Genomic DNA, 124,539 nt, shown 5'->3' on the forward strand with positions numbered 1-124,539 from the left:
GCTCTCCTGCAGCCCTCTACAGGATAAGTGGTAAAGAAAATGGATAGATGGATGTTTGTTGCATCAGTGCCAAGACTTTTTGGCAGCGTATTCCTATTGAAAGTCCCTTGAGCGAACACTGTAACCTTTCTGCTTTATCAAATGATTGTTTTCCCATTAACATAAGTCAGTTACAACAATGCTGAAAACGGTATAATAGGAAGCTTTTTAATCAGGTATGTTGGTGGGATAGTTTGTGTTTACTCGATCTTGTAGAAGCAGAATTGATTGGAAAGCTGTAAGATGGCATTTAGCCTCATTGGGAATCATTTAAATTACTAGGAAAAAAGGTCACTCAACAAAAATAGCTTTTATTGATAGGTAAAATCAATTATATTAAGGCAACAGCAATGCTGAGACTGAAAAGTAGAGTGAGTAAGTGCATAACTTTAGTTTAGGCTGAATATTTGTTTGGAACTGTTTGTAAAACAAATGCATATAAATCAGTAAAGGAAATGAGAGATTTCAAAAATGACTGTCACTTTCTTTGGCTGGATCACTGGGCTTCACATCCTCTGATTTGGAGCTCTGTTGAAAAAAACAAAAATGTATACTGTAAAATACAAGGTGCATCTTTGTTAGGGGTAAAAAATAACCTAAGATATGTTCATGATGTTAATCTGGACAATTGTGTTGGTATAAATATATACAATACAATACATATAAGTAGATTTTGATCATTTAGACATTGCTTTGAATAATCTAGACTAATGTTGATGATAAATCTGCAATGCTGCCTTTTACCTTACAGGAACAGTTTGACATTTTGGGAAATATTCTTATTTGCTTGCTTGCTGAAAGTTAGATGAGAAGATCTATACTATCATATATGTACATTAAATACAAAGCTACAACCTGGAGACAGTTAGCTTAGCTTAGCTTAAAGATTGTAAAGAGGGGTAACAGCTATCCTGGCTCTGTCCGCAGGTAAAAAATCCACCTACAGTACCAGTACAGATAAAACAGGATATAATGTGTTAATAAGTGATCTTAAAAGGTGCTGATAGGAGTATTTTTTTTAATCTTTGGATGGAGCCGGGCTAGCTGTTCCTCCCTATTCCCAGTTTTTATGCTAAACTAAGTGTCACCTGGCTGTTGCTTCGCGCACAGATGTGAGAGTGGTATCGGTCATCTAACCAATAACCAAAATGTCAAACTATTCCTTTAACTATAGTACTCATTCTTGAATGTCAAATGTGTGTTTCTCTATCATACTGCATTAAAAGTGTCGGTCTTTGTTTCTACCTTGGACTTGAAGAGGAGGTTGATGACGCCCTTTGAGCGTCTGTCTGCTGTTCGGTCAGAGGTCCCACAGACAGACATGCTCTTACTGTCCCTCCTGGCTCTGGTGGTGTCGACCTCCTCTGGTCCCCCCGCCACCACCAAGGAGAGACCTACAGCCAGTGACAACAGAGGATTTATTGTTTGCAACTCACTGATTACCCGGTTACAACAAAACATCTACCTCTTCCTGCAGCCAGACATTTTTTTTGTGAGTAATTGTGTTCTCACAGCTGTTCTTCTGATGAACTGTGTACTCTGGCAACACTGGTGGCACTCTGTGTATGTTCAGTGAGGCAGTACAGCCTGTAGTCAGTAGTGCTAATCAGAGGTAGTGTATTAACACTACAGTCAAGATTGGCTCAGCTGGCCATGTCCAACATGGCAGGATGCCAGTGAAACGTCAGTGAATTGTGGTCTGATGCACTATTTTAAAGTGATGCGTTTTGTAACTGCAACAATGAAATATAAACCGAACGAAACTGCTGCCCATTTTGGAAAAACTACAACTGACATGACTGATTCACTAATTTGCCACCTTACATCAGAGTTTGTGTTAGGTCAGGCTACTACTGCAACACTCCCCAGCATACAGATTTGTTTTCTTCACACACTAGACTTCAGAGGCATATTCCTGTAATGACCTTGTGTGTGTATCTTTGCAGTCAGCTAAAAAACACACAGTACTTCCTCTCAGGACATGACTTTGTAATTTTCACTCTGTAGGCCTTGGGCTATAGGTGTACCTAAATAACTCTATGACTCAGTGATTTAATAGCAGCACTGTGTGGATTGATGTGTATGTTTGTCACCTGTAATGGCAGGCAGGGATCTGGAGTTTGCATTGGTCAACGAGACAGTTCCTTCATTAGGCTCAGACAAGTTGGTGTCACTGCGGAATTCCTGTTTCTTGGACAGCTAGAGGGAGACAGAGATCACACAAAAACTCAGCATCAACAACTCAAGAGAACTCAGCATCCCTCATCATGCTGTCTTTCCAGTTCTTCTCTTCCTCTCTGTCTCATATTCCTTTCTCTCTCATCTTCCATCCACTAACACTCCCTCTCACCCGTTTGCAGTCCAGCGTACTCGTCCTCTCTCTCTCCTCTGTAATGAAGATCATGCTGCTCCTCTTCTTCTTCTTCTTACTTTTCCTCAGCTTGACCTCTGCATCGCCCACGGTCACCACGCCTTCCTCCACTGTACTTATGCTCACGCTGCCGCTGGAGCGCTGCAGGGTGGTGGGCCAAGAAGACACTGGCGACTCAGGGGGGACGTCCCTGAGAGGAGGAAGGGGGTGAGGAGTAAATTAAATGGGTTGAATAATGATTGTTGTCCTAAAAAAAATGTTTCATGACAAATACGTCTTGACGTCTATGCTTGACCTTGTGCCACAAATTAAGACAAATTGGTGATCATTTTATATACATTTTATATACTATAGTGCTGTGATGTGTCATTCTTGCAATGAATCTGGTTTTTAAAGCTACATCTGTATGCTACCTGTCTGCATGAGGCTTGGTTGGAGTCCCACATTCAGATCCCTGCAAAGAGGAAATTGAGATGACAGACTGACGAAAGGAGCGCAGCATGGAGCGAGGACGGGTGGACTTCCTCTCATCCATGTCTGGCTGGAGAGAGAAAGATTGAGATAGAATTGAACAATACGTAGAAAAAAACAAAAAGAAAATATCACAGTGGTAGTGCTGTTCATAAACCGTGAATCTAGGCAGCAATACATGCTAGAAAAGCAATAGCAAGTGAAGTCCCTCTTAAAAACAGTGCATCATAACTCCTACTCATCATTACTTTAATCTCTCCTGAAGGGATCACCCAATTTACAAGTTAATGACCATATTTAGCCCCAGTCACCACCATCCCAGCCCTGTTCTGGTTGTACAGATATTTAAAGGTACAAATCCCATATCAACACTCTTCTCAGAGGCTTTTGTGAGTACTTTGATCTTTAAAATTCGCCTGGGTCAGCTCATTTGTAGATTAATTAAGCCAACTCCACCACAGTAACTCTGAATACAGCTTTGCAGAAAAGAACATGTTTTGGATTACAGAGAAACACCATGTTTCGGTATAAAGTCTTTTATTCCCCAACTTTTTCTCCTTTCCCTCTTTCATCCTTTCCCCCCCCCCAGTTCTTACCAGCTCTCTCACTCCATACTCCTTCTCCACTTTCTTCCTGAGCTGTTTGAAACACTCCTCCATGCGGTCGTGGAACGGACGCAGATCATCCATCACTCTCTTCCCGTGGAGAGAGATTCCTCCACCTAGTAATGGAATCTAAAAAAGAGTGTTTTGTGTTAATTAAAGTATCAGAACTTCCGCATAAAAGTATATGAGGTGTTATGAATGTGCAGGGATTTAAGAAATGTGTGTTTGGTACCTGCCATGCGATGAGGTCTTTAAGGCGCAGCAGTTTGTCTCGGTCCTCTGGGTGCTGCTGGGTGTACTCGTCAGTAAAGAACGCCTAAGACCGAGGAAATATTGAAAACTCATTTAAGGAATGACGGCTATACGTTTCACTTGCTCAGGCAGTTTGTAAATTAACAACTGACTTCTTCACCCCCCGTGCGCTTTCTAAGCACACTGATCTCATCCTATGTGGGATATTAGAACACTGAATGGCGTTTGAGTGTGAATACTAATAATATTTCAAGTTATGAAGACACCAGGCTTTAATAGGTTCATTGCATTTGATGTCATTTAGACAGTAAAATTAGCTTCAGATAATATGCAGAGCTTCAGGAGGTGAAAGTGATTTTTGATACTAAATGAAAGTCAATTTACCACGAGAGATGAGTCTCACAGCGACACAGTCTCTTAAACTCAGATAACTTTTTATGGGCTTACTCTTCACTGGAAAATTTGTAAAATAGTACTGATGTGGTGAATCTTTGTCATTGAGGGAAAAACAAATCAAAGTGCAATGAACATGATTCTATAGGAGCACTACTTAGTCATGATGACACATGTTTATTATAAAGAACCATTATCAACTGTTCAACATATGATTAATAACTTAATTGAATAATTCATTACAGTACAAAGGTCATTCATTGACCCAGACAAGGCTATTTGCTGGCAGCTATAGATTAGATGGATTGGAGAGGGTTTGATTCAAAGGCTGATCCTGGACAGTTTACCTTTTCATACTTGGCAAAGCCACCCATGACAGCAGGGTCCACGATGCCGTTGAGCAGCATGGAGAGGGGGTTGATGGGAAGGGCAGTGTCGGCCTGATATTGGTTAATCATGGTCAGAATCTTCTCATTGGTGGACTCCATGGTCTCAATAGCATTCTCCAATGGAGACAAGGTAGTCTAGGGACGGAGGCCCAGAAGAAGCACAAACAGAGGGAAGGGGGACAGAAATAAAAGAGCGAGGAAAGAAGGAATGGACCATGAAGTAAGGGTGGAGGGATGTGAGGGACAGATGTGAGAGAAAAAGAATAAATAATGTAAAAATAAAGAAGGACAATTTCAATCGGTGGTGGTGAAATGTGGAACATGTTACACTGGGGGCAATCGTTCACAGCAAACATACAAGTCAAACATGGAGAAAAATACACCCCTACAGACTTACATGTTTCATGTCAGTAGCCTCAAACCAGCGCAGGATCCCTGGCAGTTTATACACAGTGGTGAAGGTGGTGCGTTCGATCCACATAGACTGAAACGGAGGGACGTAGAGGAGAAAACAAGGAAAGCAGTTAGATCAATCTATGACACTTGTGAATAATGTGATATTATATTGCGTATTAAAGTCTGAACTCTTACCAGGCACAATGTGATATTTAATATCACTCTAAAGTAATATCTGAACCTGATTTCACAGAACAAGTGCTCATCAACCTTAAAGCATAACCTGATGTCTTATCATATTCTACACTCTGCTGTTGGATGAAATCCTATTATTATAGACAATAGGACCTCATCTTTTCAGGTGCCAATAACAATACAATACATTGTGTACAATAGCTTCTAAAGACTTTCATAGTCCCTATGGTCATAAATCTTTTCATTTTAAAAAATAGTAACTCACAGCAAACTCGTTGTTTGGGTCCACAGGTCCTTTCCTCACAGGTCTGGAATAGTGAAACCGCTGCACGTAGTTGGACTTGTAGAAGCTACATTGTCAAAGAGGGAGAAAGAGGTAAATGTTAAACAAAGAGAAGAGGGATAAATTAAATCATTTACAAAAGAGGGAAATGTGTCACTATAAAAATCATTTCACAGACACTTTATGAAAATGTGATGAATTAAGCGACACTGACTTGATAATCTGGTCAGGGACCGGTTTGTTCTTCAGGCGAGGAGGGATCTCGAGGACAGGCTGCACTGTGAAACACTGGATATCTGTTTCGGATCACTCAGGAATAAAACATCACAACATAATGAGAATATCACTCTATCCCTATGGCCGAGTGAATTACATTACAAAAAATTACATTTCAATCTATCCATCCAGACAGTTTTTGTGTGAATGGATAGATCTAGAACGCACAGATCTGATGTAAAGAGGAAATTTCTGTGTTTAAGGCATTTTTGTTTTTAGGAAAACACTAGATTGAATTTTAATAGTTTACTTGTGTGCTTTGTGTACACCATGTGTGGCGTTAACATTAATGTGTCTTTCCAACTATTCATTTGTTTATTTTTGTGTGGGTTTTATGCTGCCTGAAGGATACACTGAAGTGGAGAGTTCATGATATCCTCCCCTGGCATGGTGGTGGTGTTGAGGCGCACGGAGCTGGGGAACTGGCTCATCAGCTGGTTCTGGAAGTCCTCTCTACGCTCGTACTCCTTACCGCGGTGGATAAACACCTTGTTCTGAAGCCATGGGAAATTAACTGGTGTTAATGATGATGAAAATGCACCAGTTTATCCTGTGATCTTCATTGGGAAAATCTCCTTTTATTTTGACCTCATCCAGAAGAGCTTGTAATGTAGTTACTGCATATTTTTCTTAAGCACAAAAAGGTCGGCCTGTGACTGTCTCATCATCTACACTCTGCCCTGCTCCCCAAAGAACTGAGTCACTGACTTCACTAATGAATACAAGAGCTATAGCTGAATATTTTACTTCTGCAGCTTGCTGAAATCTCCAGATCCACAACGTTCCCAAAAGGTTCTTTTATGTCCCATTCTGTGCTAACAATCTGGCTGGTGTGTTTAGAAACTTGCCCACCTCTGCAATGTTAAATACCTTAGCTTCAGTGCTGATAATGGAAAAAAGTATTTTTGAACCTATTATACAAGGAAAGAGAGCCAGTGTTACTTTTGTGTCTGGTGAGTGTGTGTGTGCCTTCAAGTCTATGACAAGTAAGAACATTATTTGTAATAGTATTCATAGACTCTACTCTCACCAAACCTAGATGTAAATACAAACCCTGAGGAATGGAGGGTAGCCCTGTCCATAGTAGCCCACTGCAAAGTAGTCCGGCTTTGGCCTCAAGATCTTCATAATGTTCTCATAGAACTTTGCTTGTTTCTCCTGCAGAGAGAGAGACAAAGAGAGCGACAGAGGATGTGTTCAGGGGAGAGTTTCAGATGTGCACTGTGTACAGCCGTAGCAGCTTTATCAGCTTGGGTCGATGACAAAGCTACGCTCAGCAGAATGCTGGGCCTTCGACGGTGATAGATGTATAAAAAATTAGAGTGCATGCCATCCAAGGGCAATGTCTGTCATTTATATAACCACATAAATTCAGAATTAGCTGAGAAAGCCACTGCTGAAGTCATATAAAGAGATTTTTTTACATGGTTGGGAAAAGTGTGGTTCTCTTTGAGGAGGGGAAAAGAAGAGCAGAGTGAAGGGGAGATATAGGGGAAGGTGGTGCTAAAGCACAAGTAAGGATTTCGGTGCAGAGGGAATCGCTCCTGCTGTGGTGTCTGAGCAAGAGATGAGAGAAACAATCACACTTTGCGCATGGGGTCATATACTGATTATGGAAGCCCAAAGCAGAGTTCCTCAGAAGAAAACCTGATTTGTAGGGAGGATTCATTCTTAAACAAGGACGTTGAATGCTGAATTATTGGTAATGTTTGAGAGTGCAGATGACTAAATTGGTGGTGAAACTGCTTCTTGGGAACACTATGTTCAGATGTTAAGAAAACTTATTACTCCTTGCAATTTAGAACTTGTAGACCGGCTGCCTGACAATTTGCTGAAATTTAGTTCTGTATAAAGGCCGAAGACAAAACCAAATTATATGGCCAGTGCACATATTTTATTTATATCAAACATGTATTAATTATATGCTGCTCCAGGCTTGATCTCATGCAATCTGCATGCCGCCAAAACAGAGCCACAGAGGACGCCATCGCCCACGTCCTATACAGCACCCTCTCCCACCTGGAAAAGAAGGACACCTATGAGAGGATGCTGTTCGTGGACTACAGCTCAGCGTTCAACACCATAGTGCCCTCCAGGCTTGTCAGTAAGCTCAAGGATCTGGGCCTGAACACAGTACTGTGTGACTGGATCCTGGACTCGTTAAAAAAGGCCCAACAGCGCCTGTATGGCCTCAGGTGCCTAAAGAAATTTGGCCAGAGGTCCCAAATCCTCAGGGACTTCTACCAGGGCACCATAGAGACCTTGCTGACAGGCTGCTTCACAACCTGGTACGGCAGCTGCATCAGCATGGACCACAGTTCGCTGGGGAGGGTGGTGCACACAGTCCAGTACTTCACCAAGTGTGAACTACCCAGCCTGCAGGAGCTGTCAGACACACACAGAGACATTATCCCCCCACACACAGACACACATTCTACTTTATGTTTATAATTGAGGTCGTAGTGGGTGGCGGTGGTGTACTGGAGTGCATTATATTGGTTGGTGTTCCTAATATTTTGCCCCCCTCTGGTATGCTAATGCTTCGTAACAGCAGAATTTATGGCAGAGTTGTTGTATTGGATTGCATTAGATTGCACAGCTGTTCCTAATGCAGTGGCCGGTGAGTGTATATTTATATATTTTTTATTGCTTTTTATATTTTGTTATTATATGTCTTTTTATATATATATCTACTTACTGTTTTTCTGTAATGGAGACTCCCAGCCAAAGTATTTCCCACGATTGTACTTGTATAACCAGAGTGGCAATAAGCATCTTGAATCTTAAATCTTGAATCTATAATAGGGGTTCAGCACTGAAAGTGAGCTTAGTTGCTGCTGCTATAAAAACTTGAATAAATTGAATGAATTCTCTTCTTTTTCTTTAAACACCCTCTAACATTAAGGAACAGCTACAGTAAGGAAAGAATTCAGGGCAGAAGGCTGAGAGAAGAAAGTACAGAAACATTGTGAGATAATGATTATTGTGGAAAGGATATGGAGGTTTGAGTTTGTGTCATGTATTACCAGTCTCTTGCTGAGTAGCTCGTAGTCAAAGATCTCATTTTCGTATTGTTCAGCCAGCTCCTTACACAGAGTGATAGCCTCTTCCCACATCTAAAAACACACACCAAGGAAAGAAACAGAAGTGTCACTCATTACACCATCTGCTGATAAATCAGCAGCAGCTGTTGTGGTGGGAATTCATCTCTTGAAAATCTCTGTTTCCAGGTCTCTGGAGAGTGGAGGGAAATGTCTGTATCACAGCTTCAGAGAACATAAAGCAGTCATGGAGAATACAAAGTGAATGTGACACCAACATACCGCACAGAGGATATGACTGCATAATTACAACACTGTATGATCGTCAAATCTTCTGAATGTATCATAATGAATTGGAGAATTTAACCAAACAAATTGTGCATTGCATGCTGATTTTAATCATCTGTTTAGCCCCAAGTAAAGGAATTCCTTAGCCTCAGGTACTTTAACGTGTTTGCCTTTTTGCAAAAGGAATTCATAAATTTAATTGAAAACAGCAAAACTTTACTGTCTCGTAAAAACAAATTTCTAAAGACAATATTTTCTCCAGAGTGAAAAAATCTTACTACAATTGATTTTAGAGCATTGATTAACTCTCTTTGAACATTAGCCACCGTAGGCATTATTATGAAAACAGAGGCATGATCTAAAAAGATGCTGACCTTGCCCTTGTCGAAGTAGTCGATGATGGTGTCGTAGAGCTGTTCTTTGAGCTGCCGCTGGGTTTGGGAGCCGTGGAACTCAAACTGGGGGCTGCACATATCATCTGACCACTGGGATGGAGACAGGAGGTAAGACAAAGATATGGGGGGGGGGGACAAAGACAAAAGATGTGAGAGATACTGTATGTAAAAGTATAGATATTTCTTATTGCTGAAACAAAAGAAAAAGAGTTGCAGTCAAACCAACTCGCTGTCCCATTCATCATTATGCTGAGGAGAGGAAAGGAAAAACTTAGAGCTAAGAGTTTCTTTGCTCTAATAAATCAATATTAGTCCTGAGCAACGTGTGCACACAAACAGTTGCATAGTGCTCATTTATTATATAAATGAGACAATAGCTCATTTTCAATTATATTAATTACACAGAAATGTAGTTAGAAACCAAACAAAAAAAGTACCTAATGATCTCCGAAACTGACTTATATTATTCTAACTTCTTTATCTGGCATAGAGCATGCAGTGTGTTACAGGCCCACTCTTTCTATTTGTGTGAAACAAGCATGACATGATTGACATTGGTGATGAATGGAGATTATAAAAAACGTTATAGAGTTCAACTGCTTTGATGTAATGATACTAGACAGAGAGAAGAGGAGACATAGAGCGAGAGGTGCCCCTATTCCTCTGTCCCTCTCTATGAGCCTCCGGGTGTCCCATAAAAAAGATGAAGAGACAAAAGAGGTCAAACGCACTCAGACACATGCATACACACAAACACACACACACACATACGCGTGCACACTGCATCAATCACTATAGTGATGCAGCCACAGTGGCCAATGCCATGCCATAAACTAACCTCGGAGTTTTATCATTTGGAGGCAAGCGATGTAGCAACCATTTATCAGCTCATAAAAAATGGTCTCACTCGTGGCAGACAGACAAGTGATTAGGCAGAACAAGACACTGGATCCAGCATTAAATGACGCCATTTCACTTTATGTGTGTGTGTGTGTGTGTGTGTGTGTGTGTGGTACCTTGAGCAGGCGAGAGTGGAGGAGAAGTGTGTATGCTGCCTCAGTGTAGTTTTCACCCTCCAGGTGAAGGTCCCTCAGCTTGTAAAGGTACCTGATTACACACGTTTACAAACACACACACACACAGATAGCCACAGAGGTCAAATTAATTTAATATGCCACTTATACATTGTTCCACCAGATGCCACTGTTGGGCAACTTCACGTCCTGCAAATGAAGCATTAATCACAAGTGTGTCACCGTCTCGCTCACTCTGTCTCTTTCATACACACATGCTCACCTGCCCCTTATACATACCCTGAAATATTCACACACATACACACTCAACAGCATAATCCAACATGTCTCTTTATGAATAAAGCATTGCAGTGGGTCTGATGGTCTTACAGCTGTTTTGTAGCCCAATAACGTTTTATTGTCATGAAGGAGAGGAAAAGGGAACATTGGACTCTGAGCAAACCAACTTACACTTTTACTGAACAGTTTTTAGTTTTGATCTCACTGTGTATCTATCTCCCTCAGTCAGGAGAAAACATTTTGCCACATAGTCAGAGGCTGGACTTTATTGCTAAGGTACTGAGGACAAAATAGAAAAGTGGCTGCACAATCTCTTGACTCTACGATCAACCGGTCAGTCTGTCTACCTATAATATTCTTCTCACCTCGTCCGACCTCATCCTAACTCCTTCCTCTCACTTTTAACCAACTCAATCGCAAAATTCTGGCTGGAGATCTTATTTGCCTGTTCTGGTGGTTATGGAAGTCCAAGTGCTGTTGACAAAATAAACAAACATTCAGTTCTTATCTTGCTTTCCCAAGTCAATCTGCAGCTTCATCTACTTGTTTGACTGACCTTTTTCCACTGTTGTCTATTTGTCTCTTTTGCTATTCATTCCTCTGGGATTTTATTTTTCTCACCTTCTCTGACTCCATCCTTCCCCCACTTTCACCCTCCATCTCTTTGCCCGAGCCAATCTTTTCACCACTAATTCTCAAGAGCCAAACTCAGCCAAACGCAACTAGGAGAAAGAGATTTCATTCATTTATACCTTTCCATACAAAACTTATTGTATGGAAAAAAGAAAATCTTAGTTTTGTAGAAATTGGTTGTTCAAGCCAATAAAATGAAGTCAAATGAAGATTTTCGTTATTATTATATTTCATTAATGGAGATATGGGCTTCAAACGGTTCACCAGACACTTTTCTGGTGTATAGTCTATGATTGTAGAAAACTGCAGTCTTTACTTCCTGCTTTTCAGCGACAACCCTTGGTGGGTGTGATGTGATCTTTCTTCATTGTTTAAAATTTCTGTATTCAAAGAAAGTTTGAAGAAAACCTTGCTGAGGAACACAAGCAAATCAGTTCAGTGCAGTAATTCTGAGACAATAAACAGCCATTTTCCTTTTGTTGGATTCTGTAACACTGACGTAGAACTTTGAATGGGTGAGTCAGAAAATTGCCAAAATGATTTGGATTCTGTTATGGACAGCAGCACAAAGGGGATTTTGAATGAGAGTGTTGTTAAGAAAGTTTTTCTTAGTCAATACTGAGTTTCTGAAAGTGTTTCAGCTTGAAATAAACATTCAAGCATTCAAGATGAGATAAGATTCATAAGTTATGTTTATATTAACTGTTAATATGATTATCAGTGTAAATGAGAGTAATTCAGCTGCAGATTTTAATCTTCCATAATTCACAAAAAGGACTTAGTTTTGGCTTCTATTGGCATTTATAGTAATATAGCTAGATCTTGCTGTAAGATAAAATTTTGGCATTTCCATAACATATAAATAGCACTTAAATGTATGTTTGCACTAGACTGTGTTTGTTTGCTAACATCAACTAGTGAGCCAGCCAAATGTTACTATATTCATCTCAACAGAATAGGCGGAGGCAGCTGATCAACCACAGAGCTGAGCTCATATTCACATATACAGATGACTAATTATGTCTATAAACTATTGCCAGAAATGCACCATGGGACCTGACGGGATCTGTATTCTCTTTCTCTCTCTCTCTCTCTGTCCTGCTATTATCCTGTCTTCCTCTGTCTCTCTACCTCTTCCTCCCTCATGTCTATCATGTCTCTCTTTCTCGCTGCTCTCCCCCCAGTCAGACCAAGAGCTGATCCTGTGGATTTTGACATTAATTCAGTGGGACTCATATAATCCGCTGTCAGATTATGGAGCCACACACACACACACATATATACACACATTCAGACACACACATGCACAAACAAAACAGACAAGTACCATTTCAATGTATGTCAGTTTCAGCATGTAAATACCTGATGTACATCCCCTCACGATTGATGTCCTTGTAGAAGTTCTGCAAAATCGAAAGGAGAACTCAGGTTAGTATTTGTCCGCACTGCAGTGACTGTAAGTATGTAAGCAATGTAACTGTGTGACTGTTCCCGTGTATTTGTCTATGTGGCTGTATGTGCATGTGTGTGTGTTACAGTATGTTATTTTGCTTGTGTGTGTTAATGTGTGGGAGTGTGTGCATGCGCATTTGTTAGTTAAGCTGCACAAACTCCCAGTTTAATGAGGTTTAATGACATCTACAGAGAACAGAGGAGTGGAACGAACTGATGTAACCCCACCTCCCATCACTAGCATGAGCCAGCAGACACAGTAATACACACAAAATACACAAGAGACACACACATAAACATGAAAAAAACTGCTCAATTACTGTGAGCTTCTCTGTGAAACCAAAGCATATCGTATGCATATTTATATCTCCTTGCTTTATTTTCGCAAAGGTCAGATGCATCAATGTTTGCATCAATGCATTTTAGCTTCAGTAAGCTGATTTCCTGCTAGAGGCTGCCCATCTACATGAAGGTCAGATGTTTTAGCTCAGTGGCCCTTCACAGCGGTCGCCTTTGACAAATCTTTTGAACACAGACGACACAACCTACAACTAACCTACTTCTCACCTTTTATACATCTTTCCTAACTGACAACACAGCAAAGTGGCGGCTGTTTAAAAAACCCCATACCATCTTATATGGGGGAAGTGATAGCTACAATACGAACATGATTCTGTGAGCAGCATAAAGACAAAGTTATAGTGGAAAGTCTTAAGTTTGTGGTTAGCAGAGGTTACTTTAGCCTGAGATGTGTGAGTTTTTTTTGAATGTGTGAATGTCTGGTAATGTGTCAAAGTGCATTTGTATTTCTGTGGAAGTGCATCTGCTTGAGGAAGCATAACAAATACTTCATAGGTGTCTTCAAAAATGAAAACTCTAAGAAAGGATTTAAATTAAAACTGTAAACATAAAAGAAGTGTTTGGGGAGGAATTATATGATTTAATCTGCGGTGGAGACGATCGTATGGCTGTAGATGAGATCCATTACTAAACCTGAGAATACCGTGGGGGAGAATCTGATTAGGAGATCACATAAGAGAAAGGATGTGGAACAGACAGGAGCTGATGCAATGCTCTGCAAGCAGTCAGAGACCATACACAGAGATGAATATTTTCCTTTAGATCAATCAGCACACAAATTAAAAGTGGAAAAGGAATACAAAGACCTTGGCATGAAAGACATGACATAAAATCAGTGTTCCATAATGAACCCGTCTTCAATCAGTTTGGTAAGGATGAGTTTATTGATTGAGTTCTGTATGGAACAAACTTGTTTACTAGTCTCTTCTAACATTAGTCTTTCAATTAATAATGAGTTTATTGATGTGTGTATTTGTGTGTTGGTGTGTATATGTGTGTGTGTGTGTGTGTGTATCTGAGATCAGCACCCTTTTGCTGTGGGCTTCAATACTACAGCTACAAAGTACATTACATGAATCACAAGGTTAGTGTCAATAAATGCAAATCCATGGTGACGCATGCCGGATTCACAACTTATGGGAGATTTTCAAAAGCTTCACCGAGCATCAACAAAACAGAATGAAAACAAAACTGATGAAAATTCTTGAGAGGGAAACGCTCAAAGCAGTCTGGTGAAATTCTAGGACCCAACATCTTACTTTCTCCTGTACCAGCATTGGTTTCTGCCCTTTAAGAAAGCCCACTTGGACATTTTTTTCAAGGAGAAGGGACCTGTAAAGCTGACACGGACCACAGTACTTACCAGAAGATTGACGGTGCAGCTCATGCGGTTGTTGCGGCTGTCATCGCTCATCACTGTACGGTAGTCAAGGAGACGAATGAGGAGTCCCTTCACCAAGGCGACAAAGTGCTGCACCTGTGGCCTGAGCGTGGGTTTCTCTGCAGCACAGTCCAGCAAGCTGGCAGACAAGCATCCACAAGTTAATTACCAGAGGTGTCTGAGAGGATTTTGCTTTGATATTCAGTGCTTGAATGTTGCAAGTTTTGTCAATATATTGCTGTGAAACCAGTTACATGTGTCGAAAATGAACTTCTTAAAGGTTAACAGAAACTCTGCAAGTTTTTAGGACAATAGCAAAGCTAAGACAGTCAAAATATTTTAAATTTAGCCCTTTATATCCGTGGTATACCATATTCGTGCAATACTATCATTTTAATTCTTACATGTTTATCTAGTATACAGGAGTATTATTAGCTCCTGTAACCATAGTACATTCAGACCTACATGGTTTCCAGTAGTTGCATGTATCGCTCATCTCCTCCTCCACCCTCCACCTCATGGTCCAACTTCAGAATGATCTCATTCTCAAACTGCAGAAGAAAAGATAGAGGGAGAGAAAGCAACAGGGGAGACAAAAGGGAGATGAGAAAGCAAATCAAAGGAGGAATAGAAGGAGAAATCAATTATGCAAGCATAAGTAAATTGATGGAGGAGCACAATGTGTGTGTGCCAGCATTTCTGTGCAAAGGTGAAGTTATGTACGTGTCCACAAATGTGAATGTCTTTACATGGTTGTGTGTTTAATTGTATACTATATTCACATGATTCTGTATGTGTGGGTGTAACTACCTTGAGGAAGTTTCCAGAGTGTGAATTTTCACAGGTGATCATGTCGAAGAAGATGGGAATGGTGGCCCTCCTCAGCTCCTCCTCTGGGATCAACGTCATCTCCAGGATGGGACCCACCATGCCAGGGATGAAACAGATCTTATGACTGCCTAAAAGAAACACACAACAAATAGTGCAAATGTTTTCCCTTCAGAGATAAAAAGGCTCCACAGGACTCTGCCACACTTAAAAGCCAATTATTTCCTTCTGCAATAAGGACTTTGAACTGTGCTTCCTAATTTGAGCATTTAACTCTGCTTTTTTTTCTACATGCAGCATTCTCTGGCTGCCAAGAAATACAACGAATTCTATTTATGAGGTGATATGTAACGGTATATTGATGTCTGTCTAGGTGAAATGGTGCTGACACTGTCAACCTGTGAATGCTGTACTGCAAACAAATTCTACTCTGGTCGCATCCACATGAAAGTAAAGTGAAGCGAAAGTGAAATGCACTCATCCAACTGCACACATGCACACATACACACACACACGCACATCTTTCTTACCAAGTTTGTACCAGATGTCACGTATAGCAAAGCCAATGAGACTTCTCATATCTCCATATCTGAAATAGAAGAGAGAGAGAGAGAGAGAGAGAGAGAGAGAGAGAGAGAGAGAGAGAGAGAGAGAGAGAGAGAGAGAGAGAGAGAGAGAGAGAGAGAGAGAGAGAGAGAGAGAGAGAGAAAATACACAGAAACAGAGGCACAAAGTGAAATCAGACCCTCAGTTTAGAACAATGTCCTGATCAATACTGTTATTTTCACCCTCAGAAACTGAACAGTCCACTGGGACAGATAATGCTGCCCCAACACGAACTAAATTGAATGTCTATCTACCCACAACATACAGTTTTAATAGGCAGTGGGAGTGTAAACAGTAATGCAGATACCAAAATAGATCACAAATCACTGAGTGTTTCATTAGAGCAGGGAGAGTAGGTGTGGTAAATAAGGAAATTATATGGCCCTTCTCTCACTTGGCCAGAATCTTGTTCCTCTTGGTTGGCGAGAAGTGCTGAAGCTGCAGAGACTCCTGGGTAATAAACGCCACGGCCAAATGGAAGTAGTTATTCCACAACTAGACAAGAAGGAGGAGTGAGAGGAGAGGATCAATGTAGAGACAGATGATAGAGATCCATTTTAAAAGCAGCAAAATACACAGACTGTTAATATGAAAAAAAAAAATGTTTGTAATTATGCACTCACCTGTACTTCAAAGTCATCATTATTGAGGAACTTTTGGTTCATAGTGTCGGCATAGGTATTTATGGCTCTCAGGAACACCCTAATTGACAGAAACACACGCGCACACACACACACAGACACACACACACACACGCACACACAGACACACACACACACACATCGAGTACACACAAACTAAATATGTCAACAAAGTAGCATTGAATCAAGTGAAATGGAAATGAATACTGAGAATCAAATGATGCAAAAAATAACTTCCAAACCTAATGTACTGGTTTGATTGCCGACAAATAGTTATTGAATAAAAAACAACCTTAAGGAAAAAAAGTAACATCTCAGAATAAAAAGATGACATTCTGTCAGTGATCACAAATGGAGCTTATTTGTTTTTGCTTGCTATTTTTTCTGCTGCTTTCAGACAAGACTGTAATATTGTTTCAGATTCTAAACTTGTTATCATGATCTAACACGGTGTGCAGGTATATCAGTGAGTTGTGACTGTGCATTTCTAAAGTTAAGTAGCAAATCTGCTCCCAGTCTTTTTCTGATCCAATACGATCTATCAATGTTATCCAACAGTCAACTGCCATTACCTTTCCCTCCCTAACCTTCTTTGTTTTCTTTTCTGTGGGACTTTGTCTCTCTATCTATTTGCAAATCTCTTTCCCAACCACAGTCTGCAGACTCCTTATCAACCTGTCTTTTCCTCTTCCTCACTCTCACTTTTACCTATTTTTTTTTTTAAATCGCTGTCTGACACAGCTTCAGCCTCCCCTCTAGCTTACATCATAAAAAAAAATACGCCGACAACTTTCACTCCATCTGCACACACACACAGACACATTTGTCACATCAGCCCTTTTTCATCATCATCGCCTTGATCCCAGCTTTACTATTTCTAACTTATCCCTGTGTGGGTGTGTGTGGATGCAGAAGTCACTGCAGATAGCAGCAATCCTTTTAAATTCACAACCACCAAGCCTCATGGGCCTAGTAGCAGGTTGCACCTCAGCAGTTACAGTTACACGGGTTAGAGAAGCAGACCTGGGACCAGTAGGCTGATGGTTAAATTCCACTGACTGTGTGAGTGTGTGTGTGTGTGTGTGTGTGTGTGTGTGTGTGTGTGTGTGTGTGTGTGTGTGTGTGTGTGAGTGCGTGCAGTACAGTACCTGTTCTGTACCATGATCATGGCCATCCAGTCAGAGGGATACACATGTTTCCCAATCAGGTCTTTGAAAAGTAGGAAGGACTCCATCAGAAAGTCCTGCAGTGAAATGTACAAGAGAAGAAGAATGAGTGTGTATATAAGTAGACAGACTGGGTTTGTAAGAAATAATGTCACCATATACAGTGATACACGGTAGCTTGTTAATAATGTATTTTAACTCTACTTTCATCAATTCACCTGCAGAAGTGTGTGTGTGTGTGTGTGTGTGCACTTACCACGAGATCAGTGGTACCAGTGAAGGTTTCTATGTATGTGGAATAGTGACGATCATCCATCTGCTTCAGGATAGCTGTCATGCAGGCCACAACCCTGGACTACAAAGGTAAAGGATGTGTGAGAGAGAGAGAGAGAGGGGGAGAGAGAGATGCACCATTACTTTTTGGGCACTCAGCATCTGCTTTTAAACTGAGTGCTATACATCTAAAGCCAAATATATTTAAATCTCTTAAGGTAATTGTGTCTAAAGCTGCCTCAAGAGTACTGTAAAGAAAACGTCAGAATGCATGCATTTTCCCATTATAAATCACAATCAACTTGAAAAAGGTGCACATGTGGATGAACCTCATATCCCACCCCCTACACTCCCACAATTAACCATAAACGGTCAATGCAAAAGCCTTCATGACTATTGATGTACATGTTGTTCCTGTGGAAAACAGCAGCAGTAACAGAAGAAAGTTTGAGAGGCTGACAGCTGCAGCAGCTGTCAATGCAGTCGGTGTGACAAACGAGACAATTTCTGAAATTAAATAAAGTGATCAGACACGGAGGTAGATGCCAAGAAGCATATTTCTGCACACTTTCAGGGTGTGGACTAGTGGAGGCACGGGGACACCTAAGCTCACTGCCTGGTATTTGTTAAGCATCTACTCTATATAGACACATGCGTGACTGATGAGACCACACACTCAATATCTAAAATACAATTAACACTGTATTCATTTATATTTACTCCAAAATCCACCATACAGGTGTTTCTCTAATTTACTTAATCCATATATAAGTACAAGTGGTGAAGATATACTGGGTGAGGTGACTGGAGAAGGCAGAGTGTGTGTGGCAGCCATTCTGCAGCGATTTTACACACAAAAACTATATGAAAACTAAAATCGTACTACTACAATCTGGCTTCAGTTCAGCACCTCACCATCTACGTCGCCCATTCTCCTATCAGGTTTGTTTTTATACATTCCAACTGTTTCGTGGAAAGTGACGTATATATCTTCCAAGCCCCATTTTGTGCGTACACAATGGTTATAAATGAGGCCCCAGTACTGTGACTTGCTCGTTTGGGCAACAAACGAGTCCAAACAGCACCAACATAATCACATACTTCCTACATGACCTGAAACAAAAGGGCAGGGCTCTGAACAAGGGAAATTGTTGTGATGTTATTTTTAAAGATGCTGTATTCATCAACATGTTATTACCACACAGTTAAATTAGCATAATTACTATAAACAAACAAAACTATTGGCAAGAAGACTGGCAGCCTCTGCAGTCTGAACCTCATATTCTGTATTTCACATTGTGGCTCACTGCTATTAGGTCATGAAAAATATATATATATATTCTGAATTACACTATGACACAAATCAAAAGACAAAATTGAAGCTTTTAGAGTTTATGGTTACAACAAATAATGAAAGTTGCAAAAGCTTAAGGAAAAATCGTTTAACATGTATATTTTAATGTTAACTTTTATTAAAGCAAAAGAGAAGACGCTCAAAATGTGTTTTGCTTATTGTTACTTCACTTGACCTTTACTGTGCAGAATGATGTATGTGCAGAGTTTGACACTTGAAAGCTGTTTTCACATTCCTCTCCTGAAGGTCAGATGCTTCATTGTGCTCACTTTAAATTTGAGTTTCAGGTTTGTACCTACCAGCAAGATTTGTGAAATCACAACCATAGATTCTGGATTTTTCAATGAGGGCCAGAGAGTGGATGTCATTTTGAGGATGTTTACTTTACTTTAATGAAGTAATTGAACCTTTTCTGTGGAAAAAACATCTTAGACACAAATTGTTATTCAATCCAGAGTATTTTTGCATGTTGTAAAACATCTCTGGATGGGGATCTTCATAGAGATGCAAGATTTGGTCAATTTCAATGTAAACACCAAGATATTAAGCATCTAGTTTCCCAAATATATGAATGTAACAGCTATGAACAACTATTCCACTTTCATTTGATCCTAAATTTACATACTGCAGGTTTTCAGTGTTGGAGTTTTTAATGAGGTATTTGTTGGCGTTTTTAATGAAGTGTTAACTCCTCATTATGTCCACTTAACTCTGAATATGGCCCAAGGTGAGTACACAAAAACACACGAAGAGATTAGTAGGCGGAAGAATTATAGTTAGAAGATGAAAGAGAGGAAGAGTTAGAGACTAAAGATGAGGAAGAAGGAGCAAGCATTATTATGACAGAAAATAAGACAGATTTGAAGGATGAGGATAGGCAAAAAAATAATAATTTTAGACAAGTTTGAGGAGAAGTTACTGTTAAGTGTGTGAAAACTACTTATGCTGAAAAAAAACCCTCCCTGAGCTTGATTAAAACACATTTATGGAAAATTTGACACAAACCTTTCCACAATCACTGGCTGATTGAGGAAAGACACTGAGAAGGGCAGCGGACAACAGAGTAAAAACTGAAAAGAAAAGAGAAAAACTGAACTGCACCGAGCAGCAGAGAACAAAGGCAGGAATGTAAAAACAGTTTGCATATATTACAGACAGACACACAGTCTCATCAACGAGAGTGTGTTAGCGTTGATTGCTTTAGTTGAGCCAAATAGTGGTCATCTATCTGAAGTTGTTTCCACTTTCCTCTTCTGCATATGCTCCAACTGTTTCTTTGATATTACTTTCTCAATCCTTTCTGTCTGTGATTGTTCCTGAATCTTTTTATTTTCTGTGTAGACAACATTTCCTGTTGAGAACCTAAAATCGAACACGGTGCATCTTTTATTAAATGTTTCAGTGGAAAGCTCAGAAAATTAGAAAAAAGAAAATTGAAAAGGGAAATGGACCTGCAAAAAATATGTCTTTTGTTATTTTCCTCTTTCATTTTTTTTATTTCCTCCAATCATTATTTTGTTATCTTGAGCTGTATGTTAAAAAGGAGACCTTCTCAGTACGGGCCTGAAAGGGGCCGAGGCACCTAATAGACAGTGGGAGGAGTCTGGCTAGTAAAGAGCACAATGTGAATGTCCAGTTTGGAGCAATGTGCCTTTGCTTATGTCCTGCTTAATGTGTCTTTGTTTTACTTCTCCTGTATAGAACTGTTTTATGTCCTGCATAAGGTTGGTCTACCCACAAAAAAAAAAAAAAAAAAAAGGATTTGCAGGTGGTTTCCAAATCTGCTTTGTGTGTCAGCTCTGTCTTCTGTGCCACCTGCAGCGTTGGGCTCATTTGAACTCTTTGCCCGTTGTCTTATGATTGATGTAAATTTTGACCTGTCACAGGCTGTGATGCTCACAGTGTCACATCACTTGACTCGAGTTTTGAATTAAGTTGGCAGGTTGAATTAGCTAACAGCTTCAACAACAGAACTGTCTCTCCTGCTGCTAACTGGATCGGACCACAGCTTCCCCCGCAGCGATCAGTAGCCCCAGATGACCTCGGTGGTAATAAAAGGTAAAACTGGACACGTTTCCAGCTCGAATGATTTCAGGGAAGAAATGGATTTTTGCAAGTGCATGTCCTGTGCCCCACGCTATTTTCCCCAGTGAACCACTAAAAGTGGCTGCTAATTCAGCCCCTAACTGACCTGCTTGCACCAACTTTCACCGGAGTATGCAGGACATCTGGCAGTTTAAGACAAGTTACAGGAGAGGGATTTTCCTTGTTGAAGTAACTTACTGGACATCGTTAGAGGTGTCCCATGGGATAAAACTTACATCAAGACACCAAGGTGACACACAAAATGAACTCTCAATTATTTGACTGATGTTACTACGTGACTCAGGGAGATGCTTCGCTGTTTCATTGTTTTATACAATGACGATAAAGATAATTGGACTTGGTTATTGGGATATATTTTCATTGAGGATGTCAAAGGTAAGCTACATTATTGTGCATATTTTGGATGAAAACTTAATGGGGTCTGTTACTGTTTCTGCATCACTGGTTTGATAGCTACTGCTTGTCTTTTGGTGCCTGCTCATCTCTATGTATGGTTTAATGCTGCTGTTTGGTCTGCCTGCTCTGTGTGTGGTTATCAGGTGATGCTGGAATATTTGTTGCTTTGAGTGTAGATAGATTTTCAGTTTATGCCTATTGATTGCACCCTGGTGATTGGCAAGTATAGCTATCATTGAAAGCTTACTGCTGGATGAGGCCACCAATTTAAACAATACATATAAAAAGATTATATAGCCTAATTCAGTCTGCAACTATTATTTTACATACATTTAATCTGCCGATCTTGATTAATTGATTAATCATTAAGTCAAAGAAACGTCAGAAAAATAAATGGCCTGCCCATAAAAAACGGGTACGGTATTGCAGACCTGCGCTGGACTCTGTTTTGTATTACTAAAATTACAGCTTCATTGTTGGAGTGAAGTTCACAGACCTTTTTTCAGAGGCATTGCAGATTTACAGGTACTAGTGCTTCATCTTAGCAGCCGAGGTTTGGGTGAAATTCTCCTCCAGAGTTGGTGGCAGAAAAGGGAACCGTGAGAAAGAGATGAAGAATGATGGATGGCTAATTGAAGATGAAAGGTAAATGGCATCTGATGTGGAGAAAGCTTTCATCTTATCAAAACGGGCAGTGTGTTTGTGCCTGCATTCTAATAAAAATGCACACTTTTTCATTCATGTACGCTAACTAAAAAATACTTTCACTGTGTACAGTTTTCAAATAATTACCGAGTCAGACAGGCGTGTACAAAATTGATACATTACTCTTTAAAGGAAGGTCAAAGTGTTTTAGTGAACTTCACTTCATCACATGAACGTCTAACCGGGCATGAATACTGTGCATGCTTTGATGCGTGTGTTTCAGCACAGTGCATAACCACCCCCACCCTCCACCTAACTTTCCTCTTACAGTTGAGCATGACATCAGAGACCCTGTCAGCGCACTTTCTTTAATCTCTTTTCCCTACTTTCCCCTTTTCTCTTTTTCTTGCTCGTGTTCCCATCACACATTTCATCCTTTAAAGTGCCAGGAGATCAATTAAGTGCAACACTGCTGTATGTGAATACATGTGAGGACGTCCAAAGCACTGACTCAAGTCCTGAGAACATTTTTTGTGAGATATTATTGTTAATTTGATCAAAACAATACAAAAATAGTCAGTGTGTTATAATGTTATAATCTAATTTGCACTTACTAAAACATGGGAACAAGGTTTACCTTGAAATTAAAACTCAACATGAAAAAATACTGTTATTGGCATCCTTACATGATAGCTAGATTTAAATTAATGTAATTATACTACAGTGTATGGGACAGTAACATACACACAAGCGTAGCAGACATTAAAAGACAGGAGCTAATGTAATAGCAAAATTCACTAATTCTGAGTCTCTCCTCGTAATTCCTTCCTACCTCTTACCATCTCTCTTTTTCTTCTTTGCCACCCTAGTATGTAATGGTTCAGTAACAGGATTAAGAACACACACACACCAAAACTATCTACATTTTACTACTTTCTGGTGCCATGTTCACTGTGTTTGTGTGTGCCTGTGTGTGTGTGTGTGTGTGTTTGTGTGTTGAAGTGTAGGTCACATGACACATTGCCCTACTTCAGTGTAATTGGTCTTCTCTAAGGACTTATGCTCTCAATGTTCTCTAACACCATCTAAAACACAAACACACACACACAAATGCTCAAAGGGCCAAATATCCAACCATCAGCTGTCTGTGCACTTGTACGTGAATGTGTTTCATCAACACGTTTTATATAAATGTTATGACATGCGGAGACATATGGGAGGTGTGCTGTGTATTTTAATAAAAATACTAACAAGTACAGTGTGTGTGACAGATAGGAAGGGAGAGAGAGAGAGAGGGAGCTCAGGGCTTGCTCAGGCGAAGGCCTTACGCAACAGTGAAGAGATTACTGACAAAACAGGACACAGATGCTGGCGAGGTCTGGGATTTCTCTCTCCCCCCCCCTCCTCCTCTTCTTCTCTCCTTGACTTTCCTTCCATTTATCTCCCCATTCTCTTGCCACTCTTGTAAATGATGTATTAACAGCTGTAATTTCCTAGTTGCATCAAAAGACAGTTGCTTGGAAATGCACCTGCATGACATGAAATAAATCTAAACTAAGCCATGCTATGAACCCCTATAGGCTGCAATTTTCATCACACTCCACAGTACGAAAGTGTCGAGTTTAACAACAACAAATTGACGATTTTGCTGTTTGTGCACCCTGGGGTTAAAAGTATACAGTTTGTTAAAAAAATACAGTTTGTCCTGAGGGTAGTTCTAGAGAAAAGGTGATGTGGTAATTACAATCAAAAGGGTTCAACACTTTGAGCAGCAGTTTGAATTTCACTGCATATCATCTGCTAGCTGATTTGTGTGTTGTGTGATCTAGTGATGCTGCCATTACTGCGGTGACAGAATCAAACTGAACACTTTCACCGACAATAACAGCAGTGATGTTTGGGTTGATCACGGTTGGCAGTCACCCCCTCTAACAGATGTAAATGTGGAGGTTTTTCAGTCTCACATCATTAGTTTGAAAATTCTTATGATAGCTTTTGAAACATGAATGTTTTTGTCAGAGCTCCACAGTCTGCATGTGAAAATTCTGTGTAGTAATTAAACACAGCTGGCAGTACCTGCTAACTTATGATTATAAATCAACAAAGCCGGCAATCCATGATGTTTTACATTGTAATCAGATGAAATACACTATTTAAAAAAACCTGAAACATATGATATTGTAAAATTGGAATTTCAGGCAGGAAACACATGCAGCGAATACCCAGCCAAGCTAGCATACAGCAGACAGACATCAGTCTCTTGGGGGTCCTTTGGTTGATCCATTGTCAATATGCCACTCAAGATGCAAATGTGAAGATTTACAGAGGCTTGTGGATATTAACAGCACAGAACAGTCTGTATGATTTTGTTGATTTTCATGTGAAAAGAGGTCAAGCTATCTATTAAAACTGGACCCGACTTTGTTGAAAACTAGCACAGGTTTACATTGGTTTAAAAGTGATGTGCCACAGCCTTGATGGCGGCTTGTTTACTTCAGCCCTCAACCTGGATTCCTCTGTAGGTATGTAGGGAGCATTCTCAGTGATTGTAGCACACTGGTTCCAGCAAGAAAACCGTCACACAACTGTCACAGCACAGCAATGAACACATTGATAAAAGCTTTGAAATCTTTATCTGTGACAACATACTGTACAGTATCACAAATAGAGAAGAGTCATAAAGTCAGCAAACTGACACAGAAATATCTTTCTGAACTGAAGTTTACTAACATTTGCCACCATAACTGCTCATGATAGCACAGCAAGTGAGGCTGTAGCAGCAGCAAATACACTGAGTGTACTGAGTAGAGCAAGAGTTTATTTCATTGCATATAAATTTAACTTTGTAAGAGAAAGATGTGCTGATTCTTCTTTTAAAAGTTACATAAACTCACTTCACTTTATGTCACCAAGTAAAGCTCTGAGTGAAGTTCATTATCCCCATGAGATGCCCAGTGGGATAAACAGGGAAAGACGACTGATGCAATTAAATATAATTAACATATCATTAATTTTAAATTAAGACAGAGCATTAAAGCATTAACTTTGATGGCTCTTATTAGATTACTTAAAGTGGTAGGGTTTGATCATTTAAGGGAACAGAAAGAAATGTTTCCGACATGTTGCATGTCGCAAATGTCACTGAATAGTGTGAAACACTGGTGTAAATCCACCAGGTGCACACGGATGATTTTAGTGTCTACTTGTATGTTCTCTCCTATTGCCAATATCTACAAAATGCAACCTTTTTTGAGGTCCAGTGGATAAACAGAAAGGCATTCAAGCAGCAAAACAGACCCAACACAGGAATAAATGAGTTTCAATTAAAATCATAGGAGAGCATTATAACACCCATCCATTCAAATAATTCCACATCAGGTCTATTGATGCCTTTCACAGCAATTAATTTAGGTCCGCCTCCTGCCTATATACTCCAGATTTTGCATTCCTCACCAGCATTTCCTATTTTCATCTCCCCTCCCCTCCCCTGTAGTTCCTTTTGTGGCATCCCCCCAGGTGGGAAGTCATTACACTGCTCTAAACTGCGATTTTTCATAATTTTTTTTTAAAATACAGCATCTAAAAAACACAATCTCACTGGAAGCCGGAGGCGTTCCTCAATGTAACATCACAGATACACACTCATCCCTGACCCCCCTCCATTACACACACACATTTTTCCAATACATGGGAGTTGAGGTGGAGAGTGGGGGTGTGTGTGTTTGTGTGTGTGTGCGTGTGTGTGTGTGTGTGTGTGTGTGTGTGTGTGAAAGAGAGAGAGATGGATTGTGTGGAGGTGTAATTAGAGTTGTTGTGTGTGTCAGGGTGATGTCGCTGTGTGTTTGTCAGAGACAGAGAAAGGAAGAAAGAATGACAGAGAGCCAGTATGGGTGTGTGCATACCAGTATATGTTTGCATTTCACTGTGCATGTGAACTTGTGCGCCATTTAGAAAACAGATCAATGTGTCCTCAGACACCCATTTCTCAGTCAAGTACAAAGACACACAATCATTTGATGTTAATGAAGACGAGAAAGCAAAGGGAAAAAGGGGAGTCGAGGGGAAAGAAATAATAAGATGTAAAGCAGTAAAGACAGATGCAAAGGCATACAATCATTTAAATATAAACAAAATTTACAGGGGGCAGGACTTAGTCTCTTACTCAAACACTATACTTTTCCTCCACCCTCCTTTGAAAATGCCGTGCTTCTCCTCTGATCCTCCACCCTATCTAGTCTCTGAGACCTTACAGCTTTTACACGTCTAGCTTATTGTTTGTGAGCCTTATATGTTCTTTTTGCACACGTGTATTATTTTTGAAGGACCCATGTGTTGCACTGCACCCTGGCTGCTTATGTAATGTGAACAAACACATTCACATGGTCACACGCAGACACATCCTTTTGCTCTGCTCATCAGAGGTCAATTGAAACACAAGGTGAGTCAACCACTTTGCAGTGGCGCATACATCACCAGTTATTTTCAGATGGAGGAGGGGTCAGGAGGGACATTCACGTGGATGCTGCATCAAGGGGCCGCTCGGGTAACACACACACACACACACACACACACAAGCAATAATTAATTGTCCATACACACATACACAAGCACTTCACTGACAATCATAACTAAAAACACAGTTACATAAGCACTTGCACACAAAAGAAACACAACTGTATTATGTGAGAACCTCCACTCCACATTTATTCATTTATTTTCATTTACATATCAACTGTTAAACGTATCTAAATCCTTATCTAAACAAAACCTAATTAAACCTACTTGTACTTAAACTCTAAATCTTAAACTTTTCCATAAAAGAGAAGAGAATACCAGCAAAATATCCTCACCCCCCTGATGAATGATAAATGAGGAAATTCATTTGCAAAAACACAATTCCTGCCGTGCACAAGAGACAAAGCACTCATAATTAAGCATAATTAGAACCTGATGTCGTACAGCATTCAAGCTCACTTTCTTTTCAATCTATCGAATTTTTTGTCTCGTTTGTCTCAAAAAAAGAAAGCAGCGTCATCTAAGGGGTATGAATGAGAGCAGACAAGGAATAAGAGACAGAGAGAGAAAGGAGGAGGGACAGTAAATAGCCAAACACAGAGGGAAAGGTAACTGTGAGAGATGGAGGCATGAAGATACAAGAAGAGGAGGAAAATGGCATGTAGAGGCTAAAGTGGGGCAGAGAGAGGAGAGAGAACAGTGACAAAACAGCTCAAAGTGGGGGAGTGAGGTGAAGCTAGCAGGGACAGGACAAGGCAGAGAGAGAAAGCCAGGCGATAGTAGACCGTGTTCACGCAGAGAGACAAAGATATAAATAAAGTCACTGTTAGAAGCAAGAGTGTGTTTCTGTGTGTAAGAGTGTGTTTGTGTTTGTTTGTGTCCTGGCTCCACTCCCGGGAGCAGACACTTCTGTGCTGCCAAAGTTTCACTGGGTCTACCACCATGCCAGGGTCAATGCAGACACACACACACACACACACACACAAAACCAGGGCATGGCATGGGATTAGCCAGTGAGAAAGACAGGGAAATGGAGAGGGTGAAAGAGAGAGATGGTGGAGGGACCAAAATCAGAGCGGTAATATTTGAGAAATTGGTGAGAGCTAAAGAGAAGGAGAGAGAGACAGTGAGGATTGCAGTGGGTATAGAAAAAAGACAGAGATAGATCAAGGAAAGGCAAAAAGAGAGGGAGAGAGGGACACAAAGAGAGAGAGAGAGAGAGCGAGAGAGAGAGAGAGAGAGGAGGGAGGATCACTGGGCTCCGTGAGCATGCGAGGATCAACAGCAACAGAATGAGACGGAGAGAGAGATAGAGAGCGGTAAAGAGTCAGAGGAAAGCGCTACTGAGGACTAAAGGATTATCAGAGACGAGAGAGAGCGACACCGAGAACAAGGGAGAGGAGAGGCATGCGGACCAAAGAGGAGGATAAGAAAAGGTAAGTGACTGAGAAAGCAATGAAAGACAGTTGTTTGAAAAGATTAGTGTGTGTACAGTAGGCGTGGAAGATGCTCTATTATGACCCTCTGAGGAATTTTGCAGTCTCGTAGCCCACAGCTAGTACTTTATTTCAAAAGCAGCTCATTTAAGATTTAAGACATTGGCCAAAATATGAATAGAGGTGATGCTGATTGTATGGAAGCAGGCACCAGAAAGCCAACTGAACTAATAGACAAAATCCATGGATTTAACCTCTGGACCACAAAAATCAAACAAAACCCCCTGAATCTGGCTTTGGCTGGATGTCTGGATTTCTTCAGACTCAGTAGGTTTGATAAAAGTGTGCACGTCTTTACTTCTGGTTATATCAACTGTACATGTGTGTGTTTTGTTTCAGGATACAATGTGTGCATTCGTGTTAAATGAAGTAGTCTGATCACAGCATCAAAACTATGTGTAGATGTACGTGTGTGCGTGCGTGTGTGTTTGTGTTTGTGTGGCAGGTGAGTAATCCTTTCCATCTGTCACAGTCGGCTTTGATGCATATGAATACGTCTCTGTGCGTTTGTGCACGTGTGTGTGTTGCTTAAATTGAGTGTGTGTGTTGCTTAAATTGAGTGTGTGTGTTGCTTAAATTGAGTGTGTGTGCGTTTTATCATGAAAAATTAATTACAACTTTTGCTTTTGCATTTTATCATGAAACATTAATTACAACTTTTGCTTTTGACAAGGATTCTGAATGTTTTTGACTATTTATGTGTGCGTGTGTGTGTGAGAAAGAGAGAGAGAGAAAGAGAAAGGGTGAGTGCAAGAGAGAATGTGCAGATCTGTTGCCCGATTGCTATTAAAAGCCTCTGAACCAATCGTCAGAACAGCTAGTGTAGCTTTAATATGGGATTATATTGCAATAACCCTTCTCTTATAAACTAATGCTGCCCCTGTGGATCTCTGTGTGTGTGTGTGTTCATGTGTTTGTGTGTGTTTGTGTCTGTGTGTGTATGAAAACAAGTGTGTGCAAGGATCTACAATTGAGGAAGTGTAGATATATGTGACCTGTGCACTTAACATTTATATAACCTCATGAGTCAGTTAAGAACATAATCTAAAATTACAGCCTGTACGTGTGTGTGTGTGTGTGTGTGTGTGTGTGTGTCTGTTACAACACCCACTGTCTTTCACCGGCACAGACAAGCACATCAACAAGTCAAACACTTAGTAGGCAAATCATCTTGGTCTCTCTGTCCTTCTTTTGTCACATTTCAATTTATATTCAGATGTGTTTTAAGTGTCAATAAGCAACTTGTCCGTTCTAAGATTCATTCAAAGATGATAAATAAATTATTGTTTGAATCAGATTAGAGATGTTGAAGTGCAAGGTCAGTTTTTTGCTTGAAGAAGATAAAAAAACCAAAAAACAAATAAATATTAGATCTATAGTGATGGAATTTGATGAATAAATGATAAAAAATATAAAAAATGCTGCATATACAAAGAGCTTGTTGTGGTTATGAGGCCATTAGTGATGCATCCAAATATTGCTGAGTGCATTTCTCTGTTTTCATCCTTGGATGCGAGAATGATGCACAGCCAACATATGCCAGCAGGAAAAAGCCTGAACATTTGATTCAGTACTAATCGAATCTCTAAAGATTCCTTCAATTTTCTCATGAAGGTGCTTTATTAATTTAGATCTTTTAATACTTTAGTGTTCTCTTTTCAGTATTCAAGAACATTGTTTAATGTTTCAGCTGAGAAAAAAAGTTTTGGTAACATTTCAAAACTTTGGGTAAAATTTGCTTGAAAGTTGCAGTAATAATTGATGCCAGTAATAAATATTGTACATGCAGGCACGGATACCAAACACATATACTGGAGGACATAAAGAGGTAATTTGAAGGAGTATAATGCAAATTACAGGCTAGAGAAACCTAATCAATAGGTTATGACATTAAACTTTAATTACATCCCTTTTCTCTAGAGAATGACAGACGATGGAGAGAAAGAGAAATAAAGGTTAAAGGAGATTGACAGGAAGAAAGACAGAGTCAAAAGAAATGTGTGTACACACACGCGCATTCCTCTTTGTGTGTTGTGTGTGTGTGTCACTGACGCTCTGCTAACCAGACAGATTGTTGAACAAATGATGAGATGCGGTGAAAGAGAAAAGGACTAGAAAGTCAGAAGGGCAGGAAGATGGATGAGGGAGTCCGAGAGAGGGCAGCGGGGGCAACAGGATGGAGAGATGAAAGGAGGAGAGATAGATTGGGGGTTAATGATAGAGAGATTGGATGGGACGTGCGGACAGGATGAGTGATATGGCGAAGAAGAGAAAGATGAGATGATAGAGGAGGAGAGTAAGGGGAGAGAGTAATCAGAGGACGAGGGCAGGTGGGAAAAAAAGGGATAAAAAAATGAGGTAACAGGAAGAAAAGGCTAAAAGAGAGAATGGGAGAGCGCACAGTTTGAGCAAAAATGCAAAACCCAGACTATATCACACTCTATTAGCCATGCTGATAGGATGTATGTGTGGTCATGCATCTGCAGCTCCTCCTTTAATTTGAGGCAATTTGTTTTCCCCTGTTAGCTTATAGAATCTAAATTTCAACTTTATCACGTAGCTCTTTGATCATTACATATTTGGTGGCAAATATCTCAAATATTCTGTGCAACTAACACACATCCTCTAGCCAAATACAAAACAAATGAATTAAGCTGGCGGATGGATTTGTCAATAATACACTCTTTGTCTATATTTCACCCCTTTCCCTGTTATAGGTACCTAACTGGTTGTAAATATGCTTACACCATAAAACAAAATAGCATTTACTTTTCTTTTTTTTTTCCTCTGAGGGCCCTCTGACTGGAACAGAGCATAACTTGAATTATGGCCCATTTACCCCTAATAAACAAGTATAAAAGGATTCAAATTTCTTTTTTTATAAGCTGGAGTCTGAAGTCTGGAGTTGTATTTTCTGCCTCTTTTATACCTTGTGATTGGGGCTGCGGAAAAGGAGCCTCGGACAGGTTTAAACACGTCTGCAAATAAGTAATTCACACGTGTAGAGGTGCAAATGAACATGAACGTTCATTTATATTCTGACATTTCCTCTGGAATCCCATAATGGTCCAACGTGCAGAAATGGCCGACAGTGCTGTATCTACGACCATATTCATGCATTCAACATGTAACTGAACAGACTATCTCTTTAAATAAATATAATTATTATCATTATCTGAGGGTTCCTCAGTCCAGGCTAGTCTTCCTCATGTCTAGTGAAGAATTAGATATTAATGTTCTGCGTTTGTCTGATTTGTGCATCACTGATTCCAAACACACACTTGCATAAAGTACTTATATAGAGGAGTTTGTCCAGGGGTAAGGTGCTGGGCTAACAAACTGTAGCTTTTCGGGTCTCCAGCTTAAACCAGCACCTTCAAATATGACCTCAGTCAGCGATTAGTGACACTGATCACATCACTGTGCGCTACAGGGAAGAAACAGAAGCCATAACTCTGAATCCTAAAACTCATGTTAGGTGCAAAATTAATTCTCATTGGTATAACAAAGACGGTGAGCCAGATTGGAATGTAAATTTATCATGAACACACAGTACACGATGTGCCGTAGAGCACAATCCACATGTACTATTCTGTTGCTCATAAAAATGTTCTCATGGTGCAGGTTTCTCAGACAGCAACAGTTTCTAATATTTTGCCCTCGCTGCCTTTGAAAACACACTTAAGTTCTTTACTATCAGTGAAGCACACACAACCTGCCCCAAACAATGCTTCAATTAGAAGCTAACTTGAATTATGCTGGGCTGGCTAAGATGTTTGGCTTTTGTGATATCAACATTAGCCTTTGTGACTTCTGGCTCTTCAGTGGAAACGCTGATTAAAGTGCACTGTTCCTGAAAAATGCAGTTGCACCCAATTAAAATGAACAACAAAACTGAAGAAACAGCTGAGCAGGTTTCCTGGTTGTTTCGAAGATCATTAGTGAATTCTTCCCTCTGTTGGAGGTGCAGGGATACATTTTATACCATGACACTTAATGAAAGATGAAACCTGTAACCAATTATGGAAACAAAAGCAAAACAGATAAACAGTGCATACATATTGTATGCAGTGTTTCCCACAGGTTGAGAATTCACTCATAATGGTGGGTGGCGCGGGCGGCGTGTGACCGATGTGCATGCAGATACTCACGCAGTTTAGAGGGGGAGAGTTTAACCCTGGTTATTTTGTGTAGCTACAATTTACAGATGTCCCCTAAACACCCTGCATGCATCAGTAGACACTACAACTTACCAATGTTCCCTAAATACCTCACATGTGGGCTGGGTGGGTCGCCCAAGTAGAGTCTATGTATGGGAAACACTGATATGTGTGCAATGCAGCATGCAAATATTAGACATCTGCAGACATCTAATATTAATTTCCAAGAAGAAATGAACCAAACAATATGGTACAAACTTAGAAGAACAGATTCAAGAAGTGGAACTAATACTGCCACAAAACAAGCCTGCTTCTCAGACAGTATCTTCACTGAACTGAACTCAACACACAGAAACACACACTATTTATAAATTAGGGGTAAAACACAAATTACCTTTTATTTTCTGAGGATCCTCAGTAATTCTGCTGAGTTTCTTTTCTGTCACAGCGCATGTTCATTGAGGAGAAGCAGTAAACTCATACCTGTAACGAGCTGATCAGTCCGACTGACCTGTCTGACAGCTTGTCAGCTGATCGTGTCAGCAGACTCTTTCATCATCAGTCACATTAAAAGAAATCAGAGAAGACGTCTTAATAATCTAACAGCTCACACTTGTACTTAGCAGATCATTCTGGCTACCTCTGCTGAAATCATTCCAACTTACTCTTGAAATTATTTGCTGACATACCAAAGTGCAAGATGCCTCTGAATAATATCTGAATTTGTGCCATGATTTCACATTTATAGGAGTATAAACCCTTTTATTGTGCAACAATGCAAGATCTCTTGCATACCTGTTTGGATTGACTGCCTTCAAGAGCAGAGCCTTCTTTCTGCCAAGTACTATTGTTGTGATAAATGGTCCTTAATTCTTAGACGCAAGTGTCCCTTACTGTATTAAGCGTTTTAGGTTGTACAATCAGAGAAATTGTGGTAATGAAAAATAAAAATCATACACTAAAATGGATACGATTTCTTCAGTTGCTTTAAACGCAAAAAAAGTGAACATGAACTCTGGGACAACAGAGAAAAAAAAAACTGACTACATCACCCAAAATGCAATGTGTGCCCTGTCTCAAAGGGCCAATAAAGTGCTGCATTTGTTCTGTTCTGGAGGTGAGTGGGCGAGAGATAGTGAGCGAGAGAAGCAGTGTGATTACAGAGCAGTAAAGCGAGTCTCAGCCTCCCTAAAACAGACACACACACAGGGCCCGTCAATCGGCGGCTGAAAAATGAGCCTCACCTTGAAACGACAGGGGACTCGATTCGCTGGAGCATTCAGTGCTCTGTTGCCACTGCAAAGGCGTGGGTGCGCACCCATTCGCGCACATACACATGTGTACACACACACACACACACGCGCACACAAGGCCTTGCTGAGGCTGCCTACGTTGAAGACAATTCTTGAATAGCCCAAACCCACCAACTGGTAAATTAAATTCATTGCATGTATAAACAGATTTCAGAAAAAGCTGCACCCTGTCAAGAAACTCCCTGTTGTGTTTAAAGGCTGTGTGTGTGTTTGTATGTGGGGTGACAGATGCTCAAGCACACTTGCGGTGCGTATTGATTACTGGCAAGCAGTGTGTGCGGCTTCTCAGATCCCCTTCTTCTTCTTCTCTTTTTATGTCTCTATACACATCTCTCTCTTCTAGTCTTCTCTCTTTATTCTTTAACAGACTATCAGACACTTTTGGAGATTTCAACTTAGGGAAAATGGGCCTTTACATCTCTTCCTCTGACACACACACTCACGCATCACTTTCATCTTGTCCGTGATCCCTCTCCTTCATCTGTTCTCTTCCTGTTATCCCTCCACCTTTATACATCTCCCTGTGCTGCTGTCTCCCCTGTTCTCCTCTTTTGTTGCCTCCCCTTCATCCCCCCAGCCAACAGTGTTACCTCCCCAGCTCCTCCCTCTTCATTTTGCACAGCCAGAGGTGTGATGTGGGCGAGAGACTATGATTAAATATAGAGACAGGGGGAGGGGAGAGAACGTGAGGGGAAGAAACACACAGTAAATCAAATACAGCGTGACAGAGATGGAGAAGGGGTTGGTGATTGGAAAAGTGTGACAACAAACACAAGTACGACGAAAAATGAGAGCGACAAGAGGAAAATGGTATCCAATAAGAGTTAGAGAGAGAGCGAGAGAGTGAGAAAGTGAGAGTAAGACAGAGAGAGAAACAAGTGTGAATGAGAGAAACTGCTTTCAAGCGGATACGGTGTCACTTTCTGCCTGACAGCCTGCAGGTCAGTGGTGAAGAGTAAGACTTAATATGATAGGCACCGACACACATACTTACAGACACATAAATAGATGGTGTCAGCAGAAGGAGAAAAAAAAAGAGAGAAAGTTTGTTGCAGCAGGTGCTTGGGCATCTGGTGTGGCTGCTGGTGGAAAGACAAATGCTTGGAATTGAGCTGCAGTGAAATTACCTTCAATTGACTTAGTCTGAATCCCAAGGCAAACTGCTTGACAACACACACACACACACACATACACTTATTAATGCATGCACATCTGCAGTCCTCACTCAAGCACAAGCAAACACTGTTTCACTCGCTCCCTCGTTCTCGCTTTCCCCCTCTCTCTGTTTCTCTCAAGAAAAATATCATCATCATCTGCAATTTCTTCTTGCAAATAACACATCTGAGTCCGTTTCTCATCCACCTGATCGCTGCTGTTTGCTTTGAAAATAGATTTCTCTCTCTCACACACACACACACACACAAGACATCGTACACAAACACCAAACACCGAAAAGACACAAACCTGGAAGGATATGTGAACTCTGGGTCAAGACCTGTGTTGTCCACTCCAGGACAATGGTTGCCACAGTTACCATGGTAACCAATCATAAACAGTCTAAGCTGTCAATTATGTGTGACCCCCTGCTAGCTCCGAGGCAATGTAGCAGTCCTTGAGCCAAGCACACTGTCAAGATATTTATATAAATAGCAGCAATATGTCACTGAAGCAGGTATCCTTTGATCTAGAGTGCCTTACGTAAAGACCTTACATTTCAAAACTCTGCTGTCTGTCAGCAAAACTCTTGAGCCATATTATTTACCAAGACCTTTGTCATGAGCACTAACCACACAGTACAGTTGTGACACTTGCTGTTATCTCAGCTAACGTTCGAAAGTTTCATAAAATAGGAATGCAGACTGAAAATGGTCTAAATTTAAAGTGTTTCCATTCCTATACTGCAGCCCACTGGCAGACCCACACCAGCATAATTAACTTTATTCACTTACTTTTAATATTTAATGATTTTGAAACTGAAATTCCAAAGAGTCTGACAATATTAATTACACTTGCTGTCAGGGAAAAATAAAATACATGGCCAAATTGTCCCTTTTTAAAAAACAGCATGTGACATGAGGCTTCAAAATGATTCAATATAGGTCACACAGAGTGATTGGTATGAGTGAATGTGTGGACAACTCTCATCCTGAATACATATGAACTATTGGTGCAGCAGTAAGGCTCAGCACAGTCAGTTTGAGTTAGTACTTGTCCGGTGGTGAGGATATATTTTTAACTACTACAGGGCCACTGCAGACAGGCAGATCTCTAAAACTTCTGAAAACCATGGGAATGAATCTGATGTTTGCCTTTGCTGTTGAGTCACACTTGCTAATGACAACTTTTTTGTCAGTAATCTCATGGGTTCTTAAACTAATAGGTGAACAAGGTCATATTTAAGTTATTTTGAAAAATATCACAGTGTTCCACCTTTGACCCTGTACAGCAGACATCTGTGCTGTGATATGTGTATAATAAGCTCTTTCTCTTTGTGTGTGAGTGTGTGCGCGTGTGTGTTCAACATTACACACTGACTGCAAAATGTAAGTAGATTGGAAGAAATTTGCTGAGATATTCTGACCCAGACCTACAACATGTCTAAATTGTATTTATTTTATTTGGTGTGCAGACACTTTGAAGACAAACAATAATTAGGACTATAAACCACAGCACTGCCAATTACCCTCAAGAGGTATATATGTGTGATGACTTCCATTTGTTTAAATTAAAAGTAATTTTTAACCTGAAATATGGCTCTAGCCACTTTTCCATGCTCTGAAATACAGTGCAAAATGCATATGTATGTTTGAATAACCTCCATTTAGTCGCTTATTCATTTTTTTTCTTTGATGTACCCTGCCAATATATGCTGCTGCGATGACCCAATTTCCTAAAAAAGGGGACTAATACTGATGTAATATTAACTTGCCCCATTTGTATCAGATAATCAAAGTATCAACACAGTGCAACACTGAAGTACTCTAAAGCCCTTTCACACTGGAGAAAAACCCACTAACACCCACTAACATCTGGCTTTTGTCTTCAGTGGGAAAGGGTACAATCTGTATTCATTCCTGGGTCAAATGACTCTGCAGTAGTCACGGGTATTTATTGGCTTAAGCTCCTATTGGCAGTGATGGAAACATGACACCCAGGTGAACCCGCTAATGTTGGCCCCCCTCTGGCGCGAGGTTATGACGCATGTTGAAGTTGGGACATTGGTGTGTAAATAGCCAGGAACATTATTGTTTTTTACAGTCTATGGGAACAACGTGCAACAAATTCCATCCATCTACATTCAAGCAATGCTCAACCATCATCCAGTCAGTGTTGAGTTTGAAAGAGAGACTGAAGTAAAAGATATTAAAAAGTAACCACCGTGACATTGTCATTGGCTTCCATGCTGCTTTTTTACTGTTTACTGACCCTGTTTTCCGGCACGTTTGTGACATCAAATATGACACACCAGAAAAAAAAATTAATTTGGGGGTAAAGGTCAATTCTCAAGTGATCTCGAGTGATTAAGATCAAATAGTTAATTTTGCTCCGCTCCCATTCAATCAAAACATTTTGACCAATGAAGTTATTACACAACCATGTAAGGCTTTAATAAAACCCAGTCATACATCAAAATGTATTTATCTGACCCAGAAAAAATGAAACATAAAATTAAAGTTATATAAGCATAGACTTTAGGCAACATGTCTGTCGAACCCACAGAAAAATGTAGAAGGGAACAATGTTGCAGAGCATTACATTATGCTGAACTCATTAGACAAATGTCCAAACTGCTTCCATGAGAGATATCAAGTCATGATGCATCATCAGTTCACATACTGCTGTGGAAGGCAAAAATAACATTATTTGAAATGTGTCATCACGTAATAAAAGACTGCAACAACAGCTGTAGTCCCAAACGTATGAGATTTATTGACGTAGGTTCTTGAGTGTGTGTGCAAACTTGCAACTTAATAGAGATGTACACTATTAGCCTCAAGATATCTCTAGTCTTTTCTGTTCCTTCAAGAGAAACAGGTTGAGGAGATCTAGAGTTTTGCCTCGTAACTCCCACCCACCTGCTAGTCTAATAAGAGGTTGATAGAGTTTTATCGATCTGCTCAGCGTGTGCATTCAGTCGAGGTCGAAGCTTTTATATGGTGCTTTACGTACCTAATGTCTGTGTCTCCTTGCCAATCTGACCATTTATTCTCTGTCTCTCTCATCTTCATCTGTCGTTTCACTCATTCATTGCCTCTCTCTTTTTCTCTTTCTCTCCAGAGCAAACCAGCAATGTACGGAGACTCCATTCAACTCATCATCTGCGGGCCATTGGTCAGAAACCGAGAGAAGCCTTGACAGTGATGTTCAATCGGAGGTAGCTAAAGTAGTAAGGAGGTCGTTAATGGAAGGACATTGAGAGTTTATATCCTTATTGGATATCGATTTCCTGTCTCCAGCTTCCACATACCAACAGTTGCACTGCCGCACAAGCGCTTATATTCATCTGGGTAAACAAAAGCTGGAAGTATTCCCGCTTTCTAGTGGATATAATCCTGCTGACTTTGGCTCATGTCACCACATGCCCCCTTCCCCTTCAGCTCCTCAGGGGGCTGAGCCAACCTGCTGAGGAGCATGGGCAGGAGGGTGGCTGACCCAACCAATCCGGTGCCTGCACTGGGGGTTCCCCTGGCAGGGGGGCGATGGGGCCCGCTGTGCAGTGTCGGGGTGCAGACATCTCCTGGACTGCGGACTCTCCCCTCCATCAAACGACACAGAAGCCAACCGACAAACACACAACAGCCCCTCACCATGGCAACAGACAGAACAACGGCAGCGGAGACAGGGGGAGTTAACAAAAGTGACAGCAACAGTCTGCCAGTGTCCAAGGAGACATCTCAGAACGAAATCAACAGCCTGACACAGGACGACATGGGGTCACAAGGGTCAGGCAGTGGAGTTTACTGCCAGATTAAAACTATACAGACAAATCCAAAGGACACTAGAGGTAAAAGGACAGCTAGATATACAAATGGCAGTGTGGTAGCCTCTGATGTGGTAGGAGGGGTTTGCAGTGAGGCCACAGAAGGCAAGGAGTCGACTCGAGAGAGGAGGAGGGTGCAGTCTCTACGTGGGGAGGGCCATCGCTCCGTATTAAAGACAGCGAGTGTTTGTACAACCGTGCACGCCACTCCACCTCGACCCTGTCGAATGATGCCGACTTCCCCGCCCCCGCTCTGTGGGACATGTGGGAGGAGACGTTCGCAGCTTACACAGTGCACAGGCGCATGCCGCAAGAGGGCTGTGACTCAAATAACAGCCAGCCAGACTTTACCTAATCCTGCACGTAAACACTTTGTGGCCCCCAACCAGTCAAGAAAAGAGTCTGCTCTGGACTCTCAGTCTCACAACAAAAACACAGAAACAGCAAGCAAATCCACACACGCGTCAGCAAAGACTACTCAAATACCACATCTATCACACACTATACCAAAAACACACAGTTCACATTCTAATCACGTATCACAAACTCAAAACAAAACAAAAGATTCAAAACAGCAGACAAGGCCACATTCGGCAGACTTTACTCATTACAAGGACTCAGCCACACAAACAACAGACACTCTGACTAACAACACAGACCGGACTACAGGTACCATGCATACGCGACAAACGCACGCGCCAACTGCAGAGGCGACAGAACCACATTCAACAGACAAACCTAAGCATGACCCGGCTAAAATACAGCACACTGATGAACACACACATCAACACGCATCAGTCCGCATCAACTCTAAACCTCCAGGCCCTTCTCTTCTAAATGACACAAAATCTAGCAACACCCCACCTCTCCCACCAAAAAACTCTCCGAAAGAGAGTCGTTCCAAACCGGCCACACCTGTAGCGCAGAACAAAAACACCCAGGAGACTGCAGACATTCCCAAAAAAACGTCCTCAGAACGGATGAAACTCAAGGACTACACAAAACAGAAGAGCAAATCATTTGACGACCACACGCTGCCTTGTAAGACTCATATGAAAGCACAATGTAACGGGGCGCCGGCAGGATTGTTGAGCGGACGTACAGGGAATGCGCCATGCGGGCTGGAGAGGCAGCTGCAGAGAGTGGAGGAGAACCTACAGTCCAATCAGGAGAAGATCAAGGTGCTTCTCAATGTCATTCAAGACCTGGAGAAGAGCAAGGCCCTCAGCGAAGGGTGAGAGAATGTAGTTGGGGAAGAAGGGAGGGAGGAAAATGACAGAGGAGAGATAGGGGGTTTAAAAATATAGAGAGGAAAAGGAAAAGGAGAATGAAGTGTGAAATGAGACAGAAAAGAGGGTTAGACATCGATGACAGAGAGCCAAACGAGGGAGAAATAAATATAAGGATGAAAACAGAGATAAGGGATAGAGAAAAAAAGATAAGGGAGAGGTAGAGGTAGTCACTCAAACAGCGAGTGCTTAAGTGTGAGTGAGAGAGTGAGCTAGAGTGATAAAGAGGGAGAGAGGGGGGGAAGAGAGTGTGTCGAGGGAGTGCATAAGAATGAGAAGAGAGCATAGTTGAGTTTTTATAGCAATATATACCGACAAGCTTTCAAGTCTGTGTAATAGATTTTAAATGTCAAGCCTGTGGAGAATTGGTGGTGTGTGTGGGCATGGATGTATGTGTGTGATCCAATCCTGTAGGGATATGTGATACCTGCCAGCATGTAGTCAATGCTAGCATCTCCTCTGTCCTTTTATCTCTTATGCCTTATAGTGTTTGTCATCCCCATGGTACCAGTGTCCCTTAGAAACATTGTATTGCCCCCAAAAGCAAACATAGCCTTTCCTTTTCCTCCTTTTCCTCTCTCTCGCTAATTCTTTTATACTTAAATCCTCCTCTCCTGCCCGTACATCCTTTGTTCTTCTTTGTTGTACATCTGAGTTGGCCCGTGTGCTCCCTTAATTTCAATCAATGCCCTCCTCTTTTTCCAGGCTTCTTGAAACCTGTTTCAAGCTATTCATTCCTGTCTTCACCTCCTCCGCCCTTGTACTCTTTCCCCCATCCTTAATTAATACCTTTTTTCTCTCCTTATCTTTCTTTCTTTCTTTCTAGACCTCCATATATGAATCAGGTTTCCGACTAACAATCTTTCATCCTCTGCCCACAAGCCATTTTTTGATCTTCCCCTTCTCTCTGCCCCCACCAACCTGTCCATCACTCTCTCATGCTGTCATGTGTTTGCTGTCAATGTTTTGTTTCCCCTTCCTATTGCTCTCCATACCTCCCCTCCTTGTCCTCAGAATTTCACCTTTACTGTCAGTAATTCTTCCTCCCACCCCCTACATTTCAAGCCCTTATTCTCACTCCTGCCTAATCTTTCATGCCCATCACTTCTTTTTCTATTCCCAAATATCCTAAACCCCATTCCTTACCATGTTGCCTCATCTTCTCAGAAATTCTACATGTCTACCTAAACCTTTTCTACCACTTTCATCCCTCCTTCTTTCTGTTCAGGGTTAACAGATGTCTCTAGCTCTAGACTAATCCCTATCAGATTACCTTTGAGAAATGCAATTAATGTTTAAGCTGCACAATAAGGCTCCTAAACTCAGTGTACAAGCGGTCCAGCCCTATGTGTGTAACTGTGTAATGTTATGTATTGATATTATTCAGTGTGTGTGTGTGTGTATGCTTGTTGTGAAGATACACATGTCTCATGCTAACTGTCTGAGAAATAAAAGGGTAAAAAGGCAGAATGAGAGGCAGACACAAGTAAAAGGGAGAGAGAGGAAGAAATTGAGAGATAGAGAGGAACAGACATAAAAAAAAAAAAGACAGAAAAGTACGGGAAAACCAGCAAGAGGGACTGAATGTATCTGATGCTGTGCCAGAAATGAAAGTACCCTAAGTGGGCTGCTGTGATAAAAGTGTCGGCTGAGCTAAAAGGTTGCCGCTGTGCCCAGCTCCTTGTTTTATTTTTTTTTCCTGAAGCAAATACTTGTCTCCTCTTGCTGTTGTTGTCTTTGATAAAGACTGTTAAGAGGAAAAACTGATTCCAGTCATACGGTCTTTCTCCATGTAATTAAAATGTCTATTTTATCAACATAAATCAGCTACTCCCTCCTCTACATGGTTCAGAGAAGGGGCAGCCAAAATATCTTGGCAAAATTAAGTGTTTTAATTACATGGCAGTCAGCATGTGCTTGTCAGATTTTTTTAATCCGATTTTATCTTCCAACATTTCTGTGCTCTCTTTAGCTCTGTAGTCTTGCTTAACCTTGATACCATGGTCTGCATGTGCAATTATATCTTTATAATGCACACCAATTTTCAACACAACCTCCTTCTAAAATGAAAAATTCATATACAGATGAGATAATGTTCGCCCAACCCTTTGCTTATAATACATGTCAGGTAATGTCTGGCTCCTAACTAAACATCTGTCAGACTGTTGCTGAAAATAGTGCTTTGTGATTGTTTTCACCTGCCTTGAAAGCCAAACAGACAGGTTCCAACCCACCAGGAGTATTCAGGCGTTTTTGTGCCTTATCACACCCCCCGGAGAACACACCTGATGTTGCTGCATTGTGTATGTGTGGGTGGAGAGAGCAATAACAGTTGTGACACCAGCAGTGGAGAGAGCGAGAGTCTTTCCAGTCAAGGAAAGCAAGGCCTGTTTTGCTATTTCCACTATTTTTTCCTGTATTGTTCAATATAGGTGCATAATGATAAGTCTAGAAAGACTTTGGAGTGGAGTCCTGTAAAATATAAATATTTACTGTGACATCACCTAGTCTACACTTACTGAAAAACAAATGGAAATAATACAATAGTTGTTTAAACAATGTTGAAAAATGGTTGTTTCTCCTTGAGCAGACAAAAAAAAAAATGCAAATACTACTTTACTAATATAACAACAACACAATATCCACAGTAGAAAATAGTATTAGCTACATTAGATGTGTAGTTACCATCTGCATGCACAGGTCTGTACAATTAAACTCATTTTAAGAGTGTGTAAATGTTTTACATTTGTCATTTCTGCAGTCGCAGCTCATACAGAACTGGTCAGGACATAAACAACTGCCCCACCTGCCAAAAGACAGCCTGCATCATCTACAGGTAACCTGATCGAGATAATGAGCTTACTGCATTACATAACCCACCACTGACAACTCATCCTTTCCTAGAGCGTCATAAACAGCCCTGAAACGTCTCTTAGATGATGTGCCTAGAAAACTGTATGCCTTTTGTAGCCTTGAAAATGTTCCATTTCTCATTGTTTTCTTTGCTTTTCCAGGCTTTTAAATCACTTATTGCATCGTTCTTTTTTGTTTTCCTGGTATCCTGCTGTCTCTGCCCTTTTGCCTCACTTTGATAATTGTACTACTCAGAGAATATATCCCTATTATGCTGTATGAAAAATGAGAGAGTAAGTGATCCCCCTCATCAATATTGAAATGAATACGTATTCTGCGGATTAGAAAGCGGATTTTCTCTCCACGAAAGTTATTTACACATAAAAGAATGCTCTGCGCAAACAAGCAAATTAATTCAGCACCTAAATGATCCGTCTTTCCTGTACATTCCTGCCTTGCGTGTGTGACCTAAATAAGTAATTGCATTCTTAGATCCTCTGCAACTTACAGAGCAGCGCCCTCACAATCTGATACCACATAGTGTAGTTTAATCCTCCCATCACCTTCATCCCATCCTTCTCTTATTCACATTTTTTCATTATGTAAATTATTGCATCTTTTCATCCCATGCCTGCTCAATCTCTTTCTGCCATTTTTTCTCTTCAGTTTCTCTCTGCCCTGCTGAAAAGCTGGAAATGTTGGTTTTCATGTATAGTTTCATGGAGAACAAAAAAAAAGAAAAGGAAATAAAAGTAATATTTACTTCCTGCAACTGGAATAATCTGTTCTCAAAACCTTTTAGTCCAAAACTTTTTGTGTATGTACTAAACCAAAGCAAGCCTTGAGGCTAATTCCTGCTTGTTTACAATCATATATAAATCTCCTTCGCAGGCCAAAAGGGATAAAGACATATTTTTCAGGGCCTTTATCTTTCCAATTCTCCCTGCACTATAAAGACACTCGCCTGCAAAGCAGCACAACATCTGCAATCCTCCTGTATTTTTACTGTTGTTTCATCTCTGCATCTCTTCACACCCTTCTCCAACTCCCTCCTCATCCTGATCCCATTCTCTCCTCCCCTCGATGTTAATTAACACAGCAGGATCCTCAATAAGTTGTAATGAATACCAAGGGGAAAGGACAGAAACACTCATCCATCCATATTCAAATGCATACAGATACACATTCGAGCACACACACACACAAGGATGAAGACAGGGAAGCACATACCAAGAACATTTGTTTACACACAATAAAGCCAGTAGAATATAGAATTCTAGCTGAAGCTAATCAATTGGTTAATCGACAGACAATTAATTCGAAGCAACAATCAAGTCAATTTTTTAGGAGCAAAAATGAAAAAATTCTCTGGTTCTAGCTTTGCAGAAGTAAGAATTTGCTGTTTTTTTTTTTGTTAGTCAGACAAAACGAGGAATTAAAACATTGTATGACAACTTGGACTGTGGAAAACAGTGATGATTACTTTTCACAATTTTCTGACATCGTATAGACGAGAGGATTTATTGATTCATTGAAAAAATAACTGGAAGATTACTGGATAATGAAAATAACCGTTATTGCAGCCCTACAACTACCATTCACCCGAGCAGGAAAACACAACTGTACATAAATGCACCATTCGGACAATTATTAAATCCATATTCACACAGACAGCAAAAAACTTGAATGATCTTGAACTTGATGAAAAATTGATGAATGTGAAGGAACTGAATTTAAAAGACAAAGTAAGAAGACACAGGCAAACCGCTCACGAAACTAAATTAACTACATAAACCTCTACATTACAGATCAGCAGTGGTAGAAATCGGACGAGAAGGAATTATTTACAGATCATTAAGAACTATTATTTGCTTGTTTTACAAATTAACCTCCCTATAATCTAAGAGTGAACACGCAGTGCAAATAATCCTGTCAATACATACTGTAGTAACACAAAAGAATGTCTAATAACAGTAATTAAAACGTTATAATACTTCAAGGCCTTGAAGTTAGATCATTTCAGATACTTTCCGGAGAGCCTGGGGCTACCCTGATAACAAGTATCGTGTACGAGTATGTTGCTACTTCTCACATCATTATCATCCCTCTTTTCTCTCTTCACAGTTTTCTCAGAGATTCTCTTTTCAGCTCCACTTTTCCTTTGTTTTTTTCTGTACACATGCAAATATAGTCATGGATACACACATGCTAATTAAGCGAACAAAACAAGGGGAATTGGCTTTTATTAGACACGTCTGTGCACTCATTTCTTATGCATACATGCATGCACACGCTCATACAGACTCACAAACAAAGAAATGAATATATTTCACGCTATTTGATAGATGTTAATGACTTGGACAGATATGCAGAATCTACTTCCTAGTCATTTTTTCCCCTAATATATCAGAATAAGCTTCATTACATTACATATGCAGAAAAACAAATTAGCAGTGGTCCAGTGTGACAAACACACACACACAAAAGTCAGAAATACAAGAGCAATTTTTTTTTTTTTTTTTTTTGATGGACAGTAACAGCCTGATCAAACTCTCAAAGAGGATTCTGGGTAGAGGAGATGGGAAAAGAGAGACACAAGAGCGGAGGATGATACACATGCGACTGAAACATCCATCCTAATGATTTGTGGTGGAAAAAGTAGGTTTTTATGTGGGCTGGTTGCCTGAAGATGTTTTGCAATTGTCAAGTCCTAATTAATCTGTATGATGAGAGACAAGGGGGAGAAGAACTTTTGACAGCCCCTGTTTTACTCCTAAAGATTAAACAACTCAAAGACACACAAAGAGATATATGCATTCACATGTACACACACCTCACACCGAAATACATACAACTAAGCAGTAATATATACCAACTATCAAATTTACTTCTATCACGCATCCACACGGATCTGAACTTTACACTACCCACCGAATCCCCTCTAGCCTGAAAGTGAATGTTTAAAAAATTTAACAGGTTCTCACAACCATCGATGCAACAAACACGCACAGTGACGCACACTCTTGCAAAGATGCTAAAGATGACAGCTTGCAGAGTGAATTAAGAGCAGCAGCTTTTCCCACTGTGCCATAATCCCATGAACAATAGTGAGAGAGAGGTAGATATGAGTAGCAAGAGGTAGGGAGAGAGAGACAAAGAGGTAGTTACACAGAATTGAGAGAGGGGGAGGTTGAAACCTAGTGAAGTATGTGGGTGAAGAGAGACCAGACAAAGAAAAGTCCTCCATTCTAAAACAAGAAGGACTGCAAATTAACTGAATGTAGGACAGGTGCACCACTTTATCATTATATATATATATATATAAATTGTGTGTGTGTGAATAAAATCTGTGTTATCATTTATTCATGGCAGCCATCTCCCTTTCTCTGTGCCCAGCAGAGCTTTTACTTCCTCCTCTGTTCATTTGTTCGTTCACTCCCTCCATCGCTGTGCTCCTTCTAAGATAGCCAAGACCTTTCTGCCGTCCTCTTTCCCTGTCTCTGGTGGCACTCATACTCTCCTCCTTTACCCCCGTCTGTGTTCTTTCTTTTTTTGTCTCCCTCCTTTATTCTGCAGTGACCTCTCTGCCCTGTTTTATTAAAGCCGGCCTTTCTTTCATTTATCCATCCCCCCATCTCCCAGCAGAGAGGCAGTTTCTCTCTTTCTCCTCTCCCCTTTCCATCCATAACTCCCTGTACAATCCTTTTTCCCCCCTCACTCAGCTGTGAGCTTGCTATGGAAGATGCACACTTTGGAAGTCAGGGGAGCATGTGTGTTTGTACAGTACGTGTGTGTATGTGTGTGGGTGTGGTGGGACGTTTGGATACTGGGGGAGAAGAGGGTGGGTAGTTTTCTCTGCTCTCCATGCTTCATCATGAGGCTCATTAACTCCAGATGCCAGGTCCTATGCAACTCCACCTCTATAATCCACTCAACACACACAAATACAGTATTTTCTCGCGCACGCAAACGCGCAGTTACCAAAGGAGAGAGAAACTCAAAGTCTACTACACTATGACCTGCAGCAGTGGACACTTCAGAGAGATGGTGAGAAAAGGAGTGTGAGAGAGACGAGAGAGGGAGGGGGGCAATGAGAGGAGCATAGAAAAGAAAGCCAAGAGGGCCTGCTTTGAACACATCACAGGAGCAAAAAAAAAAGTTCCTCCCTTGCTCCTTCCTTTAGCTCCTCCATTGTGCAAATACTCTTCTCCTCTATTTTCCTATTCTCTCCGTTCCTGCTTTCTATTTCCATTCTCCTCCTACTCCTTTCATCTCACCAGCCTGTGATCTGTTGGTGTATGAAGCACAGAAAAATACTATGGACGTGAAATGAGTGCTGAGTCGAGGCCTGTGTGGAAGTATATGTGCGTGCTGAAGGTGCATATTTACGAGTTAAGAACACAAAATGATTTAACGTCTCCATATAAAACTGCATTATGGGCAATTACAACCTCTCTTTAAGGTGTCAGCATTTTGCAACTACATTTTAACGTCACTTAAACTCCTTTGCCTACCTTTTCTCAATCCCTCTCTTTCTAATGTTGCTTCCTGCTCAGTAGATCTACACTTGTCCTCACATCCCTCTGCTCACCTTGTCGCCCCCCCCCCCCCCCCCATCTAATCTCTTATTTTGTGAAAAATGAGCTATATAAACAAATTTGACGTGATTTGACAGTACCCCAGCCTCTGAATCATGCTCCCGCTGCCTATCCTTCATCCCTGTCTCCTTCCCCTTTAACTACTATCTTTCTCTCCTCTCCAGTGTGGAGCATGATTTCCGACAGCAGGAGGGACGCTTCCATGGGGTTATGGAGGCCTTGGAAGGGGAGTATGATGTGCCTGCAGCCACTTTGACCAAGTCCACGCCAACCCCTTCTTCCTCCAGCCGCCTCAGCACCAAGGCACGTGTCAAGAAACTCCGCAAGAAATGTTTCTGGTGGCTATAAATCTTTGGAAGAACCACAAAAGCCTTTCTGGCCAGCAGATGCAAACAAGTGTGTATTATGTTTCATGGGACCCCGAAAGTTCTACTGTAAAGCATCTCTCAAGTGGATCATCAAGTGGATGTGCAGTATGTTTATATTTCATGAAAGTCAGGGGGGCGGGCATTTTTCCAAACATGGCGATCCATTCTCAGCTCTGAAAAAATACACCAGGGGACCATGCAGAAAAAGAGGAATAAAAGACCAAAGGAGCTGCAGAACTTTCTTCTCTGATCTGCCTAAGAGGGAGATTGATTATCCCGCTCCTCTCCCTTCTCTCTGTGGGAGCCAGACTTAAAAGCTAATTTGTGATTAACTTTTGACTGAAAGTTGGGATACTGTAAAAAACACAAAAGATAAGGAATGACACTTTGGATGACAGACAGGCATACTGCTTGTCACTTGGCTGAGTGGCTGTCTAGACAGATGGACAGATGTATGAAGGGATTTATGCCAAGTTGGATTCATACCTACAGCTGGAAATGAATCTTCACACAACAGTTTTTGCTACAGCAATAAACAGGGGAATCAGAATGATTCTGAAATCCAAGGAATTCAACAGCTAATGGGAATACTGTGTCTCTGGACTGCTTGACAGCCAAAATTTGAATGTAGCAACAACTGAAGCGCTAAGAGGATATGAGTGGAAAACAAGCTGATGAGCTCTCGGGTAACAAAAAGACAGCCTGGTGGATGGATATCACAGTTTTGGAGAGCACAGTGGAGATTGTATTAAAAATACATTAAGAGACAATGTGATAGGCAGCTGATCAAAGACTGACGGGCTGTGTCACATAATTAAAAATTCTGTCAACACTGACTGAGAGAGTGATTGATTCTCTCCTTTATTACCATCTAAAACAGAAACGTTTTGCTGTGAGCTCAATCTTGCTTCAAGGATTTTCACACACACGCACACAAATATATACATACGCATACATATATGCACAAAAGGACACTTACAGGCTGTAACGCACACATGCAGCGCACTCACTGAAACACAAGCACCTAATCCATACCCCTCCCACCACCACCATCACCAACACACACACACACACACACACACACACACACACACACACACACACATACACACAAATATACTTATGAACCAGAACAAACTAGGGGTAGACCAGTTATCACTTCACTGTTAGTTACTGACTTGTATTCATATTTCATAGATGTATCATTATTGGTAAAATCTGAGCCAATAAGGCAGAGATAAATTCTGTTTGAATTACAGTGAGACTAGCTGTTGATGTGTGGAGTATTTCCTAATTTCTCATTACAAAAATTATGCAGAACAATTCTCTGCTGACCACATGTGGAGAGCCCAAAACCATCTGCTTTCATATTATTTAGCACCCACCAACTGTGACTGTCTGTTTCATTCAGTGCATACAGTAAAGTAACCCAAAAAATCTATCCAATCTTCCCGAGCAGTTATTCCAAAATAGCAGATATCAGCTTGCTCACATTAAATTCATAGTAGCTGATCATTCTGTTATCTATAAACCCGGACTGTAGCATTCAGACTGCTACTGCTGACTGGTTACATAAGCTATGATAGAGCAACAAATTCAATGCTAAAAACATACACAACATGTCTACACATCTTGTCAAAATGTAAAAAAAAAAAAAAAAAAATCTATTTTCAGGCCAAGGTATGTTGTCAGATTTAAAAATGATGTTACCAAACATTGTCTATGTAAAATCATAACACAATTAGTAGAAGAAAACAGTATTTTATAAAAAAAAAACTACAGTATATATAAGCAGACTTGTCAGTTATCAGAAAGTAGAGCTCAAAAATCTGTGAAAATCCTGTATGGGTCTATCCCTGTTGCACACACAGACACACACACACACACACACAAAAAGACACACACCATTTGCACAATGCTTAGTTCAAAGCAGTTTAGAGCGTAAACCATTAATCTCACAAGGGCCTACTTCAGCTGCTTCAGGCTGACGAGTTGCCACCAATTAGAATCCTGGATGATACCACACATACTAATTAACCAATCCATATCCAAAATGCCCTGCCCTTGCATTTTTATAAGCTGTCCCATAACGAGTGTGTGAGCTCCCACGATGCCCCTCTCTTCCTGATCTTCCTCTTGTGTGAACAATAAAAATATGTATTTTGAACAAAATGCGCTGTTGTTGACATACTTTGTGATTCAGAATGAAACTGAATAGCAGACAGGGTAAATAAGGAGTTTGCTTTCTATAACAGAGGACAAAGTGTGAGAGAGACACGAGAGAGAGAGGGGTCTGTAATGTTTATAACATCTGTTTATAAAAAGCCAAGAATATACGCCACATGCCAAAGTTGCATGTACTTACGATAAGAGCATGCTCTCGACCCATTGTGATGACTGTCCGGTTGATGATCCTCAGCAGAGACACCACTATGTCCTGGATATGTTGAAATGTTTCTCCCTGAGAAAACAGAGACAGTGAGCAGGGAAGAGAGTAACAGATAAGGATGGAGAGGGGGGAAAAAAAGACAAAGATGAGTGAAAGTTTGTTAGATTTCCTCAGGTGTAAACACAAAAACACATACAGATGCACAACAGTTTCTGTCACGTTCACGCAGCATCAACTCAGGCGTAGCTTTGGTGCTGCTTTCAAGGACATCTCAGAACTTTTTTCTCTACAAAACTTAAGAGACTCGTCAGGTTTTGTTCGTGTAGCCGTTACCCCACACATGAACTATCCTCACTGCGAACACAACCAAGTTTGCATACACAGTCCAAAGCTTCACTCAGGTGCTGAATGGATGGATGAGAGAGAGAGAATAAAGATTTGTGAATCTGAAATTTAAAGTGTCCTCACTTTTCAGAGATAAGCCTCACCAAAATATTCAATTAATCATTTTCAGTGTGGACATTTGAACTGCAAGGGTTTTTTACACATGGGTTTTCTTTTCTTTTAAAGCCACTTTTCTCCCATTTCTTTTTTCCCCCCATCTGCCTTGAGGGAAACAACGGGGACGAATTGTATTTAAGTCCGTCTTTGTGTTCAGACCCTCCTGAGTCAAATGACTCTTTCCTAATTAGAGAGGGTCTACAGGTTTCAAAGAAACACTTTAAACTGAAATTCATGACTCATTTTAGTTAAAATATCATAATTAGATGTCATCTGCATGGTCAAGTGTTGTTAGACATTAAGACTGGCACATTAACTATGGTTGAGGCTGTCAATGATCTGCTAGTTGTTGATTACTGCCTTTCTGGCTAATGTCCATTCAACCTAGAGCCTTCCCACAGGATATTTCTGCCATTTGGGTCGTTTCACCCATTGAAAGCAAAATACAAAAAACAGTTTCTTAAAACTAGGAATAGGCGATAAGTTTTCTTTGATTACTGTGACATTATATAATATATGACAGTATACTGTAGGGATGACATTTGGTGCTTTAGGAAACACTTTCAAAATAAATTTGAATCTGAATGTGACCAACACATAGAACACGAAGACCTAGATAAGACTAAGAGACTACAGCCACGCTAGCGGCTCTGTGAGGCTATACTTAAGCACAGCGGTGCTTTGAGCCAAATCCTCACGCCAGCATTTAGTTCAAAGCATCACTGAGGTCAAAAATACTTTAGACATTGTGCCAGCTATTAATGCATTATATGTTTGCAAAGACAAAAATAAAATTGTTTGCTGACCTGCAAAAACTAAAAGAGAGAAATTAAGTCTTACTCATTACAGAAAAAAAAATAGGACAGGCCGTCTCTCAACACTTTGCATGCATGTATAAAATATGCATCTTTTTATAGAGGTATGGCTCCAATGTAAATAAATTCTACACAGACACACACACACTAACTATGCTACAGTGAAGCCGGTCAATGGAGGCTGACTCAGAATTGCCTGGGGGTAGTGACACACAAGTGAAGCATCTGCTGCATCCAAACACACCTTGGAATTAATGCTAGTGGGTACATCTGTGTGTGTGTGTGTACAACCTTGTTACCATAATCTGACCCCAATACGTGAGTGTGTAGTACATGAGTGTAAGTCCTTGTATGAGCTGATCAGTAAAGCAGAGAGATGAAGAGTGAAGGTCCAAAAATAACAGAAGGAGGTAAAAAGGACTCCAAACTTCAAAGTTTAAAACACGCCACTCTCTCCCTCGGTGTGTGTGTGTGCACGTCTGTGTGTGTGATGTGATGGCAGATGATTTTAAGGTCCTGATGAGAATCAGGTAGGCATGATTAAACCACATTAGATGCACTGACTCATAGCCACAGGACACAGAAAAAGTAAACAACTGTGTTTGTGTGTGTCATCTCACGTACCATTTCCATCTCAAACACACAAACACTCTCGCATAGTTAGGTTGAGGCGCAGCTGTTGATCCTAAATAAGCCTAAATCTTTTTGGCTCACTGTAGATATTTTGGTCTCCTGGAAAGCATTTCTCAGACAGCCGTCTCCAAGCAGGAATATGACAGATGAGACACAATGCTCTTTCTCTCTCCTGCAGAACACAAACGCGTTGAAGTCGATACTCTGTTCATTAATTCCAAACTGTAGCCAAGCTGGTTTATCATCTCTACTGGCGATACCAGCAACATTATATAAAGAGAAAAACAGAAATTATTGTTTTGGGATATAGTGGAAAGAAAAAAACGAGCAAGCTTTGAGCCAAGCCTCTCTGTCTTTCTCTGTTAGTATCCTTTATCACACACACGCACACACCCAGGCGTGTACAAACACAAAAGTTACAAAGTTACTTATGAATTCAACACAAACTCTCCCACAGACTGGAGCATCTGTCTATCGCGGTCTCTTCTCTTCCATCTCAGTTTCTCCATTTGCATCTCTCTCTTTCACAAGTTTGGAGACATCTGTGGCGTGACAACTTAATCAGGTACCACCAAAAGAGAGGGAAAGTGAGATGGAGAGATGGGAGAAAAACAAAGGAGAGGGGGTGCAGAAAAGAAGGGGTGGAGAGTGAGGAGGCGAGACGTCTCCCATCACCTCTTCCTCCTCTGCTTCTGATACTTTTCTTACTTCTTCCACCTGTTCTTTCTCACACCCCCACCTTCCAATTTCATACTGTCTTCTCGCTAGCTCTCTGTATTGTTTTCTTCTAAAATCCCTCTACCTTATTGTCTAAGAAATAAACGTTATTACCGCCATCTGTTTAGCTTTTAACCCTCCATCTTGCTTTTTCTATTCACTGTTTTTTCCATTCTCTCTGCATGGCCGTGTGCGTTTTTTAATTTCCCTGTCCTTTTCTGCTCTTGTTCATTTTTCCCTTGACAATTCTGAAAAATAATCCTACACAGTTTGCCTTTTTCAGTCAGATAACACATCTGTGTGTGTGTGTGAGAGAGAGAGAGAGGGGCTTTTCATTGACAACAACAGCGTCTGGCTTTTACAAAGAGTTGTGCAGCAAGAGCAACGTACAGGTGTTGAGGTCAAGCTTCCTATTAACTATGCTAAGTTTACTCTAGTAACATGTATACACCAGACAATGTAGTGTGTGTGGCTTTAATGTTACAAACTGGCATGTGGGCCAAATAGCAATATGTTGTTTGGGTGTAGATTTATGAAAAAAAATACTTTGAATACAACAGAAAACCTGTATGAAGCTGTGCGTCACAGTTTTTCTAGTCTGTACATGATTGTATTTGTACCTGTCATGTCCTTTTGACACTCTGCCAGTGCCTGCTTTTGTTCTTTACCTCAACCGACGCAAATTCATCTCATCAAATTCACTCCACTCCATTCATTACTTCTCTCTCTTCTCCCCCCCGTCTCCCTTGTCTTGGCTGATGCTTCATTAGTGCTATCCAAATAAATAGAGCTGAAAAAAGCAATACCTTCACTTCAAAGACTCAGCAGGCTGTCAACAACTTGCAAGAGCAATTAAAAAGCTCTCGGCTGGATTCTGGCACTGCATTTGTTGCATGTGTTTGTGTCCCTGTATAAGTTTATAAGTTTAAAGTGTTTAGTTCAGGAGCTAACTGGATTTTGATTTAACAGGCTAACATGCAGCAACACGCGTGCAACAAAATCAATTAGATTCTAATTGGTCAAGGGCTGCTTCCCTGCACGACTGGATGACTGAGGACAAAACAGCTTAAGGCTATTTTCTTTACTCTTCGGGAGACAAGTTCCAGTGGGGTGGCCTAGAGCTCAGGGGTAGTTCACATTCATTCTACGATGCTAAAAAGATCAAGGGAACGTCTTTTAATTGCGGGCTGGACAACTTTTCCCCTCACATGTTGCTGATAATAATGCCTTGTAAGGGAGAGAGGTATTGTGTAGCTTCAAATTACATGATGTTTGACGGTTCTGTCACTCATCAGTTTCTCTTGATTGGTCTGCCTCAACTGTAAGCATCCACTGTTCTATGATCTTGGTTATTCAGCTATTTTTATTTTTGACAGGCTTGTTCATCTTTTTATATATGCAAATTGTGTCTGGATAAACTGAGAATTGGTGTTGTTGCTGCTCGCGCCAGGAATCAGGATGAGTCACTTGAGTTGTGCCTCAAGTGACCACTGAGGATTTGATTTTGCTTCCCACTGACATTTGATTATATCTGTGGGAAACAGCAAAGCACGGTTATAAAAGAGAAAAAAAAAAAAAGACATTTCAGGTCATACAGCTACCGCTGAAAGCTACAGAAGATTGGGATGGCTATTTTGCATACTGGCTAAAACTACATAGAAAACCTTAAAATCAAAAATGTTGGAAAGAAAAAGAGAAATGATGTAACAATGTAGAGAGAGAAAGATAAGACCCTGCCATCTTGCTTTAGGCAGATGCTGAGATTGGGAGGTTGTTGTGCTACAGGCAACAACATGAACCAGGATGTCCTTAAGTCCAGTCAAATTGTTCTCTATGTTCCCTATTCACACCTGTCCAGAATGAACTGAATGAACGAACTGAATCATTTCAATGCCGACTGTAAAGAGCTGCCGAGTGTCTCACCACATTGTTTCTGCTGAGGACCTCCAGGATGTTGTTGAGAAGCTCCAAACTGTTTCTCCTCTCATCATGAGGACCATCAGCCATACTGGCCAGTGCCCCACCTAACTCCCGCAGCATCATGGGTAGCAAAACATCACGGCACTCTGTGAAGAAACAAAAGAACACATGGTCAAAGGTGACACGTTTAATACGCGGGAATAACACACAGTAACTGTACACCGATTATTTTTTTTACAGAAGGAAAACTACTCAGTCCGTGAGAAAACTTAGTGTGAGACAGTGTTCACTATGTGAGAGTGATGTTTTATTTACTTATTTTGGGCAAAGCCCTAAAACAGAAAAATGCCCTAAGATGTTCAAACACAAGCATCAACAGTCACACATCAAGATTTACTTCAATATGATTCCGCTTTCAAAAATCTTTCAAAGCCTGAACCCCGGACCTGTACATCAATTGGTGCTGCACCTGTGGAGACAGCTGCACCCACACAGCAGAGAGTAATGATGCTACTGCACCCTGAAGAAGAATTCAACCCTAACCCCAGACTGCACAATGGAGTGATATCAATCAAGTGTCTATTTACAGTTCCTATGCATGTCTGCTGCTCTGTCAGCCAGACAGTCAACACATCAATCACCATGGCCTAACGTTTCCTCTTTCCCATCTCTCTGATTAATCCTTATCTTTAGTTAATTCATTTGTTAATTTGGTCACACATGCAATACATCATCAGTAATTACATCAGTGACAAAGTATTTCTAAGTGAGGGACACTAATGTGAGAAATCCATTTCATTTATGTTAAAATATACATAGTTAAACGTATTTTAAATGAAGTAATCCATTCGATTTCTGTACTATTTACACCTGCTTAACTGCTCTATAAACCCTTTATGGATGGTCACAGCTTTTCTCTGAGGGTTGTCCAAAGTCATTCTAGTAATTATAGGAAATCACTGAAGTACTAGAGTATATGTAGTAGTACTGAAGTAGAATCTGAGGTAGAGGCAGAAACCGTCTACCGATATTCAAGGGTCAATTGTTTCTCTGCATTTTCTTAAGTCTCTCTGAATGGGTCATTAATATTTCCAAAAGGTGTTTGATATTCATTTCAAATTTCTTGCAGATATTTTCTTTATGATGAGTGGACTGCCTTCCAGATTACATACATAGCGGCCATGACTGAAATTTTATGCCATAATAAGAGTGGTGGGAGATCCTACTTTAAAAATCAAAATAATGTAACTGACCTAACTTAACCTAAAGCAGTGTTTGGACAGTAAAACTAAAAATAAAACAAGGAAGAGCTTAAAAACAGTCCCACCTCACAGTTGCATGCAAAATAACATGTCTGCAAAACCATTTTCATGTCAAATTAATATAACTAGAAAACAACAGCTTCCTGCGAGGCTGAACAAAATGCACGACTACACCTTCTATGTGCTTAGTGAAATGGTTGACTTTGCTTGTAGGTAGTCTTTCTAAACTTTTAACTCTCTTGACAAATTGCTGACACCAGACTAGGCTTCTGAAACTCTGCATTGTTTTGTAAACAATAACACTGCCATTTGATGATTTAATGAGACTAGTGATGTGACTAGGCAAGCTCTGACAGACAATTTGAATAATTGATTTTTAATGGGGCTGTCCTACTCAAATTATCATCTGATATTTAGAAGTCAGCAGAGCTAGTGGCTTTATCACCAAAGACAGACACAATCCAAGGTGACAGCGAATGGATTAAAACAGACACTATCAAAGATGTTGATCCAAAATTTAAGTTTATGTTTTCAGTTGATTTATAGATGTGATGGTCCCATGGCTTGTACTTATACTCTGTTTCTATAATGCAGCAGGTACCCAGAGGTCCGGAAGATGATCATTATAGTTGGAAGCACCTAGGCCCAGTGCTCTCTTCTTATAAGACCCTGCTTTTCTGGCCGAGAGGCTCTCTTCCTCCCCGCGCATTGTTATTTTGTTTTTTAGCCATCCAACACCTTTCCCTCACACCACACCTTCCACTCACGTATGCATGCACCCTCACCACTGACAACCACATCCCATTGTATTCTTAGTTTGTTTTGTGTTTACCGTTGTGCTCCTGAGTTAAATAAATTACTCATTATTCAGCCTACATCCCTAACTCTTATCATGGCCTCAGAGCCACATCGTGACATAGATGTTAACATTACATTTATCTTTATTATGTAGGGTGACCTACTACTAGTTTCTGCTATAGCAACTTACTACAGCAACTCCAACATTATTAAATACTAATAATAGCTAGTGGACACAGTTAACATATCAATTTGATTATCCGACAGCTTCCATAATTTAGCCAAGTTGGTTTTGGATCATGGATCATGATTACATATCAAATGATTTACCTGTCAGATATGAATGTTTAACTGTCATTACAAATGATGTACTGTGCATTTACAAATATATATAAGGAAACTGTGATGGCAACAAATTCTGGGATTAACTGAGAATTTCATTATATTTAAAGTGTATTTTTCCTTGTGTCTACCAGCTTGACCTTTCCCTTTCTTTTCCTCCTCTTTCTCCATCTATCTGCTCCCCCCCTACCTCAACCCTTCTCCCTCCACCACACCATCCCTCTCTTTGTAGCCCCAGGTAGACAGAGCCCATTAAAAGCTCATCTGGGCTGATGCTCGTTAGTTCCATTATTAACTGAGCCAAGACTATGCGCCTGCTGAGTGGACCCTCATCACAACAGTCACTCCATCACACAAACATGCAGAGAAAAAGGGGGGGTTGGCGGGTAAGACAGCAAGAGAGAGGGGTGGAAATGCATGAGTCACAAATTGCCCTCAATGACTCAGAAAAATGGAGGGAGGTGAAGGAGGAGGGACCTGGACAGGTAGAGGGAAGCCAGCTGGAAGAAGAGTTAAGTAAAAGATTGGATGAATAACAAAAGTAGTATCTCAGTGCAAAGTAATTTAAATCTATTTGACATAAAATACAATCATTAAAATGGAAATAGGGGGGAGAGCGTTTTAATGAACCTTTATCTTTCTTGAAAATGTACCTCTCTCAGATTTGAACATGAAACTAGGAGACATCCTGGTCATTTCACTGTGCCCTTTAGAGAGGTAAGAGGATGGTGTTTTAGATACTGCAAGCTTTGTATTTGAGTAGATACCCTGATAAATCTGTTTAATCCATCAAAGCAGAAACTCATCATCTTTTGTCCTTTCAGATGAAGAAAACAATGGGTTGTGTTTTGTAGCAATATGGTTGTGTGCGTGTGTGCTTGAGAATTAATCCATCTGCCTTCCTGGGGGGTGGATGTACCATTAAACCTGTGAAGGACTCCATTCCCTGGTGCAATGACCCCAAAGCCACCTGCTTCTATATTTCTATTGATCTAAGAAATAAACCCAGCTGATATTTCCTGCTGCAACACATTCAGGGGAGAGAAAGTGAAGTAGATAGCTGGAGTGGGGTTGAAAGGGTATCCTGTTGTGTGTTACATTGTGTGTTTTGTGTTTTTACTCTGTCAGGAGCCAGGAGTAATGAAAAAATAACCGAGATTGCAAGTTTCAAGGTTTACGCCTACCTTGACCCAGTGTGAGTGTGCAGGAGGACAGAGGAATACATTTACTGAAGGTCCACACATTACCTCACTGCAAAATTTTGAAAAATTAACATTGGGGCACACCAATACTTGGATAGACTGGTATCTAGCAGTTCTGTAAGGAGTTTTACATCAGAGGATGAGTTGCAGACACATTCTAGCACATGAGAAGTTGCTGTTTCTTTTTTAGGTCTTTTTAGGTTTAAAAGCTGTACATGTCTTGGTTTAGGTGTGACCTGTCTCACTTCCTCTAGTTATCCTCTTACATAACATACAAAGTGCTGCCTTTGTTGAAAAAGAGGAAAGAGCTCGAGATGGAGATTAACAGAGCATCCAAACAGAAATTGAGACTTATCTGTACTTCCTATTTATTTGTGGTTATTTTCTAAATTAAAAATAAAGCCAAAACTTTCAGCGACAGTCAGGTAGATATATTCAGATTTTATATACTATAGACTGCAGCAATTTTATTGTTCACAGAGACACAATCGGCTCTACTCTGGTGGTATTTATCAGCAAAGAACCTTTCTACAGCAGCTGCTGACACAGGAAGAGTGTATATTTTCACCAATTTGAATAGTGATGGAAAAACAACCTGAGTCTCATGCTTTTTGAACACCCTGTAAATCCTGCCTTCTTCTGGGATCATGTGTATGCAGAGTAAAACACTTTTAGTTCAGTCAGCAGCTGCTTCTCATCTTAAAATTCAGAAAACATATAGAAAACCCATGAGCAACCTAATAGCTTACTCATCTTCAGTATCTTTCTACTTTGACAGATCTGTCAGGGAGCATATTGTCTGTTTTGATTTTACCTAGATTCCCCTTCCCTTCAAATCGCCTGTGGAGCTCCTGAGTATGAGCATCAAAAATTATGAAGTACAGGTTGCCTTGGTAATGCTCGTCCAGACTGTCTTCAGTCACTGATGCGGAACGGCGCCTTCAACTTTGCAGGTATTTCTCTGTGTTTTGCCGGCCCCGAAATAACATCAGGAATGTAAATATCTGCTGCTTCAGCCTGAATGATGGCTTTCTCAGACTTCTTTGAACTGCACCATGGTCCTTAGGGCTTTCAGTCTTGTAAGAACACCAGCTACAACCGTGTGCAGTTCTCAGGTAGTTCATTCTTTAAGAGGGCATCTGAAATGATTGCTATTTCAAAGAACACTGGGGAAAGCTCTGGGGAACATACCATACACTCCAATCCTTGTGAAGAAATAGTGTATGTGTGTATGTGCTCCAATTGAGGGATATGAAAAAAAGTCTTGCCCTCTGATAAGTATTTTTTCTTTTATTTATAGAAACAAATGATGCCTCCTCACAGTGGATAACATCGTTGTTTTAGTAAAACATTAGTCAAAAGTGAGTGATGCCTCCAGCATTTGTTCTTGAAGTTTTTAAAAGCAGATATTGCAAGGACACATATTGTGTTTATTAAAAGAATGAAAGCAGACCCACCTGAGGTCATTTCAGTGAGCTTTTAATTATTGATTCAGTCAAAATGAATTCAAAGAGTACCATCATTGTTGCTGAGTAGTTTAACTACTTGTAGAAACTTCTTATTGTGGAAATGCAATACATGTCTTGGCAGAACTATTAGATCTACTTTTGGAGGCAAAAAGCTTGAAAATGAAACTCCCTTTCTTCCATCAAATCTATAGCTTCTGTCTATATTTCCTATTCTCACTCCTCCTGGTTTCTCACTTTCCTCATCTGTTATTTCTGCTCTTTCTGTTCCTTGGTCCTCCATGTCATTTTCCATCCTGTTTCTTGCCCTCTACTGACCCTTTACATGTATTTTCACATCTTTCCTCTTGGTTTCCATTAATTGTCCTTGACACATAAACCTACTGCTCTGTCTCTCACAACTCTGCTTCTCCATCTCATATTTCTCCACAAGCCAACAGTATGTATCAGTTATTAGCAGTGTTCCCACACCTTCTTAAACATCAAATTCAAAGACTTTTCAAGGACTTTCCAGGCCCAATTCCCTCAAATTCAATGACCAAACATGGCATAATTTGAGACACGGATCAAGGTTAATTACTGTTACAACACAGAATTCTTATAATGAGAACTAGCAGGCTTTACAGAAGCTCACAGACTATGTGGTCTGTTGTCTTCTCTAACACAGCACAGCAAAACAATATTCTATTCTTGCACAAAATATATAAATTCAAGCACTTTCAATGACCCATGTTTATTTACGTCTACTTTCAAAAAATTTCAAGGCCTTGATTTTTTTTCCCTCTCAAATTCACAAACTTTCAAGGATTTCAAAGACCCATGGGAACCCAGTATTTGCCACTTATTAATTCGTCCAACCGATCACCGGTTTTATGTTGTCACAAGCACAGAACAGTCCTACATGTGCTGCGCTCTAGATCTGCTCTGACTTGAGCCTCTCAGACAGAACTTCCTTTCGGCCTGCATACAAATCCGACATCTTTCGCTAGGATTGGCAGACTCTAACCCGAGTCATGGCCCTAATCCTATAACCTTAAACCATTTTTGCAGAGGTCTGTTTGGTGAAGCTTGCTTGGGGCTGCTCGTGACGAAGCAACCTAAAAAGCCTGAGAGGCTCAACTAAGGGCAACAGGGGGAGCAGTGCCAGTGAAGAGAGAGAAGTAGAGGAAAAATGAAAAAGGCACCAGAGAGAAAAGAGACAAACAAGGCACATGAATTGATTCAGCAATTATCAAGTTGTTGCTTTTTATTAATATTTGAAGCAGTTTGATATCAATATTACCTGAAAAAAAAAAAATAAACATGATTTACGAGCTATTTTGTAACAGCATAGTGTAGTTTGACACACACACATCCTCGTGATTGACAAAATTAATAAATGAATATTGGTGCACAGACATGGTTCCTGAGCACACCTGTGTTTCTATACTCCACACACCTGTGTGATTTAGTTGCATGTTATGCGTTACAGCCTGCGGTGCAACAATACAGTAAATCAATTTTGCCATGCTGTGGAAGAAGGCTTTGCCAATAGGCACTGACAGAAAAATGGAAATCAAGGTCTTGGGGCAAACATTGGGAAGCTTTTTAACTTTTTTTCCACCTAGTTTTCACCATCTGCAGACATACACGTTTGTACAAAGAAAGAAATACACAAAACAGATTCAGATTCACCACCTGAGCTCCAAGTACTCATCTATATTCAATTCAAAATTGGAGCTGCAACGATTTGTCAATTAATCGATTAGTTGTCAACTATTAAATTAATCATCAACTATTTTGATAATCGATTACTTGTTTTAAGTCATTAAAAAAAAGTCCAAATTCTCTGATTTCAGCTTCTCCAAGGTGAATATTTTCCAGTTTCTTTAGTCCTCTTTGACAGTAAACTAAATAATTTGGGTTGTGGACAAAACCAGACATTTGAGGACGTCACCCCGGGCTTTGGGAAACAGTGATTTTATGGACCAAACAACTAATCAATTAACAGAGAAAATGATGAACAGATTAATCAATAATGGAAATAATCGTTAGTGCAGCCCTATTCAAAATATCTATTTATTTTAGCTGTAATCTCAGTCTTTGATTATTAATGTCTTTGTGTCTTTGTGTCCAAGTGTGAATTGTCCTTTCTGTGTCTGAATTGGTGTTTCACTGCTATTTGATGTGTAAGAGCTGGTATCTCTTTGTGCCTGTGTGAGGGTGTGGTTAAGTGTTTGGGTTACCAAGTTTGTGAGAGCAGACAGCCACCAGTGCTGGCGGGCCAGCACACAGAGAGCAGCTTTGATGGCTCAGCAGCTAACTCATCCCTTTTCTGTTCCTTTTTTTTCCATTTGACAGCCAAATACAATAAACTATAGCGCATGGTAATAAGATGCAATCTCAGTTTCTAAGAGGCATGTAAATCAGAAGTGTCTTCCTCTTTCTCTCCATCCCTCTCTTTAGACGTCATCCCTTGCTTTTGGGAAGATAAAGTGATAGAAAAGATGATAATGAGGAGGTTTGGAGGCGCAACGACAAGTTAATCTTCCGAGTTGAGGAAGGGTTGGGACCAAGCCAACTATATCGCCGCTTGGTGATGACTAAATGTCTCTCTCAGCAGGTTTTTCATCTTTCCATGTCACTGTGGGTGTCTCGTCTCATCCACTCTCTCTCTGTCATTCATTTGTCTTCCTCTCGCCCTTCTCACTTTTTCCTTTGCTCCATCTTTAAACCCCATCTGAAATTTAAAGCTCCATGCCTCTCTAGTTTTTAATTGCTGGGTTCGTGTGTCAGCAAAATATATCTGACAGGTATGATTTGTAAAGGCAGGAAAGCTGTCTCAAAATGGTTCTCTTGAGAAAAATTGCTTTTCTTCATGCTAACTACCAAGTAACCACACACACACACAGAAATAATAAGAGTATATCTTACTATAACAGGGAATTAAGGCAATTTAGAAGTTTAACACCAAACATGTTGACATTTGCTCATTAGTCAAGACAGAATCGAGCCTTTTTGTCATGTTTACCACAAACACAAACATTTGTTGCATGGATAACAAGTACGAGATAATGTTGATACTATTCAAATAATCCAATGAGTGTTGTTTTCAGATTCTGCTTTTGTTTATACCCCATCTTGCTCTTTCCACCTGTCTTGGTCACTTTTTATGAGTCACCCACTAATTGCCATCCCTCATCTCTGCCTTCCTGCTCTGCTCTGTCTTCCATAGGACCATTACATTGATTGAACAATTAGTCTGTTGGCAGCATTAGTTGCTACAGAGTTTTGATCAATTTAACCAAGGCAGATCAATTGTACATGAATGCCTTGCAGTGAACCATCTTATTGCTTTGACTGATGGGCAGGCTTATTCCTAGTGTCCTCTGATAGGAGAGTAATATATCATGAAGCTGCTGGCTCTGGTTTAGGCTATACCTGATCTTGATTTTTAAATCCAGATTTGTATTTGTTTAGAGTTCATAATACGGCAACCATATAGCTGATATATTTGCTCAATCTGTAAATCATTATTCACTTACTCATTATATTACCTCCAATTTACTGAACCGTGGTAATGATTTGTCTAATTATCTTCACTGCCATCTTCTTGTTATGCTGCTGCTGTATAATGACCCACTGTCCCAATGGGGATCATTAAGCTTTTAACTGTTATTTTGCAGTAACCTGAGAAGTAAAACAGAAAGGTCCTGCTTAGCTGTGCAGCGGAAACCAGGCTACTGACAGCGCCATGCTGTTCGGTCAGGTTTCTCCCATCTCGTTTACACTCACATCTGTACCAAATTAATTAATGGGTGAGTGTGTTGGTACAGTGACTGTTGTGTGCCTCTACTGTCCTTGTCTGCATTCAGTTTCCACCGAGATCACCCCACAGACACAGGAATGGATCAGAATATAAATAAGACAGAGAGAGTGTGAGTCAGAGGCATTACCCAAAATGATTAAACTCCATTCAGTTTGCTCCATTAGTCTCATCCATCCCTCTTTCCTTCCACTGTTTCATCCACAACCTCCCAAAGTGCCGTCTCTGCAGAGACTGAATGACAGCGACTACTTCTCACTCTCATTAACCTTCTGGACCGAACAACCCACAGATCTACAGTAAGCTCAGCTATTTTGGGTCAGCATGTACAACAACAGTCAAAAACATTTGTGGCAGATGGCTCATGTGCTGTCAAACACACAAACACACCACATACCCAGGCACCACATCTTGGACCCAATTTACATTCATAATTCTCAGCAAGGTATGACAGGTGGTTCCTGCTGGGTGATCTTACTGCAGTTGCTATAAGGTGTGACATGAACTTTAATATGATGTAACAAGAGCTAATATAAAGGAACACAGCATAAAATAATATATTAGAGCATGACACAGCAGGAGGTAAGGAGGGAGGAGAAGAGAAGAGAAGAGAAGAGAAGAGAAGAGAAGAGAAGAGAAGAGAAGAGAAGAGAAGAGAAGAGAAGATAAAGGAAGAGAAGATAAAGGAGGAGAAGAGAAAGGAGGAGAAGAGAAAGGAGGAGAAGAGGAGAGAAGAGAAGAGGAGAGTAAACAGGTATGGTACGCTGTATTTTATAAGAACAGAATGGAGCAGAGCAGAGAAAAACACTGTTTGAGAGCCTGAGGGGACACAGAAGCCATATGACTATTACATTTTATTATGATTCACACAGTCCCTATAATAAAGCATAGGGGCACATGGTGGCTTGCGGGACCACCAGCAACCTGTTACACACATGCAGACGCACACACTCTGAGCAGCAGTAAAGCTGACAGCTTTGAAATTACAGCTCAACCAGCTGCTTTGGGAAAGGCTAGGGGAAATACATAACAATAAATGCAGGCCCCTTGTGATGCATGCAAACACTTGCTTACCCTCAGGTTAACCTTCACATATTTATCATATACACTACCATATTTCCACTACTAAAAACACTGCTTTTTCACATCTGCTTTTAAAAAGAGATTTATTTAAAGTAAGTTATTAACACAGTCTAATCTTGCTTTAGACCACATGGAATCTACATTTGTAAGCCAGATTTTGCTTGGTTACATGGTAATATCTTTGTCATCTAAAGCTCTCTTAGAAGCCAGATGTAGAAAACCACATTCAGTATCATAACTAGGGCCTAAAGTGACCTGTCACTAATGCTGATTGGTAGAGAATGTGGGGACAACCGAGATCACTCAGCACTGATTAATTCCTGACAATAATAACTGTACAGTACATCACTCATCCATATTCATCAAGCACTGACATGCATCTGTTAAGTAATCACAGCGAGGGAAATATAGACATGGGTGTGAACAATGTCAACAATCCTGTATAATGTGCTGCAGTAAAATGGAAGCAATTTAAGTAATGAAATTGCTGCTGTTTGTATGGATTAATATAAACGATGAATTTGAAAAAAATACTTTTACACTGGAGGTCCTCGCAGCATTTCTGATTTCCTGAATTATGGGTTATTTTAGGTCATGTTACAGAGATACGTACTCGTTATATTGGCCCTTACACGAGCATTACACTAAAACGTACGGTATGGGATTTCCCTCAATATGTTTAGTATGTATTACAAGACAGGGAACATGACTGTAGTCTTGTGTCCAACTGTACAGATGGAGGACGGGAAATGGCGGCCTGGCTGAGAAGATATAGAGGGTTAGTGGATTGAATCAGGGACTTTGACCAGCTTTGGGGAAATGAGTGGGCAAACAAAATGACAGACTCATCCCTCTGTCCCTCTGCTCTTTGCTCTCTCTGATCTCTCGTTCTATTTTTCCCTTTATCAGCACTGATGCTCTCAATCTGTCACAGTGATTGCCTCACGGCATTATAATTTGCCTAAATTGAGCCATAATGCGCCTTGTAAATGTAATATTGTCTCAAAACCAGATTAACCCCGTATGACAGGATGCACATGTGTGTCTATTCACGTGTGAGTATGTGTGCATTCTGTGTGTATACAGTATGTGCTTGCCAAGAAGCTTAATCCCAGGAGCATATGCTGAATAAATCAGAGAACTTTCGAGTCAGAGAAATCAAATCCTTTCAAACATTGCCCATGGATGCAACCAGTCATGAGAGAGCCAAGCACATGGACAGACAAAATCAGCATGTTGGACACACACGCATATATCATTTCAAACCCGGGTTATAGAGTAAATGATTACATGTAACCATGTGACAGGACCACATTATAAAAAGTGTTTCCCTACTGCAACAAAACAACCTAACATACAAGTATGCAACAATCTTACATAGAGCATGGTATACAGTAGTTAAGGCTTACAGTTTTTGTTTTTTGCATGTTTGTTACCAAAATATATAAACAGTTTTCCAGAAAGGAGCGGATTAATATAAACCGATTTTCATCCAAATTTTATATCCCCACAAGCACTAAAGTTCTTGTGTTTTCTACTGAAAAAAGATGCTGACCATGATAGTTTGCAGTAAATGTCCACTTGCTATGAGGACAGCTCAGAAAATCTTGCAGTAAATGTCATTATACACCTCCAAGTGAGTAAAAAATAAAATTACAAGGTTAACGGTTAAACTACTGAGTGGTTTCACTGCAAATTGTACTTTTACGATACAATATTTTTGTTATGTTTTATTAATTTTTGTTTTTTTTAATATCTAAAAAATAAAGGGCTTTTAAAGATATTTTTTTATATCGTCAAACATGGACAAGCAAGTGATTGTCCATCTTACATTGTCACACATAAACAGACACACACACACACCATCCCCTTCAATCGTCTAACCTCTCCTATTCTGTCAGTGGCTTGACATTTTTCCCTGGAGAGTAAGCTTGGCAGGCCTGCTCAGACAGACAGACAGGTAGGGTTATTAAATATGTACTGCAGAGCAGTGATAGGACACCGGGGGCCATTAGCCATTATAAATATATAATTTAGATCTGCTGCATATTTAAGCCTCCTGGACGAATAGCACCCCAGCATACAAGCCCTCTGATTAGCATCCCAATGCTAAAATGCATCTCAATTAGACTGAGTGTCAGCCCTCATTTAGTGAGGCACGGTTCGAGATGGAATGGACCAATGTATAAATGAATGAATAAATAAATAAGCACGGCGCCGCAGGGTGGGGAGAAGAGAGCAGAAGAGGGGCTGGGTGTCACTGACCAACTGCATGCAGGTTTGCTGACAGATCGAGCGTGAGCAGGCCTGAAACCTTAATCACTTCTGGATTGTTTAATAGCAAAACAAGACCAGTCTATCTCTTTCTCTCACGAACTCTGTTTTTTTTTTTCACTCTCCCAAAGCTATTTTGTGTTCTCTCAGCACCACAGTCCATCTGTTCCCTCCTTTCTCTTTATCTGTCTCAAATCCCCTGTTTCCTCTTTTCAAGTAGCCTTTGTCTCTTCCCCATTTTTCTGTCATCCATCTTTCCCTCCCTTTACTTATCTCTCTGCCCTGTCCCTCCTTTACCAATCGCCATGTCATCCTTCTCTATTCCCTGTCTCAATTCCCTTTACTTTTCTAAGATTCTTCCCATATGACTTCCTGTTGAACGATGTAGTGGAAAGGCGTGTGGTGTTTGCCTCCTGTGCAATTTTGGTAACTTTTGTTACTTATGTCTATCTTTTAAGTCCATTTTCAGTGCAACAGTTTGTTTTAATTAACAATACATTAATTTGCACGGAAATGAGTAAATCAATTCAAGCAGGCATTAAAAGTCAGGCACAACAGGCTTCTCTCACCTCCAGAGGCGAAGCTAGCATGATGGTGCCCACATATCAAATTTCATTTGTATTGGTCAGTGTTTATGCCCCTAACTGGGACAACCCAAATTATATGACCTCCCTTTTTTCCAATACCCATCATTTCATTTTACGAGGGGGGACCTGAATTTAGTGACAGACCCCAAGCTTGACCACTCACAGCCTAATAACTTACATCCTCTGGTATGTTGAAGACACTGTCATCCCTTACAAGTCAGTTAGGTTGCATGGATCCCTGGCGCTTTTGTCACCCGGTCACAAAAGAATTTTCCTATTTTCTAAAGGTATACCAAGCTTATTCTCATACTGACTTTTTTTATGTAGACAGGGTTCTTTTTTCTTTTGTGAAATCTACTGAATATTCTGCTATTATTATTTCTGATCACACCCCACACAGTTTAGATTTAGTACTCTAGCCTAATACTAAGACAGTGGAAATTCAATGCAGGGGTATAGGCTAATGACTGATAATAATTCTGTGATTTTATCTCAAAAAGAATCAGTGTTTTCCATGAGATTAACAGGACTGAGTCAACTTCACCCTCTTTGTTATGGGAAACTTGAAAAGCTGTAATACAGGGAGAGATTATCTCGTAGGGCATACATTTGGCCAGGAAAAATAAACAAAAGCAGCAAGAGCTGATAATGCAATTCTCAGCATGGATACAGAGTATTCCAACTCTCCTAGTCCAGACCTGTATACCAAAAAGGGTTACAATCTGAATTTGACTTGCTTTCCATGGGTAAAGCAGAATATCTTTTAAAACAGACTAAAGTGACAAACTATGAATATGGCAATAAAGCCAGCCGCCTCTTAGCTCTCCAACTTAAACGTTGGTCAGCCTCTCTCTTCATATCTCAAGTCTATAACTCCTCCCACTCCCTAACTACTGATCCAACTAAAATACACTTCACTTCCTTTTATTCTAATCTCTATAAATCTGAGCCCCCTGTGAACAAGATTACAATAGATTTTTTTTAGATAGCTTAGATATCCCTACTGTAGATTCTAATGACAAGTAGGATTTGGATAAACCTATACAGTTAGAGGAGATAGCCACCTGTCTTAAATTGATGAAAAATAACACGCCAGGTCCAGATGGACTTCCGATTGACTTTTACCATAAGTTTTCTCACCTACTTGCCCTTTTATTATTACACATGTTTAATGATTCACTGGAACAATGCTCCCTCCCACTAATTTTAAATCAAGTTTCAATTTCACTTATTCTCAAGAAAGAAAAAAACCCTGAAGATTGCAGAAGCTGGAGACCAATAAGTTTGTTCAATTCTGGTGTAAACCTTCTAGCCAAGGTCTCGGCATGCTGTTTGGATCCTTGCTTGTCATACATAATTTCTGAAGATCAAACAGGGTTTGGTTAGAGGACGGCCAGTATTGTCTAATATTAGAAGACTTTTAAATATTGTGCTTTCTCCTGACACCTCTCATGATGTCAGGTTGTATCATTAGATGCTGAGAAAGCCTTTGATTGGGTTGAGTGGTATTATTTGTTTTCTGTTCAGGGGAAATTTGGTTTTGGCTCTGCCCCTACTGCTTGTGTGATAACTAATTCTCAAAGGTCTGACTACATCCCTCTGACTCTACTCCCCTGCTCTTTGCTGTAGAGATAGAACCTCTTTCCATTGCTCTCAAATCATCTTTACCCTTCACTGGTATTTATACAGCTGGACTGGAACATCAAGTATCTCTTGATGCTGATAACCTTTTGCTTTACGTCACAGACCCCGGTAATTGTGTAGACAATATTTTACAACTTTTGAGTCATTTTTGGGTTGTAAGTTAAACATCAGCAAAAGAGAGTTTTTCACTATTAATGAGGCAGCTAAGCAAATTCCATCGGGTGCGCTGCCATTCCTATTGGCCCACAATAGTTTCCGTTATTTAGGTGTCAACATTGCTCACTCCCTCCCTTCTCTCCATAAAAATAATTTCACAAAGTTGGTTGTGGAAATTAAATCTGATCTGAAGCGTTGGGACTCTCTCCCTCTCTCTCTGATGGGCAGAATCAATTCTAATAAAATGAACATTCCCAGACTCTTGTTTCTTTTCCAGTGTCTTCCAATATTCCTACCAAAATCATTTATTCGATTGTTAGACAAAACAATTTCATAGTTTATTTGGGCTGGCACGAACCCAAGAGCATGTAGAGCAGTACTGCAAAGAAGCAAATGGGATGGGGGCCTTGTGTTGCCTAACCTTTTATTTTATTATTGGGCAGCCAGTCTTCGAAAAAAAATTATGCTTGATGTAACTCTCTCAACCTTGATTGGTGTATAATGGAGGACAATTCTTTCCGCCCATCATGTCTGGCGGCTCTGGTCTGTGCCCCTTTGACTTGTTGTCCCAAACACATTAGAAACCCAGCTGTACTCTCTTCTTTGAATATTTTAAATTTGAAAAATCTCATTTTTTCCTGGTATTTTCAAGTTCGTAATTATGCTTACACATATTTTACATCCTTCTCTCAGCTTCCAGCAGGTTCTCTTGTCGTTGAGGAGCTTTCTCTCCCCAAGGCACATGGTATGATCTTAATTTTATATGATCTTATATCATCCCCAGGTGTGCTCTTTCTTGCAGTGTCTAGGGATAATTGTTAAAAGGAGCTTGAGCTTGATATGACAAATGACGTTTGTGTGTGTGTGTGTGTGTGTGTGTGTGTGTGTGTGTGTATATATGCTTTTTTCTTTATTTAGTTTTTTGTATGTGTGCGTTTTCTTTTCTGTCTCCTGAGAGTTTGGGATGGGTGTGGGGTTGGAGGAAGGTGTTGTTTTATTTCTCTGTTTTAACACACCAAAAAAAAGATTAAAAACTATTTTGGAACAGGGATTTGTACTTTGTATTTGACATTTGTATAATACTGGTTTCCAATAAAAAATATATGGCAAAAAAATGATTCCTCCCTTCGTCTCTCTGTCTTCCTCCTTTGCAAATTGTTCTTTTTCTCATCCTCTCCTCCACAGCTTGTTCCTATCTCATTGGTCTCTCCACAACCTCTGTCTGACTCCATTTCCATCATTTTTGCATCTGAAGTGTTTCTCTCCAAAATAACACATCTTCCATTAAAAAAATGGCAAACAGTAAAAATGATTCTACTGTAGGCATTAATTCAAAACATTTTATTCATGGGAATATAAGTCATTTCAGAACCTCTCTTTCCAAAGTGGTTGCAGGACAGTCATCTGTTTTTCACATGACTGAACTCAGAGATCTCAGTTTGCTAAAATTGATATAGAGCATTTTGGCATGATGCCCTACATTCCTTTCCCCTTTTTCACTTTATCCTGCTCTCTTTTTTTCTACCTGACATCTATTTCTTCCCTCTCTCACTCCTTTCCTGGTGACAGAGTGTGACTCTGACTGTGCTGACAGCTAGCCAGAGGGGTGAGCCTGTTGACTCGGACCCTGGGGGATCAATCATCTGAACCAGGATCAATACCAAAAGACCAAATCCTGGAACAGCTACCGACTTGGCTGGCAGCGACTGACTGATGAGCGGACCCACTGCTACATTGGGCAAAAAAACATTCAAGGCAGTGCACATACCCTTTAAGCATGAACCACAGCACAAACACTGAAATGTACAACTACACTCACATCCAGATATAGTGTCAGTCACTCTGCAACAAATTCATACAATCGTGTTTGCAGTTTATGTATGAGAATGCATTCATGCACACCTGGAGCAAAGTCAGTGATGTGACTGAATCTGCCTAGCACAGACCAGCATGTATCCCATCTCAGTCCCGCTCAGGCTGATTTCTGTCTCAAACCAAATTTGGTCCACCACAATCACTCACAGTCTACTTCCAATTCTTTGGTTTGCACTGCAGAAGCCTGATTATGCCCCCCCTTATCAAGTCTGTATTACACAGAAGCACAACATTAGCCCACTCTATCCATCATGGCATGGTCCTCTGCAGGGGAAATCACCACTTATCAGCCCACTACGAGCAAATTAGGCAGACATAACAGGGCTGAACAGAGGTAGGGGGGGAATAAGATTGGTGTAGAGTGCATGATCATTAAAGTGTAGTGCACTTTAAAAGGTACGACACACACAAAATCATGTGTCCCTGGCAATTATGCCAAATCTAGTGAAAATCATTTAAAAGTAGAGTAGGCATGGTGTGACAAGTGACACATTAATGACTGCAGCGCACTGAAAACTCTTCCTGTCTTATCTAACTCAAACTTATGATATTACTTCTTTTGCAGATGGTAGGTATCACCTGTGACATTAATATGGATAACACTACCAAAACCTACTGAGGCGTGAACGGTGTACTCATTTTCTGCTTGCAATGAGGTTCATGGACATTTCCAGTCTGGGTAGAGAGGGAATGTAAACACCACAAGGACAAAAGAAAAACCACCAGCTATTGCCAAAGATTATTTTTTTCAGTAATATCTCTTTAGGTTGATGTATTGTAGCCTAAAGACAGTTTAATCCAAGCAGGAATGACTGTAAGTAACCTTTGCCATCAGTGGAGTGGTATGTCAGTAGGTGCCACTTGTGCTGATTGTAATAAGATGGTATCTGACTGGAATCCATTGCACTGATTGTAATGTCAGTGGAGGTAAACATAGCACCACTGTAATTGTGAGTTATTCTTTCCTTTATCTTGATAGAATATAGCCCCCAAAGAAAACACTCTGAATATCCATGTCTTCTCAATGTCAATGCTAGCTGAAGCAGAAAATCATTTTAAGGTTGGTGTAGCCTTTATTTCTTTTAATCTAATAACAAACAAATAAATAACAGTGTTCTAAAACAAAAAGGTACTGACGGAAATTATGTAATGTGTCAAGTACATTGTGTAAATATATATATATATATATATATATATATATATATATATAAATGTATTATATTGACTTGAGTGCAATCTGTGTGTATGAAGAAGTAAACCATTTATAACATAAATGCATAAACATCAGCATGCTCTTTCACCATTTGGCTGATGCCTTTAACCAGAGTGCTTTACTGGACTGCCCCAGAGGGAATGGAACATTGCCCTTGCAGTATTAGCACCACACTTTTTATCCAGTGTGCTGTATGAAGATAAAACCTTTAAAGCAAAGAACTCCCTTACTGGTCATAAAGTACATGATAACAGCTGTCTGTCTAATCAGTCCTGTTGCTGGGCTGGAATTACTCACTGTATAATAGACCTTCTAACTTTTAAGTAAAAAGCAGTTAACGCTCTGTAAGGTTTTTCACACAATTGTGAAGTCCACAATTGGTTAGCAGCTCAGTGCCACCTTGTAACTGGAAAAAATGTACGCACCTTGTCTCTGGAACAGTTGGCTGCTGACAATTTCAGTCATAGAAGACACCTTCTGTTTCTGGAGTTTCTCAGGGGGAATGCAGGCATAAAAGTCATGCAGCAACTCACTGGAGAGAGCGATTGGGGGTAGAATAAATAATTAGTACAATCATTACCAGGGAAGAGCAACATGTTTGTTTTCTTGAAAATGAGCATCATAAATATAATATATAATTTAATTTAAACCAAATAATTCTACAGTCTAGAACAGATTCCCACCATATAACTGATTTAAAGATAGAAAAACACAACCACAACTTTGTAAGTCGAGCTTTAAATATCTATCCTTAACAGAAATAAAATATGCAAGCACCAAAGGCAATGGTTGAATCAGAGTGCAGCACAGACATGAGCAGAGCAGTGTATGCCCCATGAAAACAAATGAGTTAAAGTCCAAACTTGCTTTAATGAAGACACAGGTTTGAGTCATCCTCTGCCCCAAATTCAATTTTAGAATAATTAAACGGGCTGGTTGCAAACCCTGATGCCACTTAGAAAGATTGAATGCTCAGAGCATGGAAAACCCTCTGTCTCAATTTTTTGTCTGTCTCTCACTTTGTCTCTGTCTCCTTAAATTATGCCACACAGGCCGCGGTAGCACTTCCAATAATTGTATAAAAGAATGAAATGCATCACCTATGCTCCAAAACACAACAAAGTTTGTGTGACTTTTGATGTGCATAAGTTGGCACAAGGAGATGCTGGGGCACGGTGGCTCAGTGCAGACTTATCGGGCCCACTAATCATCTGAGAGAATCTAATTAAAACTCAAAATGTCAGCCTATACCCTATGGACATGCAAAGGACACAGAGCAAACAAAACACATGCATGGCTGACAATATCTGTGCTTGCACCACCCTGCAGATCACACTGAGTTTACAAGGTGTACAGATGTGACTATTCAGGAGAAGAGACGAAGCTTTGATGTCCACTTCATGCACAATGATTGTAATTCACACAGCTTGCTCTTGGAAATTCTACCCGAGGCAATTCTGAACAGGGACATAATAGGTACCTTGCATTCAAGTTTAAATGGCTTGGGTATGTTTGTGCATGCGAGTGTTTGCATGGTTGTGTGAAAAGAATTGCAAAGGACAAACAATACGGGTTAGCAAGAAAGAAAGAGAAAATGAATGACAGAAAGTGAAATTATGTGCGCTGATTTCTAACTCTATCCCTCATCACCTTTCTATCCCTGTATGTGTGCAATGCTTGTGTATGTTTGTGCAGCAGGTGTTACAGGTAGCACCTTTGTGACACTGTGTTGACATCCAGCCACTCGAGGGACTGAACTGGCAGATATGGATAATCCACAAACACACATGCGCACACAAAAACACACAAAAGGTCATAGATAGGTGAAGAGAGAATTTATGAGGATGAGGGTGTTTGAAACTGAATGTGGCAAGTCAATAAAACATCAGTTCAAATCTACTCTCAGTAAAGTAATAAAGTCACGCCAAGTCAATGGATCCATGTTTGGTTGTGGAATTGAAATAGAGGACAAATAAGATGCTTTAAATTTCTAGTGAGGAAAAAAATCTGTACACATCGTCCCATTCGGTTGAATGTAAAAGTGTGTAAAAACTGTACTGTATGTATACTGAGGTAATATCCTGGGCTAAACAGTATATTGTAAGTATGATTCTAGGTCAAGGAGAGGTTAAACAAGCCGTTCCATGTCACTTTGCTCTTCAAGAGGCTGAGAGTGAAGCTCAGAGACAGAGTTTCAAATGGGTTTTGTTTGATCGTTTCGCTGTAATTGTCAATCCTCTCTGAGGTACATCAAGACGCTACAAAGTGTGTTTGAGTGTGTGTCCTTGTGTATATGTCAGTTTGATGAGATTTTTATCACCTGATAAAGAAGGTAAGGCTCGACCAGGATGGAATGTGTGGGGGACAGAAGGATGGGGGTCACTGAACAAAGAACAGAGCAAATTTGGGCTAAGCTGAAAGCTCCCATATATCTTCTCTGTCAGTGTCCCTGAGTGAGACCAAAGATAAGGTAGGTGTGTGTGTGTGTGTGTGTGTGTGTGTGTGTGTGTGTGTGTGTGTGTGTGTGTGTGTGTGTGTGTGTTGAAGGGTAAGCTCACCTAAGGAGTTTGGCATCAAATACTTTCTCAACATCATGCAGGACTGTTGGCAAGTACTTCAGAGCAGCAACCTGGTGACACACAAACACACAAACACACACACACACACACACACACACACACAAGTTAACACTGTTGAATTACTATCTTGAAATCTTGTGGAAGTTGTTGGTGAATACAAGGTGACTTTGCCATCAAATAGGCTCTCATCACAAGTGTGTGAAAGGATCTATTTTATTTTTCACAGGGTTGCCTGACTGTCTGCCACACTTTGTGACTGGGGCTGTTTCTATGTCTGGCTCGGTGTATGTAGTGAGAATGAGAGGAAGACATTCAGCAGCAGAATACTGATGTAGAATCAAATTGAGAGATCACCTTTAAGAAGTATGAAGAGGAGAAGGAAGATGAAGAGCAGAGAAGACAGGAAAATATAGAAAAAACAAATGAAGGTGAAAATATGTGAGGATGAAGATGAGAAAAAGGAAAAAGGGACTACTTGGTGGTTAAGTATGGGTGCAGCAAGTGATTACCCTGAGCAGCAGAGTTGTGGTGTAGTCTGTTCTCATCAGGTTGTTGATGGACTCAAAAAGCCTCCTCAGCGACTCCTCAAATTCTGCCTGCTCTTTCCCCTCATACAGCCTAGGAGGGCAGGAGGAAATTCATGAATGAAATGAGAGATACATGACATGACATGATTGGCAAGGGGGATATAGGAAGGGATTGAAAGATGGGAGAAAACAACAGGGGAGGTGAGTAATCAGTGAGAGTGGGATGTGAAGAGACAAAGGGTCACAACAAGGCTAGCCGACAAGAAGCTGCCTGATTTTAATATTTTTTTGTGTATGATTGCGTTAAAGAAAACATAATTCCAAACAATATTCTCTTCTGTCAGTCAATCTGTCTGCCAGCACATATATAAAATTACTAAACAATATGGTCATATGTTGGTCATTCTTTGTGCCACATGAGCACAGGTCCTGGAGGCCCTGTTTCTAATAAACACATCAGGTTGGTTGCAGCAATCTTTTAGAGGCACTTTAGGCCTTTAGACTTATATCCATACATTTCATAACCTTTGAAATAATTTCAAACCTTATTGTATCAACTCCTTCCTGTCATGTCAGCAATCTTTCCTTATAAACCTTTTTTTTTTTTTACTTCAATTGTGACACTATTCCAGAACAAGCCATTTTTATCTACTTGACATATTTTATTTCCTGGCTTTTATAGATTTCATGATTTTTTAAAAAGTGACTCCACTGGGACACAAATTATAGTGCAGTAATTGTTTTTAATCAGAGTTTAAATTGATTCTAGGTTGGTAATGGCCTTAATCGAGCCAGCCCCAACTTTCTCTGCTCTGACTCAAAGTCATCAAGGAACAAGAGAAAGTTCACCAGAGTCCTTGAGTTTTTGTGGAAATGCTGCATTTAGTGAATTGGTAGTAGTTCCTCATATCTTTCAATATGGTTGAAAATGACACCCAACATGAAGGTGCTACACTACACTTTAACTTCAAGTCAATGTTTCATTTTACACTTAAAGCAGTAAGAGCATGATACCACACTGGTCCTACTGCTTAAGTAATTGCGGAACCAACCCAGTACACACTTAATTCAATGCACTACTGTAAAGTTATGAAGCAAATAAATGCACTACTATGTTGACAACATACAACTGCATCACACATGGATAAGCACTGACTGCTGTGTTTACAACAATCCTCTAACTTAACAACAAAAAATGGGTTATCTTTGTTGCTGCTATTCACAACTCATGCACACACCCACACATCCCTCTAAGATCCCTTCAGTCCTACTTCCTCCACCCCCAGCAAACTTTTCCTGCATCAGCCTCTCCACCCCCTCCCTGTCCAAGTCTCCTCACTATCTCCCTGTGATTCAGTGGAGCTGTGCAGTTGTTAATTACAATAGAAATTATGAGTGCTGTAGGGAAGGATTAGCATGTGACACACAGCGAATTTAGCATGTGGGGGGAGGGATTAAGCGGTAACACACAGAGGTATTATCACTGGGCTCTTTGCAGAGTAGTTATGATTACAGACGCATTGTCCTGCTTAATCCACCAGCCCTGTCTGTGCATGAATTTGTGTGTGTTTATTTGTGTGTGTGCGTGTGGGTGCAGAATATGTCTAGATGTGTGAGTGTGATAACATCAGGTCTTGCACTCACGCCACACACATACACTTCAGTAAAATAGTTGTGTCCCATACTTAGTACAATATAGCCTGTTACAGCCTGTAGAGTACCACTCTTATCCAACTCAAAAGATGTCTGTGGAACTAAAAACGACAATAAGCTGTTGCTACAACTCATCTCCACACACACACACACTCATGAGCACAACAACACAAGTACGTAATACTAGCTCAGCAAACTAATACTGAAGACAGATGGAGAGGAGAGTGAGAGGGATGAAGGGGAGACAATAAGCAGGGGGGAGGGAGTAGTGAGGGATAGTGAAGGAAAGTGAAAGAGAAAAAAAGGAGACAACTAGGCAACACTAAACATGTCTCCCATGAATCATGAAATCCCTGTCTGAACAAATCAGTCACGAATGTCACCTTGTTTTGATGTATAATTGCAGTTCCCTCTAGCACCAATCAGTGAAATGTTCAAGGCTACAATTCAGCAGTGGGATACAAGGTTTCCTCAGGTTTGGTCAAATTTGAAATGCAGATATTTTGAATTTCACATGGCGAGTGAATAAGTGTTGCAATGACCAAGGTGGCTGAGATAGATCACTTTTTAAAATCTTGGCATAATAAACTAAATATAATCAACAATATACAGTAATGACAATCAGTGAAACTATTTAAAATGCAAGAATGGTACAATAAGACAATTACCTAGACAGTGGTTAAAACTTATTTGTTCATGAAGACAATTAACAAACAGGTCCTGCCTGTTAAACAAACAGTGCAGTCCCCCCTTAGGTCTATCAGTATAACTGTTAAAAGGCTTGAATGCCCAAAAGGACTGCTTGATCTGTTAAGTTTGAGGTTTTGTACAAATGGAATGGAGCTTTAGCTCTCCATGTGATGAATGTTATGTTATTATAGGCAATTTGCATTTCTCTAAGACATGATTTTATCTTTATTATTATTACCAAATACTATTTCTTATTATCACCAGGTACGATCTAAAAATAATGAGATAAAATAGGCAAGATAACAAAATTAGAAAGGACTAAATATAACCTTGGAAAGGTCTTGTGATGACTAGAAAAAAATATTAGATATTAGATTAATATTAGATCTCATAGGAAAAAGAACTGATCTCATCTCATAATAAGATCCATATCACATTAATGAGAAAAGATCTTCACAGTGGAAAACATACAGATTCTAGATTAATGCAATCTTCTTCTATAGCTGTGAAAAAAATAAAAGGAAAATGAAGTTAAGAGAGAAGATTAGATTTAAAGATGAGGGGAGGGATGAATAGAAAGAGGACGAGGGGAGGAGAACACAAAGGAGAAATATAGAACATAGCAGGTGCTTGGGGGAAGGAAAAAGAAACAGATACAACTGATGAAGTAGACTACAGGGAAGTAATGAAAGCTATAGGGCGTGAAGGACAGAAAGAAGGTGAAAGAAAGAGCAAAATCTGGTACAGCGTGCCTTACATATTTTCGCAGTAAACATCACACGTTCCTAATAGACTCTGCATGAACATGGAGCTAGTTTGACAAGCTAATAAATCTTAAATGCCGCCTGTTTAACTATTAATGACTGCTAGTCTTGATGGTGATGATGATGGAACTTTACAGATGCACCTACAGCGCAAGTGGCTCCCTTGAATACCTGATTCTCTGCTGGCATGACAACACCTTATAGAAGGAGTAATGTGATGTGAAAACTTTAGATGCAGAGGAAGTTGAAGTTGTCGGCGGGAGGTAGTTGGCGGACGACAGACAGAGGAGGAGAGAGGAAGAGAGAGGAAGAGAGAAGAGAGTGAAATTTATCGGTTCAGAGATACCCAGGGGAGGCTGGCGACTGGAGCTCAGTCAATCCAGGAGCAGTGGAGCGATAATGTGTGATGCACACACACACATACACACACTTAAGCAAACCTGTAAGTGTATATTATATATATATATATATCTCATACATAAATATATACAGTGGTTTCAGACTTTTGGACCCTATATATTTTATACCAGCGCATCCACAAAAATCCTCACAGTCTACAAATAAATAAGCAAACAGACCCACCACATCGATAAACAAATACACCAGTTTCGACAAACAAAGCCCACAATGCCCTCTAGAAGATTAAAAAGACAGACCTTAAGTGACCTGTGGACTTTGAATGACAAACAGCAACACGCATAGAAACACATCCGCTCCCAACTCTATATTGCAAACACTAATATAGTGCTCCCAACAGAGACACACACCTGATTACATAAACCTTGCAGTCTTACGTGAACAAACACTCAACTCCGCAAATGGTTGTATACTTGTACATACACACAAACACACAGACACACACACACCGTAGGCAATCAAGTCACCTGCAGGCAAGGCATATAAGACAATTGTGGTTCATGTTTCTGGTCTGTCAGCATCATTTTTTGTGCTGCAGTGACAAATGGTGTTTACATTTACCGTATCATTCAGTGTAGCTCTCAGCTCAGCATGGGAAATGTCATAAGTCTCTCCTGCTGGAACTTTGTCTGGCTGGTGTATCTCTGGCTGCCCATTCAGCATACCTGCCCTGTCATTAGCTCTCATTCGGACACTGCACTTAATCATCAATGCTTATTAGCAGCGTTAGTGCTGTAATCAGCAGCCTTTTCTCAAAGAGCTGTCAAAAATTATTACTCTGGCACTCCGTCACCGGGCTTTGTGTGTGTGTGTGTTTGTGTCTCTGTGTCTCTAACAATCTGTATTTGAAATTTGAAGAATGTAGAAGTCATTATCATAATGATCAGTCCACAAAAAGCTACAAAAACACTCACTGGGAGTAGAGCATGCGTGAGCGAACGATGAACTTGAAGATGTACTCAAGGGCTTTAAGAGTTCGGAGGATTGGTTCACACTGCTCCCCTCGGCTGGAGACATCCAGATACCTCTTCAACACTGACATCAGCTTTCTGGGAGAGAGTGATAGGAGAAAACAGGGGAGAAAGAGAAATAGAGAGAGAGACAGAGAATAACGAGAAAAAAAGAGATTAAGAATAACATCAAAATCATTCAGACATGTCATTCTTTTTCTGATGTCCCACAGGTTGGAAAGGTAATCGTCAACTCCATTTTTCACTTCCATAGAGCAGAAAGAAAGAGTGCAACAGAGTGAGAGTGAAAGAACGAGAGAGAGGAAGACTGGCAGGGAGGTGGAGGTGGAAAAATGGAAAAATAGTATTTCACACCTCAACAGATGTACCTTTCACACAGCTCACAGACATTTTATTTGCCCTCAGATACAAGGTAAAAAAAATAGTTCTCCAACACACCCCACAGGTATCTTTAGAGACGCACATAAATATTCTGATGTGTCAAAACAGTAGCTGGAGAGAGATGTGTGTGTCACAGAGTTCAGTCTAAGTTTATGACCGGATTGTGTTTTTTAGCTCTTTGCCCAATCTCGTTCTCCATTATCTCAACAGTGCTTGTTCAAAAAGTGCCTGTTTGGAACGGGCCGATTGCTTATTATTTCTCGAGAACTGTATATATATGTATCAACTAACAAACTTATCAATTAAAACAATAAGGATTTAATCAATTAAATGGTTCTCATCCAGGCAGAACCTTCACCAGTGAGACTAAACTGAGATTGAACTGTAGAAGCAGTTTACGTTCTTCCATTGGTTGATTCTGCTGCCAATCAAACTTGTCTGCGCTCCAATTGGCTAGTTTTACTGCCTCTGCCTATGGTTTTTTGTTTTTTGTGCTCTATATAGAGATATAGAGATATAAAGATGGCATGCAATACTAACATATTCATAATGTAATAAAACAGTAGGCCTACAGAGGGCTGAAATTTTTGGCTTTGTGGCAGCTCAGTTCCAGTGAAATGGCAAAGGGGGGATCACCCACTAACTGGTTTAAAACTACTCAATCCTCTTAAACAATAAAAGTCCCCTTAAAAATGAACTCTGATCTGGCCTCACTGCCATCAGGCTGGCCTTGAATATATTACCATTTAGCCTTCCCTAGTTTTGTTTTGGTGCATGGCTGAAAGGCAAGCACAGGAGGATTTAGAGTTTTTTTTAAGAGCAAGAGATAGGGAGTTTAAAATATAGTGAGAGGGAGTTTTACATAACAACGTCTGGGTTGATGGGCGTTAAGCTGCAGTGACCCTCTTAAAGAGGGTGAACATCAACACACTGGCAGGGGAGGGATGGAGTGATGATGGAGAGACAGATGACTAGATGGAGGTAAGAACATACAGCATAAGAAGAAAAACAGGAAAAGGAGGGGGAGAGTGGTTTGAGATAATTGGGTAAAGGAGGTGGAGAAGCAGTTAAGAAAAAATGCAGAACAGGAGTCAGACTTGTTTTTAATTTCCAAACAAAAACTTTGGCAATGCAAACAAATATGTTCTCTAGCGGCCACTGAATCAAGTGAAGTGCATTAACAGAGAATAAGAAGCAGACACAGGGGTTTGTGGTGTATGCTTGAGTGCTTCAGCTGTTGCTCCACAGAGAGGCAGGGTTAAAATCTGGCTGGCTGGGTGTAAAGTAAAGTAGTGAACTCTAATCTTGTTCAGTCAAGTGCTTCAAAGGCCAACACACACACTGACCTCCAGTGGCAGCTGGATACAGTGCAGTACCTAGTCTCTTTACATTAAATCTTCATGTGACATTTAAACTTACTGCAACAGGTTAAAAACTTGCATACCTCTGGTAAGAAGAATGGAATTTCATCCCTACTGGGACAAATCTCACTAATAGTATGCACAGTTCTGTCCAACTTTCAAGGTCTGTAAACAACCTGCTTTTTGGCTTGATGACAAAGCATTATTGAGGTGATCTGATGGGATTTAGAAGATTTAATAATTCCCAAGAAGTGGAGGAGCAGCCTAATGAAAGATCATATAATAGAATAAAATAGAACTTTCGTGTACACCAGAGTGGAAAATTACCATATAACATAAAAGTAAGACACCATATACATATAATCCTTCATTTAGAATGCAAAAAAGAAAACTACAAAACTTGTTAATAGAGTGCCGTTGTTTTCTCACAGCAGAAGTGTATTTGTTATGTTTGTTGACATAGGATCTAAAAGTGTCCTCAGACAAGGTCATAACCTAAATTAAGTACTCAGCTGACATTTTATGAAGCCAACACTAAAACAACCTTAAATCTCTTATATCTCACTTGTTGAGTTTAAGTGATAATAAAGAGTCTTGAGGCAGATTCAATAAGGAGCTGTCTTTGCTTTCTTTAACAGGTTTGTTGCATGAGCATACCGATTTGCAGCTGCACTTACTGCTTTTTTACTGCACTTATGAAGGACAAAATTACTTCTTTTTTTCAATCTGCTATGAGACTATTTGACATTTTTTATTTTCATACATGTTGCTTGTTTGTTTGTCTTGTTGAGTAGAAACCACGGTTATCATGTGCTGTAACTGTTAAGATGTGCTGCAGGCAATAAATTGAAAACAGTGTTGTGGTTCTGTCGTTAAGCAAACTCATACCAAAAGCAACAAGTGACGGGAAGTGGGTTGTGATACCAGGAAATACAGTAACTTACTTGTATGCCAGTGTGGCACTGAAATGCTGCTTGATGTAGGCCTCCAACACTGTGTTGAAGTGCTGAAACTTCCTGTCAGCAATCAGACCTATTATGTATATCTGGCAGACAGAAGGGAGAAACAAAAAGACGGCGTGAGTTACATGTTTACATAGCAGTAGACATTTACAAGGCAGATGAGAAGTTATGTACTATCATCTGATAGACGTGTTTATTTGGAACGAGATGGATAGGTAAACACAACAATGTCAGATTCGATAGACACAGAGGCAGCCTGTCAAGAAATCAGCTGCATCAGTTGACAAGTAACACACAGAGTCAGACACACAAGCATTCACAGAGGAAATAAACACACCGCAACCTCTCGCACACTCACCAATGCGTCGAACACGAGGATGTCGTAGTCGTCAGTCTGAGAGTGTTCCATCATGATGTTGAACAAGGCATCCAGAGTGTCCTGCAGAAACTACTCACACACATACAGACAAAGGAAAGGTCAAGTGAGGGCGCACACATGCCTGTCTACACATCACTTGTAATCACACCACTGACCTTGACCACCTCCTCTCCATCAATCATTTTGAGTTTGTCCAGGTTGTCTTTTAGGAGTTCAGGTCGAGTCCTCCACTTAAGCAGACCCAGCAGGCCCACTGCAGAGGAGAGACACACAGAGATTATTTTCTGTTTTAGTTGCCTTAACTGTACATAGACACTTGCTTGAGAGTGGAAGCTGATCGAAGCTATTGTAATGGAAATGTCATCTTAGTTGACTATTTAAGTTTCTTTATTGTTTGTTAGTTTTTCCTTAAAGATTTAACAATATTTATCTCCTTCTGTGTTGCACACGCTGTATGTGGTTGTTGAACTGAACTGACCGGTGACTTGACACTTTTTTTATGTGATGCAAATGTTAAGAAGTTGAAATTGATAAGTTGTAACATTGTATCAAAAGTAGAGCTGAAACATTTAATCAATTAACTGATTACTTGACAGAAAATAAATCTGCATCAATTTTGATAATTGATCACTTGTCTCAGTCATTTATAAAGCTTAAATACATAAATGGTGGTTCCAGCCTCTCATATGTGATGATTTGTGGCTTTTATTTGGTTTGTATCACCATAAATGAAACACTTTTGGGTTTTGGATATACTGTATTTATATTTGGAATACTGTTCTTCAGACAAAAAAGTAATTTAAAGATGTCACCTAGGATTATGGGACACTGTAATCAACACTTTTTACTATTTTTTGACGTTTGATGTACTAAAACAATTATTCAAATGAAGTAACCAATAGATCAAACAATAATGAAAATAACTGTTGGCTGCTAACCTAATCAAAATTTTACATTCATTTCAGTGTTTTCATCTCTGACTGATGAGCAACAACAAAGTAGCAATTTGTCAAAGGATGATTCGTCATGTGGACAGTCCCGGTTCCTCTGGTTAGTGAGACTATAAACTGACTGTTTAAATCCACAGTTTCTGTCATTAATTCTGCTACAGTTTGACATGGGGCAGATTTCCATGTCTCTGAGGGGCTGCCCGCTTGAAGCTCACTGCTTTCTCTGTCCAATAATTTCCGACACACCAAGCCAAGCTGCACATCTGGTGGGTGGCCCTAAACGACACTGTGTGCGTGCATGCCTGAAAGACTGTGTGTGTGTGTGCATATGTGTGTTTACACGCGCAAATGGTACAGGTGATTAATACTGAAGGATAATGTTCATTATAGTGATGGACTGGCTTCCTCAGTAACAGCTGTTGCACTGCACCTGTGTCTGATGCACTTTACTGTCTGGAGTGTACGTGTGTATGAATCTGTGGATGTGCACTTCAGCGTGTGCGTGTCTGCTTGTGTGGCTGCCTGCCAGAGTGTGTAGGACAAAATGACGACACTCCCCACTAATAAAACCGGTGTATTCATACCGTTCTCCCAATCCTTTGCTTACTTTCCCGTGACCATAACACACACACATACCCGCTTGTACTCATGCTTTGGGCAACAATATCCTAATTAACATATTGTTGAATCACCATTAATTGGCTGAATGTCTCTTTTACCCTTATCTAACCTGACCTTACACTTTAATCATCCTAACTAAACCTTTAACCAGAAATCTAAAAATAATACTTTGCTTAATGAGGTCAGCAAAGTGTTCCCTGTATTTCACCACCAGTTTTCTAGGTTTTCACAATTTTTAAACCATTTAGGCTACAACTTGACATCTATATGCACACTGAACCAGTAGTATTTTCAGACTTGAAACTCTTAGATCTGCATTGTCCTCAACTAACCGATGATTCATTGTTTTGGCTTGGCCTAATTACTTTGTTGAAGGAAGGTGTTAATTAATGTTTTTTGACATGTCAGGTTTAATTTCAAACACCCTCCCCTCATAATTTCCGCCCTGACCTTTCTTGTGCATGTGGGTGTGTGTGTGTGTTTCTGAATTGAAACGTCCTGCCCTGCCAACTTTAAGTCTCTAGAGTGGCTTAATGTCAACACAGTGTCACAAAAAAAACTATCTGAGCATTGTAACACCTGTCACACACACACACCTACCATTCTGGGTAAGCTTGGTGGAGCAGACCAGGGTTGAGATGGTGAAAGTGTCTCTAGAGCTGACTGACAGGCCTCCGCTCCCAGACACGCTGCTGGAGCTGCGGCTCAGCGTTGTCCCTTTGTGGGGGTCGCCATGTTGGTTGCGGGTGGAGGGCAATGACAAGTAGCAGTTCACATCCTCCATGCGTTTGCTGTCACCCTGAGGGGACAATGTAAATGAGTCATTTTTAACCCATTATGCTGACACACCAGATGTTTGGTGGCTGGTGTAGCGGCAATGGGACAAGAATTATATGTCCTGCATTTATTCAAAATGTCTTGATGCAAATATGGAAGTAGAATGCATAGGGACAGTGGGATTTGATACACTAGCAGTAGTCATTTTTTTAGGCCAGCCCTAAAGGAAAAAATGACAAGCAATGATTGAAGTTGCCACCCCCACAGCGGTTGTCCCCTGTGATCACAATTTCTTATCTTCTTCTGCACAACACAACTTCGGCTTGTAAACTCATAACTTTGGAAACAGTGGGGCCAGGACTGCTTGAAAAAACAAAAACAACACTAACTATTAGAGTATTTTTCTTCTTAGTTAGGAAGTGCTGAAAAGATAATACTCAACACACAGGATAGCAGTCCAAGACATATAGAGAGAGAAATATCCTAGTATCCAGTTTTGATTTTCTACTTTATCAGTTTTATTTACTTGAACATACTTTATTGTACATTCTTCCATATATTCATCTTGAGGTCATTGATTCATTCATTCAAAACTCAACTCTGCCCTCTTTAATGCCAAACCAGTAAGTAATAATAAGTGAGTGGGTGGAAAATGGGAGTAAGAGATTGAAACCATGAGTGGCACAGAGATCGAGAGGAATGCAGGGATAATGAGAGATAATCAAGAAAGAGGGCACAAGGGACCCATCCATTTGGTCTTTGAGTGAATCACGAGTAATTAATCTGCATTGCGTTTGGCATTTAATCAATAATGGGATTCAATCTTAGCTCTGGCTCATTTGGCAGGAAATCTATTTGGATTCACTCAACCTGTCTGGGTGGCCATAATCTCCTGTCCAGACTTACTGTATGTTTAGTTCTGCTTTGATGATATGATGGTTACAGCTGTGCAGATGTCTTCAAATTCTTTCTCCAGTATAAACTTGTTTTTTTCAGTCTGTCTGTTTCTGATCTGCCTTTATCAAATGTGTTTTGAAGAAATCACCCAGTAGGATTCAGTGCCTTGTAAAGTCTACCATTCATTTCTCACCTCTATATAAATGAAAAATGTCAAGAATGAACTGGGGAATGGCATTGAGCTTTTGTAGAGTAAGAATGAACTTCCCTCTTTATTCATGCCTGATTAAGAATGATGAATCAAAATAGTCCTGTAGACTGGTTGTGTTATTAACCACCAGTTGATGAGTGGTCACTTTTATTTGAGGCAGGATTCCAAGATATTGTAGATTTATTGTTGTTTGGCTGTTGATTGCAAAACTGGTTGGTCCAACAGCGATACAAACTGTGACCCTTTCTCCTCATAAAATGCTCAGTATGTCATTTATTTCTCTCAGAGGCTCTTTTGCATCTGTATAAGTCTGAAAGCTTTGCAAGCTGATCCGCTATTCAGTTGCATAATAGCATTATTCTGAAACTTGGTAGTCAAGGAAGGTGAGATTTAGGTGAAAATGAATAAGTAGCACCTCTGCTCTTAAATGAATCAGCTCTTCGGGGAACTGAAATGTATCTCATTTATTCGTTATTTGATTCATTTAAAGGGAATTCACTAGAAAATACACTGAATCCATTAATAAATTAATCTGTTTTGTTTCTGCAACCGTTTTATTTTGGGTTCTGACCTTGAAAACCACAAGGTCATGGAGTCCATCCTGTAGAACTGTCCCATCATCCTTCATCAGCCGCACAAAGGCCATGGCAAAGTTCTTCTCACTCTTGTCCTTGGCTAGAGATGAAGGAGAGGGACGTGCAAACAGAAGAAGGGAGGGTCAGGGGAGAAACACATCAGGAGAATAGAAAGGGAGGAGGGAGGGATGAGAATTCAGGCACGGGAGGAAGAAAGACTGTTGATTTGTATAATCAAGTGTGTGTAATGATGCCTTTGGTAATTTTTTCCAAATTGCTTCCAATCATTCGGTCCTTTCAGTGTTACATTATGCTTAGAGGATCCAATGAGAGGAGAGGACTTAAATGTGTGGATGTATAGAGAGAACAGACAGGCAGGGAAAGAGTCTCATACTCACACTCCTGGGAGGAGCGGTGCCTGAACATGAAGCGTAAATGAATTTTGTGCATCTCTTCCAGAGTGACTGCCACCTGGAGGACATTTTGTGTTATTAAAGAATATAAAATAATATATATCTTCTTACATTTTTAAAATGGACACAATGACATTGCAGGGTTTATATTCTAAAAGTAGTAGCTCAAATGAGGAATAAAAATGTTGCATTATAAATAGACATCTCCAAAACTGAAACTGAAAAAAGTTAGTGTCTTGTAAAGAAGGAAGTAAAACTATGACTGGCTCACACACATACATACATACATACACACACACCTTAAATGTCTCCATCCAGCGGGGCTGTTTGACTTGGTAGTAGATGACGGATCGGTACTCACCGACCGCCTTATCCCCTGCTCCCAGACAGATGGAGTTCTAGGAAAGTGGAAAGGAGAGAAAAAAATACATGTCATACTGAGCTGAAGGATTTGATGTTTGTGTGTATGTGTGTGTGTGAGAGAATCCATGTATGCCTAAGATGGATTTTTATACTGGGATAAAGCCACGTCTGTGTGACTGTGACTATGAGAGGCTGAGTAAGCGCTTGATCAGTGCCGTGCTTGCTCACTGGCCCATGCCACCTCAATCTCTTCAACAATGCACACACACTTTCGCACCTGCACACACCTCCCTCCATTTTCACACACACATACCAATTTCCACAAATCCCTTTTACGCCCTGTCCCTCCTCAACCTCATCTCTTCCTGCTGCTAACCTGTATGACCTTGCCCTCCTCATCACAGACCCACATGATGACCTCCACGTTTTTCTGTGTCGTCTTGTTGTACTTGTCAAAGTCACCGCCCTGCAAGGTGAGGTAGATGTCATTTCGAACATCTCCTGGCATGATGATCTCCGGGAAGCCCAGCTTCCGGGCCACCACAGTGCTGCGGTCCACCAGGTGAGGGTATTCCTTCCGAATCTGAACTATGTCCCCTACCAGAGCCTTCATGGTCACCCAGAGACCTGCAGGGAAGTGGGGTTAGAGAAGGAGGGAAGGCTGTATATTAACATTTGACCAGTATACATTTTGCAGGTCCAGGATTAATAACAGAATGCATGCAGCTGTTTAAAGCTGCCTCAAAATTTACTGGTGGATGAAATTCCAGGATATGTTACTAAATAAGTTGACAATCTGAAGAATATTACATTAATAAAATCAATAGATACATTAGTTAAGAAACTATATTTTATTGTGGGATTTCATTGAGGGATGTCCATTGTTAAAGATGAACTTTCATTATAACAACTGTACTCAGCAGTAACTGGCAAATATTCGACATTTATTGGCAGTTAGTTCCTGATTTATTATTTACTTGCTCCTTGGCAGTTATTCGAGGTTTTGTGTCTTTGTGTACAACGCTGCAAAGAGTCACAGGCTTGAAAGAAAGAAATATCCTCCAGTTATATGTATTTTAAACGCAACCATGGTTGATCACATAAAACAACTCTGGTAAACACAGTGTATGTTAAATCCACATGTAGGGTTAAATTTAAAATTTCACAATACTTTGTAGGGGCAAATATTACTACATTTAAGAGCATTTATTTGGACAAAAAGGTGCCATTACAGGCTAATTTAAAGAGGAGTCAAAAATAAAGCCAAATGAAAGAATAATACATTTGAAGGCCGGCTACTATTAAATCTGAATTTAAGACCATTTCAAAACCTACAGAAACCTTGAAACATGATGACTGACAGCTTAGCTTTAAGTGTGATCCACTTTGTGAAAAATGTCAAGTGTTTATCTACGGGGAACATCATGTCATACTGTTCCAAGGTCAACCAGGAATGTAAAAATGTCTACTGTTGTTGCAGACTAGACTGCAATGAACACTACAAAATTTCTAGGCCCTGTTTGTGAAATGGGTTTAAGATAACGGAGTGAAGGGCACAAAGAAAGCGTGAAAGTATTACTATATTAGGCAGAGACTTACTCCTAAAGTATCTGAGCTCTTACTGCTTTCAGAGAAATTATGTAAGAAAGCAAAGACAAGGAATGGACAGAAAGGGAATAAAGGGTGAGCTATTTTAGGGAAATACATAGTTGGTGAAATCTAGACTATGTCACAAACCCACATTTTTAAGGCTAACCACATACCTACAGGGAATGCTATGTATGTGTACGTGTGTGTGTGTGTGTGTGTGTGTGTGTGTGTGTGTGTGTGTGTGTGGTGGCAGAAGCATCTCAAAGTGAGAGGAAGGAGAGATTAAGGGTGAGTAATGTTAACAGAAATCAGGTGGCCTCAGGTGCTCCTTTCATATCTGCTCATTCAGGTGCTCTTTTCATATCTAGGTTATGCCCAGGGCCTCCAGGAGCGAGAGGAAAGATAAAAGCTGAGCGATATAACAGCACAGTCCCACATGTGGGTTTAGTCTGTGTGGAACAAGACAGTGTCACCCAAAGGGGCTGTCAAAGTTAACTATAAACATGAGGTAGTGGGCAGCGAGACTGGAGGCTGGTAAGGGAGAAATATAGGGTAAGTAGTATGAAAACAACGGCTCAAGGGAGCATGCTATCCATCAAGATAATGTCCTTCATTCTCACCCACAGAGCAGAGAGAGGAATTGAGGATGCGATGAGAAACGGCCATTTTATCTGACCACAAATGACTGCAGTGTACACTAACTTTGGCAGAGAAGTCACGCGGCTTACACATTTGGAAACAGACAGCAAAGCCTGTAACTGCAGAACAGTACCTTGGCCACCGCTGTCTTCTCTTCGTAAGGTTGTTGTCCCTTTGTTTAGCAAGGTGTGGAGAAAGTCATTCTCAGCAACAACCCTGCAGCCAAACAAATGCCCATAAACACAAGAACAAATTGTGCTCATACTGAAGCCTTCAAGCACACAAAATTGCAGTAACACTATTTTAATTCCAAGGAGTGTCTGTGAACAAAGATTTAAGTTTCTGAGAGAGAAAGACAATGGAGAGAAGGAGAAAAAATAGGACATACGGGATGAAGGGAATGAAATGCTGCTTCTCCTCTTCACATTCGACCTTCCCTTTGATGATATCACTGATGTCCATTACTGCAGAGAAGAGAAAATAAATATAAATACATATAAATGTGTATGTGATGACAAGATCAAAGGAACAATTTGTGTATAAAGCTCTCTATCACACACTAATCTAGCAAAACAGGCCTCACCACACATCGTAATAGCAGTTTTGTAAGGTTATATGAGTACATTGGTAACTTATTTAACCTAATGGAAGAAACAATTGCCTAAAGTCTAGAAAAAAATACAGTAGACCATCAATATTTTAGTTTTTTTTTTTTTTTTTTTGTCCAAAAGATGACTGCAGCTGTATTGGGAAGCTCCCAGGTGTAAATATGGACCATAATACCTGAAGCAGCTGACAAATCAGACAAAATTAAAGTGACCTTCAGGGAACAACATTAAAATTGACTGAAGAGGCTACTGCAGGCCATTATCAAGGCAACACTGGTGAAATTAGGAAATGGCATGAGGCAAAATAGCCGCTTTCTGTCGTCAAGTGTATTGCAGCTTTCAGAGAGAGGTTCATAAAAGCAATACCGGTAAATATTGGCAATGAAGATAAATCTGGTTGATTAGCAATTTGGTAAATCTAATAACTACAATAAACACTTTGCAGATTGCTTGATTACTAGAATTGACAATTTACTTTTGACCAAAGCTTTAAAAAAAAACCTTAAATGTCTACTCAAGTACCTGCCACCCCAAATGGCCGCCTGAGACCCTGAGTGCATTTCTTGTTGGTCTCTTTCAGGTCCATCCTGCCCACTCTCACTATCTGACAGATCAGATAAATCTTCTCCCTGCTCAGGTCCTTGTTCCCCAAGTCCTGTTAAATAAAGACAGGGAGTGGGAGAACAGCGAGGAAAGAAAGCAAAAGAAGAAGTAAAGGGAGGAAGAAAAAACGAGTAAGAAATAGAAGAATTAAATGGTGGAATCAGAAGACACAGGTTCAGTGGGAGAGAAAGAGGAAAAAACAACATCAAAACAAAGCGGATTGTTTAAGTGCAATCTTCTAAGAGATAATAAGTACATTCATTCCTATACTGCAGTGTGTTTGTAGTGCTAGGAAACAGTGTGACAGTACCCCCCTGTGGTCACTTACTGTAAAGACAACTTTCAGGTTGTTCAGCATGTCAATCTCCTTGGGGAAACCTTTGCTGCCCCAACGTACCAGGTAGTTCTCACTGCACAAAGGATGGGTGTTAAAAGAGTTAAATGATACAAATCACATCTGTTACATTACTGTTCTGTAATGCCATTACACAATATTTTGACATAAAACCACACACACTATCAAAATTGCTGTTGCACTGAAGATTAAAACCCCCATAACTGAAAATCTGCTAATTCACTCAAGTTGCCCAGCTGAAATTCAGTTTTGGCTACAGCTACAGAAAGTGATGAATTCAAGAGATAGAAATTTTATCTCTGTCTAATCCTGTTAATCTGGACTCGCTCACATACCCATATGTACATTGAAAGGATTACTGGTCATTGTAATGCTTCCTGTTGTGTGTACTGGCCACAAAGATCACTTCCTTAAGTGATTTCAATGTAAGAGATGCAAGACAAAATCCAGTCATTGTTCTGTTGAAAAATCTTAAATTAAACTGAAGCTAATATGAGGTTTCAACAGTCTGAGTCTGAGAACCTATCCTTTAAATTGTTTGCCTCTCTTATCTTTTAGTACTCTTTGGGGGAGAATCACAGAGCAGGCTGGCTGGTGTACATGAGTATACTGTACGCAGTTCACCGATGTGACAGTACATAATTTTTGTGAAACTGAAGTTTAAATGACAGGCCTGTGGACCCTAACGTTACCCGCTGCATCTGCATAATAATCTAGGTTTAAGAGCTAAAAATACAACCCTGCTATTCCAAATTGCATTTTTCCTGACATACAAGCATGTATCAGAGACTGACAGAGGGATGAATAGAAAGATAGACAGACAGCAAGATAGGCACATAGATGAGCAGCTACAGTTGGATGAATCAAAGCCGCAAAAAAGTTGATGCTTTCCCAAAAATATTTCTGTCATAAAACCCTACTATCTGCCAGTTTTTTCAGAGAAACACACAGAGATAGACATGGTGAGGGAATTAACAGTATAAAAAGAAAAAGCTGAGCATTTAACCAATCAAACAAACAAAACACAAGAGATGGAAGAGAATTAGACTGAAGGACAAACGTCAAGAAAGTAAAACACTATCAAATTGTGGCGAATATAGATTGAGAAAAAGAGGATTGATCCAGGTCTGTCTTAACATTCCCAGCTGTAGTGGCTGAGACATAGAGATACCCAGTATGACAGTGAGTGACAGGGCTTAGCATCAGCACTGTCAGGCAGCACATATTGCTGCCAGTCAGTATGTGCTGCCCTATAATTTCTGTTTTCTGCGTTATTATTTTGGGCATACCATTGTTCTAATTTAGTGAGATTCAACAATGAAGGAGAAGATAAGTGAGGAAACAAAAGGAGAAGTACATAGACATGAAGAAATGGAGGAGTAAGGAAGAGAGTGTGTGTGGGTTGGATTCTTTCACCCACCTTGTTTTCTATCTCTATGTGACTCAACACAACACCCCAAAATTGATTTCAACATTAACATCAGTTTATCATTTATCACAGTTTAGATGCCTAAACAGACACATTTTACATGCCTGTCAATTAAACATCATATTAATCTTGGGCTTCAAGTCCTCAAATCATCCTGAAAACAATAATACAAATCCAAAACATGAGCGTGTACCACTGTATGAGTCCAGGGACTAAAGCTAAGAGAGACGGACAATAAGAGTGACACCTGATGATGGCCTGTTTGATGGGGTCATAAAGGGACATGAAGAGCTCCGAGTCTTCTCCGATGCGACAGACAAAGTTCCTGACAAAGACGTAGAGGCTGTGGGTGGGGGAGGACTGGATCCGTGCTGATATCCCACAGTGATCTGTCTGGATGTTGGACTGCAGGGGAGGACATTAGTTTTAGAGGGTTAACTTGGGACAAGGGTTTAAGAGAACAGAACGTGAGCCAAAACCCTTCACTTCAAGGTCTTGCTGCTATAGTGCTATAGCCTAATTGGAGTTTGGTAAGGGAGAATAAAATCATTGAATAAGAAATTCTGAATAGAATAAATTCTCTTTCTAATGAATTAATGTTTAATTGTAAAAGAGGCTGTAAGAAGCTCAATCTAAGTCAGGCCAACATGAGGAAGTGAAGACTTAATTAGGCTTTGCTGGCAGATATGATTGGTAAGTAAAATTTATTAACCATGACATTTTCATGCAAATGTATTCGATTTTACTATCTTCTTTTCAAAAAATCCAAAACAAATGACTCAATTGTGATTCCACCCATATCCATTTCACGATAGCTTTTTACTTAATGTGATCTTAAACCATGGAAGGGGAACAGTTTCTCATAACAAATCCCATGGTACACATCTCTGGGAAGCCTGGGGCAGACAAACCACAGAAGCAATATCAAAGGAGTTGCCAGATAACTTCAGTTGTAATTGCATCCACACCAACCAATAAGATCCTCTCTTTGTCCCAAGAAAGTGTGTGTATGGCCCTCCTCGTCCTGGGTTCTGTAATTTTGGCTCCCTAGTGCACTGCATTCTTATCCTTCCCTTACCTGCTCCTCTTTGATGCGTTCATTGATCTTGGTAGTGGCCGCCTCATGGGCCCGAAACAGGCTGATGACACTAGCCTGCTCGGGGTCCAAGATGTTTCCATCCTCGTCTCGAACCACCTGGTCCAGCTCCAGGATCCTGAAGTAGGGAGTAGGAGAGTTGAGGAGATTTATGGAAGACAGACGAAGCATAGTGGACAAAAAAAGGGCATCAGGTGGTGGTAGAAATCGAAGAGGGAGGAGGACAGAGGGGGTTTAAAAAAAGAGGAGTACAGCAGGTGAGACAGGAGTAAATTACCTTGTGTTACACATAAAAACGGATAAAAAAAAAAAAAACCCACTTTGAACATTGAAAATATTAAAGTGTGACTTTTCGTGCAGACATACTTGTTGCCATAGTCAATCTTGGAGGTGACTTTCTGCTTGAGCTCCTTGAATTCGTCATTAGGCAGAGTGCCAGACAGGAGCTGGGAACGCCACTCCATCAGCTCCCACATCAGCCTCTGGACCTCCCTCACACGTGGCCGTTTGTTGGCCTGGAGAATTAGACATATGCTGTTAGATACACTTCAACACATTAATTTGATTCATATACATAAAGAGTGTTTTTGTTTGTTTTGTTTTTACCACAAAAAGCTGCTTCCATATGCTTCCCCACTCTCTCAGTGTGGTGGTCACCTCCTTCACCAGGGGCATCTCTGCAGACAACACCACCTCCTCATCTCTGTAGTCACACACACACATAAACATTACAGTGCCATTGAATGAAAAAAGAAATCATACGTTTGGAGAAGGATGAAGACTTTTTAATTCCACTTACCCTCGTTTTTCAATGATGACCTCTTTAACATGTACAAAACTGGCAGGGAACACTCCCTATGGAGGAGTATGTATAAAAAAAAAAAAATGTGTTAGCTCTCACCTTTCCTAGCCACAGAAACTAGAACTGAAGATCTCTCTGTTGAATAGAGCTGTCTGACATGATGTGTTATTATCACCTTTCGGTCCAAAATCAATATGATGCACAGTCTGGTGTAACTGGGTTGTGTGTATCAGCTCTTACCTGTTGGGCCCTGTTCCTAACCAGGTAGCCCTTATACCATCCTGAAAGATAAAAAGGCCATTTACTTCTTACTGTCATCACACCATTTTGTCATCTATCTGAAATGTCTTAATGTCTAGACTGTTTATGGGGAGACTGAAACCTGGCAGGGAGCTAGGATTACATTTAATCTTTTGCTGGTGTAAAAATATTTACCATAATAACTGTATTATATATACATATAGTAAACATATTTTTTACATCAATTATCCATCACTTTTTCTATGAAATACCAAATAACATTTGAATTACAAACGATAAGGACTGTAAAATATAAAACTTTAAGCAACTTTAAATAGTGCCAATTCCATAATATGTAAATTTCAGAAAGTAGTATTTAATCAGTATATTTTAGTTATAATATTTTAACATTGCTATGCTTGATATAGCTGGTTTACAATGAGAAAAATAACACATATACAGCAAATTATCAACATATCTCAGTTTTTCCACTAAACATGCTGAAAAAGAATATAAAACAGTGTCCGTAAATGAAGTGAAATGTTTCATATAGTTAATAGTGTCATGTAGTTTTTTTAGAATAGTTTGGTGATATTCTTACCATCGCAGGCCTCCAGGATGTGGACTGCATCTCCAACCTCCAGAGAAAGCTGCTTCTCTCCTTTGCCAATAAAGTTCCACTTGACTAAAAAAAAAAAGAAATTATTACAGTCTTTAATTTGAAGCGATTTGAAATGAGGCCTTTTAACTTGACACGGATACAGGAAGTGGTGGCAAGACTTCGTTGGTCAGTCAGTCACGGACATCCAAGGTCACGGACTTTCAGGTTTATAGGGCTGGCAAAAAGAAAATATTTGTCTGGACATGAAGAAAGAAAAAAGAAGAGGTTCGAAGAAGAGAAGAGGCAAGAGGATAAAGGTATGTAAGCCTAAACCACAGGAGAGCATTAGCCTCTTACCTTAGCCGCGCTTGTATGCTAAAGTTGCTAACATGCTAACGCGCCAAACGCGATTAGCATCACAACTTTTATAAACTGCATTAAGTTGGTATAGTATTAAAAATACACACGCATGTATGTACCCAGATTCTGTATCTAGACTGCAATAGGTCCCCATTCAAGTGGTAAAACTGCATTAACCATGTTACAGACATATCTATTGTAAGACATGCTAACGCTAGTATGCTAACGCGGGCTAGCATGCTAACGCGCTAATCGCTATTAGCACCACACACACTACAAACTGCATCAAATTGGTAACGTTACAGTGTTAAAAATACAGAAGACTTCTTTACAGAAGAGTCCTATAGTGGTGATAGTAGTCTGTGTAGCATAGTCTTTATAGCGAAGCCATAGTTTTAATAAATAATTTACAAAGGTATATGAATGTTTTGTTTGTGATAAGTTCATCATTAACTAATGTCTATAAATGACTTACTACTGATTGCTATTATAAAGTGTTACCCACAGAAATGATAAAAGTCAATGATTAAAGTTAATACATTTAATGGTACAAGTGTCTTCTTCAATTTAAGCCATCATCTAACATTATCATGTAAGCCATTACCTATCCATTACTTATCTAATATTATCTATGGAGCTGTGATGTTCACATCTGGTGTTATAAAGCATTTAACAGAACAATACAAGTTTAGGCAGAATTAGGTTGAGTTTGGTGTAAAATGATAGCCTTCTGCATTTAAACAAAATGAAGTCAGTGTTTAATTCTTTATTTCATGGCAGGTCCACCAGCCACCTCTACTTCTGGTGCAGAGGTGGTCATGTCACCCAAGAAGCTGATAATGCTGGTATTTTATGTGTTTTAGTTAAACCTATAGCAATAGCTACATTTCCCACTTGTTATAGTGCCCTGTTCATCGCTCATAAATAAAATCTGTCAAGTGGGGGGTGTGTAATACCTGTTTTTAAGGGCTAGGCTTATTTATTATTTCATAGCAGGTCCATCAACCTCCACCTCTACCTCTACCTCTCTCTCTAGTGTCATCCAAGAAAGCTCTAACAATGCTGGTAAGTTTAGGCCTAGATCAACAATATATTTGCAATAAATTAACAATTATTTACCACTAGGAACATCCAACGTATGAACATGTCAACTTACTAAACTTAATTGTTTTCTATATTAATCTTCCCCATAGGTCTTTATATGCCTATTGAAGTGGAGAGCAGTGCCAACATGCCTACCACCACACCTGGCTCTCCAGTTTCTACTCCTCCAATGGATCCAGCTGACTGGCCATCAGTCAATCAACTTTCTGTATTTTGCCATGACCTATGACTAAAATAGTGATACATTCTGTCACTGTGTTACTTATGGATGGAATTATAGTGAAATTAAATTATTCCCCTTTTTGCTTGGGGACCCCCCCTGGAACCACTGATTTAGTCAACTGAAAGAAAATTAATCTGCAACTATTTTAATATTATTTTTGGAGAAAAAAAATTCCAGAGTTGTCCGGTTCAGTCCCAACTTTTCAATGAATGACTGGCAGCTTTTCTTTGTCTTACGTGTCTTATGTGATAGTAAACTGAATATCTTTTGGGATTGAATTGTTGGTGGTTGGTGATGATGATGGGCATTTTCACTATCCTGTGACATTTCATAGACCAAACCATTAATCAGTAAATGAATCCTCAGATTAATCTATAATGAAAATACCAGTAATCGTTATTACAGCGCTAGATTTAGTGTATATAAGCACCAGCAGCAGTGGTGGCAGCATGTTGGCAGCAGCAAATAAGTAGGTGGCAGCTGCACAGCAGAGCAAAAGAGTGGGCAGAGTATTGGCAATAAAATACACCGCCTAGTACAAATGGTGTATTTGATATGGCCCCACATGTAGCAGTGAAAATGGAGTCTGCACTAGCTCACAAGCTCTGGGCACTAATCATTAAGAGGTTACACAACTGACTGCTAAATAAAGTCTTATGACTGTATAAGAAGTGGCACACTTTTTTTTTTTTTTAGACCAATACAGTGAAAACACCTTGTGGATAGCCTGTACACAGTTCATAAAATGATGCTGTCTCTGCTTTTCTAACAACTTATTTTACAGTATTCAGCGATACAGCTTCACACTACTTCCGTCCTCCACTTCCTGTGTTTTCTTGTACAGACCAGGAAGATATTCAGTTTAGATACAATAGATAAACATTTCACTTAATAATCATACTACAGTATCAGTAATTGATGCTTAATGGCTTTTATAAATCCAGTGTCATTTTGTCAGCCTTAATATAATAAGCAGTAAATTATCTTCACTCTTTTTATATGACATAAACTATACACCCAACTTATTACAATTACTGTAACTGAAATCAATGCATCGTTTGCAATAGGCTAGTGAAACTGCTATTTTAATCTATGTCAGAAGTCAGTATTCTTTATTTTTTGTTTTGTCTGTTTCACATATCGAACAGCAACACATGCTGAGGCTGTGCTGTGCAGTGACGTCATCACATACATAAGCTACAGATTGTGCTGAGACGTTGCGTTTCCACAGTCTAGGATTTATTCCTGGTGTCAAAATCAATCTTTCCACATCTGAAATTGTCATTTTCAAGATTAATTTACATTCTAGCTTCTGTGTCAATGCGCTGCATAGTGTGGAATGCATGGTGATTGGTTGCTGACTGCCGCTCATTTCTCCATCAGCCTAGGCTAGATGGTAATTTTGTTTATATTTTATCCCTCACACATTGCACTGTAGCCCTTATAAGTTTTGTTGCACTTAAGTTAAATGGCAAATATCATTTTTGAATATAAGTTCTTCGGTGGAATTGCTTCTTCTTATGTGTTGTGTACATCCTGAAAATCTGGCTGTTAGCACCTGCTCACATCCTGTTAAGCAGCATTTCCCCACCCTCATTTTTATACACAGTAACTATAGTTTACCATCACAAATAAACAGACAGACACTATAGAAATATGCATATGCACTCACACACAAACACACGCACAGAAACCCACAAGTGGGCACACACTGACTTACCTACACCATACCGTTCCGCAGTGGTTGTCGCCCAAGGAGACATGACTGCATGTATATCCTATCCTATACCTACTTTGTATTCTTTCTAATTTCTCTCTCTCTCTCTCTCTTGTTTTTTTTTAGAGTGTCTGCTTAACTTCTCACTTCTGCATTTTTTTTTTTAAACTTACAATGAAAGCAGTAAGCCCATCCCCCCTTCGCCTCTTCCTCTTCTGTCTCTCCTCTCTTCCTGCCTTCAAGCGGTTAAGGGGAAGTGGGTGAGTACAACAAGGTGGAGTCCTTTATATCATACAGGCCTGCACAATGTGTGAAAACTCAATTTTAATCATTTGGACTGAGTGAATCACCTCATCTGTATTATAACTGAACATTAACATCAGTATCATGTGAGTCCACTTATACAGACTGGTGTCAGCAACCTGCTGCAGAATCGTTCTCATTAGTGCAAAACTGGGCTTGTACATGTCCTGTTTTCAAGATGCAGATGTAATTACATGTGCTAGAAAACAGCGATAGTTGTAAACTCTTCTCATATCTGATCAAAATACGTACTGGATGCTACGCAGTGTACATAGTTGTTGAACCACAGATGACTTCTGTCATACATTGTGCCCTCACCTCTTCTCTTTCTGCATCAGAGGAAATAGCTTGATTTCGTGTTCATTTATAGACAACTTCAACTCAATCCTGTTTAGTCCTCAACTCCACTCCTCTCCCTACAGCAAGAAGAAAAACAAGAATGGAAAAACCCCCATGATTAGATGTTTGAACTTCACTGATTTCAACACTAGAAGGCTGTTTTCACATTCATCTTCTGAAAGTGAAAAGTTTCTCTGTGCTCTGTGCTGTGATCTGAGTTTAAAGGTGTGGGCCTACGAGCATGACTTGTGACATCACAACTAGTTTGGAGCCAATCTTGGTCCAGCATTCAAAGCCCCACTGCACGTACAGAGAGAATGGACATTTCAGTGAAGTGGGAGACAGTCTTGTCAGTGAAACTTGAGAAATAAAAAATATTTGCATATTCATAGATTCTGAAATGTTTAATGAGAGAGAAAGAGCTTTTTAGATGTCTTTCAGGATTTTAATGAGCTAATTGAACTTTTTCTGCGGAAAAACCATATTAGACATCATACATCTTAAATAATGTCTAGTGGGGTGCTTATATCAGTTTTAGTAATTTAGATTTTAGTGTCACTGTGGGCTGGTCATCAGCAAAACAACAAATCCTGAATTTCTGATAGATTATTGATCTTTGATAGTTAGATACTGTAATAACTTCAAGTAGTTGTCACTTTGTTATTACGCCAATTTTCTTGTGAAAAACCTCTTTGAAACAGGACATTTCGGGAGATGGTGATGTAACATTTAACATCTTAACACTCCATGTGTAATCAAAAAATCATTACATCAAACTTCATGATCAGCATGACAATCCCAAGGCGATCAAATCCTGAATTTAGAAATTTTAGATTTCATAAAATGTGCCAATTTAACCTATTTTAAGTGTTAAATGTAACTAGTCTCCATTAGTTGAAATCTGGCTATGATCAGTCTGTATGACAGTATGTTAAATATCTCCAGTTTACCCAGATGGACAGAATAACAGTTCATACAAGTGACTATTCCTCCATGTCCTTAGCGTTGTCACTGTTAATACTATTACTTAGGCAGCCAAAGTAGCATTAGGAATGCAAGAAAGCTGCTTGGTACGTTGGCTCTTAACCAATAAGGCTGTCAAAACATGACAGAGTTGATATATTATCAGCAGTTGATGGTTAGCGTGGGTGATGAGTTTCATTATGCTCATGATTGAAGAGACAAGCTTTCACCACAGCAAAAGCTATTAGCTACCCCCAAAATGATGGAAGAAAAATGTACAGAATTATTTACCACAATTTTTTTTTAGCATGTTCACTACAGCATGTTATCCTTCTGTTGTTCATTAACAGGCACAATACTAATGGTTCTTTTCAATCTTGATTTAAAGCTAACTGGCTGGATAGTTTTTAAGTGAGGCACTCTTCCTCTGGTTCTCCACAGGGTTGCTGTTTATCCCCTCCTCTTTATGTTTTGTATACTAATGACTTCCAGAGTCCATATAAGAATCAGGATATTGTAAATTGTAATTGTCAGCCATTTACAGGGGGAGGAACAAGGTAATGGTGGTATAGTTGAAGACTTTGTATTATGGTGTCTTCAGTCATTCCTTCATCTGAATGTTACCAAAACAAAGGACATGATTGTTGATTTCAGGAAATCCCCCTCTCGTCCAGAATTAACTGTCATACGGGGCTCTGAAATCAGCCTGGTAGATAATTACAAATATCTTGGAAAAGTTATTTATAGCAAACATGTTGATTTTGTTTACAGGAAAGCTCAACAGCATCTTTATTTTCTTAAAATAAATGAACTCTTAATGTTTGTGGATCCACAACGACTGTTTTATCGCAGTTTAATTGAACCCGTTTTTATCTTTTTGCAGTGTGGAGTGGTATAGGAACCTCAGCCTGTCCAACAAAAATAGATTGAACAGTCTTATCAAAGTGTCCAGTAAAATTACTGGAGTGTGCCAGGTTCAGCTCTCTGACATCTATAATGAGCATATTCTTAAGAAAGCTGAAGCTATTCTGGCTCGCCCAGATCATCCTTTTTTCAGGGACTTTAAATTGTCATCGTTTTAGGAAACCAGTTGTAAGGACAAAAAAGTTTTAATCGTCCTTTGTTTAGGTGGCCATAGGCCGGTTAAACTCATCTCATACCTTTTCTTAAGTGGACTCAAGAAGTGTTTTAGACTTTGGGTGTTATATAATCTGGTAGGCTGGCTTACAAGGAGCTTCTTCCCCGGAGGGAAAGTATAAATTATTTGTTATCTTGTTTGTGTTTTATTGTATTGTGTGTTTGACTATTGTTACCGTTTTTGTATCTTACCTAATTCCCCCCTTGGGGACGATAATGATTGATTGATTGAACATACAGATGTTAAACAGTAGGTCTAATGGAGTAGCTACCTAGCTAGCTAAGCTAATAACATGCAACTATCTTAAAAATCTTCTGCTGTTTTGTAGCCACTTGAGGTAATCTTTATATTATATATTATAAAATGACCTATAGGAAATTCTGACATCAGTTGGCAGTTGTTAAAAGTAGCTGTATTATGATCATATTTGCTCCAAGCTTGCAGAGTTTGCTTGGAAATTATATGCAAGAGAACTAAAATGCTGGAAATTGTTACCTTAATGATATACTGTATATTTAGTTTAAAATAAAATACTGTGTTGTAGTTTTTGACATTTTTTAAAACACTTATTAATTAGGTTCGGGTGTGTCTTAAGTTAAAACATTTCATATGTGGACACTTCCCTGTGTTTTCCTGTAACTAAGTACTGTTACAGTACTGTTAATTTCCAATAGACATTAAGTCATTCCTTTGCAAAACCAATAGAGGGTGGTAGAGTCCTGATTGATTTTTCTTTTCTTTTTTTTTATACCTCTGGCATTACATCATCTTATCTTATCAAGATACAGCATATTTTAAAGCACATTGTTGAAATAGTCTGGGAGCTGCAGTTTAACTTCCCACAACAAAAATTCATTTTACAATGCTAATGGAATTTGAGGCACCACTGCCAACTTTTTACACATTACCAGTTTAAATAAACGGTCCTTTTCCTTACTCTACCTTGCACTGAGGCTCATTGGCATCGAAGCCAAAGAACTCCCAACCATGGTTGTAGTTAAACAAGAAATTAGTTACATACATAGCCAATTGACAGATAACATATTGACTCAGAGTTGAGTGCCAATCAGGTATCCTCAACCAAGTAAGACACATGGGAGGGTCAACTGAAAGTCCTGTTGTTATGGGAACACGTGGCGAGACAGAGTCACCAACTGAAAGGGGAGTTTAGAAACATTAACAAGTAGATGCATGTGAGGAGGTGACACTTAGAAATAAGTCACAGAATTTGTGTGCATTAGGAAAGAAGAGTGAGAAAAAGAGAGGCAGACAGATGAGGAAAGAACAAAGAGAGGGATTGAAAAAAAGAAAAAAAATGATAAAGAAAGATATGTTATCACATAGCTCTGTGTAGTGGAACAAAACTGGAACCTTGTTGCTGTGACTCACAAGGAGAAATTGGGGTGGAGCTTAAAGATGTATGGAGACAAAGAAAAAGAAAGTGACAAATGTAACAAATATAGCCAGAGAGGTGATATACAGATGAAGGAATAAGAAGAGACAGCAGGTAGAGGGACAGTCAGAAAAGGCACAAAAAGAGACAAAGGAAGATTACATTCAGGACCAACTAAGATATGAACAATGCTACAGAAACCAAGACCCAAAGACAAATAGACAGAGACGAAACAGATAAGGAAAAGGGAAGCAAAAATGGACAAAGGGTATGAAAAGAGGTAATGACTTATGAATGTTAGCCTGAAGCATAGAAGATGAATTGACATTGGGCAGGAAAGACTTGCCACCAGCCAAAGTACATGAAAAATAGATACAAAGGCAGAGTAAAAGGCTGGACCAGAAATAGGGGGATAGATTTAGAAATCTCTCCGACCTATCGGGTCATTGACATCACTCTAGCCAAGCTGGTGCCAATTCTCAGAGATTTACCCAAAAGCCATTCACTCGTGGAGCTTTTAAAGAATCCTTAAAAGATTCAACTGTATATTTAGAGAGCAGAGGCATTAGACATGAAAAGAGAGGAAAAAAATACTTGGGTTTTATGCATGAATCCCATGCCTTTCTGTGTTTCTCTCCACTATAAACTGGACTTATTTGCCAGCAATTCCATTAGGGCTGATTGCAACAGGTTGCTTGGATTATTCAGGTAATACGGCCCAGTCTCCAAAGACAACACTTTGTTGAGGAGGACGTGTTTTATCGCAGCAGCTGGTGCATCTAAGTAAGAACGCATGATAAGAGACTGGAAGAGCTATTAAAATCATGTCAAAAGCAAATTACCCTAAAAAGAAAGAGGAGAATAATAGGAGGAGACACAGAGTGAAAGAAAAAGAGAGAGAGAGAGTTGTGTGTGAGTCACTGGTGCTCCCTCGCTCTCTCTCGCTCTCTCTCTCTCTCGTCTCTACTTGTGGTTCTCTGGTCTCACGGTGAGCAGAGCAGAGCAGCGGTGGTGGGTGTCACAGAAAGTGCAAAGCAGCTCTGAGGTGAGTTGATCAATTCATACTTTATACTGGCTAGAAACATTTAATATCTCATCAAATTTAGAAGAGTCGTGTGTTAAAACCTAGTCCTCTCAGTTGTCTTTGTGGTGTGACAACATAATTAACTTTGACTCAATATTTGCCCTGTCTGCACTGATTTGGTGTTGCACATTTCAGCAGCCAAACAACAATATTACAGGAAAATGTATGTGGATAACTAAATTCATACCCTTTATTTACTGTATTAAACAGTACAATCAATGAAAATATAGTTTGATTCTCTTTTAACACTACTTCTGATATTTACAGCTATGATTAATAATTTATAGTTAACTGCAGTTTCAGATGGGCAAAGGAAAATAAAAAGATGCAATAGATAAGCAGTATGTCATGTACAGCATCAGAAGTTCTTGCTATGTTTGTCTGTTCAGTCATTTTTAGGGAATCAGCTATTCCAAATTCATAGTTTTGCAATGGTGGAGAGTTTAACTGAGAACTGAGTCACTCCTGAGCCTGGTGTGAATGCTGTACAATGACAAATATACAAAGAGGTCATTTAATCAGTCCTGCAAATGAGGAAGTGAGATTATTCTGTGTTTGAGAAGGAATTTTATCTTTTTCGTGTTGTTACATTTGTGTCATACATTAAGGTTGTTCTACATATGAGCTTCACCTTTTCACTTCAAATAAATACACTGAATTGCCATAGTAACTCATCTACAAGCAAACAGACAGACAGGTCTATTCGTGGATACATACAATAGTTATGCAGAACGAAAGATAGAGAGCTTATTTCCATATAATAAAGTGCTATAGTTAGATCAGAGTTTGCAAATTAGCAGAGATGAAGGGTTTACTAATATAGCCATACTTGCTCAGTCTGAATATCCAAGCAAATCATATTAGAATTCTCCACCCTATCAGAGTTTTAAGGAGAAATATCACACGCACACAATTTAAATTAAAAATCAGTTCGTCCTGCAAGAGATTTTCATCTCTGATTGTCTTTTTTTTTAAAGTGGTTATTCACAAATTATTTCATTTTTTTCCATTTAGTTATTATATATTTAGGCCACATCTAGCAATTGGCTAAATGTTCATTATGATCTTTTTCTGCACTGGCTTTCTGAGAGATCACTGAAACAATCCAGTGATGATCTCTTATCTTTTTCTCTTGAATTTCATGTTGACAAAGTTACTGGAGGTGACACACTTTTCTTTTCATGTTTGGCCATTGTGGCTTTCACTATCCATGTTGACTAGCTAGTTCTTCTCTTTATTCCATGAGATAAAAATCTCTGCTGATACCAATCAATAGGCATCAAATCTGACATCAAATATTTAGAACATATGTAAAATCTTTCATTAATTGGTAATAAGATAAATCTCTATTATAGGTAAAAAGAAAACACAAAGGCGATAGGAGGCTATAACCAACCACATAGCAAAAGTGAATCTGCAATGACTGACTGAATATATCAGCTGAAACACTGAAATAAAATGAGAGGATGTGGTTAAGTGTCATGGCTTGGTCAGTGAACCATCTGCAGTGCAAAGCAGTTCAAAGGAAAGTGTCTGCCAAAAGAGCGACTTCGAAGTGCAACTATGAGATATGACAGGATATTTGTTGATTCTGGTCCTGGGGGAGTTAGTGTTATCTTTACAAATTTTTGTGTGTGTGTGTGTATCTACTTACACACACACAAATAGGCATTCATTAAATTCAGGCATGCTTTTCAGAAGCTGCAATGTTAACAAAACAGAAGTGTAGTCATGTGTGTCTATTTATGTATGTGTGTGCTACAGCAATGCACGCCGTTAGTGTCTATGCATATTTTATGTGTCTTATCCCTCCCTGCCTGTGTACCTGTCTGCAGCCGCTTTTGTCAGTTTCGTTTTCACATTTTGTCAAGATTCCACAGCTTCCCTCTGCCAGTAATGACACACAACTGTTACCAAGCAACCGACCATCATCTCAGACCACTTCCCTGGGTCTCTCTGTCAAGGACCAAAATGATGGCAGACAAGACGACAGACGCTCACATACACACATATAAACCCACACATAGGCGTTGGCACATTCATAAAAATGCAGACTGCTATAGATTTCTTTGCAAAAGCAGAGGAAGCAAGTGAGCCAAGTATTTGCTGCTTAATTGAATTATATCAGGATAAATGAAGCATTCAAATGTCTGATTGCATTCTGTTGCTCTCATGGACATTGCATGCTGAGAAGGAAAGTTGTTTCCAACATCTGTAGATCTTTTCAGTAATATACTACCCACTAATTAAATGTTTAATGACCTAGTTTAAAAGTTATGCAGAAAAGTTCAAAAGATTGCAGCATCAACACCAGCTACTGACCAAATGCTGGTTCCACTCTGCAGTTGATCAACCATTGCCAAAAAAAATCCCGTTGTTGAGAAGTACATGAAGTCACTACATGTACTTGTGCTGTGCAGTATTGTTGACACAAAGCTCTACACACATTTCTGCAGAATTGCACAGACGGGGCAAGTGATTTGGTTCAGTGAGTCACCATAGGGCATTGCCATACTGTCTATCACCTATTGGGTGGCAGATATGCTAAATGTGATTGTATTTTAATGGACTGAATTAGTGAACGAATGAATTAATGACTTATTTCCTGGATCCATGACTAGTCCAGATATAAAAAGGTAGATTTTGTACCCTGCTGACATTTCAGAGCTTATCCCGATATTGCACTGATTTTAGAGAGTAGAAGTAACCAATTTCCTGTTCCTGTTACATGTTAACATATTCAGATACTCCTTAGCTGTTTATTTCTATAAAGTCACATCTGGCTGGTAGAAAGGTCACAAAATGAACACTTGGTATTTTGAGAATTTCACAAATCAGGCAGTGAGTCCCAGCTGAGGGGTAAATAACCTCATTACTCATCTCCGAGCTCAGACCATGTCTGGTAAAGAGCCACTGTACGAAGTTCTTTTCTGCCCGTCTTTCATCTCAATACCCAAATTGAGCTTTTTCACCAGATCATTTACTGAGTAATGGAAGGTCTAGATGGTGCAGAACGAAGACTATCCAGCTCATTTGCATCTTCCTTGTGCTGGAAAATACGAGGACAAGGGAAGGAAGGAGCTGCTAAAAGTTAATTACTTCATATTTCATCTTTCTTACAGTATGCCCATCAGCTGTTGGGTGTTAACCTCAATTACACACAGACACATTGATAGACAAGTCCCGTAGGACTAGACCCTACAAGCAGCGCCCTAAAACCCATAAACCCTTTTTTGTTTCTTGAAAACAAGAAACAGCATCTGCAAAAAGTAGAGCAGCTCTCACATCCTGTAGCAAACACAGCACTCAGCAGTAATTACAATCCATTACAGTCCTCAAAATCCATTACTAAAGTATGTATTTTAAGTTGTGTGCTAGTGTGTCCATGCACGCCTTCATGTGCATGTGTGTATGTCTGTGATTATACAGTACCAGTCAAAAATTTGGGTACGCTTTCCCATTCCCTTGAATGAGAAAGTGTGTTCAAACCTTTGACTGGTACTGTATATACAAATGTAGTAACACTCACCATTGTTTTCCATTAGGGACAATTAATGAGAAGTTTGTGACAGAAAACAGATGGTCAGTAATAAAGTAGCACACTGTCTAAATGAGCAATGCTTTATTTACTGTGGGAGGATATCGTATTTCTCAACACTGATGGTGAATGACTGACTGTTATATTTTACTGTAACTGTAGTCTGCATGCCACAGTGGCTTGGCACTGATGAAATGCAAATGCATTAAAGTAATGTCTTGTTCTTTCTTGTGCTGCTTTATAAGTGAGTGCACAAGATTGTATATTAATATGGTTTTTATTAAAAACACCAATGTTTATGCTAAAATAAACACAGGAAGCAAATATAGTTATGCTCTCATACACTGTAACATGGGAAAAGCAACTAATGCATTTAGCTTAGGGCAGATAACAAGTATGCCTGTGTGAACACACACACACACACACACACAGACTCATATACATTATATCCCACGGTTAAGACAAGGTTATCCTTGTTGAAAAACTTCTACATGTCCATATGCGGACACTCCTCACAGACACGTTGGGTCAAAGCCAAACGTCATTCCAACTGTTTGTTTGAGCAAGTGTCTGTGTGTGTGTGAGAGACAAACAAAGCGAGAAAGTGACAGGGAGCGAAACAGATTTTGATGATGAAAATAGTTGAACTGTGTGGTCTCGGTGAGTTAGTCTGCAGTTCTGTGAAATATAAAGCCCGAGATGTCATGTGTGTTTGAGAGCTGCACTTGATACGTTAGTGGCTGTGTTATCAGTGTTTGCTCTGGATGAAGTTCAAAGCAGCATGTCGGTGACAGAAATGTGTCCACCAGTGTGTCAATCTCTCGACAGCTCTCGCTCTCTTTGAGGTGATAAGTGAGTGGCTCTGGACCAAGTCTGGCAAATGTCCCAATATCCATTACTGTTAGAAAATAGAGGAGCAAACATTACCCACCACCCACTGACGCAAACACATGCACTCCACACACACACTTATCAAGTAGTTATCCTCATTCCACCAAGCACACATTAGAAATTCATGCCTGCATGCCATTAATGAATGAATTCACAGAGGAAAAATAACACTCTGTTATTCTCTCTACAAGGTCTGTGAAAAAAAACTAAAAATTTAACAAAATCCATTAGGACATGATTTTTGTTCAAAGTAGTTTGAGAAAAGTTCTCACCTAACAAACTAGCAAAAATTATGTTAACACCTTGAGGAATCTAAAGAGGATTTTACTTTAAGGCTTTACCACATTTCTGCATAAAAATGTTCAAAATGTTTGTTAGCGGAACAAATACTGTGCCCACAACAAGCATGCTCTGTCTTAGTTTATTATAGGATAATTTATTTATTTATAATTGGAATTCCCATCAGCTGAAATGGCAGCTTTACTCTTGCATGTTTTATTGAGAAAATGGCTGTCATAAAATAACTGAACAATATCAATTACTAATGCCGACACATTTTGTAGACACATGCATTTCAAAAAACACCACAGTCCTAGTCATGATTCAGTATATCGTCTCTAGATTAACTGAAACTTGTTGACCACATGTTGAATTCTTTAACATCATAAGTCATGCATGCACAGCTTGAGGCTTTAAATTTAAAGCAGACGCATGAACTACATTAATTTTTGTTTCACATGCATTGTACTAAACTAGCTATAAATTATCAAAACATCATACTGTATATAAGCGGTTACAGGTATAATCAAACCAAAAGAAAGTAACTGCTCTTTGTTGTTTGATGCATGGCTGTGCAATATCTGATATTGTAGGATACTGTAGACTGCCCCAATGACTGTGTTACTCATTTTTTTCCACTAGGTGTCACTACAGCCATAGAAGATGATGTTGAAGACAGCGTAATGCCATGGATCTCTGTCAGCCACTCAGACAGAAAGCTGTTCAACAGCCAACGCAGACATTTCAACAGCAAAGCATAGCGCTGATTTGCAGTTTTCAGTAGCAGCATTTGTTGAGAGACAAATGTTGTTCAACCAACTTCTTGCAAGACTCCCTTGATGTCCAGTTGCAGCACAGCATAGATTAAAAGCTAGAGTTGGTGAGATTCAGTTCCAGAAACAACAGCTAACAGTCAAGTAAATTAGCAGGAAATAAAGGAGAGAGAGAGAGACATAGGGATCACATGTGGCCAAGATATTTAGTCACATTTCACCATGGAAACATTGAGATTAGATTGTATGCACCTTGATAAGTCAGAGTACCCAGGCACTCAGAGCAAACATATTTAATAACATTATACACCTTTTCATCTAGTTTAAATCTGAGAAGAAAATGGTTCAAGTGAAGCTCTAGCCATGATGTCATCAGGTTATCTCCAGTGAAGCACCAGCAATAATGTTCTCAAAAATGGTACTGGGTCTCATCCTATCCCTCCTCATCCTTCTGACAGTCGGTGGTAATGTGCTGGCGTGCCTGGCTGTATGCGCCTCTCGACGCCTCCGCTGCCTCACAAACTGCTTCATTGTGTCGCTGGCTATTACAGACCTGCTGCTCGGCCTCTTGGTCCTCCCTTTCTCCGCCCTCCTCCTGCTCACCGATGACTGGCCCCTTGGCCCGGTCTTCTGCAACTTCTACATCTCTATGGATGTCATGCTCTGCACTGCCTCCATCCTCACCCTCCTGGCCATCAGCGTGGACCGCTACCTGGCAGTGACTATGCCCCTGAGATACACTTCACTGGTGTTGCCTTGGAGAGTTGCTGTGGCCATGGTGAGTGTTTGGACAGTGTCTGTGGCAGTGTCTTTCTTGCCCATCCAAATGGGGTGGAACACTGTTAATGGGACAGTGCAGAACCATGGGCCTTGGGCTCCAGAGAGGACATGTCGTTTTGAGCTGAACAGACCCTACGTACTGACCGACTCTCTTCTCACCTTCTACCTGCCTCTGGTGGCTATGTGCTGGACCTACCTCAGAATACTTCACATTGCACGGGCACAGGCCAAGCGCATTGTCAGTACCCGTCCCATGTGCGGCGCCAGCTACGACTGCAGGAATCACCCTTCCACCGGCACCACTGTGGTTTCCAGTGTCACAGCGGTGGCTCTGCGGGAGCACAAAGCTACAGTGACACTGGCAGCAGTGATAGGGGCTTTTGTGGTGTGCTGGCTGCCTTATTTCCTCCTGTTCACAGTGTTGGGCCTAAAGGAGCATCCAGATCCTAACACAGTACCAGAATTTCCCATTGTGTTATGGCTGGGTTACGCCAACTCAGCCCTCAACCCTATCCTCTATGGAGCCCTCAACAGGGACTTCAGGTCAGCTTATGCCCATCTACTGAGATGTCGATGTCCTTCTTACAGTGGGTGGAGAAGCAGACAGCCATGTCCCACTGTAACAGCAGGTAAAGCTGTAGAAGGATGGAATTAATATACAGAATCTGCACTTTTCAAGTTCATCAGTTCAGTGATCTGTCTGTGTTATTTATCAGAAGGCTCATTTCTGACAAACAAAATGTGTTCTCATAATAAAATACATACCCCAAACTTTCACACCTTTTATTCATCCTCTCCTCTCCATCTCAGCTAGAGACCAGCTTACAGAGGTGACACTGCTGTGTGGTCACACCCCTGTTTCCTGCAGGGCAGGTCTAACAGATCAAAACTTCATGCTACAAGAAATGAGCAGCAGGACAGCCACAGCAACTATCCAGTTTGCAAATGGCACTGCTGCCACAGATGTCAATGGCAATGAAAGGTAAATTATTATTCAGCATAGTGTCTCTGCAAGGCAAGTCAGCACCTGCATCTAGAGGCACAACCCAAAAATGGTGAAAATGCTTCAACACTCATATTCAGACAACAAAATGACTTGTTCTCAGAAAGGGCCTTGATAGTGCATTCATCTGCCTGTATGTGACACCTCATTCTCAGTATAGTTGCACATGATCACATATTCTATCACTGACTTACTCTAAAACACAAAATCCAATAAATCACACAAGTGTGTCTTTCTTCTCTCATCTTTAATCATTGTCTATGAGCCCAGGTCATGCTGAGCCTGTGCTGGTGAGGTGGATGCTGTGTTCACTTTATTGTGGTTACAACCCACCACCAGAATCCATCAGCCTGAGGAGAAAGAACACCAGACAGACAAAAAGATGGACAGAGATTTACAGACCATCTGTTTGGAAGCCTTCAGTGCCACAGCAGAAGCACCAATGTAAGTGACAACCAAACACAACTGTGTAAGTAGATACATACATAGGCAATACTGACATCCCTGTAGGCCCCACAGTCCATGTGTGGCCCAGAACAAATGAACTGTGACACACTGATCCTAGCGGTGTCATCCACAGCGCATCAGGCCATATGGCATTATGCTTATTAGGCCAAGAAATTTGCTTTCAGCAAAGAGGAGTTACATTACCTTGTTTAACATCCTGCTCTCATTTCTTTGTTCAGCTTCAACAAATTGGTTTACTTGTTGCATGTGTATGTTTGTAAAGTGTGTATTAGTTAAAGCAACAAAACAAAATCCTATAATAAAGATTATATATATATATATACACATATACATATACACATATACATATAGGTATATATATACACACACACATATATATACACATATACATAAACATACATACATATATATGTATGTGTGTGTGTGTGTATTTATAGTATCTCCACATTTGCTGCCTAGTATTTATTGCAGTCAGTCTTGGGCTCACTGAAGCATTTTATAACTCACTAAATCAAGTGCAGCATCGAACGACACTTTCCAAAAGTCACCATGTCAGCCAACGTAAGCATACTCTTGTGAACGATGAGAAAAAGCTTACAAGAAATTAGTCATATTTGAGCCAGATATGGTTTAAAAAGAAAAGTAAAATAAAACAAAGTCACATCTTAAAAAGGATAAATCCTTACAGCACTAAAGGCTCACAGATCAAGGATGACAGGATAATTCATTGCTAGCCATGTTTTTTTTTGTTGATCTCTCAACTTCTTCTGAACTATTCGTTTCAATCTTTCACTTATGCATTTACTGTTTTTTTATGTTTAAACTTTTTGGGCATTTTGTGTTTTTAAACAGCTAAAACTATGAAACCGTAAATTAATGTGATTTCATGTTTTAAAAAAAATGTTATTATAGCAGTTTGCTACAGTATTCTTGTATGTGCACATGACTTTTAATCTCTCTATAGCACCAGTCCTACCTCCTAAAAAGTTAACGTGCAGCCCTGTATTGAATGTGATTGTTGATACAGCAAACTGAGAGCTAATCCACACTCACTGTAATGTTTAAATATTTTCTCCCTGCATACTTGAAGTGTTTCAAAAGTGACTGAACAGAATAGAGCAACAAAAATTTTGATCCTCTCACTTTGTGTGTCTCTTTGTGTGTTAGCACTCACTCTATCCATAACTTAACAAATAAAAACGGGAGAAAGTTGGACCTCAGCAACTCCACATCTCATCAGCAAGAATCAACTGTACACCCGCAGCAGGCCTCAAACCATCCGAACAATTGATTATGTTCCTCCTACGTCCTAAAGTGGATGGAGCTCAAGATTTCCAATACAAGTCATACCACTGCATCCAACCATCACACAGGGGGGCATGTGGCCCTAGCATGCTCTTGAACTAACTGTGGATAGTATTGAAGCTCTGGATGACTGAATGAAACCAGCCAATTAACTTGTTGATCGTCAACCTCATGAACTACGTTTTTTTTATGCTAACTCAAGAGTACACTCCAGTGGAAGCACGAAGTATCACAACTTTAACCTGGATAAAATAAATGGACGTTAAAATTAAAAATGGATGTCTCACTGAATCAAAGGAAATGGACAAATGCAAAGGGACAAAGTGACACTGGGACTCATATACACTCATTTCATGTAGGATCTCTTGAAATGTGTGACATTTGAATGTGTAGCATGCAAAGTAATGTTATATTTAAATTTCAAAGAACGCAGTCTCCTCCAGTTTTTGCCTTTACTGTCCTTCAGTGACAAAGCTGGCAATTGTATGTATTATATTAAATTGTAAAAGTAACTGAGGACTTGAAAAAAATGGGATGTACTGTTTCTCTGAAATGAAAAGATACAACCACACAAATAAAGAGCAGCTTAAATAAAGAAAACAATGATATACTAACACTTTTTGGAGGCAATAAAGAAGAACTGTAGCCAAGCATGAACGGGGATTATCATATGTGATGATGAGGAAACCCCTGTGTAAGTGGTACACAAGTACATTGAAAACAATTAATCAAAGCTGTCAGCAGACATCGCCTCAAACCATTGCAACATTAACACTTAACCTTCTCCATACTTCAAGCTAATTCCTTTGGGGACTGACACAGAGGTGTACATAATATCTTTCTGCATGTCAAGCACCAGCTGGAAACAAGTGATGCAGGGGATTTTACACAGAATTCAGATCATTCAACAGCATGGATACATTTATCCAGGATAGATTTGCTGAGAACGAATGCTATTTTGAAGACTTCTGTAACAGCCTTATCTGTTGACCAATAAATAGCACCAGTGGAGTGATTGGGGATTAAAGATTTTTTGCAACCCTATCTCAATATAGCACTCACATGCCATATGTATGTTGAGTAACTTTCTGGTCACTCCAAATATTCCTCCTCTCTGCCAGGAAGTGACTACTTCTTCTCATTGCACTTGTACCTGGTCAGCTACTGGAGAGTTTGTACCACGGCTCTTTCGGAGTCACTGTCCTCTAACACTTCTTGCCTCACTTGTAAGTTGCTTTGGATAAACTCATGTGCCAAATGACAATATGTAAATGTTCTTCTAACAAGACTACACTGTAAAATACGGGGAACAAAATACACAGTCCTCATTCAGTCAGAGACAATAGCAAATTGGTTTACAGTTAGATTTGGCAGAAAAGGCTCTGCTCCCTCTTTGAGGGAGCTCTCAGAGCATCCGAGCAGCAATGAGGATTCTGCAAGCAGAGCTACTCCCACCCCCCAAAAAACATAATGGCAGAGAATCAAAGAGAGATGTAAACATACATTAACATTACAGCTTAGCAAAATAGCAATTACTTACCATAAATCATGTAAGGAGGTGGTTGTGTGGTGTTGTGCATACAATCTGGCGCAGTGTTGCGTTAGGAATCAGCAGGGTAAAAGTAACATCTTCAAATTCATAAAGGCTGCTTAGCATATTTGTATAATTGTCATGAGATGTAACTGGTCAGCTGGTAGCCAAAAACATGACACATCAAAAACCAATGATACTGAGCATGAATGCACCCAATTGCCAAGCTAATATAAGGCTTAAGCTATTTTAATTAGCCATCTTGGCCTGGCAGTTTGGAGCTTTATTGCCAGTATTGCGTCCTGGAAAATACCTACATGCAACCACCAAGACGTATTCCTGCATCATGGCTCAATACTGTCCATGGAAACCCAAGGAAGGAATTTCATGCTAAAGAGACTGTAGCTAGAGAGACTGTAACTTTGGAAGATCAGACTGAGAGTGCTGGGGCCTAATATTAGCCCCAGCTCATGTTTAAAATGCATTTTTGCACAGAATAATGACTGTGGATTTTGTCCCCTATCCCAGTGTAGTTTTGCTAGAAGGGATTGCATCTTGAGGAGGAATGATTACAATGAACAACAACTGTTTCCATGTAGGCTATGTATGGCATGCAAGTATTTTAACCAACAATATCAAATCCAAATGTATCGTTGAAGTGCCTAAAGGGCTTTTAAAAATCTGACTTGCAGTGTGAAGAAAATTACAAACACTTGCAGTAAATATTTCATTGACAGTTTTCAGGGCTTTAGTGGTTAACATGTTCAGAGAGTTGCTCTTATCTGTACTGTGTTGTGTCTACCCGGACAACATTTATTATGCTGTTATCTCCTTGAGCCTCTCTATTCCTACAAAAATGTCATCTCTCTCTCTCTCTCTCTCTCGCTCTTTTTCTCTCTCTCTGAGAGTGACCATTGACAGCTTAAACTACATGAAAACCATTCATCATTGCTTCTTTAACATCAAATTAATGTGGAGAAAAAACAGAACATATAAACTCTCTCTTTCTGTCACTCTAATACGCAAACACACACTCACACAAATACAATACACACACCCGACTAGCTCTGTATAAGCTATCAATCATGGATATTGTCATTATTCAACTGTCATTGACAAGCCCCTCTCCTTCTCTCTCTCCTGTCTCTGTCTTTGTCTTCCTTTCTCTTTTTCTCTCTTTCTATTCTCTCTCTCTCTCACACACACACACACACACACATACACACAAACAGAGGAAGAGAGAGAGAATCATGAATCATAAATCTTATGAATGCCATCTAAAGACTGCTCAGCACTATGAGAAAGAGAGATGATTGATAGATGTGAGGGAGAGTGGCGAAAGCGAGGAAGACGGACAGAAGGTTGTAACCAGCAACACCGAGGTCAGAAACTGCAGTTCAGGGGTCAAACGAATTGGAGGAGGCACAATATGGCCAAGAAGGAAGGAGAAAATGGGGAGAGGAGGAAGAGGGGGGAGGGAGGAGGAGTAGTAAATGGTTGAAGGGGAAGGAAGAGAGAGAGGGAGGAGGAGGAGGAGGGTGTGGGGGGATGTTGCCACAGTGAGGCTAAAGCCATAACTCATCTTTTATTAAAAATAATGAAAAAACTTAATGAGTTAATAATATCTGGAGAAAGAGATAGGGAGTCAGACAGAGATGGAGGAAGGGACAGGAGGATGGAGGAAAGGAGGGAAAAAGGAAAGGAAAGGAGAACAGTGCAGATAGAAAACAGAACAGGGTCAACATATGTCTCTTTTCACCCGCTGGTCCTTTATTCCAGCTTCCAAAGTTCACACAAGATCCATTAGATAGGCAGGGACAATCATAGCAATCCCTCTCTTTTTGCCGACCCAAATCCCAGAGCCTGCTTGGTAATTAAAGGCACTTAACAACCAATTAACAGTGATGAGCTAAATTAGCAGGATATTGTCTCCTTTGACTACGCCACTGCATTATCAGTGTATTGAAACAGCGATGAACAAACCTCAGTGGCCCGTGTTTGCATGTAGGCAAATGACGGATTAATTACTATTAAAACATCAGCATCTTAATGAGCTTGGAAACAATTAGAGAGGTCGTTAGCATGTGGAGAGCGGCTGAAAACAGAGGAAAGGGGGGGGTGAGCACAAAACAAGAGAGAAATCTTCATTGGGAGGCAATACTGATTAAATGGACGTACGGTCACACTCATCGCCCAATATCCATGGACTTATTAAATACATGACATCACCATTTGTCTTTTCTACCATCAAGCTACTTTTCTCCTGCCATTATCTTTCCCCCCTTCTTCTGCGGCTTCCCCAACTCTCTGCCTTCGTTTCGCCTCTCATAAAAAGCCTTTTTCTTGCTCTTCCATTCCTTTCTCCACTTTCTGCTTTTTAACTCCCATTCCTTCCTTCTCTCCTTCATGCTTGGGGGGCACAGTCCTGTGAAGGAATTTAATATGCAACTTTTATATGAGAAACCAATCGCATACGTCTGGGTCTATTGGGCTCGCAATCTATCGGCCCGGACGGCTAATGCAATAGAGAGAGCCTGGGCTATTTATCACACGGGGAGCTATCTTTTCCCCTCTCTCTCCCTCTCTCCCACTCTTTCCTCGCTCTCTCTGTCTTTATTCAAGCCCAGATTCCTGGCTGCCACTAAATCAGGCCAACTATGAGCTATGGCTGCCCAGAGGGCATCTCCTCTTTTATAGGGGGATTTGGATTTTGTATCTACTGGTTCCTCAGTGGTCGTTGAGACTGTGCTAACGGAAGCTATAAACACTCAACAAACAAAGGCAAGAGCTTAAATGTCCCTCTGTCCCCACTGTAATGATCATGAACGTGTGGAGATATATGGAAGTGGGAGGAGGTATGAACCTGATGAATAAGATATCACTGGCATTTACAGTGATGGTGCAAAGATTTGTTTTTGTGCACGTCTTCAGTCAGACAGACATATACAAACACTCCACAAGCACAGACATGTACACATGCTATTATTAAAATAATATGCTATAATTCACACAATGTGACTAATAATTCACGCAGCAGCAGCACACCTTCAAAAGTTTCCTGCTGAAAAACAAAAGTGACAGTGTGCGGAGGAAGCTGCCCACCTGCAGCAATTAAAATGCCTCCAAAAACCAAATTAATTTCAACAAATTAGCCACATTACTGGCCACTGTGTAATCGCTGATGGCAATTAATAAGAAATTAGTCACAATCAGCCCTATATTAACATCTCACCCAGGGGCCATGGCTGGAAATTAATAACCGGAGATTCATCTCTCTTACTGTCTTTCTGGCTCTCTCCCTCTCTCTCACACACACACACACACACACACCTACACACCTACGCCCACCTATATTGTTCATGAATCACCTCTAAGACACTGATTTTTTCTGTGTGGATCGTCTCATATGATCCACAATCTGCTCATGTCAGCTAGCCAGCTTCCTCTTTACCAGGGTGTGAAAACCCCCTGAAAGACATGAGCGTGTGTGTGTTTCTGTGTGTGTGTGTGTGTGTGTGTCTTTTATTACAAGTATATGTACAATCAACACATGTGTTACAGTACGAACACACACACCGATAGAGATATACCATACGCTGTATATTTGTGCAGTGTGTACTGTTTGCGTGTGTAGGTGTGTGTGTGAGTGTAGAGGTGCTACACAAATGGGGAGGGGGCATCGGTAGAGACTGGGCCCGCCTCTAGGGGTCCTCACACCAATCAGCAAAGCGCACCAAGAATCAATTAACACCAGTGGGAGGGGGCAGAGGGTACGGCACCACACACACTTAGACACACACACACACACACGTACTGTCCGCACGCACACTGCCCACACACATGGTACTGTCTGAGAAGATATCCGTCAGATCACACATTGCACGATATGCCAATGTGTGTGTGTATGTGTGTGTCCCTATCCCGGTGTGCCCCGGTCTCTCATGGTGTGAGGTTGGGGAACAGATTGGGGGTCAGCAGGGGGGTCAGGCCAGGGTCACCCCCGTCTGAGCCGTGTGTGTGTGTGTGTTTGTCGGTTTGTGTGTGTATGTGTGGAGTAAAGCCTGACCACCACTTCACAGGGCTCGCTGGCAAGCAGACGTGAGTAAGATGGATGGTGTTGATTCAAACTACGAATTCATTGTTCCTCCTGAATCCACAGAGAATAAAAACATCCACAGAAATTATGAAGCAAGGGACCAAAATGAGTATCTCACATTTCATATTCCTCTTTCTCTCCATTTCTCTCTCTCTTTGTCTATCTCTGGTGTAGGGACAGCTGCTGGCTACATGAAAACCATTCATCATTGCATCTTTACCATAAAATCATTGACAGAGGAGGAGGACCAGGAGCTATATTGGCTACATTTTACAAGGTTGGACAAAGACAAAAGTCACCCATCAGTGAGAACATGAGGAGATGAATTAAGTAATGAAACCGGCAACCATGTTTTTGGGGGCCCCGAGTTGGATGCTCAACTGCAAATGAGAACAGAGATGAGAGAACAAGAGAGCAAGATAAGACATTTCCGCTCCAACAGACAAAACATAACGGCCAAATAAAGTGATCAAAGAGTGTCTACCATTTGCCCGTGAACGTTCCACTGCGAAACCCCACCTCTTTCCTCTTCCTCTCTCTCTACACATTGCTGTCTCCATCTGTTAGCCCGTTGCACTCGTCCATCCACTATACCCCCCCCCTCACTCCCCCACCCCCTACTCCTCGTTTCCTCTCCTCCTCTGCTCCTCTCTGGCCTTCCTACCCTCAGGGAGGTAAGGTGATCTCCCCGTGCTGGTGTAAGTGACTGGTATTAGTCTCCTTCTCTGTCTGTCTGTTTGATCCCGGCACTAATGACTCCACAGGGACTGGGGTCTGATAATGGGAAATCAATATAGAGAATAGCGCTCTGGAGTGGCCTCACTTAGCTCTCGCTCTTTCACGCCTCACAGCAAAGTGCCTCTGTGTATTTGTGTGTGTGCGCGGTTGTGTACGTGGAGGAGTGTAGTGTAGTGTAGTGTGTGTGAGGATGTGTATCGAGGAAATCTGCGTCAGCGTGTGTGTGTGTGGAGCCACACTTAAATATGACTACTCCCTAGTGCATGTAAGTTTACTGTTACATCTAATTCCATCTTTTTATTTTTGTTTTTAATTCAACTGAATTCTGCAGCTTATGAAAACTTGTCAAAGCGCATCGGATCAAATCAAAGTTACTGGGGAATTGACATTTTTGAGATCATCCTGCAGTAAAATGCTTGTGTGGCTGTGTATATCTGAGCAGTGTGTGTGTGTGTGTGTGTGTGTGTGTGTGTGTGTGTGTGTGTGTGTGTGTCAAATCAGTCACACTCCTGCGCCTGGGGCAAGACAGGTGGGGCTGGTGGCATGAGGCTGGTGCCCCCCCTCAACCCTGAGGGGCCAGAAGGCCCAGCGAAGCAGGGGGCTGGAGTAACTCCCTCTGCCAGGCACCAGAGCACTATGGCTGGTGGCAGCTGGTGCTTCGTCCCTCCCTTCCCTCCTCCCCTGCATGAGCGCCCCGCGGGCAGGCAACAGGAGGGGTGAGGAGGTCAAGAGGCAGCAGAGAATTGGTGGAACGGCGGCGACATGCAGGATAATCGGCTTTTATGAAGCGGAGAGAACACAGACAGAGAGAGAGACGGGAAACACAGCTCTGACACAATGCAACCAACTACAAGCAGTAATGAATTAACACATTAGCGCCACAACCAGGGGCGTTCAGGAGAACTCAGCTGCTCTTAAACACAAACCCACACTGGCACACTCTCTCTCTGCACACACACACACACACACACATAAATCAGTCAAAAGTCATTAGAGCAATAGCAAACACACTCATTTATTAATTACATCATTCATTTTGTCCGTGGCAGATCACTCTGAAAGCTACTGAGAAGGATCATAGACTTATGATCTCCACAAAAACAGAAGAAAAACTTTTATTTAGCACTCAGAATAGATAAGACAGAGGTTAACTCTCAAAAGACACACACAGACAAACACACACATAAAGACGAGACAATGATATGAGAATCCTCTTGTGCAAACTCAAACCATGTGTTCAATTATCATCAGCCCCAAATGATCCCCCATTAATGCTTTAACTCTTTCTCTCACATCTCAATTTTTGCCATCCGTCCTGTTTTTACTCTCTGCTCTGCGTCCATCCCTATAATTCAGGTCTGTGCAGTTACTTACTTCCCTTTCTCACTCTCTTCCTCTCCTTCCCTCCCTCCCTCTCTGACTTTTAACCAGCGTGAAGAGGCAGCCATGCATTCAACCATCAGACAGGCTAACATGGTCTACCCTCACACACGCACACACAGAGTCAAAGCATATTGTTCCTCAGCTGTAACAAGAATGCGATGTTCATTGCAACAAATATCTACCATATCAGCGCATCTTTATATGGTTAAATAAGTATCCTGATACTTGCAAAAAAAAAAGGCTTACTTGGCTGATTTGTATACAGGAAAGTTGCTCTTTCGGTTGCTGTTTGCTTCCATTAGAAAAATATATATCCAGTAATCCACCATTACTGTCTTCAAGTGAAATAACAACATTTTTGTTGTCATCTGTCAGTTATGGAATTATCTTCCTCCAATAAAGAAATCTTTTGGGATGACAGCCTTCATATTAGGCAATTAAAATCCTTTAATATCTACCAAGCCATATATTTGACATTTACAGTGACATTTTACATGGTTTATCTGCTTTTTAACTGCCTGGCGGATAAATTGTGTCCACACAGAGATCAGAGCAGAGGTCCAGTGACAGCCCGGGGATGATGATGGTCCTGCCCGTGGTCCCTGATGGGGGATCCCATTCCTCTCTTCTCATCCAACAATCCCACTGAGCATGTCAATATGAAACACTATACCTCCACACAGGGGCCATGCAAGGCTCGCCCTCCCATTATAGACAAGACAGGCTCATATTGATAGGATGAGATTGTAAACTGTAAAGATGCATGGTGCGATGTGGAGAAACGTGTAAATTAGACTAAATCAAGTCCCCTCAGCAGTAAAACACATTTTCACTATATTGCACTCAATGTAAGTGTGATTTACAACATGGTTTTTTTGTTGCATGTGGGAAGAGGGAGAGCGGGATGTAAAGCTTTGTTTACCCAACTTTAAAAAATCCAGTGTTGTCAGATGGCCGATGCCAGTGTCTTTCAGCTTAATACTACCTATATTAAATAGTTTAAATATTTCATAAGGGCGGTTTTTAGAGCGAGGGAGGGGAAATCGTTAGCTGCGGTAAAGTTTCATTAACTGCTCCCCATTTCGCTGCGAGGCAAACTCATCTCCTCTTATTGTAATAAAACAATCTCTCTCTCGGTGCTGCTCTCCACTCATCTCCCTCTCTCTACCCCCTCTTCTCCTTCTCTTTTACATCATAATAATACACTACATCCCCTTTAAATGCACTATTACTTACCGCTGCCTTTTCATATTGTAACATCACGGGCACTTTAGCGACAATATAAAAGCGTGTCATTCATTATTCAGAAGCAGCCGGCCTCGTCCCCCTTTTAAAAAGTCAGGCGCGCTGCTGAAATTGATAACTGCGAAGAGACGCGCAATAAAAACGCAGCCCCCGGGTACCGAGCTGCAGCCCAGACCCCCGATTATGCAGATCAAGTGGTAATTTCTCAAACAAATCGCACTCTTTCACTCTTTTGTTGTCGTTTCTTTTTTGGACTTTTGGAATCAGGGTGTCAGCTTTTATATTGCCTGTGGAAAAAAAACGAGGATTGATGTGCATCTTAATTGTAGGCTTTTCAGAAACAGCCCGTAATGTGCCAGGGTCTAAATATTTTGGCCTAAACGAGATAACCTAACCTTTTTGTTGTGGACTCTTGGTGTCAGTTATTATTATTATTTTTTACCTTTTCTGTTGTAATCATAAAGCAATGTTTTTGGATAAGGTCAGAGGTGATGTGACATAATCACTCATAATCATTGGATTACACCGGATTACTAACACCCAACATCTGCAACGAGTGGGACCCCGTCTGCTGCATGTGTTCAGGATTGAGAGACAACCCTCAATCCAGAGGAGTCCGCATAAATGTAATAGTTATTAATGTTCATAGTGGCGCAATTATTCCGTTGTTGTGGTCTAGGTATGAATCATCCTATAAAAAAGGATATATGCAAATGTCGTACATCAATTAAATACATTTAAATGTGTGTGTGTGTGTGTGTGTGTGTGTGTGTGTGTGTGTGTGTGTGTCTGTTTTAAAGTTTGACATAATCTCTGCTGGGGAATTATTTTGCAAATGTCATCAAGAGAAACATAAAAATGTCCACAAAGATGACAGCTATAACAGACCAATTCTCCCCCATCAAAAGCCACCGGTGAGCTCACATATGGCAGGCTGGACCAGCCAACACTCAGTCTGTCCATATTGCCAAACAAACACCTCGGGCCTCGTCCCATCTCATATTGCTTCATAAAGACTATATTGTGAAGGGCGATCCTTTTTAAAATATATATTACCTACCAGGGAATCTTTGCATTTCCGTTTGATTTTGTAGCATCACAAATTACAATTCAACTATTTTCATTTTATCTTATCAGAAGGTTTTTTCTTTTGTCATTTAACAAACTGTATCAGATCCATTAAGTTTACTTAGATAATGGGACGTGTTTATCAAACAAATGGGTTCCTAGATAAAAGCTTGCAATGTCTGCCAATAGTGCAGCATAACCCATAAAGTAAAATGTAATCATTTACACAGTTCAGACATTTAAATACAGCAGAATAAAAACGAAGCATTAACAGATTTTTTCCCTTTCTTTCCTTTATTTTTAAAGCCATCAAATATAAAGCCCATTTGTCAATAAATGAATATGCTGGTTTGTTAGAGTAATGTGATAGCCTAAAAAGCCACCTGCCGCATCCGAACCCGACGCGCATTTGTCTGTCCCAGAGACAAGTTAGTGAAAATGTGATTATCCGGTCACTTTGGGCGCCTGTTACATTGAATCTGAGCGGTTAGCAGCTTCCAGAGCCCGGACACTTTATCTGAAGTAGCCCATGGCCTTCCCTTGTCAGGTCATTTAATGTG

General features: G+C 40.2%; 3 protein-coding genes across 3 annotated transcripts; 2 read left to right on the forward strand and 1 right to left on the reverse strand.

Annotated features, from left to right (window-relative positions):
• Window positions 1-330: 330 nt before the first annotated feature.
• Window positions 331-100,270, reverse strand: LOC122990088 (dedicator of cytokinesis protein 2-like). Its single transcript, XM_044363204.1, has 51 exons — window positions 99,665-100,270; window positions 96,258-96,341; window positions 95,657-95,697; window positions 95,414-95,469; window positions 95,221-95,317; window positions 94,981-95,129; window positions 94,597-94,732; window positions 93,766-93,923; window positions 92,063-92,144; window positions 91,654-91,786; window positions 90,912-90,987; window positions 90,657-90,739; window positions 88,671-88,921; window positions 88,231-88,329; window positions 87,917-87,989; window positions 87,515-87,618; window positions 85,659-85,857; window positions 83,643-83,740; window positions 83,467-83,556; window positions 83,091-83,191; window positions 80,348-80,482; window positions 75,892-76,000; window positions 75,362-75,432; window positions 73,229-73,335; window positions 55,100-55,242; window positions 50,487-50,582; window positions 18,031-18,129; window positions 17,757-17,851; window positions 16,591-16,669; window positions 16,362-16,462; window positions 15,892-15,950; window positions 15,344-15,492; window positions 14,999-15,084; window positions 14,516-14,672; window positions 12,703-12,743; window positions 10,411-10,501; window positions 9,374-9,484; window positions 8,697-8,786; window positions 6,724-6,828; window positions 6,023-6,164; window positions 5,609-5,690; window positions 5,377-5,461; window positions 4,918-5,004; window positions 4,479-4,655; window positions 3,719-3,802; window positions 3,478-3,615; window positions 2,824-2,951; window positions 2,390-2,600; window positions 2,133-2,238; window positions 1,285-1,433; window positions 331-567 (listed from the first exon to the last, which is right to left on the reverse strand). The coding sequence occupies exons 1-51, from the start codon at window positions 99,705-99,707 to the stop codon at window positions 505-507; spliced, it is 5,529 nt and encodes a 1,842-aa protein (XP_044219139.1). The 5' UTR covers window positions 99,708-100,270; the 3' UTR covers window positions 331-504.
• On the forward strand, window positions 28,241-50,288 carry LOC122990089 (hyphal wall protein 2). The gene is made up of 4 exons (XM_044363205.1): window positions 28,241-28,499; window positions 38,311-40,247; window positions 43,064-43,138; window positions 47,918-50,288. The coding sequence occupies exons 2-4, from the start codon at window positions 38,665-38,667 to the stop codon at window positions 48,099-48,101; spliced, it is 1,842 nt and encodes a 613-aa protein (XP_044219140.1). The 5' UTR covers window positions 28,241-28,499; window positions 38,311-38,664; the 3' UTR covers window positions 48,102-50,288.
• Window positions 100,271-110,436: 10,166 nt separating the features above from the next.
• hrh2a (histamine receptor H2a) lies at window positions 110,437-112,507 on the forward strand. The gene is made up of 3 exons (XM_044363206.1): window positions 110,437-111,771; window positions 111,953-112,124; window positions 112,416-112,507. The coding sequence occupies exons 1-3, from the start codon at window positions 110,766-110,768 to the stop codon at window positions 112,423-112,425; spliced, it is 1,188 nt and encodes a 395-aa protein (XP_044219141.1). The 5' UTR covers window positions 110,437-110,765; the 3' UTR covers window positions 112,426-112,507.
• The last annotated feature ends 12,032 nt before the right edge of the window (window positions 112,508-124,539 follow it).

The sequence above is a fragment of the Thunnus albacares genome, chromosome 10 (genome assembly GCF_914725855.1).
Source record: "Thunnus albacares chromosome 10, fThuAlb1.1, whole genome shotgun sequence".
Taxonomy (NCBI): Eukaryota; Metazoa; Chordata; class Actinopteri; order Scombriformes; family Scombridae; genus Thunnus; species Thunnus albacares.

Coding starts and splice junctions, on each gene's coding strand:
- LOC122990089 (XM_044363205.1), top strand. CDS start 38,665: ATGGGCAGGAGGGTGGCTGACCCAACCAATCCGGTGCCTGCACTGGGG. Junction 40,248..43,063: donor AGCAAGGCCCTCAGCGAAGG/GTGAGAGAATGT, acceptor TCATTTCTGCAG/TCGCAGCTCATACAGAACTG. Junction 43,139..47,917: donor ACAGCCTGCATCATCTACAG/GTAACCTGATCG, acceptor TCTCCTCTCCAG/TGTGGAGCATGATTTCCGAC.
- LOC122990088 (XM_044363204.1), bottom strand. CDS start 99,707: ATGTCTCCTTGGGCGACAACCACTGCGGAACGGTATGGTGTAG. Junction 18,130..50,486: donor GTCGAGAGCATGCTCTTATC/GTAAGTACATGC, acceptor TTACCTTTGTAG/TCCAGGGTTGTGGCCTGCAT. Junction 16,463..16,590: donor ATGATGACTTTGAAGTACAG/GTGAGTGCATAA, acceptor CTTCTTGTCTAG/TTGTGGAATAACTACTTCCA.
- hrh2a (XM_044363206.1), top strand. CDS start 110,766: ATGTTCTCAAAAATGGTACTGGGTCTCATCCTATCCCTCCTCATCCTT. Junction 111,772..111,952: donor ATGTCCCACTGTAACAGCAG/GTAAAGCTGTAG, acceptor TCTCCATCTCAG/CTAGAGACCAGCTTACAGAG.